This window comes from Pleurodeles waltl, chromosome 4_1 (genome assembly GCF_031143425.1).
Source record: "Pleurodeles waltl isolate 20211129_DDA chromosome 4_1, aPleWal1.hap1.20221129, whole genome shotgun sequence".
In the NCBI taxonomy this organism is placed as follows: Eukaryota; Metazoa; Chordata; class Amphibia; order Caudata; family Salamandridae; genus Pleurodeles; species Pleurodeles waltl.
This window is the reverse complement of record NC_090442.1, coordinates 75,194,898-75,339,076: the sequence shown is the minus strand read 5'-3', so window position 1 is coordinate 75,339,076 and position 144,179 is coordinate 75,194,898. Positions and strand designations below refer to the sequence as shown.

General features: G+C 47.3%; 1 protein-coding gene across 1 annotated transcript; it reads left to right on the top strand.

Moving 5' to 3' along the window:
• Positions 1-44,846: 44,846 nt before the first annotated feature.
• LOC138287410 (G-protein coupled receptor 54-like) lies at positions 44,847-142,359 on the top strand. Its single transcript, XM_069227824.1, has 5 exons — positions 44,847-46,782; positions 118,640-118,764; positions 125,261-125,396; positions 135,815-136,053; positions 140,399-142,359. Exons 1-5 carry the CDS (start codon positions 46,548-46,550, stop codon positions 140,771-140,773), a joined length of 1,110 nt encoding a protein of 369 aa, XP_069083925.1. The 5' UTR covers positions 44,847-46,547; the 3' UTR covers positions 140,774-142,359.
• The last annotated feature ends 1,820 nt before the right edge of the window (positions 142,360-144,179 follow it).

Below are 144,179 nucleotides of genomic sequence, written 5' to 3'. Positions count from 1 at the left end.
CTACTACACAACAAAAAGCTCAAATTCAGTTTCTCTACTTGTTCTTCAACAGGAGTGCACTACACGTTTATCTTGCACTGTTTGGGACTGCCATGGAGTTACTCTGAGTCAGGAGGAGAATGGAAGGACTAATGGTGGGACTAACTCAACAGCCAGAAGAAGGAAGTTATTGACTACAAAGGGAAACCATGATGATGATAACTCTGGGGACTACTACTCAGCTCTGTGGACTTGATAGAGGTTCATTGACTTGGGAAATGCTACTGAGAGTGTGTGTTTCATTGCTGGTTCAAATGTGAAACTCCTTTTATATTCTTGCTCTGCCTCTGAGTCTGCTTGGTACACTCCTGACTCCTCATGAAGCCTACATTTCTTCTGTTTTTTTCTCAATGACTCTACAATACAGTTTTTGTTTTTCAGTCCGCAGACCTTCTCCTCTCCTGCACTAACGAAAGGCGAAAGCTCAACACTCCTGCTTACCTACCGAACAGGTTCAGCCAGGCACTCAAGAATGATGAACATTGAAAGAAAAATGCAAATGCGCTACCCACTTGGCAATACAGTATCATTTTTCTTTTAAAAATTATAATTTTTAGAACTGAATGGGTATACTTCACTCCTCCACATTTGTATTTTTCAAACCTAGATGACAGATATACTATCTTGGGTCTCAGGGGCTGAAGGGCTGTTTGCAATTAATTTCACTGAACTGTGTCAAACTCATCCCTTAATTTCCTTCCACAACAGATTGATGATGGTGTGCTTCTCAGAGTGCTGATGAATATTGTATTGTGTAGTGTTTGTCTTTGCAACACTTGTCCCCAAATCCCCTTTCCAATCCATTCATCGAACCACCAACCCTTTCCCCCTGTGCTATGTGATATATTGAGGTGTAACTTAGTTTTAGACCATAAATGGATTACACATTGGTGGGCGGATGTGGTGAAAGCAACACCAACGCACTGCAGGACTCTATTACCTGAGCAATAGCCCACACCAGCCCCCTTTACCCACCTATGCATCATTCTTCAACATCATCATTCAGGCCTTGTGTTGTGTTTAATGTTTAATCTTGTCCACTCCACTCCACTTCTCCTGACTCGAGGATTTTGTAAGTTTCATTTGAATTAAATACTAGTTCTCCATTGCTCAAAAGAAGTTGCTATTGTTATTTTTGTTATCATATCAGGTCTTCTTTGTTGCGTCATGGCGGTAGTCTGGTCTCAGTATTTCTAAAGTTATGATGATATAAACAATACAACCCACTAACTGTATTTTCTTTCAGTCTAGTTGCCTATTATAGATACTCCTTTATTTAATTCTACAGTTGGAGTTCACTGAGGTGAACCACAGTACCGAAACTACCCTCATCGCCGCCACTGACGACATCAGAACCATACTGGACAATGGCAAAACCGTAGCCCTCATCCTCCTGGACCTCTCGGCCACGTTTCACACCGTCTGCCACCACACTCTGCGGTCACGCCTCAGCAATGCAGGATTCCATGACAGAGCCCTGGACTGGGTCACCTCTTTCTCACCAGCAGAACCCAGAGAGTCTGCCTCCTCCAATTCTGCTCGGAGGCCACCAAAATCATCTGCGGCATACCCCAGGGTTTGTCCCTCAGCCCGACCCTCTTTAACATTTATATGGCCCCGCTCGCTAACACCGCCCTGATCCCACAACCTCAACATCATCTTATACGCCAACGACACCCAACTGATCCTCTCCCTCACCAAGGACTCCACCAAGACCAGTCTCCACGAAGGAATGAAGGCAATCGCCGAAAAACAGCTGCCTCAAACTCAATTCCGACAAGAAGGAAGTCCTTATCTTGGGATCCACTCCCTCCGCATGGGATGTCTCCTGGTGGCCTGTCTCTCTCGGAGCCACTCCGACTCCCACCGACCACCCAAGCAACCTAGGATTCATCTTGGATTCCCCCTTGTCCATGACCCAGAAAGTCAATGCGATCTCCTCTTGCTTCAACACCCTCCGCATGCTAAGAAAGATCTATAAATGGATCCCAACCGAAACCAGAAGAACAGTCACCCAAGCCCTCGTAAGCAGCAAACTGGACTACAGCAATGCCCTCTACGCAGGAACCACGACCAAACTCCAGAAGAGGCTGCAACGCATCCAGAATGCCTCTGCACGCCTCATCCTGGACATCCCCTGCCACATCACAGGCCATCTGAGAGACCTGTACTGGCTTCCAGTCAACAAGAGAATCACTTTCAAACTCCTCACCCACGCTCACAAAGCAATGCACAGCACCGGACCAGAATACCTCAACAGACAGCTCTCCTTCTACACCCTGACCTGGCCTTTCCGCTCCATCGATCTCGCCCTCGCAACCGTCCCACGTATCTGTAGAACTACAACCGGTGGCAGATCATTCTCACACCTCGCCACCAAGACGTGGCACACTCTTCCCACGTAAGTCAGACCAAAGACCTCCTTACCTTCAGGAAATTTCTCAAGACCTGGCTGTTCGAGCAGTAGCAGCACCTACACCCCCCCACCTCAGAGCCTTGAGACCCTTACGGGTGAGTAGTGCGCTATACAAATTTCTGATTGATGATTGATTGAGGTGGGAGTGGAACCTCCCATGTGATGTCTTCCCTGTTAGCGTGCTAGCCTGCTACATCTACTATCACCCTAAGATGGCATTTTCCAGTAAGAAGACTGAGACGGAGCATCCCTCGCTTCATCTATTTAGGTAAGAGCTATGGAGTGAAGTGAAATATTTAGTTAGTAACTAACTTCTACTGAAGGTGATGTTTGTGTGCATCTAGGTTTAGGAAGGCAATGTAGGCAGTGGCAATCACCCCCTACAGGCCAATATAGTTACAGAAACTGCAGAGAGTATAACTAACTGGCCTACACTTTTTAAACAGGCTATGTTAAAAAATAGCAGTGCAAAGTAAAACACAAAAATAAAGATTTGATGCATAAATAAAGTAAAATAAACTATTCTTTCTTTATTTTCTAACAATTATAAAATCCACCCTTTCCACCGACAACAGGCCCTCCTCTCTCCCCAAACAAATCACTCCATCCCCAAACAAAGTCAAAATAAAACATGTGTCCAAACTAAACTACAAGTCCAAAGTCAGACAACCCAGTTCCAACTCCCTTTCCCACCCTCTCCACCCAAAACCCCACAACAAATGTCTCTCCCACCAAAACAAAAAAATCTTTGAGGGTTCCCTCTATGTGTGCCACCATGCAGTGCAGGCACTTGAGATGTTGTAGAGCAGGATGCTGGAATATGCAGTCTGAGCGGTGGGGGGGCAGCAGTGGTCTGAATCGGACAGGCGGTTGCCAGTTTGCAGTGGTGCTGCTGATATTGTTGCCACTGGGAGGCTGAAGGCACTGGTGGTTGGCTGGAGGAGCTGTGGTCTGCAGGAAAGGCAGCTAACTCATTCTCCCATGTTTCTGCTTAGCCACAGCCGCTGGTACTCTGAACGGATGGCCTTCAGCCTCGGTAGCCGGGCTGCTATCTCCTGCCATGTAGGTGGTCCACCAGGAGTAGTTATATAAAAAAAAAGACAAATTGTAAACAGTGCTCTGTGCAAACACTTGTTTAAAATTAGACTGCCAGAGTATCAGTATATTGCTTGTCCCCTAGGGCCACTGAAATTTGATGTGGCTGATTATGAGTCACAGGACCATTTTTTACCAACACATGCCGCACTGTAGTTGACAAATGTCGAAAGGAAAATTTTCAACAGGCATGAATCCATTAAGAAAGCCAGGAAATATAAATCACTTGTCCAGAAAAATGTGACCCATGCCAAAAAGGGATTTTTCAATTTTGTTTGGGTGGCTGGGACAGAACTTATGAAAGAATAAAGGACTGAAGTACTAGGATGTGACTGAATGGGCAACGGGAGGGAAGGGAAACACATCTTTTTTTCAGATTGCAATGCATTGAAAACTTTGTAAATGCTGCATTAACTGAAACAGATGCACATTGCACAGGCAACACAACTGTACTGCCGAATTGAACCATGATGCAGCTAGGTCATGGCATGGGTAGGGAGGTGATGAATGATGATGGGTGGCAGGATACATTTCTGTATAAATGAATAATACATACACACAACACTGGGAGGGATGACCATGGCCACTCTCTCATTTTACTGTTCAAAGATGAACAAGACAAATAAAGCCTTCTCAACAAACATGCATAGATAAGCTTACTTGGGCTTGCAATCTTCACAGTAGAGTCCTAAAATCTGTTCTCTTAGTCTACCAGTACCAGTCCACAAGATGTATATGGGGAGAGGTAAAGCTTACTTACAAAGAAGAAGACAGCGAAGATAGCTACAGACTAGTACAGACAGGATTAAGACAGCTACAGAAACATGAAATATAGAAAAAACAAGGATAATGTAGGTCTAACAAGAATGTTAAAAACCTTAGATAGAACGAAGATGAGTAGGGGAAAAAAGGGAGACAGACAGTGAAAAAATATTCTTAATGGGGACAGGTAAAAGTCAGAGAAATAATAAAAATATAACAGGAGGACTTCTTGGGTCAGCAGACCTGCCGGCTGCTGCACTGGTGATGGCACCATTATCTCCCGGACCTGCCTCCAAAGACCTCTTCTTGCCCTTGGGTACTACGGTAAGAAATAAAGAAGATTTTTTTTCAATAGATTAGTTGTACAGTTAACCTCTCCAAAAAGTTTTTGTTTTGACGGGCAAAGGCAAATGCAGTAACATTGCACTTTTCTAAACCAGATTGTTTATAGTACTAGTATTGAGTTGACCTTCTTATTTGCAGAACCTAAGCCCTATTCCAAATTTCCTAAACCTAAACTACATTTGGAACTACTAATGCATTGCAATTAATGACCTTTGCTTCTCAACCACCTTTCATGGGCCAACTCAGTCTCCTTTTTCAATGCATAGATGCGTACTACACATCATTGGGAGATTGTGATTGGGACTGTGTGAGCTTCATAAAGAAAGGTACAGAGAAGAGAACGCTAACTCACTGATATTGCTTACTACTACCACCACTATCTTAATGACAGGACAGAGGATTCTGCATAGCTTCTGAAATAATCAGCCCAAGCGAGAGCCAACCATGATTAGGTAGCACTGAGCACCTGGCGAGCTCAAACTAGATCACATAATATTCATCGTAACGGAAACTTAACTTACTTCTGAGTGTTAGCACTGCTATCTGAAAAGAAATTAGCATTGTACAACACACACAACAAATAAATAATTACTCACCGAGCCCCGACATCCTGCATGCGTTCCAGTATGTCCACCCAGTGGTGTGTCAACTGCTACTGGGTGCGCTGGACCCCCGTGTGCCTACATATACACCAGTGCACCGTACCCCACAGAAGTCGATACTATTCCACGGCATAACCACTCCGAGCCCTGCCTCCTGCTGCCAGCATGGAGGGGAGGTGACACTGCACATAAAACAGAAGTGCTGCCACCTCTGCCTTGAAAAAATGGGCAAGTGCTTCACACCTTGGAGACGCCGACAACCACAAGGTATGCTGCTATCAGCCCCAGTGACGCCACCACTCCCTGTTCTGCCCTGTTCTGCCATGGTGCTGGGTGGAAGAAAAAGGGAAGAAATAAGAGAAGGAAGGAAGGAAGGAAGGAAGGAAAAGTGAAGAAGTAAAGGGAAAACTGAAAAAAGTACCATAAGTCCAGAAAAACAAACAAAAAAACAAAAACAAAACTGACAAAATAGTTAAATACACTTACACAAAGACACACACTGATACAATAAAAGGAAACTGAGGAGTGAAAAAATTAGATGGGGGAGGATTGAAAAGATTAAGGGTGGATTCAAAGTCAGTCCCAGCACCGGGCACAGAAACAGAAGAAAGCAAAATAGTTGCACACATGCGAACTGCATGGTTCTGTTTGTGCGCAGTTTTCTGCGTGAGAACGCGCATCGCCCTCCTAAACATCAAAAACATAGCACCCGGGGGTGCATTGAGCAGAGTGCTGCAGAAGCTCGCAGAGTTTTTGGTCCGGTCTGTGGAATTTCATGTAGCAGAACTCTGTGAGATCCGCCCAGGCCTAGCATTTATTCAAAAGCAAATTATGCGAATTAACTCTGTACGGGGCCCCAGCAAGCCAATGTCTCTGTGATTGGCACAAATCAGAGTGAGGTACAATTTGCAACCTACCTCATAAATAGTAGTGAGGTAAGTTAGATTGTGACCTAGGGCCTGATTCAGAAATCGGCAAACAGGTTACTCCGTCACAACGGCGACAGATATCCTATCCGCTGAAATCTACATCCTATTAGAACATTGGAATGCTGGGGGCTCCAATGAAAACAATGGAGTGCGGCGGGCTTTTACTGGCCGGTAAAAGCCCGCAGCGCCAACATTCCAATTTTCGCTTTGTTCACAGCAACAGCTGTGAACAAAGCCTCACGGAGCCCGAGGGGATTTTAATCCCCTCGGGCTCCGTGAACATTTTTTTTTTTAATAGAACATTCTGCCCTGAGTGGCAGAATGTTCTAATAGCCTTAGAACCCGCCGTAGCGGGCTCTACCGGCTATTAAAGTCCCTCTCCCTTGTTAAATGCCCTCGCCTTCGGCTCGGACATTTAACACGGGGAGCGGGCCTTTAATAGCCGGTAGAGCCCACTACGGCGGGTTCTAAGGCTATATTATGTCCTATGGGATTTTGATTTCAGCAAGTGGGATTTTTGTCACCGTTGTGACGGAGTATCCCTTCTGCCGAGTTCTAAATTAGGCCCCTAATTTGGATGTAAATTTTGCAAACTGACCTGTTGATAAAAAGGTGAGCTCGCAAAAATCTATTCCATTCTCAAAAAGTTGGTGCACAATTTGCGACCACTTTTTGGAAATTTAATTTTCCTGGAGCTGACCCTTAATGCATGGCTGTGTCATGTTGGGTATCCTTGCGACTTCTGGAAGCAAACAAATACACCCCAACAGCAGGAAAGAGAGAGAGGAGAAGCAAACACAGCAAGAAAGGGACAGAGATCACTAACAGAAGCAGCAGAGAGTGCCCAATCACTGACAGCAGAAGACAAAGTGCACAGGGACACTGAGAGCCAGAGAAAACCAGAGCAAGCAATGTGACAAAAGCGAGAGAACGGGAACACTGCAGAAGCAAAAAGAACAGGAGCACTGACAGCAGCTGCAGGCAGAGCAAGTGTACTGACAGAATCTTTGAAGAGAGGAGAGATAGTGACATGAGTAGCAGAGCAAGCAGCACTGACAGCAGCTACAGGGACTGGGTAGGACTGGTAGAAGCTGCGCGAAGAGCTTGAGCACTGATATCAGCCACTTAGAAAGCAGGTCACTGACAGCAGGAGGGAGAGGAGTGGGCCAATGAGGCATGAGAGAGAACATGAGACCAGGCACAAGGTTAGAAAGCACGGATGCTGGCATTCGCTCATATTCATTCTCACACATACACGTCCTTACTGTCACTCATTCTCACTCACTCTGACTCATTGCTTCACTGACTCTCTCTCACTTTAACTCACACACATAGTCACCCAGACATGCTCATAGTGCTGGGAATTCACCAGCTCTGAACTATCTCTCTGATGACTGGTGCAGGCACCTTCATACACCTGTGTCAGCAATCAAACAATGTCCCTAGCTGCCTCATTTTGTTGCTGGACCCAAAGCAGGTGTACATTTTATTTCTATTATACCAAGAGTGAATAATTATTCATTCTTGATACAGTAAAAATAAAGACCACAAAACAAGGAGGGTGTAGTGTAACGGTGGAGCCCAGAAAGGAGAGCAACTACTGGTCAAGGGACACCTATCCATCAAACCAATCCATCACCCAATCATCCATCCTTGCACTTATCCATCCTCCCTTTCATCCATCCATTCATCCATCCATTCAATCAACTGTCCTTTTGCTCATCCATCCACCCTTTTGCTCCAACTATCCATCTTTTCACCCCATCAGTCTATCATCCTGCCTTTGATTAATCCATCTATCCATCCTTTCACTCAGCATCCATCCTTACATTCAGCCATTCACCCTTTGTCCCATCCATACATACATCCCTCCATTTACCCTTTCACTCAGCCATCCATCCTTTCATTCAATCACTCATCCATCTATCTATTCATCCATCCAACAAGTCACTCTTTCACTAATCCATCCATCCTTTCATCCAGACACCCATCTACCCCTTCACTCACCCATCCATTGTTTTACTCCTCCATTGTTATTTACATCTTGTCACTCATCCATCCTTTTGCTCATCCATCCATACTTTCATTCTATCCATCCATCCAATCACCCATCCATTTACCCTTCCACTCATCTACCTATCCTTTTACTCACTCTACCATACATCCATTCTTCTTCCCATCATGCATCTACCCATCCACCATGGCATCCATCCTTCCTTTCACTCACTCACCCACCCAAGTTAATTGCGAGCCTTTGTCTGTGGAGCTGCAGACACAAGAAGCGGCCTATCACGAAACCCCCACCCACCATGGCTGTGAAGGGGATAAGGGGTTGATGATGCCCCTTAAGCAGAAGCTTAACTGAACACTTACTTCATAGCTCACCTGTGCAATTATTGTCTGCAGCTGGTTGTCATGCTCAGCTTCATAACATTTGTTTTCAAAGTGAAACCAAATGCAGTACTAAACACGTTACTGCTCGGAGAGCAGCCCCCTTCACCTCTCCTAAAGTCTGCCCCTCTGTGATGACCAACAAATGTTGCCACCAACTCCCTCCTTGTCCCCATCGGCCAGCCCCACCCCGAGCCATTGAAGTGAATGGAGCTTTGCAACTCCTCCCAGGGCCACTGTTTATGTGCCCCAAAAGCAACAGATCCATTGCATTCTAATTCATCACTCCCCTACGATGTCACTGATGTAGCTTGTGTCTGCAGGTTGAAGAAAAACTCACCCAGCTGGCACTTGGGCAGTAGGACATCTGTAAAGTTCACTAGGGTTTACTCACTAGAGTCAGCACACTGTCTCAGAGCAGTGATTTATTTTCAGCTGCTCTGCTGTCCCTGTTCATGCCTCTTCCCGGAGGGTGGGAGGGCAATGCCCCATTTGCCCAGGAACACCAGTCGCCCTTGAGCAGAGAGCAGGAGCACTGACAGCAGGATACTGTATGTGAACCACAAGCGTGATAGGGAGAGCAGGAGAGAGCAGAGGCACTGAGAGCAGGATGCTGTCTATAGACTGGCAGCGTAAGAGTGAGAGCAGGTCTAATGGCTGCTCTCTGCTGGTGTCAGGGCTCCTGCTGTCTCTAGTGCAGAAGCATGACAGCAGCAGTGAGCAGGGGCAATGACTGCAGGATACTTTATGTGAACCGCCAGCATAAGAGGGAGAGCAGGTACAATGACTGCACTAGAGAGAGCAAGAGCACTGACAGCAGGAGAGAGCAGAGGCACTGAGAGCAGTATACTGTGTGTGGACTGACGGATCAAGAGCAAAACACCAGTAGAAGCGAGTGAGTAGGAACCAGTGCTGGCTTTAGGACGGTGCGACTGGTGCAGCTGCACTGGGAGCTGACCTGGAAAGGGTGGGGTATTCAGCTCGGGGGGGGGGCATTGTGTTGAGCAATACTTGCAATTTAAAAGCCCCTGCTGCAGAGTTCATTAAGGTCCAGATTTCAGGGAGCAATACAAATGCCAAGATAACTCCTGTGATTAATGTTCTTGCTAGAGAGAGAGATCAGAGTTTTGTCTAGAGGCAGTTTTAACTCACCATAAAGTAGCACAGAGGGTTAATATGCCTGCTGCAAAGAATAGATCTGAGTTTTATATGGGTAGCTGAGTGAATTAGTAAAGCCAGCCTTTACCAACACTTCTGAACAAATGAAATGTATGTAAGAGAGGGGAAATGGAGTAGGGGAACCACCCATCTGTAATTTTCACTGACCCTCCATAATTTAGCCCCACCGCCTGTTGTCTGTGATACCTGCGTTAACGGACTCCATTTCTCCATATTTTAGCCTTTCAGCAAAAGACAAAAGGTATTTAGAACAATTCATGTTTCTCCAGCTCGAGTGAAAGGCAGGGAGTCTCCTGTTCCTGATCCCGAGGGAGGGGCAGACAGTTAAGAAACAGGCCTTCTTGCCAGGGTGCCTGCTTCCCGGAAGAAATGCAAATGTGCGCAACTGGTAAATCTACAAATGTCAAGGGGCTTAGAAATCTGTATTGGCTTAATTGATGGAGTCTCTTAAAGCTTTCTGATGACAAAGGCATTTTCCTTCAGAGAAGTACTGTAAGGTTATTCCAAGCTAAGCTGTGGAATGTGTGCTTTTAATGGACAGTTATAAAAAAAAATTTGCACTAGGTATGATCTGTATGTTATTGAAAACTATACTTTAGAAGCACTTTATATCTTTAACCTAAATGTATATGCGCATTTTGTGGCAGCCTATATTAATGCTGTGTGTAATGCATGTTTAAAATAATGACTTCCACATTCACAGTGCTTTCAGGGTCCTCAGGACCTCATAATGCTAACAACATTGGTCAGGCCAATAGGTCTCGTCTATGCAAGAAGTATTGGCTTTGCCAATATGTTTTAGCCATGTTGTCCGCCAGAGTGGCTGCTTTTCAGCATGGATAAAAGTTAGTGGCATAGAGGAGAGCAGTGCAGTGTGTCATAGAGTGGAATGGCGAAGAGTGGAGCAGAAGAGCGTCTCATGTTTAGGAGTGGCATAGTGTGGGGTCGTGTAGAGTGGCACACACTGGAGTGGCATAGAGGTGAGTGGATTGGTGTAGAGTGCATTGGGGTAGAGAGTTGCAGAATATAGTGGTGTAGAGTGCAGTGGCATTGAGTACAGCGGCATAGAATTCAGCGGCCTACAATGCAGTGTCAATGAATGCAGAGGCACAGAGTGGTGTGGTGTCTAGTAGAGTGCACTGGTGCAGAGTTGAATGGTGGGGGGAGAAAGACAGGGGGAGGAGGCACCCCCCCAGTGGAGCAAGAGGCGCAAGATAGGATGTGCTACCCCCAGGGTTCCACTGTTCCGGTGCTTCGATGTAGGCAGAAGGGGTGGGGGGCATGCCAACTCCTAAGTGCACCCCCGCAAAGCAGCACCAAAGACAAAGAAATGCAGCTGGTCTCTGTGTGTCCTGGCTGCCGTGGTGGCCACGCGAGACCACCCCCTCACACGGGTGTTAGGCCCTGTCTCCGCAGCCGTGGCACGCCTGTTTTTCCAGCAGCCAGTTTTTCTTCTTTTTGGCCCTACAGACAGGGTGCGCTGCTCACTGGTCTGGCGGTGGTGTCCTCCTCTGCTGCCAGGACCCCCGCAAAGCAGCGCCGAAAATAAAGAAATGAAGTTGGTCTGTGCATTCCTCGGTCGCCACGCGAGGCTGCCGCTTCACATGGGCTCTAGGCCCTGCCTCGGCAGCTATGACGTGCCTCCTGTTCCAGTGGGCAGTCTCCCCTCTTTTCGTCCCTCCAGACACGGCACACCACCAGCATTTCTACTCAGTGCTGTGGTGGTGTCCTCTGCTGCCAGGGCCCTCCGCCTCCACTCGGGGCCTGCCGGTACATGGAGCTCTGTCTTCAGGCGGCCATCTTCCTCCGTGGCCAGACCACGCCCCCTGTACACCTATCTTTTCAGTTTGCCACCAATCCCTATGGTGCAGAGCATCTGGCACACCTCATGCAGGGGTTAGTGCAAGGTGGTGGACATGAAATAGGGCATGTAATGGTTGTTTAAGGTATTTGTAAGTAAGGAGTTGAACAGGGGAATATTTTTTTCTGCCACAGGGGTTTGGAATTCTAGTAGCTCGCTGTACACAAACAAATCCCCCAATTTTTAAATGCCTGCAGCATGCCACTGATGGAGTTTTTCTGAGTGAGCTGTTCTGTGTGAAGGCTTAGCAAAGGTAGTGTAGGGTTTCTTCATGTTGGTAAGTTTACAGGGTTTAGAAAGGCAAGAGAAAGCTGTGCAAGGTAACCCCAGATGGCATTTGTAGATTGGTTTGTCAGAGACAATGAGTAGTGCTGTAAGCCCTCCTTAAGGTTTTTACAAAGATAAACCCTATCTCATGCAGGGAACGGCCAGACAGCTAGCGAGCTACCTGTTGGAGCTGTGCAGTTAGATAATAGCATTCTAAGTCTTGAAGGGCTAGTCGACCCGCAGCCCTGGGTATCTTTGGAGTGGAAAGGGCAACCTGACAACACCCCAGTGACCAAATCAGATGAGGGGTGTGTCTGGAGAAGGAATGAGGGATAAGCAGGGAAAGGTATGCAAACTATTACAATAATTGGGGTAGGACACCTTTATTTCCCCCAACAGTTGTGCAGTAATGTCCAGCCAACTCTCTTCTCTCCACATCCACTATCCTGTCGCCCTCTCCCCATGTTCCATCATTTCCATAGCAAAGTTGTGATATCAAATGGAACATCTGAGTGTCCTCATTACAATAGCAGAGAATTAAAGCATACACCATCTACACTAATACCATGCGGCCTGTAAGGAATTGCCTCCCTTGGCATGGTTACCCCCTGACTTTTTGCCTTTTGCTGATGCCAGTTATGATTGAAAGTGTGCTGGAAACCTGCTAACCAGGCCCCAGCACCAGTGTTCTTCCCCTGAACTGTACCTTTGTTACCACAATTGACAATCCCTGGCACTCAGATAAGTCCCTTGTAAATGGTACCCCTGGTACCAAGGGCCCTGTTTCCAGGAAAGGTCTCTACTGGCTGCAGCATGTATTATGCCACCCTGGGACCCCTCACTCAGCACATGCACACTGCCTCACAGCTTGTGTGTGCTGGTGGGGAGAAAATGACTAAGTCGACATGGCACTCCCCTCAGAGTGCAATGCCCACCTCACACTGCCTGCGGCATAGGCAAGTCACTCCTCTAGCAGGCCTTACAGCCCTATGGCAGGGTGCACTATAACACAGGTGAGGGCATAAGTGCATGAGCGCTATGCCCCTACAGTGTCTAAGCAAAACCTTAGAAGTTATAAGTGCAGGGTAGCCATAAGAGTATATGGTCTGAGAGTTTGTCAAACAGAAACTCCACAGTTCCATAATGGCTACACTGAAATCTGGGAAGTTTGGTATCAAACTTCTCAGCACAATAAATGCACACTGATGCCAGTGTGGGATTTGTTGTAAAATACACCCAGAGGGCATCTTAGAGATGTCCCCTGAATACCAGTCCGACTCCTAGTGCGAGGCTGACCAGTTTCTGCCAGCCTGCCACAACCAGAGGAGTTTCTGGCCACATGGGGAGAGTGCCTTTGTCACTCTGTGGCCAGGAACAAAGCCTGTACTGGGTGGAGGTGCTTCTCACCTCCCCCTGCAGGGACTGTAACACCTGGCGGTGAGCCTCAAAGGCTCATGCCTTTTGTTACAGAACCCCAGGGCATCCCAGCTAGTGGAGATGCCCACCCCTCTGGCCACTGCCCCCACTTTTGGCGGCAAGGCAAGAGAGGATAATGAGAAAAACAAGGAGGAGTCACACCCCAGTCAGGACAGCCCCAAAGGTGTCCTGAGCTGAGGTGACCCCTGCCTTTAGAAATCCTCCATCTTGAGATTGGAGGATTCCCCCAATAGGATTAGGGATGTGCCCCCTCCCATCAGGGAGGAGGCACAAAGAGGGTATAGCCACTCTCCAGGAGAGTAGCCATTGGCTACTGCCCCCCAGACCTAAACACCCCCCTAAATTTAGTATTTAGGGGCGACCCTGAACCCAGGAAATCAGATTCCTGCAACCTACACAAAGAAGAAGGACTGATGACCTGAAATCCCAGCAGGGACGACGGAGACACCAACTGACTTGGCCCAGCCCTACCGGCATGTCTCCAGACTCAATGAATCTGCACTGAGACGCATCCGACAGGAGCCAGCAACCTCTGAGGACTCAGAGGACTGCCCTGAACCCGAAGCACCAAGAAACTCCTGAGAACAGCGGCACTGTTCAAAACCTGCAACAACTTTGCAACATAGAAACAACTTTCCAAGAACTCTCTCTTCCCGCCTAAAGCATGAGACTTCACACTCTGCACCCGACGCCCCTGGCTCAAGCTCCAGAGTACAAACACCACAGAGAGGACTCCCACGTGACTGCGACGACGTGAGTAACCTGAGTCGACCTCCCTGCACCCCCACAGTGATGCCTGCAAAGAGGATCCAGAGGCTCCCCCTGACCGCGACTGCCTGGTAACAAGGAACCCGACGCCTGGACCAAGCACTGCACCCGCAGCCCCCAGGACCGAGAGGAACCACCCGCCAGTACAGGAGTGACCAGCAGGCGGCCCTCTTCCTAGCCCAGTCGGTGGCTGGCCCAAGAAGCCCCCCTGTGCCCTGCCTGCATCGCCTAAGCGACCCCCGGGTCCCTCCATTGCTTCCTATAGCAAACCCGACGCTTACTTTGCACACTGCACCCGGCTGCCCCTGTGCCACTGAGGGTGTGTTTTGTGGGCCAATTTGTGTCCTCCCCAGTGCTCTACAAAACCCCCCTGGTCTGCTCCCCGAGGACACAGGTACTTACCTGCCAGCAGACCGGAACTGGAGCACCCCTGTTCTCCATAGGCGCCTATGTGTTTTGGGCCCTACTTTGACCTCTGCACCTGACCAGCCCTGTGTTGCTGGTGCGGTGAGTTTGGGGTTGCCTTGTACCCCCAACAGTGGGCTGTCTATGCCCAGGAGACTGACTGTGTAAGTGCTTTACTTACCTGATAATCTTAACAAAACTTACCTCCCCCAGGAACTGTTGATTTTTGCACTGTGTCCACTTTTAAAATAGCTTATTGCCATTTCATCCTAAACTGTGTGTACTACTGTTTTAAATCAAAATTATCTACTTACCTGTATGAAATACCTTGGATTTTATGTACTTATCTAAAAAAATCTTGAATCTTGTGGTTCTAAAATAAATTAAGAAAATATATTTTTCTATATAAAAACTATTGGCCTGGAGTTAAGTCTTTGAGTGTGTGTTCCTCATTTATTGCCTGTGTGTGTACAACAAATGCTTAACACTATCCTCTGATAAGCCTACAGCTCGACCACACTACCACAAAATAGGGCATTAGTATTATCTAATTTTGCCACTATCAACCTCTAAGGGGAACCCTTGGACTCTGTGCACACTATGGGGGTTATTACAACTTTGGAGGAGGTGTTAATCCGTCCCAAAAGTGACGGTAAAGTGACGGATATACCACCAGCCGTATTACGAGTTCCATAGGATATAATGGACTCGTAATACGGCTGGTGGTATATCCGTCACTTTACCATCACTTTTGGGACAGATTAACACCTCCGCCAAAGTTGTAATAACCCCTTATCTCTCACTTTGAGATAGTATATACAGAGCCAACTTCCTACATGGCCCATTATAGAAAGCGGAAGAGAAGACCAAAAAGCAAACTGGGCCGGAGGGACTGTGTCGCTCTGTCCACATTTCCATTGAGCAGATCAGTGGGGAAACGGTAAATATTAATCCCTACGTATCAAAAGGTAACTGGTTCCCAGTTCAATCTGAGGTCTATTTGTATATAAAGGGGAAAATACATCCATATAATAAAGAAAAACTAATAAAATTTTAAAATCTTTCTTATGTTCTTACATTTTGTTTGTGCAATATACATCCCAAATATTTTGACAGTTAGGGATAAGCTAGATCATTGGTTTGACTTGGCTCATTTGCAATACCATTTTAAGACATGGACGGAGTGGGCAGTTACCCAGCACAGCCTTGCAAGGGGTCTGGCCCCTGATCACTCTTCACAAGCACAAACATTGCACCAGAAGAGGTTGCCACGCTGGGTGGTTGCTGCTTCTTCAACCACTTGGCAGTGCCTCTTCTGTTTCTCTCCTTTCTGCTGAGACAGCTCCCCAGTTATACCATACCTTCTGATACTCTAGGAATGTCTCACTTTGTTCTTCTCTTCCTTATTTATCCAGTTCTTAGCAACAACCCTTTGAATCACTTGCCGTGGATCTCCCATTTGATCTCGATTTCATCCTCTTTTATTCTCTTTGATTGGTAGTCTGGGCTCCCAGTTCTGAGATAAATGTAGAGTTCCGGATGTACACTTGTAGGAGGCTGGCCTGGCTTCTAGTGGATACCTTGTGGTACTTACACCCTGTGCCAGGTCCAGTTATCCCTATTTAGTAAAATAGAGGTGTTTCTAGCAGCTTAGGGTGATAGAAGATAGCTATAGCAGAGCAGCTTAGGCTGAACTAGGAGACATGCAAAGCTCCTACTATTCCACTACCATTGCACAAATACTTTACACAGTGCCTTCTAAGTTAAGCCTGACTGCTCAGTGCCAAGCTACCAGAGGGTGGGCACAGGATAATTTGGATTGTGTGTGACTTACCCTGACTAGAGTGAGGGTCCTTGCTTGGAAAAGGGTAACCTGACTGACAACCAAAGACCCAATTTCTAACAATGACAATATGCCAAAAGTATCTCAGAGAATACCCTCACTTAGAAGGTAAGTAATATACACAAGATATATCTACACAAACCCAAAACAGGTAAGTCACAGTAAGAAAAGTAGTGCAAACAATGTAGAATCACAATAGGATGCAATAGTGTAGGAGGCTGGCCTGGCTTGTAGTGGGTACCAAGGGGTACTTACACTCTGTACCAGGTCCAGTTATCCCTTATTAGTGTAGAAGAGGTGTTTCTAGCAGCTTAGGCTGATAGAAGGTAGCTATAGCAGAGCAGCTTAGGCTGAACTAGGAGACATGCAAAGCTCCTACTATACCACTTGTGTCATATGCACAATATCATAAGAAAACACAATACACAGATATACTAAAAATAAAGGTACTTTATTTTTATGACAATATGCCAAAAGTATCTCAGTGAGTACCCTCAGTATGAGGATGCCAAATATACACAAGATATATGTACACAATACCAAAAATATGCAGTAATAGCAAAAGGAAGTAATGCAAGCAGTGTAAAATTAAAATGTATTGCAATAGGAGCACATAGGCATAGGGGCAACACAAACCATATACTCAAAAAGTGGAATGCGAATAACGTATGGACCCCAAACCTATGTGAGCTCGTAGAGGGTCGCTGGGACTGTACGAAAACAGTGAGGGTTAGAAAAATAGCCCACCCCAAGACCCTGAAAAGTAGGTGTAAAGTGCACCTATATTCCCCAGAGAGCACAGAAGTCGTGATAGGGGATTTCTGCAAGAAAGACCAACACCAGCAATGCAACCAAAGTGGATTTCCGGATGAGAGTACCTGTGGAACAAGGGAACCAAGTCCAAGAGTCGCGACAAAGTCGAGATTGGGCAGATGCCTAGGAAATGCCAGCTGAGGGTGCAAAGAAGCTGCCAGCGGATGGTAGAAGCTGTGGATCCTGCAAGAACGAAGAGGGCTAGAAACTTCCCCTTTGGAGGATGGATGTCCCACGTCGTGTAGAAGCTTGCAGAGGTGTTCCCACGAAGAGAGACCACAAACAAGCCTTGCCAGCTGCAAGGGTCGCAGTTAAGGTTTTTGGATGCTGCTGTGGCCCAGGAGGGACCAGGATGTCGCCACTTGCGTGAGGACACAGAGGGGGCGTCCAGCAAGACAGGGAGCCCTCTCAGAAGCAGGCAGAACCCGCAGAAGTGCCGGAACAGGCACTACGAAGAAGAGTGAACCGGAGCTCACCCGAAGTCACAAAAGGAGATCCCACGACGCCGGAGGACACCTCAGGAGGTTGTGCACTGCAGGAGAGTGTCGGGGACCCAGGCTTGGCTGTGCACAAAGGAAATCCTGGAAGAGTGCACAGGAGCCGGAGCAGCTGCAAATCACGCAGTACCCAGCAATGCACTCTAGCGTGGGGAGGCAAGGACTTACCTCCACCAAACTTGGACTGGAGAGTCACTGGACTGTGGGAGTCACTTGGACAGAGTTGCTGAGTTCCAGGGACCACACTCGTCGTGCTGAGAGGGGACCCAGAGGACCGGTGATGCAGTCTTTTGTTGCCTGCGGTTGCAGGGGGAAGATTCCGTCGACCGACAGGAGATTTCTTCGGAGCTTCTAGTGCAGAGAGGAGGCAGACTACCCCCACAGCATGCACCACCAGGAAAACAGTTGAGAAGGCGGCAGGATCAGCGATACAAGGTTGCAGTAGTCGTCTTTGCTACTTTGTTGCGGTTTTGCAGGCGTCCTGAGCAGTCAGCGGTCGATTCCTTGGCAGAAGGTGAAGAGAGAGATGCAGAGGAACTCTGATGAGCTCTTGCATTCATTATCTAAAGAATTCCCCAAAGCAGAGACCCTAAATAGCCAGAAAAGGAGGTTTGGCTACTTAGGAAGGAGGATAGGCTAGCAACACAGGTAAGAGCCTATCAGGAGGAGTCTTTGACGTCACCTGCTGGCACTGGCCACTCAGAGCAGTCCAGTGTGCCAGCAGCACCTCTGTTTCCAAGATGGCAGAGGTCTGGAGCACACTGGAGGAGCTCTGGGCACCTCCCCTGGGAGGTGCAGGTCAGGGGAGTGGTCACACCCCTTTCCTTTGTCCAGTTTCGTGCCAGAGCAGGGCTGGGGGATCCCTGAACCGGTGTAAACTGGCTTATGCAGAGATGGGCACCATCTGTGCCCTTCAAAGCATTTCCAGAGGCTGGGGGAGGCTACTCCTCCCCAGCCCTGACACCTTTTTCCAAAGGGAGAGGGTGTAACACCTTCTCTCTGAGGAAGTCCTTTGTTCTGCCTTCCTGTGCAAAGCCTGGCTGGACCCCAGGAGGGCAGAAACCTGTCTGAGGGGTTGGCAGCAGCAGCAGCTGCAGTGAAACCCCGGGAAAGGTAGTTTGGCAGTACCCGGGTCTGTACTAGAGTCCCGGGGGATCAGGGAATTGTCTCCCCAAAGCCAGGATGGCATTGGGGTGACAATTCCATGATCTTAGACATGTTACATGGCCATGTTCGGAGTTACCATTGTGACGCTATACATAGGTAGTGACCTACGTATAGTGCACGTGTGTAATGGTGTCCCGCACTCACAAAGTCCGGGGAATTTGCCCTGAACAATGTGGGGGCACCTTGGCTAGTGCCAGGGTGCCCACACACAGTAAGCAACTTGGTACCCAATCTTCACCAGGTGAAGGTTAGACATATGAGTGCAGTGTAAAATGGCTGTGAAATAATGTGGGCATTATTTCACTCAGGCTGCAGTGGCAGGCCTGTGTAAGAATTGTCAGAGCTCCCTATGGGTGGCAAAAGAAATGCTGTAGCCCATAGGGATCTCCTGGAACCCCAATACCCTGGGTACCTCAGTACCATAGACTAGGGAATTAAAGGGTGTTCCAGTATGCCAATGTGAATTGGTGAAATTGGTCACTAGCCTGTTAGTGACAATTTAGAAAGCAGAGAGAGCATAACCACAGAGGTTCTGGTTAGCAGAGCCTCAGTGAGACAGTTAGTCATCACACAGGGAACACATACAGGGCACACTTATGAGCACTGGGGCCCTGGTTGGCAGGGTCCCAGTGACACATACACTAAACAACATATATACAGTGAAATATGGGGGTAACATGCCAGGCAAGATGGTACTTTCCTACACAACCCTCCTCCCCAAACGAAGGACAATAAGACTAGCCATGACCTGATGAGTCTTCATTGTCTAAGTGGAAATATCTGGAAAGTCCATCTGCATTGGAGTGGGTACTCCCAGGTCTATGTTCCACTATATAGTCCATTCCCTGTAGAGATATGGACCACCTCAACAATTTAGGGTTTTCACCTTTCATTTGTTTTAGCCAAAGTAGAGGTTTGTGGTCTCTCTGAACAATGAAGTGAGTGCCAAACAGGTATGGCCTCAACTTCTTCAGTACCCAGACCACAGCAAAGGCCTCCCTCTCTATGACAGACCAACACTTTTCTCTAGGGGTCAACCTTCTGCTGATAAAAGCAACAGGTTGATCCTGGCCCTCAGAATTGAGTTGTGATAAGACTGCCCCTACCCCTAATTCAGATGCATCAGTTTGAACAATGAATTTCTTGGAGTAACATGGGCTGTTTAGGACAGGTGCAGTGCACATGGCCTGTTTCAGCTCCTCAAAAGCTTTCTGACAGCTAGCTGTCCACAGTACCTTTTTAGGCATTTTCTTAGAAGTGAGATCATTAAGAGGGGCTGCAATGGATCCATAGTTCTTTATGAACCTCCTGTAATACCCAGTGAGGCCTAAGAAGGCTCTCACCTGGGTCTGAGTTGTAGGGGGAACCCAATCTATAATAGTTTGGATTTTCCACTAAAGTGGTGCAATGTGGTCTCCGCCTACCAGGTGTCCCAGATAAACCACTTTCCCCTGCTCTATCTGGCACTTTGAAGCCTTGATAGTGAGGCCTGCCTTTTGCAGGGCCTCCAAAACTTTCCACAGGTGGACCAGGTGATCATCCCAGGTGGAGCTAAATACAGCTATATCATCTAGATATGATGCACTAAAAGCCTCCAACCCTTGCAGGACTGTATTCACCAACCTCTGAAAAGTGGCAGGTGCATTTTTCAAACCAAAGGGCATTACTGTGAATTGGTAGTGCCCTCCAATAGTCGAAAATTCAGTTTTTGCTTTAGCATCCTTTGATAACTTGATCTGCCAATACCCTGCAGTCAAGTCAAAGGTGCTTAGATACTTGGCAGATGCCAGTGTATCTATGAGCTCATCTGCCCTGGGTATAGGGTGAGCATCAGTTTTTGTTACCTGGTTGAGACCTCTGTAATCTACACAAAACCTCATTTCTCTTTTCCCATCTTTAGAGTGAGGCTTTGGTACAAGCACCACAGGAGAGGCCCATGGGCTTTCAGAATGTTCAACCACTCCCAGTTCAGGCATTTTCTTAACCTCTTGTTTTATGCAGTCCCTGACATGGTCAGGCTGCCTATAGATCTTACTTTTCACAGGCATGCTGTCTCCAGTATCTATAGTGTGCTCACACCAAGAAGTGGTGCCTGGCACAGTAGAAAAGAGTTCAGAAAACTGACCCAGGAGATTTATGCAGTGGTCTTTCTGCTCAGCAGTAAGACAGTCTGCTAACACTACACCTTCCACTAGAGCATCTTGTTCTGTGGAAGAGAAGAGATCAGGGAGAGGGTCACTCTCTTCTTCCTGTCCTTCATCTGTTGCCATGAGCAGGGTGAGATCAGCTCTGTCATAGTAGGGTTTTAGGCGATTGACATGGAGCACCCTAAGGGGATTCCTGGCAGTGCCCAAGTCAACCAAGTAGGTGACTTCTCCCTTCTTTTCAACAATGATGTGGGGTCCACTCCATTTGTCTTGGAGTGCTCTTGGGGCCACAGGCTCTAAGACCCACACCTTCTGTCCTGGTTGGTATTGAATCAGAACAGCCTTCTGGTCATGCCATTGCTTTTGGAGCTCTTGGCTGGCCTGAAGGTTTTTACTGGCCTTTTTCCTATACTCAGCCATTCTGGATCTTAGGCCAAGTACATAGTCCACTATGTCTTGCTTAGGAGCTTTTAAAGGTTGTTCCCAACCCTCCTTTACAAGTGTTAGAGGACCTCTTACAGGGTGTCCAAATAGGAGTTCAAAGGGGCTGAAGCCCACTCCTTTCTGGGGTACCTCCCTGTAAGCAAAAAGGAGGCAAGGTAACAGGACATCCCATCTCCTCCTGAGTTTTTCAGGGAGTCCCATTATCATTTCTGTGAGAGTTTTATTAAATCTCTCTACCAGTCCATTTGTTTGTGGATGATAAGGTGTGGTGAATTTGTATGTTACACCACATTCCTTCCACATGGCCTTCAAGTATGCAGACATGAAGTTGCTACCCCTGTCTGATACCACCTCTTTTGGGAAACCCACCCTGGAAAAGATTCCCAGGAGGGCCTTTGCCACTGCAGGTGCTGTAGTGGTCCTAAGAGGAATAGCTTCAGGATATCTTGTGGCATGGTCCACTACCACCAAGATAAACCTATTGCCTGAAGCAGTAGGAGGGTCAAGGGGGCCAACTATGTCAACCCCTACCCTTTCAAGGGGAACCCCAACCACAGGCAGTGGGATAAGGGAAGCCTTTGGGGTGCCACCAGTCTTGCCACTTGCTTGACAGGTGACACAGGACTTACAAAAATCTTTTGTGTCCTCTGACATTCTAGGCCAATGAAACAGGGGGACAAGCCTTTCCCATGTTTTAATTTGCCCTAAATGTCCAGCCAAGGGAATATCGTGGGCTAGAGTTAGGAGGAACTCTCTGTATTGCAGGGGAATGACCAATCTCCTGGCTGCTCCAGGTTGAGGGTCCCTTGCCTCTGTATACAAGAGGTTATCCTCCCAGTAAACTCTATGTGAGTCACTGACATCCCCATTTTGCTGTTTGACAGCTTGCTGTCTTAGACCCTCTAATGTGGGACAGGTTTGCTGTGCCACACTCAGCTCCTCCCTGGCAGGGCCCCCTCCACCCAAAAGCTCAGCAGTGTCTGCTTCCAGCTCCTCTGGTGAAGGTTCTGCACAGGGTGGAAATTCTTCTTCCTCAGAAGTAGAATCATCTGTAGAGGGAGGGATAGTGGGTAGGGATTTACCCTTACTACCCCTAGCTTTAGGGAGCACTTGGTCCATTGTTCCAGGATCCAAGTCACCCTGTCCTTTTTGCTTTTTGGCCTGAGCCCTGGTTAAAGCAAAAATATGCCCAGGAATGCCCAGCATTGCTGCATGAACCTCCAACTCCACTTCTGCCCAAGCTGATGTCTCTAAATCGTTCCCTAGTAGACAGTCTACAGGTAAATCTGAGGCAACCACAACTTTCTTTGGACCAGTAACCCCCCCCCAGTTGAGATTCACAACAGCCACGGGGTGGCTAAGAGTGTTGTTATGCGCAGAAGTCACTTGGTACTGGTGACCAAGTAGGTGTTGTTCAGGGTGTACCAGTTTCTCTATTACCATGGTAACACTGGCACCTGTGTCCCTGTAGGCCTGAACCTCAACACCATTTATTAGGGGAAGTTGCTTGTACTTATCCATATTAAGGGGACAAGCAACCAAGGTGGCCAAATCAATGGCACCTTCAGAGACTAACACAGCCTCTGTGGTCTCCCTAACAAGACCAACCCCAACTAAATTAGGGGCACTAGGTGTAGCAGTAGGGGTTGTGGTAGTGGGAGGCTTGGTGCTTTTCTTTGGACAACTGGCATCAGTTGTCCAATGGCCTTTTAGTTTACATAAATAGCACCATGGTTTCTTTACTTGATTAGAAGAGGATTTGGGCCCACCACCCCCATCAGAGTGTTTTTGTGGGCCTGATGAAGACTCATTTTTAGATTTGTCCCCACCCTTGTCTGAAGACTTACCATCCTTCTTGCCATCCTTGTCACCCCCTGTATGAACGTTTCTGTTCACTCTTGTTCTGACCCATTTGTCTGCCTTCTTTCCCAGTTCTTGGGGAGAGGTCAGATCTGAGTCCACTAGATATTGGTGTAACAAATCAGACACACAGTTATTCAGAATATGCTCTCTCAAGATTAGATTGTACAGGCTTTCATAATCAGAAACTTTACTGCCATGTAACCACCCCTCCAAGGCCTTCACAGAATGGTCAACAAAGTCTACCCAGTCTTGTGAGGACTCTTTTCTGGTTTCTCTGAACTTAATCCTGTATTGTTCAGTGGTTAAGCCAAATCCATCCAAGAGTGCATTCTTCAAAACTGTAAAATTATTGGCATCACTTTCCTTCACAGTAAGGAGCCTATCCCTACCCTTTCCACTGAAAGATATCCATAGGATAGCAGCCCAATGCCTTTGAGGGACCCCCTGTACAACACAGGCACTATCAAGTGCAGCAAACCACTTGTTAATGTCATCCCTCTCCTTGTAAGGGGGAACTATCTTATGCAGATTCCTAGAATCATGCTCTTTCACAGGATTACTATCTGTAATACTGCTGCTGCCACCATGGGGTCCTAACCCCAACCTCTGTCTTTCTTTTTCTAAGTCTAAAGATTCCCTGTCTAGAGCCAGCTGTTGCTGTTTAAGCTTCAGCCTGGACTCTTCCACTCTCAATCTATTGAGTTCCCTTTCTAACATTCTGTCATCCGGGTGGGTGGGTTGGGCACGCTTTGACATAGAAGAATGATGTGAATGAACAGAGGGAGACCTTTCCCTAACAGTTGGCACCCTAACAACCTGGCCTGCAGGAAGGACATTCCTACTGTGATGGGAGCTTCCATTACTACCAGTTATGCTAGGTGGTCTGCTAAGGGGCAGGTTGGGAAGGATACCATCTAACACTCTCCCTAGGGGTGCCCCAGAGTCAGAGTGTGAACCATCTCCTAACTTCTCAACAGATGTGCCAGCTAAGGCCTTATCATTTTCAATGAGCATGTTAATTAACAATTCTCTAGAGGGATTCTTCCCTACCCCTAAACCTCTATCAATGCAGAGACTCCTTACACCTTTCCAGCTAAGGTTATCATAAGCAGTGCTGGCCAGATCAAGAGTAGGACCTGTACCAGACATGATAGAAAAAGGTTTAGGGACAGATAAAAGAAAGAAAAAAGTTTCAGGACTTTTAAAGGACACAGAAAAAAAACGTTTTCCACTTTTTACAAACTTTTTGAAAGTTTAGAGGTACTTTTCAGCACATAGCAAATAGAGTAAGAGAAGAAAAGCAAAACTTTTTGGTTAGGTGTACATACACTGAACTTGTTTTGTATATTTTTCTCTTATGAAAAGTACAATATGACAAAGAGGTAAGCAGTTACAAGGACTTCTCCCACCACTGCACCACCAATGTAGGAGGTTGGCCTGGCTTGTAGTGGGTACCAAGGGGTACTTACACTCTGTACCAGGTCCAGTTATCCCTTATTAGTGTGGAAAAGGTGTTTCTAGCAGCTTAGGCAGATAGAAGGTAGCTATAGCAGAGCAGCTTAGGCTGAACTAGGAGACATGCAAAGCTCCTACTATACCACTTGTGTCATATGCACAATATCATAAGAAAACACAATACACAGATATACTAGAAATAAAGGTACTTTATTTTTATGACAATATGCCAAAAGTATCTCAGTGAGTACCCTCAGTATGAGGATGCCAAATATACACAAGATATATGTACACAATACCAAAAATATGCAGTAATAGCAAAAGGAAGTAATGCAAGCAGTGTAAAATTACAATGTATTGCAATAGGAGCACATAGGCATAGGGGCAACACAAACCATATACTCAAAAAGTGGAATGCGAATAACGTATGGACCCCAAACCTATGTAAGCTCGTAGAGGGTCGCTGGGACTGTACGAAAACAGTGAGGGTTAGAAAAATAGCCCACCCCAAGACCCTGAAAAGTAGGTGTAAAGTGCACCTATATTCCCCAGAGAGCACAGAAGTCGTGATAGGGGATTTCTGCAAGAAAGACCAACACCAGCAATGCAACCAAAGTGGATTTCCGGACGAGAGTACCTGTGGAACAAGGGGACCAAGTCCAAGAGTCGCGACAAAGTCGAGATTGGGCAGATGCCCAGGAAATGCCAGCTGAGGGTGCAAAGAAGTTGCCACCGGATGGTAGAAGCTGTGGATTCTGCAAGAACGAAGAGGGCTAGAAACTTCCCCTTTGGAGGATGGATGTCCCACGTCGTGTAGAAGCTTGCAGAGGTGTTCCCACGCAGAAAGACCGCAAACAAGCCTTGCCAGCTGCAAGGGTCGCGATTAAGGTTTTTGGATGCTGCTGTGGCCCAGGAGGGACCAGGAGGGACCAGGATGTCGCCACTTGCGTGAGGAGACAGAGGGGGCGTCCAGCAAGACAGGGAGCCCTCTCAGAAGCAGGCAGCACCCGCAGAAGTGCCGGAACAGGCACTACGAAGAAGAGTGAACCAGAGCTCACCCAAAATCACAAAAGGAGATCCCACGACGCCGGAGGACAACTCAGGAGGTTGTTCACTGCAGGTTAGAGTGTCGGGGACCCAGGCTTGGCTGTGCACAAAGGAAATCCTGGAAGAGTGCACAGGAGCCGGAGCAGCTGCAAATCACGCGCTACCCAGCAATACAGTCTAGCGTGGGGAGGCAAGGACTTACCTCCACCAAACTTGGACCGAAGAGTCACTGGACTGTGGGAGTCACTTGGACAGAGTTGCTGAGTTCCAGGGACCACGCTCGTCGTGCTGAGAGGGGACCCAGAGGACCAGTGATGCAGTCTTTTGTTCCCTGCGGTTGCAGGGGGAAGATTCCGTCGACCCACAGGAGATTTCTTTGGAGCTTCTAGTGCAGAGAGGAGGCAGGCTTCCCCCACAGCATGCACCACCAGGAAAACAGTTGAGAAGGCGGCAGGATCAGCGATACAAGGTTGCAGTAGTCGTCTTTGCTACTTTGTTGCGGTTTTGCAGGCGTCCTGAGCAGTCAGCGGTCGATTCCTTGGCAGAAGGTGAAGAGAGAGATGCAGAGGAACTCTGATGAGCTCTTGCATTCATTATCTAAAGAATTCCCCAAAGCAGAGACCCTAAATAGCCAGAAAAGGAGGTTTGGCTGATTAGGAAGGAGAATAGGCTAGCAACACAGGTAAGAGCCTATCAGGAGGAGTCTCTGACGTCACCTGCTGACACTGGCCACTCAGAGCAGTCCAGTGTGCCAGCAGCACCTCTGTTTCCAAGATGGCAGAGGTCTGGAGCACACTGGAGGAGCTCTGGGCACCTCCCCTGGGAGGTGCAGGTCAGGGGAGTGGCCACTCCCCTTTCCTTTGTCCAGTTTAGTGCCAGAGCAGGGCTGGGGGATCCCTGAACCGGTGTAGACTGGCTTATGCAGAGATGGGCACCATCTGTGCCCATCAAAGCATTTCCAGAGGCTGGGGAGGCTACTCCTCCCCAGCCCTGGAAACTTTTTCCAAAGGGAGAGGGTGTAACACCCTCTCTCTGAGGAAGTCCTTTGTTCTGCCTTCCTGGGCCAAGCCTGGCTGGACCCCAGGAGGGCAGAAACCTGTCTGAGGGGTTGGCAGCAGCAGCTTCAGTGAAACCCCGGGAAAGGTAGTTTGGCAGTACCCGGGTCTGTGCTAGAAACCCGGGGGATCAGGGAATTGTCTCCCCAATGCCAGGATGGCATTGGGGTGACAATTCCATGATCTTAGACATGTTACATGGCCATGTTCGGAGTTACCATTGTGATGCTATACATAGGTAGTGACATATGTATAGTGCACGCGTGTAATGGTGTCCCTGTAGGAAAGTACCATCTTGCCTGGCATGTTACCCCCATTTTTCACTATATATATGTTGCTTTAGTTGTATGTGTCACTGGGACCCTGGTAACCCAGGGCCCCAGTGCTCATAAGTGTGCCTGTATGTGTTACCTGTGTAGTGACTAACTGTCTCACTGAGGCTCTGCTAATCAGAACCTCAGTGGTTATGCTCTCTCATTTCTTTCCAAATTGTCACTGACAGGCTAGTGACCATTTTTACCAATTTACATTGGCTTACTGGAACACCCTTATAATCCCCTAGTATATGGTACTAAGGTACCCAGGGTATTGGGGTTCCAGGAGATCCCTATGGGCTGCAGCATTTCTTTTGCCACCCATAGGGAGTTCTGACAATTCTTACACAGGCCTGCCACTGCAGCCTGAGTGAAATAACGTCCACGTTATTTCACAGCCATTTTACACTGCACTTAAGTAACTTATAAGTCACCTATATGTCTAACCTTTACCTGGTAAAGGTTAGGTGCAAAGTTACTTAGTGTGAGGGCACCCTGGCACTAGCCAAGGTGCCCCCACATTGTTCAGAGCCAATTCACTGAACTTTGTGAGTGCGGGGACACCATTACACGCGTGCACTACATATAGGTCACTACCTATATGTAGCTTCACCATGGTAACTCCGAATATGGCCATGTAACATGTCTATGATCATGGAATTGCCCCCTCTATGCCATCCTGGCATTGTTGGTACAATTCCATGATCCCAGTGGTCTGTAGCACAGACCCTGGTACTGCCAGACTGCCCTTCCTGGGGTTTCTCTGCAGCTGCTGCTGCTGCCAACCCCTCAGACAGGCATCTGCCCTCCTGGGGTCCAGCCAGGCCTGGCCCAGGATGGCAGAACAAAGAACTTCCTCTGAGAGAGGGTGTGACACCCTCTCCCTTTGGAAAATGGTGTGAAGGCAGGGGAGGAGTAGCCTCCCCCAGCCTCTGGAAATGTTTTGTTGGGCACAGAGGTGCCCAATTCTGCATAAGCCAGTCTACACCGGTTCAGGGACCCCTTAGCCCCTGCTCTGGCGCGAAACTGGACAAAGGAAAGGAGAGTGACCACTCCCCTGACCTGCACCTCCCCTGGGAGGTGTCCAGAGCTCCTCCAGTGTGCTCCAGACCTCTGCCATCTTGGAAACAGAGGTGCTGCTGGCACACTGGACTGCTCTGAGTGGCCAGTGCCACCAGGTGACGTCAGAGACTCCTTGTGATAGGCTCCTTCAGGTGTTAGTAGCCTTTCCTCTCTCCTAGGTAGCCAAACCCTCTTTTCTGGCTATTTAGGGTCTCTGTCTCTGGGGAAACTTTAGATAACGAATGCATGAGCTCAGCCGAGTTCCTCTGCATCTCCCTCTTCACCTTCTGATAAGGAATCGACCGCTGACCGCGCTGGAAGCCTGCAAACCTGCAACATAGTAGCAAAGACGACTACTGCAACTCTGTAACGCTGATCCTGCCGCCTTCTCGACTGTTTTCCTGCTTGTGCATGCTGTGGGGGTAGTCTGCCTCCTCTCTGCACCAGAAGCTCCGAAGAAATCTCCCGTGGGTCGACGGAATCTTCCCCCTGCAACCGCAGGCACCAAAAAGCTGCATCTCCGGTCCCTTGGGTCTCCTCTCAGCACGACGAGCGAGGTCCCTCGAATCCAGCGACACCGTCCAAGTGACCCCCACAGTCCAGTGACTCTTCAGCCCAAGTTTGGTGGAGGTAAGTCCTTGCCTCACCTCGCTGGGCTGCATTGCTGGGAACCGCGACTTTGCAAGCTTCTCCGGCCCCTGTGCACTTCCGGCGGAAATCCTGTGTGCACAGCCAAGCCTGGGTCCACGGCACTCTAACCTGCATTGCACGACTTTCTAAGTTGGTCTCCGGCGACGTGGGACTCCTTTGTGCAACTTCGGCGAGCACCGTTTCACGCATCCTCGTAGTGCCTGTTTCTGGCACTTCTCCGGGTGCTACCTGCTTCAGTGAGGGCTCTTTGTCTTGCTCGACGTCCTCTCTCTCTGCAGGTCCAATTTGCGACCTTCTGGTCCCTCCTGGGCCACAGCAGCGTCCAAAAACGCCAAACTCACGATTTGCGTGTAGCAAGGCTTGTTGGCGTCCATCCGGCGGGAAAACACTTCTGCACGACTCTCCAAGGCGTGGGTGATCCATCCTTCAAAGGGGAAGTCTCTAGCCCTTGTCGGTCCTGCAGTATTCACAGTTCTTCATCCTAGTAAGAGCTTCTTTGCACCAACCGCTGGCATTTCTTGGGCATCTGCCCATCTCCGAGCTGCTTGTGACTTTTGGACTTGGTCCCCTTGTTCCACAGGTACCCTCAGTCAGGAATCCATCGTTGTTGCATTGCTGATTTGTGTTTTCCTTGCATTTTCCCTCTAACACGACTATTTTGTCCTTAGGGGAACTTTAGTGCACTTTGCACTCACTTTTCAGGGTCTTGGGGAGGGTTATTTTTCTAACTCTCACTATTTTCTAATAGTCCCAGCGACCCTCTACAAGGTCACATAGGTTTGGGGTCCATTCGTGGTTCACATTCCACTTTTGGAGTATATGGTTTGTGTTGCCCCTATCCCTATGTTTCCCCATTGCATCCTATTGTAACTATACATTGTTTGCTCTGTTTTCTAAGACTATACTGCATATTTTTGCTATTGTGTATATATATCTTGTGTATATTTCCTATCCTCTCACTGAGGGTACACTCTAAGATACTTTGGCATATTGTCATAAAAATAAAGTACCTTTATTTTTAGTATAACTGTGTATTGTGTTTTCTTATGATATTGTGCATATGACACTAAGTGGTACTGTAGTAGCTTCACACGTCTCCTAGTTCAGCCTGAGCTGCTTTGCTAAGCTACCATTATCTATCAGCCTAAGCTGCTAGACACCCTATACACTAATAAGGGATAACTGGGCCTGGTGCAAGGTGCAAGTACCCCTTGGTACTCACTACAAGCCAGTCCAGCCTCCTACATTGGTTGTGCAGCGGTGGGATAAGTGCTTTGAGACTACTTACCACTCTTGTCATTGTACTTTTCATAAGAGAAAAATATACAAAACAAGGTCAGTGTATATACACATAGCCAAAAAGTTTTGCATTTCCTCTTTTCACTCTTTTCTAAGTGCTGAAAAGTACTTCTAAACTTTCAAAAAGTTCTTAAAAGTTTAAAAAGTTTTTTTCTGTCTTTCCAAAAAGTTCTAAAAACTTTTTTCTCTTTGTCTATCACTTTAACTCTCTCTAAAAAAATGTCTGGCACAGGCCAAAAAGTTGAACTGTCCAAACTTGCATATGATCACCTTAGCTGGAAAGGAGCAAGGAGTCTCTGCATAGAGAGAGGTTTGAGTGTAGGGAAGAATCCTTCCTTAGAACTGTTAATTAATATGCTTAGAGTACAGGATAAGGCCATAAGTGCCCAATCTGTAGAAAAAGTAGCTAATGGTTCTCAATCTGATCCAGGGACTCCCCCAGGAAAAGGTTCAGGAAAGAAACTTCTCAGCCTGCCCATTACTAGACAGTCTAGCATAGTTGGTACAGAGGTTGAATCACACCATACTGATGGTGTGCTCTCACATTATACTGGTAGCCAAGCTGTTAGGGTGCCCTCTGTAAGGGACAGGTCTCCTTCTGTTCATTCCCATCATACCTCTGTATCTAGAAATGTCCCTCCCACCCACCCTGATGACAGATTGTTGGAAAGGGAGCTCAATAGATTGAGAGTGGAGCAAACCAGACTGAAGCTCAAGAAGCAACAGCTGGATTTGGATAGACAGTCTTTAGAAATAGAGAGGGAAAGACAGAAAATGGGTTTAGATACCCATGGTGGCAGCAGCAGTATTCCCCATAGTCATCCTGCAAAAGAGCATGATTCCAGGAATCTGCATAAGATAGTTCCCCCTTACAAGGAGGGGGATGACATTAACAAGTGGTTTGCTGCACTTGAGAGGGCCTGTGCTGTACAGGATGTCCCTCAAAAGCAGTGGGCTGCTATCCTATGGCTATCATTTACTGGAAAAGGTAGGGATAGGCTCCTTACTGTAAAAGAAAATGATGCTAACAATTTCCAAGTTCTTAAGAATGCACTCCTGGATGGTTATGGCTTAACCACTGAACAGTACAGGATAAAGTTCAGAGATACCAAAAAGGAGTCTTCACAAGACTGGGTTGATTTCATTGACCAGGCAGTGAAGGCCTTGGAGGGGTGGTTACATGGCAGTAAAGTTACTGATTATGACAGCCTGTATAACTTGATCCTGAGAGAGCATATTCTTAATAATTGTGTGTCTGATTTGTTGCACCAGTACTTGGTGGACTCTGATCTGACCTCTCCCCAAGAATTGGGAAAGAAGGCAGACAAATGGGTCAGAACAAGAGTGAACAGAAAAGTTCATACAGGGGGTGACAAAGATGGCAACAAAAAGAAGGATGGTAAGTCTTCTGACAAGGGTGGGGACAAATCTAAAAATGAGTCTTCATCAGGCCCACAAAAACACTCTGGTGGGGGTGGTGGGACCAAATCCTCCTTTAATCAGAACAAGGAAAAGAAACCATGGTGCTATTTATGTAAGATAAAAGGCCATTGGACAACAGATCCCAGTTGTCCAAAGAAAGGCACCACAGCTCCTACCACTACAACCCCTACTGCTACACCTAGTGTCCCTACTAATAGCAGTGGTGGTGGGAGCAAACCTACTAATAGCCAATCCAAGGGAGTAGCTGGGCTCACTTTTGGTAATTTAGTTGGGGTTGGTCTGATTAGGGAGACCACAGAGGCTACTTTAGTCTCTGAAGGGGCTATTGACTTAGCCACTTTGGTTGCTTGCCCCATAACTTGGAGAAGTACAAGCAACTAACCCTAATAAATGGTGTTGAGGTCCAGGCCTACAGGGACACAGGTGCCAGTGTCACAATGGTGATTGAGAAACTGGTGCACCCTGAACAACACATACTTGGACACCAGTACCAAGTAACCGATGCTCACAACATAACACAAAGCCACCCCATGGCTGTTGTAAATCTCAACTGGGGGGGGGTATCTGGTCCAAAGAAAGTTGTGGTAGCTTCAGATTTACCTGTAGACTGTCTATTAGGGAACGATTTGGAGACATCAGCTTGGTCAGATGTGGAGTTGGAGGCCCATGCAGCAATGCTAGGCATCCCAGGGCATATTTTTGCTTTGACAAGGGCTCAGGCCAAAAAGCAAAAAGGACAGGGAAGCTTGGATCCTGGAACAATGGACCAAGTGCTCCCTAAAGCTAGGGCAAGTAGAAGCAAACCACTTCCTACTATCCCTCCCTCTACAGTGGATTCTACTTCAGAGGAAGAAGAATTCCCTCCCTGTGCAGAACCTACACCAGAGGAGCTGGAAGCAGACACTGCTGAGCTTTTGGGTGAAGGGGGGCCTGCCAGAGAGGAGCTGAGTGTGGCACAGCAAACCTGTCCCACATTAGAGGGTCTCAGACAGCAAGCTGTCAAACAGGCTAATGGGGATGTCAGTGACTCACACAGAGTTTACTGGGAGGACAACCTCTTGTACACTGAGCATAGGGATCCTAAACCTGGAGCTGCCAGGAGATTAGTGATTCCTCAGGAGTACAGAAAGTTCCTCCTAACACTGGCACATGACATTCCCTTAGCTGGGCACCTGGGTCAAATGAAAACTTGGGACAGATTGGTACCATTGTTTCATTGGCCTAGGATGTCTGAGGACACAAAGGAATTTTGCAAGTCCTGTGAAACCTGTCAAGCCAGTGGCAAGACAGGTGGCACTCCAAAGGCACCCCTTATCCCACTGCCTGTGGTTGGGGTTCCCTTTGAAAGGGTAGGGGTTGACATAGTTGGCCCCGTTGACCCTCCTACTGCTTCAGGCAATAGGTTTATCTTGGTGGTAGTGGACCATGCCACAAGATATCCTGAAGCTATTCCTTTAAGGACCACTACAGCTCCTGCAGTGGCAAAGGCCCTCCTGGGAATATTTTCCAGGGTGGGCTTCCCAAAGGAAGTAGTATCAGACAGAGGAAGCAATTTCATGTCTGCATACTTAAAGGCCATGTGGAAGGAGTGTGGTGTAACTTACAAGTTCACAACACCCTATCATCCACAAACAAATGGACTGGTGGAGAGATTTAATAAAACTCTCAAAGGCATGATTATGGGACTCCCTGAAAAACTCCGCAGGAGATGGGATATCCTTCTACCATGCCTCCTTTTTGCCTACAGGGAGGTACCCCAGAAAGGAGTGGGCTTCAGCCCCTTTGAACTTCTTTTTGGACACCCTGTTAGGGGTCCACTCACACTTGTAAAGGAGGGTTGGGAACAACCTTTAAAAGCTCCTAAGCAGGATATTGTGGATTATGTACTTGGCCTCAGATCAAGGATGGCTGAGTACATGAAAAAGGCCAGTAAAAACCTTCAGGCCAGCCAAGAGCTCCAGAAGCAATGGCATGATCAGAAGGCTGTTTTGGTTCAGTACCAACCAGGGCAGAAAGTGTGGGTCTTGGAGCCTGTGGCCCCAAGAGCACTCCAAGATAAATGGAGTGGACCCCACACAATTGTTGAAAAGAAGGGTGAAGTCACCTACTTGGTTGACTTAGGCACTGCCAGGAGTCCCCTTAGGGTGCTCCATGTCAACCGCCTGAAACCCTACTATGACAGGGCTGATCTCACCCTGCTCATGGCAACAGATGAGGGACAGGAAGAAGACAGTGATCCTCTACCTGATCTCTTCTCTTCCACAGAACAAGATGCTCTTGTGGAAGGTGTAGTTTTGGCTGATTGTCTTACTGCTGAGCAGAAAGATAATTGCATAAATCTCCTAGGACAATTTTCAGAACTCTTCTCCATTGTGCCAGGCACCACTTCTTGGTGTGAGCACACTATAGATACTGGAGACAGTTTACCTGTCAAAAGTAAGATCTATAGGCAGCCTGACCATGTCAGGGACTGCATAAAGCAAGAAGTTCAGAAGATGTTGGAACTAGGAGTGGTTGAGCACTCTGACAGTCCATGGGCTTCTCCTGTGGTACTGGTACCAAAACCCAATTCTAAAGATGGAAAGAAGGAAATGAGGTTTTGTGTAGACTATAGAGGTCTCAACTTGGTAACCAAAACAGATGCTCACCCTATACCCATGGCAGATGAGCTAATAGATACACTGGCATCTGCCAAGTATCTAAGCACTTTTGATTTGACTGCAGGGTATTGGCAGATCAAAATGTCAGAAGATGCTAAACCTAAGACTGCATTTTCTACCATTGGAGGACATTACCAGTTTACTGTAATGCCTTTTGGTTTGAAAAATGCACCTGCCACTTTTCAGAGGTTGGTGAACACAGTCCTGCAAGGGCTGGAAGCTTTCAGTGCAGCATATTTGGATGATATAGCTGTCTTTAGCTCCAGCTGGGATGATCACCTGGTCCACCTTTGGAAAGTTTTGGAGGCCCTGCAAAAGGCAGGCCTCACTATCAAGGCTTCAAAGTGCCAGATAGGGCAGGGTAAGGTGGTTTATCTGGGACACCTTGTTGGTGGGGAACAGATTGCACCACTTCAGGGGAAAATCCAAACTATTATTGATTGGATTCCCCCTACCACTCAGACTCAGGTGAGAGCCTTCCTAGGCCTCACTGGGTATTACAGGAGGTTCATTAAGAACTATGGCTCCATTGCAGCCCCTCTTAATGACCTCACATCCAAGAAAATGCCTAAAAAGGTATTATGGACAGCAAACTGTCAGAAAGCTTTTGAGGAGCTGAAGCAGGCCATGTGCTCTGCACCTGTCCTGAAAAGCCCTTGTTACTCTAAAAAATTCTGGCCCATATTTATACTTTTTGACGCTAAACTGCGCTAACGCAGTTTAGCGTCAAAAAGTTTTGCGCCGTCTAACGCCATTCTGAAGCGCCATGCGGGCGCCGTATTTATGGAATGGCGTTAGACGGCGCAATCAGACCGGCGCTGCCTGGTTTGCGTGGGAAAAAACCACGTAGACCAGACAGCGCCGGCGTAGGGGGAAAATGGCGCATGGGCGTCTTAAAATGGGGCAAGTCAGGTTACGTCGAAAAAATCGTCTTAACCCGACTTGCGCCATTTTTTAACGACGCCCATCCCCCATCAACATGACTCCTATCATTGTAAAGATAGGAGTCATGCCCCCTTGCCCAATGGCCATGCCCAGGGGACTTCTGTCCCCTGGGCATGGTCATTGGGCATAGTGGCATGTAGGGGGGCACAAATCAGGCCCCCCTATGCCACAAAATATTATTAAAAAAAAAAATAATAAAACTTACCTGAACTTACCTGAATGTCCCTGGGGTGGGTCCCTCCAGCCTTGGGTGTCCTCCTGGGGTGGGCAAGGGTGGCAGGGGGGGTCCCTGGGGGCAGGGGAAGGCACTCTGGGCTCATTTTGAGCCCACTTGTCCCTTAACGCCATGCCTGACCCAGGCGTTAAAAAGCGGCGCAAATGCGCCGTTTTTAGCCACGCCAACTCCCGGGCGTCTCTTTTGCCCGGGAGTATAAATACCACGTAAAGGCCTGGGAGTCATTTTTTAGACGGGAACGCCTCCCTTGCATATCATTAACGCAAGGAAGGGGTTCACGCTAAAAAATGACGCACATTCCGGGAACTTTGGCGCTATTCGCCTCTAACGCCATAGTATAAATATGGCGTTAGTTGGCGTTAGTTTTGCGTCGAAATTGCGTAAAAAAAAACGACGCAATTTCGGCGCAAACGGAGTATAAATATGGCCCTCTATGTCCAAACTGATGCATCTGAATTAGGAGTAGGGGCAGTCCTATCACAACTTAATTCTGAGGGCCAGGATCAACCTGTTGCTTTTATTAGTAGAAGGTTGACCCCTAGAGAAAAGCGTTGGTCTGCCATTGAGAGGGAGGCCTTTGCTGTGGTCTGGGCTCTGAAGAAGTTGAGGCCATACCTGTTTGGCACTCACTTCATTGTTCAGACAGACCACAAACCTCTACTTTGGCTAAAACAAATGAAAGGTGAAAATCCTAAATTGTTGAGGTGGTCCATATCCCTACAGGGAATGGACTATACAGTGGAACATAGACCTGGGAGTAGCCACTCCAATGCAGATGGGCTCTCCAGATATTTCCACTTAGACAATGAAGACTCATCAGGTAATGGCTAGTCTTATTGTCCTTCGTTTGGGGGGGGGTTGTGTAGGAAAGTACCATCTTGCCTGGCATGTTACCCCCATTTTTCACTATATATATGTTGCTTTAGTTGTATGTGTCACTGGGACCCTGGTAACCCAGGGCCCCAGTGCTCATAAGTGTGCCTGTATGTGTTACCTGTGTAGTGACTAACTGTCTCACTGAGGCTCTGCTAATCAGAACCTCAGTGGTTATGCTCTCTCATTTCTTTCCAAATTGTCACTGACAGGCTAGTGACCATTTTTACCAATTTACATTGGCTTACTGGAACACCCTTATAATCCCCTAGTATATGGTACTAAGGTACCCAGGGTATTGGGGTTCCAGGAGATCCCTATGGGCTGCAGCATTTCTTTTGCCACCCATAGGGAGTTCTGACAATTCTTACACAGGCCTGCCACTGCAGCCTGAGTGAAATAACGTCCACGTTATTTCACAGCCATTTTACACTGCACTTAAGTAACTTATAAGTCACCTATATGTCTAACCTTTACCTGGTAAGGGTTAGGTGCAAAGTTACTTAGTGTGAGGGCACCCTGGCACTAGCCAAGGTGCCCCCACATTGTTCAGAGCCAATTCACTGAACTTTGTGAGTGCGGGGACACCATTACACGCGTGCACTACATATAGGTCACTACCTATATGTAGCTTCACCATGGTAACTCCGAATATGGCCATGTAACATGTCTATGATCATGGAATTGCCCCCTCTATGCCATCCTGGCATTGTTGGTACAATTCCATGATCCCAGTGGTCTGTAGCACAGACCCTGGTACTGCCAGACTGCCCTTCCTGGGGTTTCTCTGCAGCTGCTGCTGCTGCCAACCCCTCAGACAGGCATCTGCCCTCCTGGGGTCCAGCCAGGCCTGGCCCAGGATGGCAGAACAAAGAACTTCCTCTGAGAGAGGGTGTGACACCCTCTCCCTTTGGAAAATGGTGTGAAGGCAGGGGAGGAGTAGCCTCCCCCAGCCTCTGGAAATGTTTTGTTGGGCACAGAGGTGCCCAATTCTGCATAAGCCAGTCTACACCGGTTCAGGGACCCCTTAGCCCCTGCTCTGGCGCGAAACTGGACAAAGGAAAGGGGAGTGACCACTCCCCTGACCTGCACCTCCCCTGGGAGGTGTCCAGAGCTCATCCAGTGTGCTCCAGACCTCTGCCATCTTGGAAACAGAGGTGCTGCTGGCACACTGGACTGCTCTGAGTGGCCAGTGCCACCAGGTGACGTCAGAGACTCCTTGTGATAGGCTCCTTCAGGTGTTAGTAGCCTTTCCTCTCTCCTAGGTAGCCAAACCCTCTTTTCTGGCTATTTAGGGTCTCTGTCTCTGGGGAAACTTTAGATAACGAATGCATGAGCTCAGCCGAGTTCCTCTGCATCTCCCTCTTCACCTTCTGATAAGGAATCGACCGCTGACCGCGCTGGAAGCCTGCAAACCTGCAACATAGTAGCAAAGACGACTACTGCAAGTCTGTAACGCTGATCCTGCCGCCTTCTCGACTGTTTTCCTGCTTGTGCATGCTGTGGGGGTAGTCTGCCTCCTCTCTGCACCAGAAGCTCCGAAGAAATCTCCCGTGGGTCGACGGAATCTTCCCCCTGCAACCGCAGGCACCAAAAAGCTGCATCTCCGGTCCCTTGGGTCTCCTCTCAGCACAACGAGCGAGGTCCCTCGAATCCAGCGACACCGTCCAAGTGACCCCCACAGTCCAGTGACTCTTCAGCCCAAGTTTGGTGGAGGTAAGTCCTTGCCTCACCTCGCTGGGCTGCATTGCTGGGAACCGCGACTTTGCAAGCTTCTCCGGCCCCTGTGCACTTCCGGCGGAAATCCTGTGTGCACAGCCAAGCCTGGGTCCACGGCACTCTAACCTGCATTGCACGACTTTCTAAGTTGGTCTCCGGCGACGTGGGACTCCTTTGTGCAACTTCGGCGAGCACCGTTTCACGCATCCTCGTAGTGCCTGTTTCTGGCACTTCTCCGGGAGCTACCTGCTTCAGTGAGGGCTCTTTGTCTTGCTCGACGTCCCCTCTCTCTGCAGGTCCAATTTGCGACCTTCTGGTCCCTCCTGGGCCCCAGCAGCGTCCAAAAACGCCAAACGCACGATTTGCGTGTAGCAAGGCTTGTTGGCGTCCATCCGGCGGGAAAACACTTCTGCACGACTCTCCAAGGCGTGGGGGATCCATCCTCCAAAGGGGAAGTCTCTAGCCCTTGTCGTTCCTGCAGTATTCACAGTTCTTCATCCTAGTAAGAGCTTCTTTGCACCAACCGCTGGCATTTCTTGGGCATCTGCCCATCTCCGAGCTGCTTGTGACTTTTGGACTTGGTCCCCTTGTTCCACAGGTACCCTCAGTCAGGAATCCATCGTTGTTGCATTGCTGATTTGTGTTTTCCTTGCATTTTCCCTCTAACACGACTATTTTGTCCTTAGGGGAACTTTAGTGCACTTTGCACTCACTTTTCAGGGTCTTGGGGAGGGTTATTTTTCTAACTCTCACTATTTTCTAATAGTCCCAGCGACCCTCTACAAGGTCACATAGGTTTGGGGTCCATTCGTGGTTCACATTCCACTTTTGGAGTATATGGTTTGTGTTGCCCCTATCCCTATGTTTCCCCATTGCATCCTATTGTAACTATACATTGTTTGCACTGTTTTCTAAGACTATACTGCATATTTTTGCTATTGTGTATATATATCTTGTGTATATTTCCTATCCTCTCACTGAGGGTACACTCTAAGATACTTTGGCATATTGTCATAAAAATAAAGTACCTTTATTTTTAGTATAACTGTGTATTGTGTTTTCTTATGATATTGTGCATATGACACTAAGTGGTACTGTAGTAGCTTCACACGTCTCCTAGTTCAGCCTGAGCTGCTTTGCTAAGCTACCATTATCTATCAGCCTAAGCTGCTAGACACCCTATACACTAATAAGGGATAACTGGGCCTGGTGCAAGGTGCAAGTACCCCTTGGTACTCACTACAAGCCAGTCCAGCCTCCTACAGTCCCCGCACTCACAAAGTCCGGGGAATTTGCCCTGAACGATGTGGGGGCACCTTGGCTAGTGCCAGGGTGCCCACACACTAAGTAACTTGGCACCCAACCTTCACCAGGTGAAGGTTAGACATATAGGTGACTTATAAGTTACTTAAGTGCAGTGTAAAATGGCTGTGAAATAATGTGGGCATTATTTCACTCAGGCTGCAGTGGCAGGCCTGTGTAAGAATTGTCTGAGCTCCCTATGGGTGGCAAAAGAAATGCTGCAGCCCATAGGGATCTCCTGGAACCCCAATACCCTGGGTACCTCAGTACCATATACTAGGGAATTATAAGGGTGTTCCAGTATGCCAATGTGAATTGGTGAAATTGGTCACTAGCCTGTTAGTGACAATTTAGAAAGCAGAGAGAACATAACCACTGAGGTTCTGGTTAGCAGAGCCTCAGTGAGACAGTTAGTCATCACACAGGGAACACATACAGGGCACACTTATGAGCACTGGGGCCCTGGTTGGCCGGGTCCCAGTGACACATACACTAAAACAACATATATACAGTGAAATATGGGGGTAACATGCCAGGCAAAATGGTACTTTCCTACAAATAGGCAAACATAGGTCTAGGGGCAACACAAACCATATACTCCAAAAGTGGAATGTGAATCACAAATGGACCCCAGACCTATGGGAGCTTGTAGAGGGTTGCTGGGACTGTAAGAAAACAGTCAGGGTGTCCAAGATACCCCACCCCAAGACCCTGAAACATAGGAGTAAATTTACCCTACTACCCCAGAAAGACACAATAGTCGTGATAGGGGGATTCTGCAAGAACCACAAGCACCAGCAAAACACTGAAGACGGATTCCTGGATGTGAGGACCTGCAAGGCAAGGGAACCAAGTCCAAGAGTCGCGATAGTGTCCAGGGGGTGCAGCAGCCCAGGAAACCCTGGATGAAGGTGCAAAAGGGCTGCCTCCGGGTGGAAGAAGCCGAAGATTCTACAACAACGAAAAGGGCTAGGAACTTCTCCTTTGGATGGAAGATGTTCTACGGCGTGCTGGATGTTGCAGAAGTGTTTCCACGCAGAATTACCGCAAACAAGTCTTGCTAGCTGCAAGGGTCACGGTAGAGGTTTTTGGGTGCTGCTGGGGATCAGGAAAGACCAGGATGTCGCCCCTTGGAGGAGTAGACAGAGGGGGCACTCAGCAACTCAGAGAGCCCCTGTAGAAGCAGGCAGCACCCGCAGAAGTACCAGAGCAGGCACTTAGAAGAGTTGTGAAACCAGAGTCCCAAAAGGAGGGTCCCACGACGTCGGAGTCCAACTCAGAGGGTTGAGCACTGCAGGTCGGAGTGCTGGGGACCCAGGCTAGGCTGAGCACAAAGGAATCCTTGGAGAAGTGCACAGAAGCCGGAGCAGCTGCAAATCACACAGTACACAGGTTTGCTGTCTGGTGTGGGGAGGCAAGGACTTACCTCCACCAAACTTGGACTGAAGGATCACTGGACTGTGGGGGTCACTTGGATCTAGCTCCTGTGTTCCAGGGACCACGCTCGTCAGGATGAGAGGGGACCCAGAGGACTGGTGATGCAGTCTTTTGGTGCCTGCGTTAGCAGGGGGAAGATTCCGTTTACCCACCGGAGATTTCTTCTTGGCTTCCAGTGCAGGGTGAAGGCAGACAGCCCTCAGAGCATGCACCACCAGGAAACAGTCGAGAAAGCCGGCAGGATGAGGCGCTACAATGTTGCTGATAGTCGTCTTGCTACTTTGTCGCGGTTTTGCAGGCGTCCTGGAGCGGTCACCGGTCGATCCTTGACAGAAGTCGAAGAGGGAAGTGCAGAGTAACTCTGGTGAGCTCTTGCATTCGTTATCTGAAGGATACCCCAGAGGAGAGACCCTAAATAGCCAGAAAAGGAGGTTTGGCTACCAAGAAAGGAGGTTTGGCTACCAAGAGAGGTAAGAACCTATCAGAAGGGGTCTCTGACATCACCTGCTGGCACTGGCCACTCAGAGCAGTCCAGTGTGCCCCCAACATCTCTGAATCCAAGATGGCAGAGGTCTGGGACACACTGGAAGAGCTCTGGGTACCTCCCCTGGGAGGGACTGGTCAGGGGAGTGGTCACTCCCCTTTCCTTTGTCCAGTTTCGTGCCAGAGCAGGGCTGGGGGATCCCTGAACCGGTGTAGACTGACTTATGCAGAGATGGGCACCATCTGTGCCCATCAAAGCATTTCCAGAGGCTGGGGGAGGCTACTCCTCCCCAGCCCTTCACACCTATTTCCAAAGGGAGAGGGTGTAACACCCTCTCTCAGAGGAAATCCTTTGTTCTGCCTTCCTGGGCCGGGGCTGCCCAGAACCCAGGAGGGCAGAATCCTGTCTGAGGGGTTGGCAGCAGCAGCAGCTACAGTGGAGACCCCGGAAAGGCAGTTTGGCAGTACCCGGGTTCTGTGCTAGAGACCCGGGGGATCATGGAATTGTCCCCCCATTACCAAAAATGGTATTGGGGTGACAATTCCATGATCTTAGACATGTTACATGGCCATGTTTGGAGTTACTATTGTGACGCTACACATAGGTAGTGACCTATGTATAGTGCACGCGTGTAATGGTGTCCCCGCACTCACAAAGTCCGTGGAATTTGCCCTGGACAATGTGGGGGCACCTTGGCTAGTGCCAGGGTGTCCACACACTAAGTAACTTGGCACCCAACCTTCACCAAGTGAGGGTTAGACATATAGGTGACTTATAAGTCACTTATGTGCAGTGAAAATGGCTGTGAAATAACGTGGACGTTATTTCACTCAGGCTGCAGTGGCAGTCCTGTGTAAGAATTGTCTGAGCTCCCTATGGGTGGCAAAGGAAATGCTGCAGCCCATAGGGATCTCCTGGAACCCCAATACCCTGGGTACCTAGGTACCATATACAAGGGAATAATAAGGGTGTTTCAGTGTGCCAATGAGAATTGGTGAAGATGGTCACTAGCCTGCAGTGACAATTGTGAAAGCAGAGAGAGCATAAACACTGAGGTTCTGGTTAGCAGAGCCTCAGTGATACAGTTAGGCACCACACAGGAAACACATATAGGCAACAAACTTATGAGCACTGGGGTCCTGGCTAGCAGGATCCCAGTGACACATCTCAAACATACTGACAACATAGGGTCTTCACTATGAGCACTGGGCCCTGGCTAGCAGGATCCCAGTGAGACAGTAAAAACACCCTGACATATACTCACAAACAGGCCAAAAGTGGGGGTAACAAGGCTAGAAAGAGGCTACCTTCCTACAACACTCTAGTGCTGTGAGACTACAGACAAGTTGTGGGTACTTCACATCCTGACAGGTGTGAGACTCACCCACACCATCTGCTCTACCTCATTATTATTTTTTTAGGTTTAAAGTCCACTAGAGGTTGAAATGAGCCCTGTGTTTTGTTCAACTTGTTGAAACTAGCATAAGTGTTTCCCAAATGGTTTGCCATGGGATTTTAAATATTTAGAGACCTAATCATTGTGTTTCTGTTGCTTTCTCACCAAGAAAGACTGGTTAGATTTGGGTGGGGGCGATGGCCTTGACACCGTGCTCAAGGGCATCAATTTACTACTGAACAAGGACTTAATGTGCCATCTGAATGCAGCATACCAGAGGCAATCACAAAAACATCACAGTGGATAAATAGTGCTATGTAGAAAATAGTAAATAAATATACTGATAACATAGTGAGGCAGGCCTCTCCTTGGAAATGTCTGTCAAACTGATGTTTGTTCTTGAATTTTTGTCCTGCATTTTAACCCTTTGTCCTGAATTTTTTACAGTGCTGTCCAGAATTTGCCTCCATGCCCGGTGTGGTCACCCTAATGTGGGGGATAAGGGGCACTTTTGCAGGTGGTAGTGAGGGAATCCAAGGTCATGGGGTGGGAGGGCCAAAAAGGCTGTTGCACAGGGCGCCAGCAGCGCTAAAGTCAGGCCTGGTTGGAGCACTGACAGGGGACAAAAGCACAGCTCTGAAGGCAGGAGGGAGAGGCCAGGCTGACAGCAGGAGGGAGACGGGAAGAGGAGAGCAAGCAAGAGACCTCAATGAAGCAGAGAGCGCAGGAAAACTGACGGCACAGTATGAGCAGGGCGTAGTTTGCTCAGTAATATTGGAGTGGAGGGGATGAGAGCTTCAGAGTCTCCGACAATCAGTCACTGTGGCTTTTAATGTTTAAATAAATTATATGACAAGTAGAGTGCGCCAGAGGGGTTTGTGGGGCAGTGGAAGGGGACAGGAATTTGCATTGGTAGGAGTTCTAAGAGCGAAAACACAATATTTTGTAAATTAACCACTATTTTTTAGGACATTCAAAACAGAGATGGAGAGAACGTGGGTGGGTGCAACAGTTCGTGGTGGAATCCGACAGACATCTCACCATATCCGACTGAAATCACCTGTACCCAACTATTTATCCGAAAATACATGTATTTGCCTGGGCGTGAGCAGGAGATCTGAGCGCTGCAGAGAGGCCGACAAGGTGTCACTGGTGTCACTGTGCAATTCAGCCAGGAAACAGGTAACTGTCTCTCTCTATGTTAAAGTGTTTACCTCATAGTGCACGTTTTAAAATATAGCGCAAACCCAAAGGTATCGGGGCGCTTTAGGTGAGCATAAGTGGTAGTCCCAACAGGATCTCGAGCTGAGTCGGGCTTCAGGCTCGAGCTATCACTGCTGGCACACCTCTAGCTACAGGCCGAGGAGAGCCAGAATAGAGTGAAAAAAGGGGCATGCAGAAAGGATGTCTAGCTAGGAGTAAATTTTGGGAGAGAGGAGAATAGGAAGTTATCTATAGCGCAAACTCGACGGAAGGCATCTGAGCGCTTTAGATGAGCATCAGTTATATTACACACGGACGCATTCATTTTTTAGGTACTGTGAGATTAGGTGATTTGCCCAGAATCACAGGATGTTGAGCCGACGCCGAGATTTGAACCTGGCTCCTCAGGTCCAGGGAGATGGGGAGAAGAGTGGAGGAGGGGGAGGGGCGGAGGGCTGGAGTGCGCGAAGAGAATGATGGAAAGGGGAGAAGGTGGGAAGAGGAAGGTGTTAGGAGGTGGAGCAGGCAGAGAGAAACTGACAATTGGGGAGGAAGGCTGGGTGGGGGTGGGGGGTGGTAGGGACGGTGACTGGGCGGGAGGAGGAGGAAGTAGCCCTGGGTGTGCCATGGGGAGATTGTGGGGGGGAGACGGAGAAGAAGTGGGAAAAGGGAGGGAGGGTGGTGGTGGGGGGCAGACTGGGCCTGGGGTGAGCGGAAAAGCCGGACAAAGAAAGAAGATAATATGAGGGCCTGGGAGAAGGGTGAGGAGAGGGGACAAATAGGGAGGGCATTATGGGGTGACGGGGAGAGAGGCGGCGGAGAAGGGCAAGAGAGAGGACGGGAGTGCACGGGGCGTGACAAGACGTGAGGAAGAAGACGGGAAAACATGGAGCTAAATTCAAAGAGCAAGAAAAAAAGGGGGAGGGAGGGTGGGAAGAGGGGGCGTGGAGAAGGTTGCGGGGAGAGCGGTACAGGAGGCAGAGAAAGTTTGGAACTAAGAGTTGAGACCTCACCAGCCCCGGAGGTCTACGGCAGCTCAGGCTGAAGGAGGGGGCATAGAGAGAGGAGGGGGCGGTATAAACTGGGAGGGAGAGGGTTTGTCTCCGCGCTCCCCTCCCACAGCACCCCAAAGCTATTGTGGAGACCCAGGATGGAGAGAGGGCGGCGCAGCCCCTGCAGGGTGAGACCAGGGAGAGACGTGACCGCACAGAAAGTGGGGCTTTTCTAAACAGAGCCCTGAATTTCCAGTGTGGACTTGGCTCGTCTCCTTCTCGTGACCAGTGGATCCGGAGAGCGCCTCGAAGCCCGCCCGCAGCCAGCTCCGGGAAGAGCGGAAGTTGCCAGCGCTTGTCATTGTGCGGTTGTGCCAGGACCAGATCAGCTTCATTCACCCGCTGATGCCCGCTTCCTCCCCCCGGAGCACCTCTGTCTCTGCACTTGTTGCGCCAGCCTCCCGCCTGCTCCGGCTACTCCCTGCGCTCAACCCGCTGAGCTACCTGCACTCGCCATTTAAGGTGCCCACCTGCCCCACCACTCACCGTGCCTGCACCAGAAGCGACCGGTCCCCGCTGCCTGATCTACCCTGGCGCCAGCTGGCATACAATGGAGATGGCGCACTCCTTGCCAACCTGCGCCACTAGCGCAGCTGGGCACGAATCACATTCTAACTGTTCACCCTGTCCATAACCCCCTCGCCCGTCTGTTACCTGTCTCTGCACCAGATGGCACCGAACCTCCCCATATGTTCCCTCTCCCATCGATCTCCTGGCATCACTCTGGAGTGACCGTACAAGTGCCAACAACGGTATGTGCCCATTTACCCTCCGAGTGAGTTCACCCACTACCCTTTAACTCGGGTGAAAGATTCTGTTGGAAGTTCAGCTGTGCCAAATATGCCAATTTAGCTCCGAGACCGCACCGACATGTGCCAGGCACGCCTTAATTGTCAATATCTTCTAGCAGGTCAACTTAGCACCCAGTGTGCCCATTATCAGCGCCTATGTACTCCACCTGTGCCAGGGACTTCTTGAGTTTCAGTACTTTGAAGTTTGTCAGGTTGGCTCGCAGATGCCCGTAGGCAGAGCCCACTTATGCCAGGGCTGACTTAAATTCAAGTAACTGATATTATATCAGTGAACGTTTGGAGTCGGAGGAGCTTGGCGCGTGCAATCGTGGCGCCGATGTTACCACTCAGACTGCCGGATAAACACTCGTTTCCACGTGGTACCCTGCGGTAAAGGACCCAACCCTAAAGTCACCCACGAGCAGGGGCACAACTCGGGGCGTCAGAGACTGGCCAAAAGGGCGAAGGATAAAATATTGGAACATTTGGCAACATGGCAGCCAAGTGCCCTCTCGGTACCTCCAGGGACCCTCTCCTCTCTCAGTGACCCTCATAAATGTAAACATCCTGTAACGCGTTGGGGTGGCACCAGACTGAATTCGGAGGCTCCGAGTGTGCCCAGCGCCAGCACCCACGTGACGTGAAGCTTGTGGACTCTGTGCAGATGGTAAGGTGCCAGGATGGCACAGTGATCACCTCGGGCACCACCAGTGGCCCTCGGGAGCAGCTCTTTACTTGGTGACTTCTCTTAAACCGGTGGCCTTCCGCCGGAGAAACTGGTAACGAGGCAGGAGGGCACTAAACAAAGCCCAAGGCCCTCGGTGGGCGCGGTGCGAATACCGCCCCGGGTGCCCATGGAGGCCTGGGACCCCTCGGCCGAGAACTGCAGCTGGACAGAGGCGCCGTGGGGCAACGGGTCTGAGCTGGGGAATCGGACGGAGGACGGGGTGCCCCCCTTCCTGACCGACGCATGGCTGGTACCCCTCTTCTTTGCGCTCATCATGCTGGTCGGACTCATCGGAAACTCGATGGTAATCTACGTAATCTCCAAGCACCGGCAGATGAGGACGGCCACCAACTTCTACATAGGTGAGGGACAGTACGGGGTACTGGGTACTGCGCACGGTAGGCGAGGCCAGCCACCAACATCTACATAGGAAAGGAACGGTACGGGAGGTACGGGGTACGGCGCACGGTAGTCGTGGGCAGCCACCAACTTCTACATAGGTGAGGGACGGTACGGGGGTACGGGATACTGCGCACGGTAGGCGTGGGCAGGCACCAACTTCTACATAGGTGAGGGACGGTACGGGGCTACGGGGTACTGCGCACGGTAGGCGTGGACAGCCACCAACTTCTACATAGGTGAGGGACGGTACGGTGGGGAGGTACTGGGGTTGCGTGGTACTGCGTACGGCAAGTGAGGACAGCCGCACACTTCTAAATGGGTGAGGTGCTGTAAGGGAGCTACTGGGGTACGGGGTACCACGCACGGTAGATGAGGACAACCGCCGCCTTTCACCCTGGGGAAGAGAGATACCGGGACGGGAGGTATTGGGGGTACGGGGTGGCTTATGAAGACAGCCACCGCCTTTCACCCTGGGGAAGAGAGGTACGGGACGGGAGGTACTGGGGGTAGGGGGTGGCTGATGAAGACAGCCACCGCATTTTACCCTGGGGAAGGGAGGTACCGGGACGCTCCGGGAGTGGCGCGGGGCACCATGCAGGACAGATAAGGACAGACACCACACTCTACATCCGTGAGGAGCGGCACGGAGGTACGGGGCACCATGCATGGCAGAGAAGGTTAGCCACAACTGCTACTTAGGTGAGGAGCGGCACGAGAGGTACGGAGGTACGGGCACCACGCATGGCACATTATCACCACAATCTTCCACGTGCGCACAGTATGGGCTACATATCCCAGGGCGCCTTGAACTGGACAGGAGGGCAGCGTCCATGGGCAAGGAGACGAGGACTGACAAACACATATAGGCGAGGAGGAGTACCAGGGGTACGGGGGCGGAGGGGCACCGTGTACCAGCCGGCGAGGGCTCTCTGGAGCTCTGAACAGGTGAGAAGAGGTACGGGGGTACAGAGAGGAGCAGTACCGTGGTAGAGGGGAGGAGCAGTACTTGTGTACAGAGAGGGACAGTACTGGAAATACAGGAGGGGCAGAGGGCGCCGTGTACCAGCAGGTGAGAAGTGTCACCCTGCACAGGTGAGAAGAGGTACGGGGTACAGAGAGGAGCAGTGGGGCACAATCATGGCACAGGAGTACCGCCGCCAGGTTCTTCCCCTGGGGGTACAGGGAGGGGAGGTACAAGGGTGGTGCAGGGGTACCAAGCTTGTCCGATGAGTACCTCAACCGACTGTTCCATCGATGAGGGCCGTTTACTGGGGGATAGGGAAGAGGACCGTGGTACCAGGCACCGGCTGAAAAAAGATTAATGTCAATGAGATGTACTGAGGGGAAGAAAGGTGTACTGGTACTGGGGTCCTGTGAGATGTGCTGGGTATCAGTGTTACATCGAGGAGAGCATACACACAACGCTAGTTGTAAGGAAGCAGTGTGGAAATACTGAGGATAAACTGGGGCACTGCGATGCTGCCAAGCGCACTGAGGATATTCTGGGAGAGACGAGGCGCTGGACAGGAGGTACAGTGGAGAGAAATGTGGTGCGCTCCGGGCAAATCAGTTACATTAAGAAAACATGGAAGTGCGCTGGGCAGAGATAAGGTGCGCTGGGCAGAGACGAGGTGCACTGAGGAGACGTGAGGTGCGCTGGGCAGAGATGAGGTGCGCTGAGGAGACGTGAGGTGCGCTGGGCAGAGTTGAGGTGCGCTGGGCAGAGGTGAGGCGCCTTGAGGAGATGTGAGGTGCGCCGAGGAGAGATGAGGTATGCTGAGGAGAGACGAGGTGCGCTGGGCAGACGTGAGGCGCGCTGATGAAACATGAGGTGCGCTGAAGAGAGATTAGGTGCGAGATTAGGTGATTAGGTGAGCATAGGTGAGGTACATTGAGGAGATGTGAGATGCGTCGGGCAGAGATGGGGGTGCCCCTGAGGAGAGGTGAGGCGTGCTGAAGAAAGGTGCGCTGAGGAGAGGTGTACTGAGGTGAGGTGAGCTCGCTGGACAGAGGTGAGGTGCACGTGCGCAGAGGAGAGATGTGGTGCACAGAGGAGAGAGATAAGGTGTGGAGGAGAGATGAGGTGTGCTGGGCTGAGTTGAGGTACCCTGGGCAGAGATGAGGTGTGCTAAGGAGGGATGAGGTATGCTGAAGAGAGGCGAGGTGCGCTGCGGGAGAGGTGCGCTGAGGAGATGAGGTGTGCTGGGCTGAGATGGGGTGGTCTGGACAGAGATGAGGTGCGCTGAGGAGAGGTGAGGTGTGCTGAGGTGTGGTGTGCTGAGGCGCGCAGAGGAGAGGTGTGCTGAGGCGCGCAGAGGAGAGGTGTGCTGAGGTGAAGTGCTCTCGCTGGACAGAGGTGAGGTGCACGTGCGCAGAGGAGAGATGAGGTGCGCTGGGGAGAGGTGAGGTGCGCTGGGGAGAGGTGAGGTGTGCTGAGGCGCACAGAGGGTAGGTGTACTTACGTGTCCTAGGCAGCTGGTGTGTGCCTGAGAGGCGAGGCGTGAGGTGGAATCATGTGTATCAGGAGTAATGTCTTTTGGGGGGCATGAGATCAGATTCAACTGGGTGCACTGTGGTGAGTGAAGGTGGAACTAGTTGCAAAGATGTGTACTGGCAGATGTCAGTCATCACCTACACCCCGTCACACATCACAGCGCTGAAAGGTGCTGCGCAGCATGAGGAAGAAAGCGCCTTATCTACAAAGATATGACCAGGGCTTAATTTGTGCTTGTTGTTTCCGGTGCTGAGCACCGGCACTTATGTTTGAGGGCCGGGGCTTATTCTTCTGCCTCGAGCATTTGCTGCGATCAAAAGACACGTGGGAAAAACAGAGGAAGAGAAAAACGAAAAAGCGCCCAGGTAGAAAGCAGAAAGCTGAAAGAGTGAGCTGAAGGGGCAGGGAGTGGCTTTAAATGGATTGAAGAGGCCCGAGATGGCTTCAGGATTACGCTGCCTCAGTATTCAGTGCTTGTACATTTAATTGCAGCAGCCGCCTGTTTAAGAGGAGGGTTTTGGGCACCCGCACGTTTTTATTTACAAATTAAGAACTGGCTATGACACTATCCTGCTCTCTCCCTAGCACCAGAGCACATTCAGGCTGCGAGCACCAGGCAAACACCTTTGTACCATCATGCAAATGTGTCTACATGAGGACAATAACAATGTCTTTGAAATGGGAGTGTAACATTCCAGAACAAAATGCCATGCACAGACAAACGGTAAGACATTTCCTAATATGGATGTGTGCTGCACAGTGCAGGACACGTTTAAAGTCGGAAAAGAAAGGAGAAATCAGAGTTTTTCTCGTTTAACGCTTGCTTCAAAGTGATGTTATTTTTTGGCACAAAACCCTGTCTACTATTGTTAATGGATAGGGTTTTGCATCCAAAAGCATGGGTGGTCGTACTGAAAACCCATGTACCACCCATGTAATGCCCCTCTGACACACTAAGAACTTTGCACTGCTTAGTGTTACTTGCAGGCAGCTTTCCATCTCAAAAAAAGGTTTGAGCTCAAAAGTAATTCCAACAAAAACTTTGTATGTGGATTTGTGTCACTTTTGGGATGGCAGATGAGATAGACTGGACAGAGTGGAGGTACAGTGTTGAGAGATGTGCACCGATTCGCAATTGTATATTTGGGGGCTATGAGATTAGAGAGAGAAAGGAATTGTACTAATAGAAAGGGTACTGGAGAAAACGCAGCTGTGCTGGAGAGAAGCGAGTCATATGGAGGGGGAGGAAGCAGTAGTGGAGAGAACAGAAGGGAGCTTGCGACAAAAGGATAGTAATGTTGAGCAAAGAGAAGCAAAGGAGGAAAGGAGTAGTAAGAGAGTTGAGACTTTGCGATCATAGCTGAGAAGAAAAGAGTACAGCGCAGAAACACCAAGTACTGATTCCGTGAGGAGAAGAAACAGTACTTGACATTTCTACTCATGTGAACAGCTATTAGGCCCTGGTTGTGTTAAGTAGCAACTTAAGTTTAGATGAAGAAACCCCTTAAGTTTGGATGAAGGTGACCCTTACGTTTCGATTAAAGGAATTTTTTAGTTTAGATAAAGGGGGCCTGATCATTAAGTTTAGATGAAGAAGCCCCTTAAGTGTAGATGAAGGGGAACCAACACTTAAGTTTAGATGAAGGGGGGCATTATGTTTAGATGAAGGAGGCCCCTAAGTTTAGATGAAATGGGCACCAGTTAGATCAAGGGGGCCTGACCCTTAAGTTTAGATGAAGGGAACTCTCAAGGTTAGATGAAGGCGGCCTGACCATTACATTTAGATGAATGGGCCCCTAAAGTACAGATGAAGGGGACCAGAGCCTTAAGTTTAGAGGAAGGGGACCCTTTAGTATAAGTGAAGTGGCCACAAACTTTACATGTAGATGAGGGGGAATATTAAGTTAAAATGAAGGTGTCTCCTAAGTTAAGATGAAGGGAACCCGATCTTTAAGTTCAGATAGAGGGGACTAGACTCTTAGGGTTAGGTGAAGGGATCATTTAAGTTTAGATGACAGGGACCTGACCTTTAAGTTTAGATAAAGGGACCGACCCTTAAGTTTAGATTAAAGGGACTTTTGACTTCAGAAGAAGAGGGACCTACCCTTCAGTTTAGGTGAAGGAAACTTACAAGTTTAGATAAAGGGGAGCTGACCATTAGGTTTAGATGTGAATGAGCCCCCTAAATTTGGATGAAGGGGACCCAAACCTTAAGTTTCGATGAAGGGGACACTTCTGTTTAGGTGAGAGGGATTCTTAAGTTGAAATGAAGGGGGTCATTAATTTAGATGAAGGGGACCTGAACCTTCATTTTCGGTCAATGAGACCCATAAGTTTAGAAGAAGGTGTTTTAAAGTAAACCACAAAAGTCCAAACAGGCCTTTAAAGCAAAATAAGTAGAGCAAAAGATCAGGGACAATTGTTTTTCCAAATGACGAGGGCTCTTGGTAGAAAAATGGTCAGTTTGAGCTTAGTATATATGCATTCTATTAATACAAGTCAATAGAGCTTTACCATGTGACGGACACTTTTTACTCTCTGCTAAAACAAATGGAATGGACTGGCGGCAGGATCTTCTCCCAAGGAAGGGCTTGGCATTCTTCAGGAAAATATATTATTCATTTATACAATACTTGGTTCATTATTGTCCTATATCCTGCGTTCACCCGCTAAGTTCAAAAGCAAGGTTGCATCTTTAGGGAATATGCAAATGTACAACCATGAGTCTTCTGGGTTGAAAGTCTACTTAAGTGATAAAAATTGCAAATATATTCAATGCCAAAGAAAGCTTCAAACATTGATAAAACAACATTGACATTTCATTATAAAATATTAGTACAATCTTGGTTATATATGTGGTGATTAACACTGTGCTACACAGGTATATGAATATCATACAGGCAGGATTTAAGTTCTCACAAAGGAGACCTTTGAGTTTAGATTAAGGGGGCTGAACCCTTACGTTTAGATGATATCTTCCTGGGGTTAAGTATAGGGAAAAGTTGAAAAGTTTACTTAACTTAAAAATGAATAAGTAACCCATTTAAATGTTATATATATGTACAAATTAATTTAAAATAGTTGTTTTAAATGACGATTTTTAGAAAGTTTAAGCATTAACTTAATTTTTAATTACATGTTTAATTATTTTGTATGTTCATAGTTTGTGGTATGTTAGGTGCTGTTGGTGTGCAGTGGGGTGGCCATACTCTGTGTTGTCAAAGCACAGCGGGCGATCCTAGTGTGTGACATGATGGGTTTTGTGTGTGAGCATTGAGATTATACCATGTGGTGTGTTGTGGGTGTGCAGAGGGGTGATCATTGTTTGTGGTATGTTGATTGTTGTTGATGCACAGTAGGGTGATCATATTGTGTTGTGTGTTGTTGGTATGCAGAGGGGTGATCATAGTTTGTCGTCTGTTAAGTGTTGCTGTGCAGTAGGGTGATCACATTGTGTTGTGTGTTGTTGGTATACAGAGGGGTGATCATAGTTTGTGGTCTGTTAAGTGTTGCTGTGCAGTAGGGTGATCATACTGTGCGGTGCTGTGGTGTGCAGGGGTGATCATAGTTTGTTGGGTGTCGTTGATGCACAGAAGGCTGACCATACTGTGTGGTGGTTTGAGAGTATACAGTGGGTGATCATAGTATGCAACACAATGTGTGTTGTGGGTGACCATTGCAGTGATCATGCTCTGTGGTTTGCTGCGGCTGTACAGAAGGGTAATCATAGTTTGTGATATGTTGGGTGTTGTCAGTGAGCAGTGGGATGATCATACTGTGTGGTGTGTTGTGGCTGTGCACAGGGGTGATCTTAGTTTGTGGTATGTTCGGTGTTGTCGGTGGGGTGATCATACTGTGTTTTGTGCTGTGGATGCGTAGTGGGCGATTGTAGTTGAATGTTGGGTGTTGTCAGAGAGCAATGGGCGGATCACACTGAGTGGTGTGTTGTGGGTGTGCAGTAAGTGATTACAGTTTGTAGTATGTTCAGTGGGGTGATAATACGGTGTTTTGTGCTGTGGATGTGTAGTGGGTGATCATAGTTGTATTTTGGGTGTTGTCAGTGCGCAGTGACATGATCATTCTGCGTGGTGTGTTGTGGGTGTGCAGAGGGTGATCATGGTTTGTGGTTAGTAGGGTGCTGTTGGTGTGCAATTGGGTACTCATTGTGTGGCATGTGGGCAATGTGGGTGCCCAGTGACGGATTATAGTGCGAGGAATGATGATAGTTGTGTGCTCACAGTGAGGTGATCATAGAACAGTGTATGCTTTACTGTGAGACCAGGATGAGGGGTGTAACTGAAAAACCCTCTTGAACCAACACAGAGTAATTTGGTTCTGGTTTTGTTAGCCAAGGACTCTGCGGGGCCTTTTATGGGGTTGTGCGGTATATCCAGGGATCTTGCCTGGATCTTGCTGGAATCTTGTGGCAGTCTTGCGGAGATATTGTGTGGATGAGCCAATAGACTGGATCAGGCATGTATGGAGTTATCTTATCTTTCAGTCTTTGGAGTACCAGTCCTAGGGTCTAAACTGGTGGATATGTGTTTGGCTTGGATTCATGTTTTGGCTTTTACTCTTACCAGGGCTGAGGTGCACTGCCGCACTCAGGAAAGTGTGCAATTTCCTGTCTAGACTGACACTTTTGCTTTTCGTGGACATCAGTGAGTGCTGGAGTCAACGTGGCCATGATCAATAGTTAAAAATACCGTCTAGGCCCCGTTTGATTCTGTTTTCCACACGAAGATCAGGGCAGTGGTGCTGAATGGCACCACATCGGTTATTTGCAATTCGAGCGCATGTTGTTTGTCAGGTGCCTGAGGGCTTCAAAGCGGTTCTTTTCAGTTTTGCACCGGTGCTTTCTTGTGACACCTGGCTGTCCGGAGCTAGAGGCTGTATTCTGATTTTGGGGCTTCAAGGTGCTATTTGGTGGTCCTCGTCCGGTTCTTAACTTTTGTGAGTGTTCCTGTGTGGAAAAATAATTTATGTTTGTGGCTGACAGAGAGACTCAGTAAGATCCAGGCTCAACAGGTGTAAATGCCCACCTCTGTGCATCTGAGGAGAGCACGGTCCTGCGACATTTGTACAGATAATGCACTACGAGGATGAGAGAGGAACCTTCAGGGATCCTCATTGCAGGGGGATTCACCAAATGGAAGCCGGTCACCAGCCTCAGGATGGAGGAGTTCTCAGTACTGTCTGTCAATCGGGATATCGTAGGCCGAGGTCTAGCACGGGGATGCTAAAACCACCAGAACTAATATCCATTAAGTATTAATCGTGGGATCCTTCCAGATCAGTCAAAGCTCTGTGAAGCTGGCAAGAGCCTGGCTGTAGACGGTGGTCGATTTTGTGATGGTCTAGGAAACTTTACATCCACAGCGTGATTTTAGTCACCATCAGTGGTTTAAATGAGCGGGTACTGTCCAGTACTGAGTACCTGCACTTCTTTAGTTTGCAAGATAGAGTACCCCCGTTTCTCAACAATGCTGCAATACGTTTAGTGGGAGAGTACCAGCACTTCTCAGGAGAAAACAGACACTCTAAGTAGTGAGTACCTGCACTCCTATACTTCCGTTTAACCCCTTCGCTGCCAGGCCTTTTCCCCCTCCTGTGCCAGGCCTTTTTTTCCCTATTTGAGGCAGTTCGCGCTTAGGCCCTCATAACTTTTTGTCCACATAAGCTAACCAAGCCAAATTTGCGTCCTTTTTTTCCAACATCCTAGGGATTCTAGAGGTACCCAGACTTTGTGGGTTCCCTTGAAGGAGGCCAAGAAATTGGCCAAAATACAGTGAAAATTTCGTTTTTTTCAAAAAAATTGGAAAAAGTGGCTGCAGAAAAAGGCTTGTGGTTTTTCCCCTGAAAATGGCATCAACAAAGGGTTTGCGGTGCTAAACTCAGCGGCTTCCCAGCTTTCAGGAACAGGCAGACTTGAATCAGAAAACCCAATTTTTCAACACAATTTTGGCATTTTACTGGGGCATACCCCATTTTTGCAGTTTTTTGTGCTTTCAGCCTCCTTCCAGTCAGTGACAGAAATGGGCATGAAACCAATGCTGGATCCCAGAAACCTAAACATTTCTGAAAAGTAGACAAAATTCTGAATTCAGCAAGGGGTCATTTGTGTAGATCCTACAAGGGTTTCCTACAGAAAATAACAACTGAAAAAGAAAAATATTGAAATTGAGGTGAAAAAAACATAAATGTTTCTCTACGTTTTACTCTGTAACTTTTCCCTGCAATGTCAGATTATCGAAAGCAATATACCGTTACGTATGCTGGACTCCTCTGGTTGCGGGGATATATAGGGCTTGTAGGTTCATCAAGAACCCAAGGAACCCAGAGCCAATAAATGAGCTGCACCCTGACGTGCGTTTTCAATCTATACCGGGTATAAAGCAATTCATTTGCTGAAATATAAAGAGTAAAAAATTGCTATCAAGAAAACCTTTGTATTTCCAAAAAGGGCACAAGATAAGGTGTTGAGGAGCAGTGGTTATTTGCACATATCTGAATTCCGGGGTGACCAAACTAGCATGTGAATTACAGGGCATTTCTCAAATAGATGTCTTTTTTACACACTCTCCTATATTTGGAAGGAAAAAATGTAGAGAAAGACAAGGGGCAATAACACTTGTTTTGCTAATCTATGTTCCCCCAAGTCTCCCGATAAAAAAGATACCTCACTTGTGTGGGTAGGCCTAGCGCCCGCGACAGGAAACGCCCCAAAGCGCAACATGGACACATCCAAATTTTTGGAAGAAAACAGAGGTGTTTTTTGCGAAGTGCCTACCTGTAGATTTTGGCCTCTAGCTCAGCCGGCACCTAGGGAAACCTACCAAACCTGTGCATTTCTGAAAACTAGAGACCTAGGGGAATCCAAGGAGGGGTGACTTGCGGGGCTCGGACCAGGTTCTGTTACCCAGAATCCTTTGCCAACCTCAAAATGTGGCTAAAAAAACACATGTCCCTCACATTTCTGTGGCAGAAAGTTCTGGAATCTGAGAGGAGCTACAAATTTCCTTCCACCCAGCGTTCCCCCAAGTCTCCCGATAAAAATGATACCTCACTTGCGTGGGTAGGCCTAGCGCCGGCGACAGGAAACACCCCAAAGCGCAATGTGGACGCATCCTAAATTTTGGAAAAAAACAGAGGTGTTTTTTGCGAAGTGCCTACCTGTAGATTTTGGCCTCTAGCTCAGCCGGCACCTAGGGAAACCTACCAAACCTGTGCATTTCTGAAAACTAGAGACCTAGGGGAATCCAAGGAGGGGTGACTTGCGGGGCTCGGACAAGGTTCTGTTACCCAGAATCCTTTGCAAACCTCAAAATTTGGCTAAAAAAACACATGTCCCTCACATTTCTGTGGCAGAAAGTTCTGGAATCTGAGAGGAGCTACAAATTTCCTTCCACCCAGCGTTCCCCCAAGTCTCCCGATAAAAATGATACCTCACTTGCGTGGGTAGGCCTAGCGCCGGCGACAGGAAACACCCCAAAGCGCAACGTGGACACATCCTAAATTTTGGAAAAAAACAGAGGTGTTTTTTGCGAAGTGCCTACCTGTAGATTTTGGCCTCTAGCTCAGCCGGCACCTAGGGAAACCTACCAAACCTGTGCATTTCTGAAAACTAGAGACCTAGGGGAATCCAAGGAGGGGTGACTTGCGGGGCTCGGACCAGGTTCTGTTACCCAGAATCCTTTGCAAACCTCAAAATTTGGCTAAAAAAACACATGTCCCTCACATTTCTGTGGCAGAAAGTTCTGGAATCTGAGAGGAGCTACAAATTTCCTTCCACCCAGCGTTCCCCCAAGTCTCCCGATAAAAATGATACCTCAATTGCGTGGGTAGGCCTAGCGCCGGCGACAGGAAACACCCCAAAGCGCAACGTGGACACATCCTAAATTTTGGAAAAAAACAGAGGTGTTTTTTGCGAAGTGCCTACCTGTAGATTTTGGCCTCTAGCTCAGCCGGCACCTAGGGAAACCTACCAAACCTGTGCATTTCTGAAAACTAGAGACCTATGGGAATCCAAGGAGGGGTGACTTGCGGGGCTCGGACCAGGTTCTATTACCCAGAATCCTTTGCAAACCTCAAAATTTGGCTAAAAAAACACATGTCCCTCACATTTTTGTGGCAGAAAGTTCTGGAATCTGAGAGGAGCTACAAATTTCCTTCCACCCAGCGTTCCCCCAAGTCTCCCGATAAAAATGATACCTCACTTGCGTGGGTAGGCCTAGCGCCGGAGACAGGAAACACCCCAAAGAGCAACGTGGACACATCCTAAATTTTGGAAAAAAACAGAGGTGTTTTTTGCGAAGTGCCTACCTGTAGATTTTGGCCTCTAGCTCAGCCGGCACCTAGGGAAACCTACCAAACCTGTGCATTTCTGAAAACTAGAGACCTAGGGGAATCCAAGGAGGGGTGACTTGCGGGGCTCGGACCAGGTTCTGTTACCCAGAATCCTTTGCAAACCTCAAAATTTGGCTAAAAAAACACATGTCCCTCACATTTTTGTGGCAGAAAGTTCTGGAATCTGAGAGGAGCTACAAATTTCCTTCCACCCAGCGTTCCCCCAAGTCTCCCGATAAAAATGATACCTCACTTGCGTGGGTAGGCCTTGCGCCGGCGACAGGAAACACCCCAAAGCGCAACGTGGACACATCCTAAATTTTGGGAAAAAACAGAGGTGTTTTTTGCGAAGTGCCTACCTGTAGATTTTGGCCTCTAGCTCAGCCGGCACCTAGGGAAACCTACCAAACCTGTGCATTTCTGAAAACTAGAGACCTAGGGGAATCCAAGGAGGGGTGACTTGCGGGGCTCGGACCAGGTTCTGTTACCCAGAATCCTTTGCCAACCTCAAAATGTGGCTAAAAAAACACATGTCCCTCACATTTCTGTGGCAGAAAGTTCTGGAATCTGAGAGGAGCTACAAATTTCCTTCCACCCAGCGTTCCCCCAAGTCTCCCGATAAAAATGATACCTCACTTGCGTGGGTAGGCCTAGCGCCGGCGACAGGAAACACCCCAAAGCGCAACGTGGACACATCCTAAATTTTGGAAAAAAACAGAGGTGTTTTTTGCGAAGTGCCTACCTGTAGATTTTGGCCTCTAGCTCAGCCGGCACCTAGGGAAACCTACCAAACCTGTGCATTTCTGAAAACTAGAGACCTAGGGGAATCCAAGGAGGGGTGACTTGCGGGGCTCGGACCAGGTTCTGTTACCCAGAATCCTTTGCAAACCTCAAAATTTGGCTAAAAAAACACATGTCCCTCACATTTCTGTGGCAGAAAGTTCTGGAATCTGAGAGGAGCTACAAATTTCCTTCCACCCAGCGTTCCCCCAAGTCTCCCGATAAAAATGATACCTCACTTGCGTGGGTAGGCCTAGCGCCGGCGACAGGAAACACCCCAAAGCGCAACGTGGACACATCCTAAATTTTGGAAAAAAACAGAGGTGTTTTTTGCGAAGTGCCTACCTGTAGATTTTGGCCTCTAGCTCAGCCGGCACCTAGGGAAACCTACCAAACCTGTGCATTTCTGAAAACTAGAGACCTAGGGGAATCCAAGGAGGGGTGACTTGCGGGGCTCGGACCAGGTTCTGTTACCCAGAATCCTTTGCAAACCTCAAAATTTGGCTAAAAAAACACATGTCCCTCACATTTTTGTGGCAGAAAGTTCTGGAATCTGAGAGGAGCTACAAATTTCCTTCCACCCAGCGTTCCCCCACGTCTCCCGATAAAAATGATACCTCACTTGTGTGGGTAGGCCTAGCGCCCGCAACAGGAAACGCCCCAAAGCGCAACGTGGACACATCACAGAAAACAGACCTGTTTTTAGCAAAGTGCCTACCTGTAGATTTTGGCCTGTAGCTCAGCCGCCACCTAGGGAAACCTACCAAACCTGTGCATTTCTGAAAACTAGAGACCTAGGGGAATCCAAGATGGGGTGACTTGTGTGGCTCGGACCAGGTTCTGTTACCCAGAATCCTTTGCAAACCTCAAAATTTGGCTAAAAAAACACATGTTCCTCACATTTCTGTGGCAGAAAGTTCTACAATCTGAGAGGAGCCACAAATTTCCTTCCACCCAGCGTTCCCCCACGTCTCCCGATAAAAATGATACCTCACTTGTGTGGGTAGGCCTAGCGCTCGCGACAGGAAATGGCCCAAAACACAACGTGGACACATCACATTTTTTCATAGAAAACAGTGCCTACGTGTGGATTTTGGCCTCTAGCTCAGCCGGCACCTGGGGAAACCTAGCAAACCAGCGCATTTTTGAAAACTAGAGACCTAGGGGAATCCAAGATGGGGTGATTTGCGGGGCTCTGACCAGGTTCTGTTACCCAGAATTCTTTGCAAACATCAAAATCTGGCTAAAAAACACTTTTTCCTCTCATTTCGGTGACAGAAAGTTCTGGAATCTGAGAGGAGCCACAAATTTCCTTCCACCCAGCGTTCCCCTAAGTCTCTCCATAAAAATGGTACCTCACTTGTGTGGGTAGGCCTAGCGCCCACAAAAGGAAATGGCCCAAAACACAACATATTTTTTCACAGAAAACAGAGGTGTTTTTTGCAAAGTGCCTACCTGTGGATTTTGGCCTCTAGCTCAGCCGGCCCCGGGGGGGGGGGGGGTGAGAGGAAATGCCCTAAAATAAATTTGACCCCCCAAACCCCCCCTGCCCAGGTGCGACCCTTGCCTAAGGGGTCGCTACCCCTGCGTGACATTGGCGCCAAAAACCAAATTCCCGGTGCCTAGTGGTTTCTGCCCCCTTGGGGGCAGATTGACCTAAAATCGACCAATCTGCCCCCAAGGGGGGCAGAAATGGTCTAAACACAGTTTGCCCCCCAGGGGAGCGACCCTTGCCTGATGGGTCGCTCCCCATCTCTAAAAAAACAAACATACAAAAAAAAAAAAACACACAAAAAAAATTTGCCCTGGCGCCTAGAGGTTTCTGCCCCCCCCTGGTGGCAGATCAGCCTAATAATAGGCCGATCTGCCCCCAGGGGGGGCAGAAATGGCCTAAAATAAATTTGCCCCCCGAACATCCACCCCCCGCCCCCGGAGCGTCCCTTGCCTATGGGGTCGCTCCCCCTGCGTGACATTGGCGCCAAAAAACAAATCCCCGGTGCCTAGTGGTTTCTGCCCCCTTGGGGCAGATTGACCTAAAATCTACCAATCTGCCCCCAAGGGGGGCAGAAATGGTCTAAACACAATTTGCCCCCCAGGGGAGCGACCCTTGCCTGATGGGTCGCTCCCCATCCCTAAAAAAAACCAAACAAACAAAAAAAAAAACACACAAAAAAAATTTGCGCTGGCAACAAGAGGTTTCTGCCCCCCCTGGGGGCAGATCGGCCTAATAATAGGCCGATCTGCCCCCAGGGGGGGCAGAAATGGCCTAAAATAAATTTTCCCCCCGAACACCCACTCCCCCCCCCCCCGGAGGGACCCTTGCCTACGGGGTCGCTCGCCCTGCGTGACAGTGGCGCCAAAAAACAAATCCCCGGTGCCTAGTGGTTTCTGCCCCCTTGGGGCAGATTGACCTAAAATCTACCAATCTACCCCCAAGGGGGGCAGAAATGGTCTAAACACAATTTGCCCCCCAGGGGAGCGACCCTTGCCTGATGGGTCGCTCCCCATCTCTAAAAAAAACCAAACAAACAAAAAAAAAACACAAAAAAAAAATTTGCCCTAGCAACAAGAGGTTTCTGCCCCCCCTGGGGGCAGATCGGCCTAATAATAGGCCGATCTGCCCCCAGGGGGGGCAGAAATGGCCTAAAATAAATTTGCCCCCCGAACACCCACTCCCCCCCCCCCCCCCCCCTGCGTGACATTGGCGCCAAAAAACAAATCCCCGGTGCCTAGTGGTTTCTGCCCCCTTGGGGCAGATTGACCTAAAATCTACCAATCTGCCCCCAAGGGGGGCAGAAATGGTCTAAACACAGTTTGCCCCCCAGGGGAGCGACCCTTGCCTGATGGGTCGCTCCCCATCTCTAAAAAAACAAACATACAAAAAAAAAAAACACACAAAAAAAATTTGCCCTGGCGCCTAGAGGTTTCTGCCCCCCCCTGGTGGCAGATCAGCCTAATAATAGGCCGATCTGCCCCCAGGGGGGGCAGAGATGGCCTAAAATAATTTTGCCCCCCCCACCCCTACCCCCCCCCGGGGAGCAAGGGCGCCAGCGACCCTTGCCTAAGGGGTCGCTCCCCTTGCGTGAAATTCACACAAAAAAAAAAAACTCCCTGGTGTCTAATGGTTTCTGCCCCCCTTGGGGGCAGATTGGCCTCATCAAAATAGGCCAATCTGCCCCCAAGGGGGGCAGAAATGGCCTAAATATAATTTGCCCCCTAGGGGAGCGACCCTTGCCTAAGGGGTCGCTCCCCACCTAAAAAAAAAAGAAAACATAACAAAAAGAAAAAAAAAAAAAAATGATCCCTGGTGCCTAGAGGTTTCTGCCCCCCCTGGGGGCAGATCGGCCTAATAATAGGCCGATCTGTCCCCAGGGGGGGCAGAAAAGGCCTTCCCAAAAAATTGCCCCCCCTGGGAGCGACCCTTGCCAAAGGGGTCGCTTTGTTGCGTGACATACGCGCGCAAAAACAAACTCCCTGGTGTCTAATGGTTTCTGCCCCCCTTGGGGGCAGATTGGCCTTATCAAAATAGGCCAATCTGCCCCCAAGGCCTAAGGGATCGCTCCCCACCTAAAAAAAAAGAAATCATCACAAAAAAAAAAAAAAAAGGTCCCTGGTGCCTAGAGGTTTCTGCCCCCCCTGGGGGCAGATCGGCCTAATAATAGGCCAATCTGACCCCAGGGGGGGCAGAAAAGGCCTTCCTAAAAAAATGCCCCCCTGGGAGCGACCCTTGCCCAAGGGGTCGCTCCCTTTTGCCAATTTCAAGGAAAAAAAAAAAATCCCTGGTGTCTAGTGGGGTTTCAAAAGCCGGATTGCAAGCAAACAGAAACCTGTGAGAGACTTCAAAGGGAAGGAAATACATTTACTTCCCTTTGAAGCCTCTCGGGGCCTCCCCCATGGGATTGAAAAAGAAATGCAAAAGCATTTCTTTTTCAATCGCGCTGGAAGCTCTGCTTCCAGCGCGATGGGGGAGACCCTGTGACTAATCAGCGTGCGCTCGCGCGCTGACGTCACAGGGGGGGTTGGGGGGGGTCGGGGGTGGGAGGGGAAGGGCTTCCCCTTCCATCCCTGACTTGGCGGGGTGGGGGGGAACCCCACAGAGGGAGCGAGAGCGCTCCCTCTGGGCTCTGTGCACAGGACGTAATGGTTACGTCCTGGGCACAGCAGCACTGTGCCTCAGGACGTAACCATTACGTCCTGGGCACAGAAGGGGTTAAAGCACTGGTCACCATGATGGGTGGTCAGGCCCTGCACTGTTGGCAGTCCTTCCTCAGTGTTTGACAGAACGGAGTGGTGGTAGTCTGTGGTGACAGGGCAGCTCTGGGGCTTGTCCTGAATGGCCGACAGAACCGGCGTGACTCTCTCAGATGACAGAGCTGGCACAAGGGGAGGGAAGCAAGGGCAGGGTCCGGCTGGGACAGAAAAGAGCCCCAGATAACAAAATAAGAGCGGCCCCCATTAGTGAATTAAATGTCTAAAAAGAAGTGGCACATGTTTGCAAATTGGAGTAGTTTTTAACATGTAAGGAGCCCTGTGTAAGTGTTTTGCAAGGTATGGAAGAATGCGTGGATCTGAGCTTACTACAGGTAATATGTGTTGGAATATCAGAGAAATCAACAGTAAAACCTGGCTCAGGAGACCAAAAACCAGACCTGTCAGACCGCCTGGTTACCCTATATGTTAATCCAGCCCTTAGCAATTACTCTTTGCCGTGAGCCCCCCACTTTTGGGTAGCCCACAGTCCTTTAACAAGATGTATTTACGTAATAGACAACTGGCCTGAGCTGTTCCTTTTTGATGCAGCTAGTGCGAGTGACCACGAGGTGGCACCAGATTACTATTTTTCTTTTCACCAGCATGCATTTCCCTAATTACGGGTGGCTATTGGACTGCAAAGGAAAGAGGAACTCCATAACATTTTTGCCCCCGCCCCTTCGGCCCCACAAGAGCTTGTGACATGACTGTCATCTCAGGTGACATGAGAGAAATGGTGAAGGGTCAGCTCTGCCTTCCTCATCCTTCTGATGGGAGTCATTGACTCTTGTTGATGTCGTCACACCAATGTCCCTGACCCTAGTGACTGCGGTACTAGAAGGATGTGCACTTAACCTTGAAGAACCTGGGCCTAGCACAACCTTCAAATAAAATCATAAGGTTAAAAAATTGTACACAAATAGTCATTTCCTATAATAGCACTGTAATATGCAATTTACTTTTAATTTACTTTCAATATTGTATTGTGCTGTGTTATTTCTTTGTATGTTTCACACGCGTGGTTCCAATGGAACCCTTGTTCCATTGGTTGCTTCTCTTCGTTCTGTAGTGCGAGCGGCTCGGGCTTGAGTTGACCGTTATTACAGGACAGAGAGGCAGCTATGTGCGTGGGTCCCTTTGGTATCAATAAACTCACCTGCACGTAACTTTAAAGCGGATTTCTTTGTTATTTGGAGAACCTCCCTGCTACATATTTGGTACCAGGAGTGGGGTAAAGAAAGAGCTACCTCATAGAAGGGACCCATCGGTGAGCTGCTTCTTGTTGGTGTCAGTTCTGGTGTTGTTCCGCTTCCTGACATCGGTGCTGCATCGGTGAGCTGCTCCTTGTTGGTGTCAGTTTTGGCGTTGTTCCGTTTCCTGGCATCAGTGAGCTGCTTCTTGTTGCTGTGCTCACTTCTGTTGTTCCGCTTCCTGGAAAGAAGATATTTGAAGCTGATTGGCTGCATGTAAAGGTGTGAGTAGGAGGGGCATATTTTTTTTTTGCCTCTATTGGACTGGCCTTATAGGCTACGCTTCAGTTAGGCCTGTAGTTGCCTTGGAAACTGATTTCTATTCTTCGCGCTCTTCATGCGCTGCGCAGCTGAGGATTTTTTTTTATAAAAAAGGTTGCCTTGGTGACGGTTTCCGATTCTTCGAGTTCTACGTGGCAGCGCTTCTAAGGTTGCCTTAGCAATGGATACACATTTTTTTTCTTTTCCTCCGATTCTTCACGCTCTTCATACGCAACGTGGCAGTGTTTCTAACGTTACCTTAGCAACGGATTCACACTTTTTCTTCCAATGACGTTGCCTTGTTTATGCTTGTCCTGCTAGTGTCATTTGAAGAAGGCTTCTTCGTTATTTGTGTACTTTCTACGTCGCATTAAAATTCACCTGTACTTTGCTGTAAATTTCCTGCTTCATTCAAAGAAAAATATTTTGTGTATTTTCCCAAATTTGTTATGGCATCCAGTCATGATATTGTACAACCACCAGTTTTCTTACAGAAAGCAGGTAAACCTGACATTAAATGGGCTGAATGGATTCGCATTTTGGAAAACTATTTGGCAGCCATTGATGCTATGGAATTTTCCCCTAATAGGAAGAAAGCGTTATTATTTAATCATCTAGGAATTGCAGCTCAAAGGATATTCGACAACTTACCAGCCATTTCATCTCCTGGTGCTGGTGACGTACTATGGAACTGCTATATTGAAGCGAAGGAACGTATGGCAAAGCATTATTCTGGGGACTCAGATGTACTACTTGAAAGATTTAATTTTGCTATGCGCAAACAAATGAGTGATGAGTCAATTGAGGAGTATATAGCAAACTTAAGAGTTTTAGCAGCTAAATGTGAATTTGGTTCAAATACTGATGTTTATATTCGGGATCAGTTTGTGTTTCATTGCTTGCACAAAAAGATTCAAGAAAGTCTTCTGTCATGTTGTAACCCAACTTTGGAAGAAGTTATGGTTTTAGCTAAAGGGATTGAAAGGTCCATAAATACTTCCAAAGTTTTAGCTAATCAGAACAGCACTGTTGATCTTATTAGTGAGAAATAAGCTGTTTGTGCCATTCATAACAAACTGAGCAAACAGCCAAAGATCAAAGTGGCTAAATTTTCTAAACAGTGTTTCCGGTGTGGTTCAAAATTTCATATTGGTAATGACACTTCTTGTCCAGCACATGGTAAGAAATGTAATAATTGTCGGAAAGTGGGACATTTTCAAATAGTCTGTCAGTCACAACCCTCAAACAGAGGCTCTTATAGCAAAGTCAAAAATAAACAGTGTTGACGTCGATGACGAAATCTCACAGACGTCTAACCAATTTTCGAATATGTTATTAACCACTGACATTTCGGATGGTCAGGGCGGGAAAACTGAGAAAGTCATTAAAGGGGCTGTGTGTGATGTAGTGATTCGTTCTCAAACCATTCCTGTTCTAGCTGATTCAGGAGCCCCCATCAATATCTTAGCAGATCACACGTTTTTTAAGTTGTGGAAGGGTTCCATTGAATTACAATATCCTGATGTTGCTCCCAAAGCGTTTGGAGAACAAGACATTAACCCCTTGGGTTATTTTGTATCAGATCTTCAATGTCTTGGCAGAACTATCGTAACAAACATTTATGTAGCCGTCAAAGGACGTAATATTGTGGGTTGGAAGGATTTAGCACGTTTGGGAATAATACTGCGTCCTGGCCATGATGTTCCAGTGATTCTAGGTGAATTACCTAATTTATTTCTATCAGATTCGGTAGCCCGTGTGTGCATTTCTAAAGACACCACGCAAAGTATAATTGGTTTGTTTCCAGAAGTATTCCAAGACCAAATCGGGAGAGTGCAAGGATATGAGCATTGCATAAAACTCAAAAAGGGTGCAACTCCTGTTGTACATAAAGTAAGACCCATACCCTTGAGTTAAAGAGTAGATTTGAAGGCCTTATTACATAAACTTCAATCTCAGGGGATAATTGCTCCTGCAGATGCCTCAGAATGGGTATCACCCATTGTAATTACCAAGAAACAAAATGGCGAATTGAGGTTATGTGTGGACTTGAGGTCTGTTAACCAAAACATTATGATTGATAGTCATCCTCTTCCACGTATTCAAGAAATGATTACGAGTCTGGGTAACTCCAAGGTGTTTTCTACCATATATCTTCACTCGGCGTACCATCAAATTCCATTAAGCGAATCTTCTCAAGATGTAACCACTTTTGTAACTCCATTTGGGGTATTCAAGTATCTACGTTTACCGTTTGGCCTTGCTTCAGCAGCAAGCGTTTTTTTCAAAAATTTATGGATGATTTATTTTCTGACTTACCTCAGGTGTTGGCTTTCCAAGATGACATTTTGATACACACAGTAACAGAGAGAGAATATTTAATAGTTTTAAAAAAGGTTTTGAGTATTCTAAAGGAGAAGGGTATGACAGTAAAACCTGGCAAGTGTAAATTGTTCGTAAACGAGGTGGAAAATCTTGGTCATGTCATTTCTGGTGAGGGAATCAGACCTAAATTTAGCAATGTGGAAGCTGTTAGTAGGGCATGTCCACCTTCTGATAAAGATGCGTTAAAATCCTTTCTAGGACTCTGTGAATATTATGCTAGATTTGTCCCGGGATATGCCACGGAAGTACAACCTGTTAGATCATTACTTAAAAAAGGAACTACATTTGAGTGGACAAAGGAATTAAACTCCACATTTGATAGAGTTAAAGATTTAGTTATCAAGGCTCCTGCGTTACAACCTTTTGGCCCTGCAGGTATTCCTTTTGTCATGGTAGATGCCAGTTTAGTTGGTATTGGGGCTGTTTTTGGTCAGTGGGTGAATGGTGGTGAAAACACTGTTGCTTTTGCGTCTAGGATGTTATCAGAGGCAGAGAAACATTATAGCACTATCGAAAGGGAGGCCTTAGCTTGTGTATGGGCAGTTCAGAAGTTTAGAACTTATATTTGGGGCAACAGGTGTGAAGTATTCACTGATCACAAGCCTTTGGTTCATTTGTTGAATGGAAATGGTCTAGGTAAGGCATCGGCACGTTTAGTTCTCATTCTATCCAAGTTGCAAGAATACAATCTGGTGCTGAAGTATGTGCAAGGAGGCATGAACTTTCGTGCTGATTGTTTGTCTCGTTTGCCTTTACCCTATGAAGCCTCAGTTGAGATTGATGCTGAAAAGGAGTGTGTGGTAGCCCTGTTGGATGTTTTGGCTGTATTTAACAATCATGTCTCTGAGCAAGAATGGGTGTCAGCTATGTCTTCTGACTGTACATTGTCTAAAGTAGTAGAATTTTTTAAAAACAAATGGCCTGCTGAGAGAAGTTTGTTAGGGGAGCTTAGAGCTTATTATCATGTGTCAAGTGAGCTCACATGTGAGAATGGTATTTGCCTGAGGGGTGATCTCATTGTTCCTCCTACCAACATCAGGGACAAGATTATTAAACTTGCCCACGAAGGTCACTTGGATATTTCAGCTACATCCAGAAAACTTAAAATGTCATATTGGTGGCCTAGCTTAGATAAGCAAATAGTTTCTTTTATCAACAGGTGTCCCGAGTGTATTGCTTCTGATAAACATTGGAGGACTGTTTTTAAGCCTTTATATCCTGTTCCTTTGCCGGAGAAACCTTGGGATAAAGTTGCATTGGATTTTTCGGGGCCATTTCATTTGTTACCAAGGCACATGAAATATCTTCTGGTGGCGGTGGATTATTTTTCAAAATGGGTTTATTATTCCTTTACTTCTGAAACTGATTCTGATGTAGTTATCAGTTTTTTGAGCAAATTATTTAGATCAGAAGGGCCTGTCAATACAATTGTTACGGATAACGGTTCACATTTTTGGTCTAAAAAAAATTCTGATTTTTTGACTCTGCATGATATCAAACACCACAGAGTGGCACTACACAATCCATCGGCGAATGGATTAGTAGAAAGGGTCAATCGGATTCTTAAAGAAGGAATTCAGACTGCTTTAGCATCAAATGTTGATGTTGCGGAATTTCTGCAAGAGAACATTTGGGCATATCTTTCTACTCCTCATTCAACTACAGGCTGTTCTCCATTCAAATTACTAAGGAGAAGGGATCCCAGAACCAAACTTGTACCAAGATGGATGTTTCATGTCTTGAATGATGTTGACAAACAAATCTCAGTTGTTGGTTAAAAACTCCATGAGATGTTCTGTGTTTGATAAACAACTTAAGCAGAAATGTAATTTTGATCACAGGTTTCCAACAAAAACAGTTGATTTAAAGTCAATGATTGGGTCTTACTTAAAAAACCTTTTAGGGTAAGAAAAGGAGAATCTAAATTTCATTTTCCATCTAAAGTTCTCAAGGTTACCAGAGCTTCTGTATTATTAGATGGACGAGGTTGGTGGAGCAGAAGTTGTGTAATTCCTATTAATTTGGAGCAATTAAAGATTTTCAGGAGCATGTCTCATTTAAAACATGATGAGGGGTCAATGTTGTCGACGGATTTACAAGAATTTGCATGTGATGGGTCCTTGAAATCTAATAATTTGGATTCAAATCATTTGAATGATTCTGAGGTTCCGAATTTTTGTTCTGATCATCAATCTGTTGATAATGGTTCAAGTCCTGATAATGACAAAAACATGAATGAGGCTCATTCTAAATGTGTTACTACTAGAAGTTCGAGACAAGTTAACTTACCTGTTAAATTTAGAGATTTTATTCTGTCTTAGTGTTTTATTGTTTTTTATTATAAAGGAGGGAGATGTTGTAATATGCAATTTACTTTTAATTTACTTTCAATATTGTATTGTGCTGTGTTATTTCTTTGTATGTTTCACGCGCGTTGTTCCAATGGAACCCTTGTTCCATTGGTTGCTTCTCTTCATTCTGTAGTGCGAGCGGCTCGGGCTTGAGTTGACCGTTATTACAGGACGGAGAGGCAGCTACTTGCGTGGGTCCCTTTGGTATCAATAAACTCACCTGCACGTAACTTTAAATCGGATTTCTTTGTTATTTGGAGAACCTCCCTGCTACAAGCACTTATCCTCTGGTTACTTATATGCCATTATTTGCCTGGATAAACATTAAGCATTAATTTTACATTATTCCTTTTTAGGCTTCACCTGCACGTGTGTGCTTGCGTGCTATGATTGCGAAATCTTTTGTGAATAGAAAAAAAAATCTTAAAAGAGGCTTGGAACCAGCCCCTTATTTACCTGGACTTACTATTGGCTCAGTCCAACATCAATCTCATTTACGTGCTTCTGATTGTCCTGCACATTGTTTGCTTTCACATCCTGCTCTCTGCTACTTGCCGTTTTGCCATCCAGGCTGTCGTGTGGATTCTGGACCAAATACTCCTTCTGGTCACTGCCATTGGCTGCAGGCCAGCCTCCTTCCACGCCACAGGTAGTTTTTTTTTATATACGAGTGACCACTTCATATGAGTGCATCTCCAGTCCTGCTTCATCTCTGCCCCCCTCCTTTGACCCAGCATCGCATTCAGGTTCCTGGGTTGTTTATTTTGTTCGAGTCTTTTCCACCTTAAAGCATTTCTTGTGAGCGCTAAATCACTCTGAGAACAGTCTCTGTCTACAAAAGAGACTTCCTAAACTAGGACTAGTCAGGAGGCGAGCTTCATCGAGCGGGGCTTTTTCTGGCTCACCTGAGGGTCAAAGGGCAGACATTTAGGGATGCTGAAGGCTGCACAGGGCAGCAGACAGGCCTCTAGTAAGCTCCTTCAGCCTCACTTAGGCTGCGTCGCTCACCGTCGTTAAAAAAAGGCGCAATTAAGAACACTGCATTTAATTCACACACCCATCAAATCACCAGTGGAAAATGTTTTAGTGTCTCATATTTTACTGCTTGAAGTTAATACTGGAACCGTTAAAAAGTGAAATTCTGTGTTTGTCTGCCAGGCTTGGATTTTAGGTCACGCTGTTGGCGAGATAGAAATATTTATCACTGGCAGGCGAAAATTAGCATTTTATTAACAACTGGTGTTCGCATGTGTGGGGAAAAGATCGACCCGTCAGCTCCTTTTGTTGTTTACATGATGGGTTGGAGTTCCTTTTATTGGAAGTGCTCCTGCCGTCTGACAGTTCAGATGCGCTCTGAGGTAATGGAGCAGACGGTCTCTTCTTAGTTTCACCAAGTTTATTGAAGCATAAGTCCAGTGTGTAGAAGCCTCATCCTGTCAGCAAGACGTTCAAAGCCAACTGCCTACAAGAACCTTGCTAGATCCCTGCTATTCCATATTCCATGTTCTTAGAACTGTCTTGTTCACAAGGATTAGTGTTTCCAATAACAACAAGAGAATACATACATAGTGCTTAGCAACAGATTACCTAATACAAAAGTCAGTGTACAATACCACATCACCTCCCTTACATTACAGACTTAAGAACCTTAAAAGGAAACAGAAATGAACACAAATGAAGAAGAATAAATTACACGTAGTCTCGTAGTCTCTCTGGTCTCCTTGTTAATCTTGTAGGTCTGGAACCCACCTTCTTTGCTGAATCAGAATCAATGTGAGACCCACTATCAAATGCATCCGATACACTTGACTCCGGAGTGACAGACTCACTAATCTCATCTGATCTACAGATTCCACATTTTGCTACCCTGTTTAAGTTCCATATCTTATGATCATTCGTCTTTATTGCATTTTTAAAGAGTTTCAAAACTTTAAACAGACCTCTAAATTTGCTAGGTGTTTTTCCACCTATGGGAGACTTTATTTTTATCCAATCACCAACTTTTATCCTGGTTTCTTTTACACTTTTGCGTGCATCATACCATTTTTTCCTTTGATTTTTTTTTCCCGTTCTTTGTTCCTCCATCCATTCACATCACAGAACAGGAGATCAATACACAAACGTTTCTCTTGTACCCATCCAGGAGCTACCTCATGGCAAGGTAACCTTCCCTTAAACAGACGGAAGGGTGTCACTCCCGTGGGCGAATGTGGAGTCAAACGATATTCACGCACCTTTTTTTTTATTTCACTCTCCCACTTATTACCTTGTCTTTGTGCTAGTTGCATGCTTTCTTTAAGTACCTTGACAAAGCGTTCTACCACCCCATTAGATTCGGGATGATATAAAGCAGCCTTTTTGTGCTTAATCCCTCTATCTTTCAAAAAGGATTCCGTAGCCTTTAATGTAAATTGGACACCATTGTCGGTAAGGACAGAAGAAGGAAACCCTTCCCTCTCAAAAAGTTCCTCAAGAAAGGCAATTACGTCTCTAGATTCTACCGAACTCACAATCTTTATCTCTGGCCATCTTGAGTACATATCAATAGAGACCAATACATACCTGTCTATTGAACCTAGCCTCACCGGTCCCAGAATATCTAATGCTACATCCATCCAAGGTCCTAAGGAGTCCTCCCTTAACACCATGGGTTGTATCCTGCATTTTAAGACTTTATCTGATTGACACACAAGAGACACTCCCTTACTTCTCTCTCCACCATGGTGTCCATGGCGGCCACCAATAAGTACACCTTAATCTTTCTTTGGTTTTGGAGATACCCATATGACTAGAGTGAGCATGCGCCACTAATTTTTTCCTCAAAGAAAGAGGAGGAATCAACTTACTACCTCTAACTAAAAGATCGTCTGTAATCCCTAATTCATCCCTTACTTGTCAGAAAGGCACCAAACTTTCTCCACAACCTTTCTTAACACCCCATCCTCTTTAAGTTTGTTTAATTACTTTTTGTAAGGTGACATCTTTCAGTAGTTCTTCTCTCCATTCAGATTCTTGGATAACTCAGTTTGTTACTAGACACACTTTAATATCCTGGTCAAACTCATCACTAGTAAAGTATCCATCATCAACACTGTCATACTCCCTGTCAGTTTCTTCAGAAGAATAGGGCTTACAAAGCCTAGAGAGACAATCAGCTTGTACATTGAGTGCACCAGGTATATAGACCACTGTATAGTCAAACTCTTGCAAGGCCACTACCCACTTGCGAATGCGGTGTGACACCAAGTCAATTCCTTTGTTCTTGAAAAATTCCTTCAAAGGCTTGTGATCTGTGATGACTTCAAAGTTACAACCCCATAAAAATGTTCTTAATTTTCTTATTGCCCAATAAACGCTTAGTGCTTTTTTTTCGATCACAGAATAATTATGTTCTGCCTCTTTCAAGCTTCTAGACAAAAATAATATAGTCCTATTGACACCATCTGCTCTCTGTGTTAGCACCGCACCAATACCCTTCGAGCTGGCATCACACATTAATTTGATCTCATCGTTTGGATGATAGCTCCCTAAATCAACTGCACTACGTAGAGAACATTAATATCATGAAACTCATTTGAACATTGATTGCACCAGGAGAATTCACTACCCTTCTTCAAGAGACTTCTCATGTTCTTCGTTCTCTCAGCAAATTTTGGTACAAATTTGTTATAAAATTCAGCCATCCCAAGAAATTTTACGAGTTCCTCCTTGTTTTCTGGAGCTGGCATATTTATGATTGTGTCAACTAAAGCAGATTTAGGGCGAATCCCTTTTTCTGAGATCTCATGCCCCAAATATTCAATGGTAGACGTGTTAAACTTGCATTTTTCAGATTTCAGAGTTAGACCCGAGTTTCTCAACCTGTGCAAGACTGTTTCCAAACTCTCATTATGTTTAGTTAAATCAGCTCCATATACTAAGATGTCATCTTGGTAGATCTTAACACCTTCCACACCTCTTTATACCTTTTCAAGTGCTCTTTGAAATACAGATGCTGCTGAGATTAAGCCAAAAGGCATCCTGAGAAACTTGAATGTACCAAAAGGAGTTATGAAAGTTGTAAGATCTTGTGAAGATGGATGTAGTTTTATCTGATGGTATGCAGAGGAAAGGTCAAGAGTTGAAAAGTGCTTTGCACTGTTAAGAGAGCATAACATTTCATTAATGTTGGGAAGAGGGTGATGGACTACTACCACAGGTTTGTTTAACTCTCTGAGATCTACACAAAGTCTTACTTCTCCATTGGCCTTCTTTGTCATGACCACCAGGGCCACCCACTCAGATGCCTCTACTTCTTGAATTATACCACTAGAGAGTAATCTAACTATCTCCTCTTTCATTTTATGTTTGACGGTGAAAGGAACCAACCTTAACTTTGCTATTTTGGGTTGAGCTCCAGGCTTTAAGCTAACCACAAGTTGATAATTATTTAGACAGCCAATTTGTTTTTTTTAAACTTCCGGGAATTTGTTTATCCATGTTTTCCCTTGTTCTTCCACTTGATCAACAAAAGAAAAATCCTTAAGAAGTACTGATGGAACCTCATTCGGACAAGGTAAACGCGCAAATCACGTTGGTGGAACCAGCTTATTAAAGAATCACCTTTTAGTAACACATACCCTTTTGCTGGTATTACACATTCTTTGAACTCATTAGTACCCCAAAAGTACCCAAGTAGTTTGATTGGCACACCACCGTAACCTCTGGGGGAGATATCAGGCTTCTGTAAGCTTAATTTACCTTTCAAGTGTTGATCATAAAAACTCTTAGGAACTAGAGTTATTTTGGCTCTAGAATCAAATAAAACTTTCACACTTTCACCATTCACTAAAATTGTTTCTAGGGGACCATTCAAGCATCCACTCGTATTCTGCAAGATATCAATTTCATTTATCAAATCTACCTCATCACTTGTGTCTTCATAATCTATTTCACTCACTTTCTTAGCACCCATTTTTGTCTTGCAACATTTTGCTAAATGTCCTCTCTTACCACAGTTTTTGCACAATACTTTCCAAGCAGGACACTCCTTGTTAGTAGCCATGTGACCTACATTGCCACACCTAAAACACTTCCCCGTAAATGACTTTAACCCTTTAGCATCATTCTTCTCTCTAAAACGTTTGAACTCTGTCTTTCAATTTTATTCAGTTTTAACAGAACCCCCTTCTTCTACATCATATTCAAAAGTTGTTACTTTTTGGTTCTTCAAAATCTGAACACAGGCTTTTGCCATAGTGACTACTTCATCTAATGATGGATTGTCTTTTTGCCACATGTTTTCTCTGGCTTTTTCTAACGAGCAACCCAACTTCAATTGGTCTCTTAGGCGCTCTTCATAAGAAGCACCAAAAGAACAGTTAGTGGCTGGACCACGCAGCGCTGTAATGTATTGTTCAATTGTTTCGTCTTGTCGTTGTATTCTCTTTCCGAATTGGTAACGTTCCAAAACTGTGCAGACTTTGGGTACATAATGTAAATCAAGTTTTTTGATACAAATCTCATATTCGTTGAGACCTGCGGAATCATTGTCTGACAAATCAGGCAGATTTTCAAATATTTCTTGTTCCTCAGTGCATAGACAGTGCATTAACAAGGAAGTCTTCCTCTCCGCACTAAGAGATGTGCCACAGACTTTTGCGTAATTAATAAACACCTTTTTCCACTTCTGCCATTTAATAGGGGGCTCACCTGGAGATACTAAGAAGAAGGGTGCCGCTGGTACATTTTGCATGCTGGCGGCGAGTGTGTGTGCTGGTGTTGACTGTTAATTAGTTGGATATACTCTAAAGATTGTACAACGTAATCATACACCAGATTTAAATTATTATTTTGTACGGATGAAGAATGAAACCACTAGTTGTCTACTAGTTGTTTGAAAGAATTGTTTTCCTATTGAGCAAGATGTGCACATCACCGTAGGAAAGATAATATTTGTGAGTACACAATCTGATTAATAGAAACTTCTGAAGTCTCTTCAAAGATACTGAGACGTGCGAAGTTCCAATTTCATATATTTATGTTCGTTTCCCACGTTGTTTAAACAAAGACGCACTTCATGTGTGAGAAATAAAGTATTTCTTAGTTTCTTTGTGGTGTGCGAAGACACTGTGCACACACAGCTTCAGGTGCAAGCAGCTGTGTTGTCAAGCGTCCCCTCGTTGCTTGGAGGGACGCAGGGACACAGGAGGAAGCATCTCTTGTTGCCTAGGAGACGTGTGAAGGCGCTGTGTGCACGCGGCGTTATGCGTGTGCTGCTGCGTTGAAGGAAGCGTCTCTTCGTTGCCTAGGAGACGTGCGAAGGTACTGTGTGCACGCGGCTTTACGCTGCTAAGCGTCACGCAGGGACACTGTGGACGTGCGGCACTCTAAAGCGTTTACGCCTCGCGTCTTGTATCTGGCGCGCGAGGCGGAAAGAGAGAGTTTTTACTAATCTCTGACCCGCGTTCCTGGTCCCAAGACTCACTTGTCGGTAAAAAGATATGCTGGGCTGCAGTTGGCTTCAGTCTTGACGCAAATCTGGAGCAGGAACAGTTTTGAAGTGGAAACAGGCTGTAAGGCAGCGTCCAGTTGAGGCTTCAGGTCTGTGAGGTCCTCGCCACTCTCGTCGCCAAAATGAGGTAATGGAGCAGACGGTCTCTTCTTAGTTTCACCAAGTTTATTGAAGCATAAGTCCAGTGTGTAGAAGCCTCATCCTGTCAGCAAGACGTTCAAAGCCAACTGCCTACAAGAACCTTGCTAGATTCCTGCTATTCCATATTCCATGTTCTTAGAACTGTCTTGCTCACAAGAATGAGTGTTTCCAATAACAACAAGAGAATACATACATAGTGCTTAGCAACAGATTACCTAATACAAAAGTCAGTGTAAAATACCACACGCTCTCCTGCTTGTATTGTTGTTTTCACCACAGAATGAAGTGTGCATTTAATTCATGTGTCACTAAATTGCTTGCAGCATGTGCTTTTGTGTCAACACAAAGTGATATTACTCTTAAAAAAGTTTCATCATGTAGACTTATTGCAGCTTGCAAGCACCCCCTCAGGTTTAGATGGGTTTTCTAGTGCGTATAGGCCTCACCACATGCTGCATGCCAGTGGCTTTCACACCTGCTTGGATCAGGAGGCTCTAATTTGTTCTTTTTGTTTGATTTTTTTTTGGGACAGTAGCATAAAATTATATCAGTGAAAACGTTGAATGCTGTTTGTTCCATAAAACGACATTTGGTGGCAGCTCTCTGGATCGGTTTGTTGCGCTTGTGTAATATGGTGTGCGACATAGTGGATCCCCGAACATGGCTCTGTACGGAAAAGTGCTGCATTTAATCTGAGAGCTGGTGTGATCTTACAAGCTGAGGTTACTTATTGTGTTGCATGGCAGCTTAACTACTGTAAAATGGTTAATGCAAACATTAAGTATCTCCTCCATCACAAACTGTAAACTGCTTCTTGCCAAATGGGACCGCTCCTAAGCCATGTCTAGTTTTCTTTTTGTTTTGGATGTAATCGTCTTAATCTTTTACTCTAAAAATTCAAAGTTTGGCATCAAGCAGTCCCACTCTGCAAATAATGTCCCAGACCACTCCCTTCCCACTTGGCAGTAATGCGTGCCTCATGTAATCAATAACATGAATAAGAAATATATAGATATGTAACACAAAAAGCTTTCTGCTGCAACCCTCTTCATCTATTTGACTGTTCAGCTGTCATTCACATGTGGCCTGCTGCCCATCACAGCATACTGCAGGACCCCCTGAAGATTTAACCCCCCCCCCAACCCACTGTTCCACAGAGACTGGTGGAGGGAGGCAACATGTAAACATTGACAAAGGCAAAAGATTCCCTGTAGGTGAAACCTATTGGCTTTGCCAATGCTAGTTGATCTTGTTATCAGTTTACAAATCAAGCCCTTGATTCATGGTTTTATTATTCACACATACAGGGCCTGATTCACAAAGGGAAACTTAAGGCTGGCCTATATTTTTATGTGCAGAGGTTCTGCAGTAGTAAAGATACTACTAGGAAAATACCTTTGTGAATAGCAAACAATCGTAAACTCATTCAAAAGGGTACATTTTCCTTTGTTAATCAGGCCTATAATCTTTATTTACATATGGTTAAGTCTTTAAAACCCTAAATGACACCATTAATGCTTATCCTCTGTACAGGAGAACTATAGTGTGACCCGTGGCTGCTCTAGCACGGTAAGATCTACTGGGAATGCTTCTGAGCCACGGTGTGTACTTCCATTCTCAAACAGCAGTCACGACGTGGCTTCAGCACCACGGTAGCCACCCATGGAGGGCTTTGCTGTGGTCTTGGAAGGTCTGCAACCAGAAGAAGAGTTGATGTGAGAGAGTGTCTCAATTCAAAGATTCCATGGTGCTGAGGCTTAAAGTTACTTTTGGCAATCCTCCCGTATCATCCCTCTACCTGTTCAGTCACTTACCTCATTGGGCCATTGCACCATAAGTGCTGGAAGTAGGCGGGCGGAAGGCGCGAAGTGGGTGGTGCCTCAGAATAACCATAATGAAGTTCAGAAGGTGAATGAGCAATAAAGATGCCTTTAAATTTGATTTTTTATCTTGTTACGTTCAAAGACAGAGGTCAAATGTCAAGCTATGTCTTCTGACAAATTGATGCTTGTTTTTTTATTATGAGGATTGGTGTTTACTTTTCTTTCTCTGGCTGCAAAGGGAGTTTTCAAAGTGAAGTATGTGACAATCTTGCTGGGGTACAGGGAGTGTGAATGAAAAGGCTGTAGGAATCAGTTTTTTTTCTGACAGCACACAAAACAACATTTAGGTACCTGAAAATGAACTGTGCACATATTTCAAAATATAGCAGCAGTTATGAAAGCACACATGAAGCTCAGTTTTGCAATTCTGGAGTGTGATGGCAACAAAGATTGTAATAGGATCAAAACAAAGGAAGGCAATTTACTTGGTGATGTGCAAATTATGAATATTTGCTGAAAAACAATAAAACCACCTTATTTGTTGGTGCACTGTATAGTTTTATCAGTAAAACTACATATTGGCACACATTTTGAGGCCATTTCAATGAAAAATGTGATGCCTCTAAAAGACGGTGTGGTACTACCACATGCTTCAGTATTGTATTTGTGACAGTGAGCTCCACCCGCTACACCCTTGCCACTCTCCTGCTGAATGGGCATGGCTTATTTTAGACCCCTGCTGTTTCTGTGATATTTAGATTTTTCACAGTCCCTACAATGGCATCAGCACCTTCACTCTGAAAATTGTTCCAGCATCACTGCATTGTATAATCTTTGTAAGCAAACTCAAGAACTGAAAAGTATTCTGGGGTTAGACATAAAATCCTAGGCTTGTTAATCAGAAGTTCTTGTAAATAAGTATATCAGCAATGCATCGTCTCCATATCCAGATCTGCCCATGTACCTGTAGCATCAGTCATAGTCCTACTTGTCTCTTTGCATCCTTTCCTTTGGTACAGGTGCTCCTGGGCTGCTATATTTCTCAGGATATTAGACTTCTGGCCTGAACAACTGGAGGTCTCCTTCTCCCCTCCTTAGATTGCTGTTTTCGCCACAGTATCTGCCAAGTTCTCAAACATGACTTCCACATGCCTCACAAGAATGGCCCAATTCTATGTCTTCAGAAGAGAATACATTATAATCTTTTTTAGGTGACTCAATCATGTTGATGGAAGAGGGTGGCATTCCTTGGTTCTTTCCCTTGGGCTACAGGGCAGAGTCACATTAAAAACATTTATTTCCCCACGCCAAGCTTTACCAGGAAACCTTTCTGCTGCCTGGTGTTGGCTTTGCCACCAGCCTGAATAGCTCAACGAACCCCACAAGGCTTCAAGTCATGTTTTATAATGTGGCAACCATCTGCATTCCACATGTCTACCATTTGCCTGGCCCAGCATCACCTCAGATGCTGGCACCCATTTCCGTCCTGTGACACAGAACCCAGTATTGCATTGTTTAATAAAGGTTCTTGTGGAATAGTGCCCCGTAATGAGCTCAGCTTGTGGTTGGCAGTGCCAAAGCCCTTTGCTGTTTGTTTGGTTGGTCTGGCGTGTGTAGTTGTCTATTCTTCATCTTAAGGTTGTAGTTCAGACAAAAACCATCATTAATCAGTTGCAGACCTCCAGTGGACAGCGTAATCCCGTGCACACCAGAGTTTGGCATACCAAAGTTAACTTGTTCTGAATAGTTTCTTTGTAGGTTGGTCAGAGAGGAAAGGTTTGACGTTGCGGTGGCATCTCTTAGCCAGCTGTGCACACCACCCTGGCTGCCGGGGAGGTGTGTGTGATGCACTATGCGGGGGTAGGGTGATTGATGGTGAGGTGACCTTTTTATCTCCCCCAAAAGGCCTGCTGCTGTCCTTCATTTAGATTCTGTATCTGGATTTTTCTTTTTGTTTCTTGTTTTTCTGCCACGGGTTGCTGCGCATGCGCGTGACCTGCCTCTGGCTGAGAGGCGCTGGATTGTTTGTTGTGGACAGAGAGCTGCATGCAGCGACCTGGCCCGGATTTTCAAAAGTGGGTGGAATACTGCGCTGGCGAGGTGAAAATCTTGTTTTTGTTAAAAATAAAACAGAATAAAGAATGATGAGTCTTGCACTGCGACATTTTCTTGACTGAAAGGAGGGCGGATTATCACGAGGCTGAAACCGGAAAAAACAGCTGAGCGAAGTCCGCTGGTGGAGACCAAAAATAGGGTGACCATGCGTCCCGGATTTGCCGGGACAGTCCCGGTTCTTCACTTGCTGTCCCGGCAGATTTTGGCAAATTTGGCTTATGTCCCGGTTTCTAGAGGGGGTCGACTGAAAACAGTGAAAGGCACTTTTTTGATGTTCCAAAGATGTGGTAGTTAGCAGATGTTATAAGTAAGCAATGTAATTAACAGGTATGATGCTGGTTTTCAAAATTACTTATTATTTATTTTCATTGTGCCTCTTCTGTGTTTCTAAGTTGATGAGAGCTGTCATTCAGGGGTGCTCCGTTGACGTAAAATTGTAGTCCTTCTTCTTTTTTTGCAAAATGTCCCGGTTTTTTGTTCTCAAGAGCTGGTCACCCTAACCAAAAAGGAAGCTTATTCGTAAATATACAGGCTATTTAGGGCTTGAACGACACATGCTGTGAACTATCTCAACGGCGCTTCATTTATTGAGCCGAGAGCAGGGACATTTCGCAGGTGCACCAACCCCCCGTGCGATATTGCAAACACATAACCCGAGGATGAGAAGGAGGTACCCTGGGGCCCCCTCAGAGCGCTCTCTAAATACCAGCGCGTTTTAATAGCAGCTTCTAATTAAAATGAGTCCATTAGTAAAAAACACACACATCTCACATTACTTTAAACGAGCTGATCCCACTGCTGACACCATTGTAAACATCTCTGGCGTGAAATGATGCCTGACCCTAATGAGCGAGAACGTGCGCTGTGCAAAGCCCCTGGTACTTCAGGGGGCCGAATGCCAGCTCAGAGCCCCTGCCAAACACCACTGCGGTTAAATAATATACTAATTAGAAAGAGAAAACTACCAGAACACCATTAGAATACAATATTTCATTCCAGCTTTGATCCTGTCTGAATTTACAGATTTTAAAACACCCCTCTCTCCCTTTCTTCTTCTCCCCCGACTGAGCGTGCTGGGACTGCCGGCCCTGAAAATAGAAGCGATAATCACCTTGGAATTTGACATTTTGCGGAACCAAACCTGGTACACACATAACACAGCTGTTGGTGAGAAAAAATGGAATAGCCCCCCGCTACTTCATTAAAAGCACAGCTGGTGCCAGCCTGAAGGGGTGATACCCGCAGCTATAGTTAGCTCCTAGACTCATGGCTGTGGTGCGAAGGGGTTTGAGGAGGCGCGTAGACACCTAAAGTAGACACCATGGGGCATATTTAAAAGCCCCTGGCGCCACCTTGCGCCATATTAGTGTTATTTTTTTTTACGCTAATGTGACCCAACGTGGCCAAAATCCTCGTGCCACGTTTACAAAGTGGTGTAATACATGCACTGCGCCACTTTGTAACCCTTTGCGCTACATTATGCCTGAGCCAGGCATAATGTATGCAAAGGGGGCGGGGCCCGAAAAAATGGCGCAAGGCAATCTAACAGATTTTCTTCCTTCATTTTGCACGGCACTTTTAATGCCTGTTCAGAGCAGGCGTTTTAAAAGGGGGCTTCCATTGTTTATAATGGGCCCCTGTGTACTCTGCAGGAGTAGCACCAATATTTTGGCGCTACTCCTGCCGAGTACATCAATAGCATCATGAAAGATTATGCTATTGCCCCCTACCCTGCCCCATGGTGCGCCGTATTTTAAATATGGTGCACACATGGTGGCGGTAGGGGGGTGGCAAACGGTGCAAGAAAAGTGGCCCTAATATGCCCCCAGGAGAGTCCATCATTTTCCTCAAAACCCTTGAGAGCAACCAACACCTGCAATAATCCACATCCTGGATGAAACCTGAGAGAAGCTGCAGGCTTCAGCACAGAACCGGTCTCAGTATCACAGCTGAAGCACTGCCCTCTTCCTCAAACCACTGTCCTAAGAACTTACCACCTGCAAGCTTACGGCAATGAACCTCTTTGGCCCACACCTTGGCACATCCCGCCTGCTCCTTCACAAGGTCAACCTGCCCACAAGCTGTGAACCTCTCTACTCCATGTCTCCGCCACCGGTCATACCCGCTGGGAACTGTTGTCTGTGGGTCCTGGGGCAGTTAGTGGTTGCTGGGCAGTATCCATGGGTAATACCACCATTTACAACTGGTGTTCTAGGGCCTCGGGTACTAATGTACTATAAGTGACTTATCAAGTTACTACCTTACCACCGTCTCCCCCTCCAGACATACCCCCTCGGAGGCAGTGTCTGTCAGTCCTTGGGCAGTCAGTGGTTACTGGGCAGTGTTCATAGGTGATACCACCATAAACAACTGGTGTTCTACAGTCTGTGGTACTAATAGACTCTATGTGACTTATCAAGTTACTGCCTTTGTATGTTCGACTCTCCAGGGGTAGCAAGAAGAGCCCAGAAAACTCATAAGGGCCTATCACCTTCTGGGGATACAAATAAAGCTATATCATTTGTATCTTCGACTAATCTGAACTTGGGTCTGTAGTCTCTGGCCGAAGGTGGTTAACAAGTCATAGTCGGTGGTGCAGAGGCGTCCTATACACCTCTGAACCACAGACACTATATGGATGGTTTAGTGCATAGTGAATATGTGCTTTACTGGACCGATACCTTCGGAATTGAAGCTCTTGAGCGTAGACTCATTTCTACATCAACTTCGCTATACATACCATTCCTCTTGTTAAATTAATTGTTTTACCTGTGAATTTGGTAAGTTTATGGAAACATCAACCATAATATTGTGCTAGATGAACAATTAGCCACCTTTGTTGCAACTTTGCTTGTGATTCTGTTAAAGAAGTTGAATGAAGAAGTTTCATGCCGGGTAAGTACATATGTTATTTGTTTATTTGTAGTGACACCAATAACGACATCCCTTCCATCCGGCCCCTTCCAGTACCGGTCCGACAAGCGTTTGAAACAATACATTCCTCACAGGAATGTTTGCATACAAACATTCTGCAGCGGAAGCCAGTATTCCCCCACACCTAACCCACATTACATAATGTGAATATATAACAGATTCATTCTACCAGTTGTCTCCAGCCTTGATAAAGTCCGATAGGATGAAACACGTATCGGCTGCCCTGATTGATCTATGTAATCCTTTGTTCATACATGACTCCTATGCAAGTGTGACCACCTGTGTTGAAGAAAAATTAAATTTAAATTTACGGACTTAACTAGATGCTTCTCATAGGCTTCCTCGCTGTTTCTGTAACAAATTCGAAGTGTGATCCATCTTTTTTCTCAGAATGCTGCAATATACCATGCATAATATAAAACACCTAAGCTCTACCCAATTTTTCCTAACACGCCTTGACTGAAAGATAAATGTATGTAAGTGACAATTTACTATAGATTTAATATTCCTAACTCCAAATCTATGCAAATTGACGATACTTATGTATGTTAAAGCTAAAGATGTGGAGTTAAGTATAGTAAACCTATACTAATATACACATACAGTTTGATATTTTGTTCTTTGACATTTTTATTACAATATTTGTTCCCGCAAGATGTGTAATACTCAATGTTCCAGTACCATGCCCTACTATAAGTCTAGGTAGTGTGAAGAAGAATATCTCTGCTTTCCTCTTAGGGGAAATGGACAGACCCAGGCTCTGATAAAGTCTGAGATGGTGAAGAACAGGCCAGAGGTGACACTGGCTCATAACAGTCCCAAAATGATGTCTTTCTCCCCTGAACTCCCGAAAAGTACAACAGCTTTTGGGTAGGTGGTGTACAGCTGGCTGCAAGGTGCTAGTGGCTTTTGGGTGGCTTATGTCTTCAAACCACCTTCACATAGATGTCTGTTGTTCGGCCTTGCTTCAGTGTTTTCCTGGTCAGGGGCTTCCTCTTCGGCACATGGGGCAGGACAGTTTCTGTAGCTTCTAGGTCACTAAATTTCTGTAGATCATCAGTCTCGAATACTTTGAGATAAAATAGCAACAAGTGAAAACTGCCCTTGTTAAACCATCTCTCAGGGCTGTTGCCTAGAGTGCCCCATCAAGTGCAGACGAAGTGCAAATATACTTGTCTAGGAGAAAGTATTTATTTTGGGGACTTAATGGTTTTTATACTAGAAATTCTGTAAGAATTGTTCCCTCCAGAGGTACAAGTAAAATACCTATGCCCATGAACTAAAATCTCCTGTATCCCAAACTCCATATTCTTCGGACCCAGGGGATGGAGCAATTTTGGTTGCACCGCAACCAGCAGAGCCCAGTCCTCTTCTGTGGAACAGCTGCAAATGGAAGATCACTGCAAGTCAACCACCAGGGCAGCCTGGAGCAGTGTTTGCAGACATGCAAAGACTTTCATCACTGCGCCCCCCAATATTTAGTATCTAACACTTTCTGTCAAATGAGAACTCCCTGCACATGCTGTTAAAAGGTGAAGAACATGAGGTGTGTGTGTCCGTTGACAAGCCTTTGCATCCATGCGTGTGTGGGTTTGGAGTCATCTGGACCGGTCTCTTGCCATGGTGTTACTCTCAGGTGCCAGAGCTGGAGTTCCTGAGCTGAGCAGAGTGTGTCCCCCTCTTCCTGTTGGGGCCTTGTGATACCATGTACTTGCACACATCTCTAATTGTTACCTTGTTGTCCAAATAACAAGACTACACAGAATCTGCTGTTTTCAGCACATGTCTACAGAATGCAGTCAACAGTGTCATAGATGGACCATGATCCAAGCATAAGGTTCCCTTTAAAGTATGTTACAAGAAATAGTTTCTCTGTGCAAGCCCTGTATCCTCTCTTTACCCATATATCCTGTCTCTTTCCCCCAAATAGCGCCTTCCCCTCACCATGTCTACCTGCTGCTGCTGCTGGTCTGTGCCTGTTGTATGGGTGAGGGTCACTTGATACATATGCCAAAGCAACTGACTTTGTCAAGGCTTGCATTCAGATGTGTGCTGAGATCCACACTTTCAATGTTGGAATGTCTACATGTGGTGTAACGACCTGAGCAGCCGACTTTGGAGCTGGGGGGCCACATGTACAAATTTTAGGAGACGCAAAACCTGATGTACAACAGTGCCAATGACACTGTTTGCGATTCCCAATAGGTTCGCAAATGACCTACCTCATAAATATTCATGAGGTAGGTCGCAATTTGCAACCCCATTGGGAATGGCCACAATCAGAAGGGTGGTGGCCTGCTGGGCACAGCAGACCATCATGTCTGTGACTGCTTTTAAATAAAGCCTTTTTTTTTTTTTTTAAATGCAGCCAGTTTTCCTTAAAGGAAAACGGGTGGCATATAAAAAAAAAAAAAAGGTTTTCTTTTCATTTTTTCAGAGCAGGCAGTGGCCCATGGGAGCACTGTCTGCTCTGAAAAATATTTTCACATCGATTCACAAAGTGGAAGGGGTCCCCTGAGGACCCCTTCCCATTTGCGAATGGGTTAGCACCAAAACCACGATTGTTTTGTGACCGCACTTACGGTCACAAAACAATCATACATTGCACTGCGACTCGAAATTAGGAAGGTAGCGCCCCTTCCTAATTGCGACTCGCAAACCCTTTTTGCGGTTCAGTAAATAGATTACCGAATCACAAAATTGTGTCTGTGCATCGCAATGCTTTTTTCTTGTCGTAAACAGCCTATTCTGCGATTCAGGCAGTTTGCAACAAGAAAAAAGCTTTGTACATCTGGCCCCAGGTTCGTGTCTCGGTTCAACAACCTGTGGTTCTGGGCAAATAAATCCCTTAACCTCCTAGTGCCTACAATTCAGCACCTTGCGACCCCACCAGTGATTTGCCGCTCTTTACAAATCCTGAATTGACACATCTCGACTTCTGCTACAGAGGAGGCTGTCAACAGGCGCACCCACGCTCCCTGCTAACACTGCAAGGGGATTCCTCCTTCCACTAGAAGTAAGAGAGATTCTTCTCAAACAGATGCAAATACAACCACGCAGTTTGGATTCTACAAAGTGCCTTGAGCGATGTACTGTGTTAAACGATGGGCTCCATGAGTCAAACTTCCATCAGCGTCACTAACATATGGTGGTGGATGTCATATGCTGCTGAGGAGAGGAGGGAAGTGTAATATCTTTACATAATTTAGTACAAGGAATAATATTTTCTATTTCATTTAGAAGGCCTGGTGGGTGATGTCTGGACATAATTTGAATCCATGTCGAGGATGTTGCCACTGTGGTCGGAGTTTGATTCTCTTCATTGGTATCCTTGTTGACGAAGTTTTTGTGACAATGCCTGTAAGTCTCTTTGTCAGATTCTGGGACATCTGAGCTGTTTTCCATCCATTTGCTGTGGCCCTGAAGAGCCACTGGAAGAGATTTGTACCCAATAGCAAAGATGGTGTGAGCTACTATGAAATGTCCTCTCGACATCTGGGCAGAGCAAGAGACAGCAGGCATGTTTGGGTAATCAGGGCTGGCTTTAGGGTGGTGCACTTCACTGGGCATTGACCTGGAGGGTGGCGGCACTCACCTCAGAAGGACGGGTGCGCTGTGTTAAGCAATAACTTACGATTTAAAAGCACCTGCTGCAGAATTCTTTCTGCATCCAGCTTTCAGGCAGCAATAAAAATGTCAAGGTTACTCTTGTGATTAATGCTCCTGCTAGAGACAGAGAGAGATTGGAGTTTTGTCTAGTGGCAGTTTTGACTCACCATAAAGTAGCACAGAGGGTTAATATACCTGCTCCAAAGAACAGATCTGTATTTTATATGAATAGCTGAGTAGATTAGTAAAACCAGCCTTTACCCGCACTTTAAAACAAATGAAACGTATGTGAAAGAGGAATACGGAGAGATGAAGGGCAGTTTTGCCAGGTAGTAGTGAGCGAATCTGAGGAGCAAGTCATGAGCGGTAAAGATGGGGAAATCTGGCCTAGCTCAGGGGAGGAGAAGAGACCGTTTGTCTCTTGCACCAAGCTGCTCCAACCACCATTCGCCTACAGTGGCCACTGTACAGGACTATAAGTGCCAAGCATTAAAGAGGTGTGAGTTCAGCCTGGGGTCTGCAGGCAGCACTGCTGGGTGTGGCGGGGATGAGTGGCGCCATGATGTGAGGCATGGATGGCAGGAAGGGTGTGGCGCTGCAGCATGACCATGAGGACACTCTAGTAGCGCCACCCTCAAAAACGCCAACCGTGAACACCACCAACGGATCCGCCTCGCCAAGCGCGCCCACTTCACCGAACGCATCAACAACAACGCCCACGACTGCAAAGAACTCTTCGGCATCGTGAAGGAACTCTCCAACCCAAAAGCCAACTCCAACGACATCCCGCCCTCCCAGAAACTCTGCGACGACCTCTCCACCTTCTTCCACCAGAAAATCGCCACCATCCACGACAGCTTCAACACCGGTCCACCGCCAGACCCCACCCCGACGTCTCCTCCCACGACTGCCGCCTCACCGCCTGGACCCACGTGGACGATGCAGAAACCATAACAACCATGAACACCATCCACTCAGGCTCCCCTACGGACCCTTGCCCTCATCACGTATTCAACTCAGCCAACGCCACCATCGCCCCCGAACTCCGCAAGATCATCAACCTCTCCTTCACCTCCGCCACTTTGCCGGACAGCTGGAAACACGCAGAAATCCAACCCCTCCACAAGAAACCCAAAGCCGACCCCAACGATCTCAAAAACTTCCGTCCGATCTCTCTCCTCCCTTTTCCAGCTAAAGTCATCGAGAAGATCGTCAACACTCAACTCACCCACTTCCTCGAAGACAACTCCATCCTGGACCCCTCACAATCCGGATTCAGACGAAACCACAGCACTGAGACTGCTCTCCTCGCCGCCACAGATGACATCAGACATCAAATGGACAACGGCGAAACCTCAGCCCTCATCCTCCTCGACCTATCAGCCGCCTTTGACCCAGTCTGCCACCGCACCCTACTGACCCGCCTCCAGGAAGCCGGCATCCAAGATAAAGCCCTCCACTGGATCTCATCCTTCCTCTCCGACAGAACTCAGAGAGTCCGTCTCTCCCCTTTCCGCTCCAAAGCGACCAACCTCATCTGCGGCGTCCCCCAAGGATCCTCCCTCAGCCCTACGTTGTTCAACGTCTACATGGCCCCCCTCGCTAAACTGGCCCGCCAACATCATCTCAGCATCATCTCCTACGCCGACGACACCCAGCTCGTCCTCTCCCTGACCAAAGACCCGCTCACCGCCAAAACAAACCTCCACGAGGGACTAAAAGCCATCGCCGATTGGATGAACAACAGTCGCCTGAAACTCAACTCCGACAAGACGGAAGTCCTCATCCTCGGGCGCACTCCCTCGGCCTGGAACGACTCATGGTGGCCCTCCGACCTCGGACCCCCGCCCACCCCTGCCAACCACGCAAGAAACCTCGGCTTCATCCTGGACTCCGCCCTCACCATGTCCAAACAGGTCAGCGCCGTCTCCTCCTCCTGTTTCAACATCCTTTGAATGCTCTGCAGAATCTTCAAGTGGATTCCAACAGAAACCAGAAAGACGGTGACCCAGGCCCTCGTCAGCAGCAGACTTGACTACGGCAACGCACTCTACACAGGCATCCCAACCAAAGACATCAAACGACTCCAACGTATCCAAAATGCCTCCGCCCGACTGATTCTCGACATACCCCGCCGATGTCACATCTCCCCTCACCTGAAGGAACTCCACTGGCTCCCGGTAGACAAGAGGATCACCTTCAAACTCCTCACCCACGCTCACAAGGCGCTTCACAACACCGGACCCTCCTACCTCAACACCAGACTTAACTTCTACACTCCAACTCGTCAACTCCGAACTGCCAACCTCGCCCTCGCCATCGTACCCCGAATCCAGCGCAAGACCTCCGGCGGCAGATCCTTCTCCTTCCTCGCCGCCAAGACCTGGAACTCTCTCCCCACACCTCTACGCCAGACCCAGGACCTCCTCGCATTCAGAAGGCTCCTCAAGACCTGGCTCTTCGACCGCTAAACAGCAGCGCTCCACACCTCCCTCCCCTCCCCCCAGCGCCTCGAAACCCTGACGGGTACATAGCGCGCTTTATAAATATTGTGATTGATTGATTGATTGAAGTGCTATTCTGAGCATTTTCTCCCACCCCTTCCGCCTTCGCTCCCCGGTGCATGTGTAGGAGGAGTAAGCAGCATCTTTGGCGAGACGAGAGGTCCCGTAGCAGAGTGAGCAGTAGTGAAGATGTAGAGTTTCCCAGCCTACTCCTGCTCCTGGGCAGCATTGGGGTTCCACCACTGCATCCATGGGCGGGAGCCGGTCCTCAGAGAGACGCTACAAGCAGAAAAGGAGCCAACACTGTGCGAGGCCTGGATAGAGTGACCAGATCTTGAATCCCAAAAACTGTGACATTTCGCAAAAATAAATGGACTACAATTTTAAATCAACCAAGTGGCACAGAATGATAGCCCTCATCCACCTAGAATCACAGAAGAGGCACTATTTTATTTTATTTTTTAATATTTTTTAAACCCAGTAAAAACATTTTAATTAAATTGCTTCTGATAATAGCTGCTACCTAGCCCTGCTTTGTAACACACAAAAACCTGCCTCCATCTAGTTTCAGTGGACTCTCTCCAAAAACCAAGACACAAGCCAATTTTGTCTAAAACTGACAGGACAGCTGGTGAAAAACTAACTGGGACTGTCCCAGCAAATCCAGGATGCCTGGTCACCCTAGGCCTGGAGGAGGGTGCCTAACCCAGCGAAGAGAAGGACTGTCAGCACTAGTTAGACCACTGCACATCAAGAATCTACTACAATCCAACTGTGCTAGTCAGAAAAAGGACAGTGCGACGGCAGAAGCTGCCCATCAGAAGCCGGGGTGTATTAGCAAAAAAATAAAATGAATAAAAAAATAACCAGCACAAGGTTACAGTCAGTCCCTGCAAACAGGGCCACCATGGAAGACCAGAAAGTGAGCATCACCAAGAAGCATACAAGTAACAGTAAAGGCTTGACTCTATCTGCCACTCAATGCAAAATTTACACTGCTTCCACGCAGATGCTAGGCATTCCTGTATCAGCCCAGAAGCACCGTGAGCAGCCCGAGAGATTTTAAGATAAGTCTGGTGTGTATTGTTGCAGATGAACAGTAGTACAGCAATAATCCTGAATGTCTAGCCAATAGGCCTCAACTTGCCCAGAGGGACTTCACTGAAGCCAAAGCCCCCACTGTCTGTGAATTGGTCTAGCTGTTGGCACAACCAGTGCTTAATTTGAGCCAGTGGTTCTTATTGCTTGGGTCTTAATTGTTAGCACCGGCACTTATGACAGTCTGCCACATGATGACACTGTTTGCCTGTTAGAAATGGGGTTTTTGGTTGGCAGTCAGGTTACCCCCTGTCCAAGCAAAAGCCCTCACTCTAGTCAGGGTAAGTCACACACAATCCAAGATTATCCTGTGCCCACCCTCTGGTAGCTTGGCACGAGCAGTCAGGCTTAACTTAGAAGGCAATGTGTAAAGTATTTGTGCAATAAATCATACAATACCACCATATAGCACCACATAAATACACCACACAGTGTTTAGAAAAATATATAATATTTATCAGGATAATTGTGGGTCAAAAAGAATAAAGTTGCAATGGGAAATTGTAGAGATATCACTGAAAAGTGATATAAAGTGTCTTAAGTCTTTAGAATATGGACAAAGTCTCTTTCAAGCACAAGTACCTGGTTTAGAGTGGTAAAATCTCCTCAGAGGGCCACAAAAGAAGAGGTGCGTGGAAAAAGGGTGTGTGCATCGATTTCTCCCCAGCACACACAGACTTGCGTCGTTATTTTCCACGCGGGGAAGTCGGCGTCGTTTTCCGGCGCGCGGACAGTCTCTTTCTGTGGATCGCGGGGATTACCAGATGTCCCGGGTCTGTGCGTGGATTTTCCGGCTTGTTCTCCGGCTGTGCGTCGGTCTGCGGGGCTGTGCGTCGAATTTACGATCTCACGGCAGGCGTCGCGTCGATTCCTCCTCTAGACTTCGATCAGCGGGGCTGCGCGTTGAAATTACGATCTCATGGCAGGCGTCGCGTCGATTTCTCCTCTAGATGTCGGGCGGCGTTGTCCTTGCGAGGCCGTGCGTCGGATCTTCAATCGTCCCAAGAGCGTCGCATCGATCAGCGTCGGAGTGCGGCGTTTTTCTCGCCGCGAAACAAGCTGTGCGTCGAAATTTTCGGTGCACGGAGTGTCCAAGTAAAAGAGAGAAGTCTTTTTGGTCCTGAGACTTCAAGGAACAGGAGGCAAGCTCTATCCAAGCCCTTGGAGAGCACTTTCACAGCCAGACAAGAGTTCAGCAAGGCAGCAGGGCAACAGCAAGGCAGCAGTCCTTTGTAGAAAGCAGACAGGTGAGTCCTTTGAGCAGCCAGGCAGTTCTTCTTGGCAGGTTGTAGTTTCTGGTTCAGGTTTCTTCTCCAGCAAGTGTCTGATGAGGTAGGGCAGAGGCCCTGTTTTATACCCAAATGTGCCTTTGAAGTGGGGGAGACTTCAAAGAGTGGCTAAGAAGTGCACCAGGTCCCCTTTCAGTTCAATCCTGTCTGCCAGGGTCCCAGTAGGGGGTGTGGGAGTCCTTTGTGTGAGAGCAGGCCCTCCACCCTCCCAGCCCAGGAAGACCCATTCAAAATGCAGATGTATGCAAGTGAGGCTGAGTACCCTGTGTTTGGGGTGTGTCTGAGTGAATGCACAAGGAGCTGTCAACCAAGCCCAGCCAGACGTGGATTGTAAGGCACAGAAAGATTTAAGTGCAAAGAAATGCTCACTTTCTAAAAGTGGCATTTCTAGAATAGTAATATGAAATCCGACTTCACCAGTCAGCAGGATTTTGTATTACCATTCTGGCCATACTAAATATGACCTCCCTGCTCCTTTCAGATCAGCAGCTGCCACTTCAACAGTGTATGAGGGCAGCCCCAATGTTAGCCTCTGAAGGGAGCAGGCCTCATGGTAGTGTAAAAACGAATTTAGGAGCTTTACACTACCAGGACATATAACTACACAGGTACATATCCTGCCTTTTACCCACACAGCACCCTGCTCTAGGGGTTACCTAGGACACACATTAAGGGTGACTTATATGTAGAAATAGGGGAGTTCTAGGCTTGGCAAGTACTTTTAAATGCCAAGTCGAGGTGGCAGTGAAACTGCACACACAGGCCTTGCAATGGCAAGCCTGAGACAAGGTTAAGGGGGCTACTTAAGTGGGTGGCACAATCAGTGCTGCAGGTCCACTAGTAGCATTTAATCCACAGGCCCTAGGCACAAGTAGTGCACATTACTAGGGACTTATAAGTAGATTAAATAGTCCAATCAGGTATGATCCAGAGTTACCATGTTTAAAAAGGGAGAGAGCATATGCACTTTAGCACTGGTTAGCAGTGGTAAAGTGCGCAGAGTCTAAAAGCCAGCAAAACAGGTTCCAAAAAGTGGAGGGAGGCGGCAAAAAGTTAGGGGTGACCACCCTAAGGCATGTCAGGTCTAACATTGCCTAATTTAGGGATGAGCGCAGTCACAGTTGTTTATTGATTCAATATACATTGAAAATGACTAATACCTGCACCCAAGTTGTTTTTATAGCTTTGGGGGCCTGTAATAGTCTATATTGTGTAGTAGAGTGATTGTCAGAAGTTGTGCTGGTACAAACACTGACAGTGCTGGCATGGGTAATCCCTGGTGCAAGCTTCTTTTGCCTCCAGACGAGGGCCCTGGGAATTTAGTTTTTTTACAAATCAAGCATTGGGCACAACCTGCTCCCACCAGGGCTAAAGGAGTTAGAGAAGCTACTCACCACCCAGCTGCCAACAAGCAAAAGACAAGTGTCCCCATTACAAACAAAAAAGAGGAGGTTTTACTGCTCTTAGGCTGCAAGTGACCAGGTCAGGTTGAGATGTGGTCTTGCACAAATGTTTATCCTTCCGCCAAAGAAAGGAGAGACCATGACTATACTGTGGTGCAGCCAGAGCACCACATAGCTGCCCAGCATGGATACGATGCCAGAGAGCCGCACAACACCGATCTGCCTCGATTGGCCCTTACTCAAAACTGGCGCAAAACCTGATGTCCCCCATGAGGTGAGGAGAGGATTAGCCAAATGACACAAGAGAGAAGAGTGTGCCAACTCTGTTTCTGCCCTATTAAGGAGGGTAGGCATCACAGGTAAACACACACATCATGAAGTGCTCACTTTCACACTCCACAGAGCCAAAATCCCCAGAGACAACACACTGATCATCCAAGCCTGTCAGGCAGACATGACCTCCTGTAAGTGTGAGGCCTTCAGAAAATGTGCCTGGACTGAACCATTCATGAAGTCTACAGTATAAAGGTCCTCGCCCTAAAGTATGATGCCTGTGAAATGGTAACCCCAATTGGCAAGGAGCTTAACCCCCTTATAAGTAGCTGGTGAGTCGTACCAGTAGTACCCAGGGCAAGGGAGTTGAAGGCTTTACCAGGGCCTGAAGCACTGACTGTGCCACCCTGAGTGACCCAAATAAAAAGATGACAGCAGTCCTACCACTGCAAACTGCATGAGTAGTGCAAACTACTTAAACTCAACGCTGCCCTCACCAAGAATGGCAAGGTCATAGCACTATTTTTAATATATGTCACTCATCCCTAAGGTAGGCATTCTGAGCCCAGAAGGCAGGGTGCATTATATTAAAGGTGTGGACATATAAGTGCTTATATAATAGCATCTTTCCATTATGGCCTATTATAAGTGTTCAGGGGGCCACAGGGTGACATGGCATGGCACCCCGGAACCCTGAGGTTGCTAGCTCCATTATGGCCCCACTGAAAAGTGTCATGTTTAATATCAAACAACTTATCTCATGAAACCTGACTTCTTCCCAAAATCAGATTTAATGTGAGATGCAACCAGGTGGCTACCTTAGAGGTTGCTCACCTGGTTGCCCCAGCCCTTCCTGAGCCCTGGCCGGCAGCATGTGGCTGCTGCAGTCGAGACAGGAATCTGGCCCCTCCCTGGAATTGTGAACTCTCCCAAGAGTCAGAAACAAAAGTCTACCTGGTCAGGACGTGTCACCTCCTTCCCTGACAAGATGGTTAGTGAAGTGGAATATCAAAGCTTCCACCACCTTTGATATGTAAGAAGGCTTCCCCCCAGAGGAGGAACTGCCAGCCCCTTGCCCCCAGTTATATTTGCATCCTGGTAGGCGGTACAATTAGGTATTCAGAAGACATGCACTCCCAGAAAACTAGCCACAGCAATGTGGTGGCCTACCTGGTCTCTACAGCTGAGGAAGGTTTCTGTCATTTTTAAAAGTGGCAGAATTTAGGGTTCTGGGTAGGAAAGATGGCAACCCCCCAGATGTGGTCACCTTAGGGGCAGATTAGCAACTGGGGCTAGTAGCCCATTGGCTACCAGCACCCACACTCTTAATGCCCCTAAATCTACAATTTAAGGGGCAATGCTAGAACAGAACCTCAGATCTGCTTCAACTGAAACAAAGGACAAAGAAAAGACTTGAGTCTACAAATTCAGGACCTGCACAAAGCAAAGGTGCAAAGACCTGCACCTGGGTAACCACCCTGCAAATGCCAACTGCGACTGCAAGCCAAAGGCAACTCCGGAACTCTCTTGGACTAAAGGTACTAGTCCTTTGCAGCCCACAGGTAAAGCATGCTCCAGGAACCAAAGAATCACTGGACATCGGGCCGGCCGAGGGATCGCTCAAAAGTAAATGGTTCAGTGTACTTTGGGAAATGACCCAAAGCCTCCAGCAAGTTTTAGATGGCTACCCTTTTCCTACAGACTCCAGGATGTCGACGTATCCGAAGGCTGAGCTTGCTGTGATCAAGACTTGATGGTGGCTAGCCAGGCCTACCTTTATCAACGCGGTGCCTCGAGAGAATCCAGCACCATTGTCAACCCGATGTCCCAGCTGTCCCGCTGTTGAGATTTCATATCCCTTTCCGTACCAGCACCATCTAAATGGCAAACTCGGCACTTGCAGCTCCTGCTTTCAGCACCAGGGACAACCAGGGCTACTCTGCACCTGGGCCATTACGAGCCAGGTACATTTCAACAGACTGTCGGAGCTTGGTCCTAGGACCTGCACCACCTTTACCCCCAGTGTGTTCCACTGCACTCGACCTACAAGTGACCATTTGTCAAGAGTTCATTTTCCCATTTCCCAACTGACCACAACGTTATTGTTCTGCAATATTTAAATATAATGATTTATTTTCTCTTTAAAAATCTATAACTTCTTTTATACTCATCCAATTGTATTTGTTTTGGTGTCTATATTTATATAAAATCTTATTTAATTTTTTTACTTTGGTGTTGGATTTCTTTAGAGTTGTGTCAATTACTTATCACCCATGTTGGAACTCTTAAATGCTTAACACATGTTCCTCTAGTAAAGCCTGACTGCTTTGTGCCACACTACCAGGACCGAGCTAGGGATTTATTAGTGTGGATCTAAAGGACCTTTTGAGGTATAGTGAGAGTATTGCATATTGGAGCCTAACCAGCCTCACTGCATAATACGCCACTTTCCTACAAGCACCAATAAACCCTCACAAAGTGCACCAATGAAACCTGCACTGAAGCGTTAAGAGTGACGATGTAAGGCAACTCTTCCAGGGAACGAGTGATTGCCAAGGAAGTAAACACTGAGATGACAAATGAATTACTTGGAATCATGCTCCCCTAAAGCTACTGAAAGCTCAACAAAAACATTTTAAAATCTACAGGAAACTTGTGATACCCCCGCAAACTTCTGTCATGAACTAGCTAACATATTTCGAGAGAAAATATCTACCCACCGGGCAAAAATACTGCCATGTCATTTATGAAGAGAGCAGTCACTCCATGCCTTTCTTGTCCCTGGAACCCTTCTCCCAGCTATGCTGAATGTCAGAATATCACACACAGAAATATCATCTCACACAGGTATTTTGGCCCAAGTATTGATCAAAAAAATCTGGGTTTAGATTTGCAATTTTAAACTTTTTTTTTTAGACAACATTCATGAGACAATATTTATTGATAACGATCATATTCTGGTTCCAAAGCCCGGGGACCTTCCTTGTCGTGACACAGTGACTTGATCAACATGAGAACATGGACCAGTACTTTATTGTGGAGTCAGATGTTTTTATGAGCCACACACATTATGGGCCTGATTAACATCTTGGCAGACGAGTTACTCTGTCACGACGGTGACGGATATCCCATCCACAAAAATGTAAATCCCATTCTATCCTATGGGATTTATATTTTGGCGGACGGGATATCTGTCACAGTTGTGTCGGATTAACTTGTCCACCATATTCATAATCAGCACCAATGTCTCTTGCTGATCTCTAAAAAATGTCACTCCTCATGGATGCCATCTGGGCACTGACTTTCCAGTGATTAGTCCACCCTAACTTGCCCCTGATTCCACCCCACCTCATTTAAGGATGGCATTATAAAAGTATGTTGATTTTAGTTGTGCAACAAATCATTTTTAATAATTCTATTATAACATAGACCCATCATCTCTCCTGGGGTTTCTGAGGCTCAGGCTGTGAATATCCCTGTTACCTTTAAGAGGGCCCCTAGTGGATGATGTCACAGTAGATTTTACATCCCAACCAGACATCAAACAAAGGGACAATCCATAACCCCTAGTGCTGGTGATTGTTGATGATGTAAGATTGGGTAAGAGGACAAGCTTTATGATTTTCACTGGATAACTCCTTTAAAGAGACCCCCTCTGCCAAAGGACATCTGCAATATCTTATTGTCAAACCACGTGGGCTCGTGGGGGTAGCTCCTTTGCAGCTCTTCTTTATTAATAGTTCTGTTACCATGAGTGACCGTGTCCAAAGCCCTCCACATGCAATCACTCCCCTCCTCTAATGCAACCTGATGCAGACTCTGTATCCCAGCGCAGCTACCGAATCAACTCAGGCCATCGGCGCATCAACCAATGTCTCTTGTCAATGTTCCACAGATCTGGGACTAAACGACATTCTCAGCGGATCTGAGTCTCGCATTCAGTCCTGCCAAGGGGTGGAGACAGCTAAACACACGGGAAGGATTACTCTCTTCGAGGACTGAGGGAAAGATGCTCCCCGAGACCTCTTCATGGCCTTGGAAGCCTCGACATTGCGAACAGCGGTGAAAGTGGTGGCAGGTGTTGGGTGCGTGACTCTTACATGGGTCATATGTTGCTTGGAAGCCCCCTTACCATGCAAAGGCCACCACGTCCAGCCCTGTCAAGCTTCCCAGACCCATGTGTGATGTGCAGCTCCAGTACAGGTTTTTTTCTTTGAATTCTGGGACTTCTAGTCTTATTTTTTTACCTTAAAAAACGGACTACAACTCCCAGAATCCAAACAAAAAAACGAGGAGTGAAGCAGTACGTCACGCGTGGACATGGGAAACTTGGTAGCTATGCATTAAACTCCAAGATGGTCTCCGAGCCTATGGCTATGGCTAATATTCTCCCATGTGCCCTTGGCACCACTGTCCACCAACCAACTGTGTCAACCAACCACAAGTGTTTGATGGCGCTTTGGCTCATCTCAGGGTTCGAGAGCGGTCTGTGCATCCTCTTTCTTCGACGACTGGCTGACACAGCCCCAAGGATGGATGGAACAGTCTAAGCCCCACTGCTCCCACCCCTGAGACTTCTGCACCAGGTGAGTCGTCCCCCGCAGCGCCCCCTTAGAGACGACCTCTCTCAAAAGAGGACACCACCGCCAGGGCCACCGGAGGGGCCCACCCATCACCGCATCTGTGACTACAATCTGTCCCTCTCGCCCCAGATCAATGCTCTCGGCGCGTGTTCACTGATGATGCACGCAGGTTTCGAATTTTACAAAAACAAAGTAATTAGAACAATTTACAATAATAAAAATCCCTTTCGTCTGAGGAACAAAAGATAATTTAATGCAGCTATTTTACCAGAGAGAGGAAAAGAAAAAGTGAAAGCGTGAAGAGAGAGTGTGAGAAAGAGGGCGCGAGAGATTGTGTTTGTGTAAGAGAGAGATAACTAGACGGAGAAAGAGCAGAGGCACGCATGTGATATAACTAGGATCACTCGAGATATGTGGCAATTAAATGCCTAATTCTTTAGCAGTGTTCGTTAAATTATGCTGAAAGAAAAATCAAAGCATGAGGGAGATTCCATGACAGCATTATCATGTTAGTTTGTCATCTTAACATACATTAATACTGTCTGAGCAAAACTTTTACCACATAAGTGTCAATCTAACCTCCAAAGTGAAAGTGACCCATTAACCTTGGCAAAGAGTCTGTCAATGCATGTTACAAATTATTGTGGGTTTTTAATAACTTTGATCTGTTGGTGTTAGAAACATCTTTGTTGAACCCTGCAAATTATTCGGCAGATGGCGGATTATGTGGTAAATGTTGTACAAATCAAAATTATGAGAGAACTGCTACAGCCACAGATTCACATAGTTCTAGTGGCTCTGAACACAGCTGCCAGGCGGCCTTCATGCCTGGCACATTTGTCTTGTCGTGGGCTTAAAGCCAGAAGCACTGTGTGTGCCAGGCTGTTGGATGCAGTTTCGAGACAAATTACATTGAAATACAGAGGGTGGGGGGGGGGGGGGGTTGTAAATTGGTCGTTCGATGGATGCACATGTTTTGTTCTCTTGGCATGACTGTGTGGAACAATCTTTGCAGCAAAGTCAGAAAACCTTGTAGTAGGTGAATATTTGGGCAAAGTTTCCAGGACTCCGCCTGCGTTAGCAGAGGTGAAGTTTTAGCATCGAGTCTCAGCCGGATGCCCCTTCTGGGGAAGGACTGCAGGGACTGGCCCCAGTGGCCAGTGAAGGGGGTTTTCTTGCTGAAAAAGTATTATCTAAAATTCTAAGTAGTAGTGTGATATGTAAGCCGTACATCATTTTGGCAGCAGGTGGCAGCATAACCCAATGTAAGGAGGAGTCTGCTCACCAAACTACTGTACCACATAACACAATCTAATCTTTAAATATTGGCATGACTAAACCTAGAGACGTTGTTCACTTACAATGGTAGGCGACGGCCATGGTTTACCATATCTATATGTCACTCGGTTGAGCTCTGGCTAGTATCAGAGCCGCCACGGACTTGTGGGCCTTCGGATGCCCTCCATTGCCACATTCTGGCATTCTGCTAAGTCTCAGCCAGGATACACAAATAAAAGAAGGCCAAATGGCCCTTTGACTTCAGGCTTTGTTTTAGGTCAGCTGGAATTTAAAATAAGAAAGCCCCCTCCCTGTCTGCATTTTGATGATTGAAAGGAAAGCAAACAATGTGGAGGCGATGCTGAATGGTTCCTGGTGTCTGAAACCTACACCGGGACAAATTCAGCATATTTTAGTGGGGCCTATGAAAACAGTGGGTGGACGCTATCTACCCACGCGTGTACCCACAATTTAAGCCCTTTCTCCTAACATATGCCCTATCAGTGTTTGGAGAATATATTTATGATTTTTTTTCAGTGTTTAGGAGGAAATACTGTTGGCGTTTACTCTATAAATTCCTTATACTGAAGGAACATTGGCGTTCTTTTGCCTCACATGTAAATGCAATGGAGGGGAAACACAGGCCCAGCTATGCTCAATTAACAAGTACTTAAGAGAGGCATGCTTTTGACTTTGTTGAGTCCCTGTAAATTAGAGATATGCATGCACTCTAAAAATGTCAAATGTGTTGGTCTTTTCCCGTATTTAAACAAATAACCATTTAATTACCACTATTTTGTTTCCGATGCCACTGAAATGGTTCTCCATTACCATACCATCAATGTTTTAATAATTGTTGTTTGAACCAATATGTTTATTTCTATTTTTTGTTTAGACATAATACTGGGATGAGCCAGGAAGTACCACTTTATAAAATATGATTAACTAGTTTTCTGAATAATTTTAGCTTAATTTTCAGACCACAGTCTTCCACATTTTCTGGTTTGCAGATGACCCTTTATCTAATTTGCAGCTGTAGTGTCATAAAAATATCAAAAATTGCCTTGCAATATTTTAAGGCCTTCTCTAATGCCTGAAAAATGTCAACAAACTTGGCTTTTCCTCTACACAACTTTTTATGCAACTTTTATATTAACCCTGTTGTTAGACCTGACAGCCTTAGGGTGGTCACCCCTAACTTTTTGCCTGCCTTCCACCACTTTTTGGACACTGTTTTTGCTGGTTTTAGGACTATGCGCACTTTACCACTGCTGACCAGTGCTAAAGTGCATATGCTCTCTCCCTTTAAACATGATGACATTGGATCATGCCCAATTGGATTATTTAATTTACTTATATGTCCTTAGTAAAGTGCACCATATGTGCCCAGGGCCTATAGATTAAATGCTTCTAGTGGGCCAGCAGCACTGATTGTGCTACCCACTTAAGTTGCCCCATAACCATGTCTCAGGCCTGCCATTGCAAGGCCTGTGTGTGCAGTTTCACTGCCAGTTCGACTTGGCATTTAAAAGTACTTGCCAAGCCTAAAACTCCCCTTTTCCTACATATAAATACCTAAGGTAGGCCCTAGGTAATCCATAGGGCAGAGTGCTGTGCAGACAAAAGGCAGGATATGTACCTGTGTAGTTTACATGTCCTGGTAGTGTAAAACTCCTAAATTTGTTTTGCACTGCTGTGAGGCCTGCTCCTTTCATAGGCTATGTGAGAAAGTAGCCTCTTTCTAGCATGGTTACCCCCACTTTTGGCCTGTTTGTGAGTGTGTGTCAGTGTGTCTTTACTGTGTCACTGGGATCTTGCTAGCCAGGACCCCAGTGCACATAGATAAAAACCTATATGTCAGTGTGTTTTGCCTGTCTCACTGGGATCCTGCTAGCCAGGCCCCCAGTGCTCATAGTTTGTGGCCTAATGTGTGTGTTGTCAGTAGTGCTTGACTGTGTCACTGAGGCTCTGCTAATCAGAACCTCAGTGCTCTCTGCTTTTAAATTAGTCACTGTAGGCTAGTGACTTCCTTTACCAATTCTAATTGGCACACTGGACCCCCTTATAAGTCCCTAGTATATGGTACCTAGGTACCCAGGGCATTGGGGTTCCAGAAGATCCATATGGGCTGCAGCAATTCTTTTGCCACCCATAGGGAGCTCTGACAAACCCTTGCACAGGCCTGCCATTGCATCCTGCATGAAATAACGCACACATTATTCCACAGTTATTTTCACTGCACTTAAGTAACTTATAAGTCACCTATATGTCTAACCTTCACTTGCTGAAGGTTAGGTGAAAGGTTACTAAGTGTGAGGGCACCCTTGCACTAGCAAAGGTGCCCCCACATAGTTCAGGGCCATTTCCCCGGACTTTGTGAGTGCGGGGACACCATGACACACGTGAACTACATATAGATCAATACCTATATGTAGCTTCACAATCGTAACTCCGAATATGGCCATGTAACATGTCTAAGATGATGGAATTGTCCCCCCATTCCAAATCTGGTATTGGGGAGCCAATTCTATGCATCCTGGGGGCTCCACCATGGACCCCCAGTACTGCCAAACCAGCTCTCTGAGGCTTGCACTGCAGCTACAGCTGCTGCCACCTCACAGACAGGGTTCTGCCTTCCTGGGGTCTGGGCAGCCGAGTCCCAGGAAGGCAGAACAAAGCATTTCCTCTGAGAGCAGGGTGTTACACCCTCTCCCTTTGGAAATAGGTGTTACAGGCTTGGGAGGGGTAGCCTCCCCCAGCCTCTGGAAATGCTTTGAAGAGCACAGATGGTGCCCTCCTTGCATAAGCCAGTCTACACCGGTTCAGGGACCCCTTCTCCCCTGCTCTTGCATGAAACTGGACAAAGTAAAGGGGAGTGACCACTCCCCTGTCCATCACCGCCCTAGGGATGGTGCCCAGAGCTCCTCCAGTCTGTCCCAGACTTCAGCCATCTTGCTTTGCAAGGTGTGGGGGCACTCTGGAGGGCTCTGAGTGGCCAGTGCCAGCAGGTGATGTCAAAGACCCCTCCTGATAGGTCCATACCTGATAAGGTAGCCAATCCCCCTCGCAGGGCTATTTAGGGTCTCTTCTGTGGGTTATCTTCAGATTCTGCTTGCAAGTTTCCTTCAGGAATCCTCTGCAAGAACTTCAGCTCCTCTGACCTCAGATCAACCGCAAGCCTGCTCCAAGAAACATTGTAAACTGCAACAAAGTTACCACAAGAGATACTTTTCTTCAGCAACCTCAGCTCTAAGTCAGCAACTGCAACAGTTTCCATGGTGTGCATGCTCTGGGGACTCCCTGTCTTCATCATGCACCAGAAGGGCTGAAGAAATCTCCAGTGGAGTGACGGAGTTACTCCCCTGCTCCAAGCAGGCACCTTCCAAGATGACGACTGGTACCCTTGGACTCCTCTCACTGTGACGAGCATGCTCCTAAGGACACAGAGGGTGGATATCATTGACATAGACTGTCCTGATGTCTTGCTGACACAATTTGGAGGAGGTAAGACCTTGCCTTCCCTGAGAGCGACGGTACCCCTGTGTACTGCGTCTTCTTCACCTCCTGAGGCCTTTGTGCACTATTTGAAAAATTCCTTTGTGCACAGCCTGGCCCAGGTCCCCAGCACTCCATCCTGTGATGCTTAACTCGCTGAGCTGTTCTCTGGCGGCATGGGACCTTCTTTTGTTGTGCTGCATCAATCGCATTTTGCACCTCCTTTGTCCCTAGTTTCTGCGACTTCCAGGTGTGCTGGCTGGCATCCTGAGAGCTCTCTAAAGTGCTGAGCACCCCCTCTTCCTCCTCACACAGAGTTGAGGCCCCCGGTCCCTCCTGGGTCCATCCAGCGGCATTTTGATGCAAAATGCACTTTTGTTGTAGCCACGGCTGGTTGGCGACTTCCAACAGGAAATTATGCCTGCAACGATCTTCACGCCATGGGATGTCTTTTGCATCATGCAGGAACCCACTGGTATCTTCCTAGGGTGCATTACTGCAGTCTTCGACTAACCAGGGACTCTTCTTTTGCACCCTCTTCTGGGTTGGCAGGGGCTAATGTCCTTCCTGGAACTTCTTTCGACTTCTGGACTTGGTTCCCTTCTTTGGCAGGTCTTCAGGCCCAGGAATCCAGCAGTTGTTCTTTGAAGAATTGGTTGGCTGCCTCAAAATCCCAATCACGAGGTGTAGTGTGTCCTAAGGAAACTTGCAATACTTTACTTCCGTTTTTCTGGGCTCTGGGGGGGGGTAATTTACTTACCTTTACTGTTTTCCTACTCTCCCAGTGATTCTGCACACACTACACCTGTCTAGGGGGGAATTTGTGATTCACATTCCACTTTCTTAGTATATGGTTTGTGTTGCCCCAGACCCATTTTCTCCCATTGCATTCCATAGGATTTCCACTGTTTGCATTGTTCTATGACTATTTACTTGTTTAATTTTGGTGTCTAGTGTATATACTGTGTATAATACTTACCTCCAGAAGGAGTATTGTCTCTAAGATATTTTTGGTACTGTGTCACCCAAATAAATACCTTTATTTTTGGTAACACTGAATATTGTCTTTACTTATGTATAAGTACTGTGTAACTATAAGTGGTATTGCATGAGCTTTGCGTGTCTCCTAGTTCAGCCTAAGCTGTTCTGCTATAGCTACCTCTATCCGCCTAAGCTGTTAGAACACTACTACATTTCACTAATAAGGGATAACTGGACCTGGTATAAGGTGTAAGTACCCAGGGTACCCACTACAAACCAGGCCAGCCTCCTACAGGCTAACATTAGGGCTACCCTCATATACTGTTTGAGTGGTAGCTGCTGATCTGAAAGGAATAGTGTTAGAAATGGGGTCTTTGGTTGGCAGTCATGCTACCCCCAGTCCAAGCAAAGACCCTCACTCTAGTCAGGGTAAGTCACACACAATCCAAATTATCCTGTGCCCATCCTCTGGTAGCTTGGCACTGAGCAGTCAGGCTTAACTTAGAAGGCAATGGGTCAAGTAGTTCTGCAATAAATCATACAATACCACATATAGCACCACAAAAATACACCACAGTGTTTACAAAAATATATAATATTTATCTGGATAAACGCAGGTCAAAACAATCAAAGATGCAATAAGTAAATGTAGAGATATCACTGAACAGTGATATGAAGTGTCTTAAGTCTTTTAAAAGCAAACAAAGTCTCTTTCAAGCACAAAGTACCTGGTTCACTTGGAAAATCTCCACAAAGTGCCACAGAGGAGGAGAAGCGTGGAAACAAAGGGAGTGTGCGTCGATTTCTCGGGCCGCACATGGAGATGTGTCGTTTAGTTTCCACGCAGGGACAGGTGTGCATCGATTTCTGGTGCTCGGTCGCGGATCCTCTTCAGGTTGCTGGGCTTTCAGACGCCCCTGGGACAGTGTGTGGATTTCCTGTGCTGGCAGGACGAAGTCACAGGAGCTGCGTCGATCCGGTGGGCGTTGCGTTGAATTTTCTACCGCACAGCAGGTGCTGCATCGATTCCTCTCTGGAAGTCGGGCTGTGTCATTCCGGCTTGGCTATGCGACGATCCAGGGGGCTGTGCATCGAATTTCCGGTCGCTACGCTGGCGCTGCGTCGATCTTCTCAGTGCGAAGTCGGGCTACATCATTCTGGTTTGGCGTGCAGTGGAATTTTCACCGCAGTGCATACTGTGCGTCGTTTCTAGCAGGCTGTGTGTCGAATTTCGCCACACAAGGAGTCCTTCTCGAAGAGATTAAGGGGGTGATTCTAACCCCGGTGGTCTTAGACCGCCGGGGCCAGGGTCGGCGGGAGCACCGCCGACAGACCGGCGGTGCCCCGCAGGGCATTCTGACCGCGGCGCTTTGGCCGCGGTCAGTGCAGGAAAACCGGCGGTCTCCCGCCGGTTTTCCGCTGCCCCTTGGAATCCTCCAAGGCGGCGCAGCTTGCTGCGCCGCCGAGGGGATTCCGACCCCCCCTACCGCCATCCAGTTCCCGGCGGTCCGCCCGCCGGGAACCGGATGGCGGTAGGGGGGGTCGCGTGGCCCCTGGGGGCCCCTGCAGTGCCCATGCCACTGGCATGGGCACTGCAGGGGCCCCCGTAAGAGGGCCCCTAAATGTATTTCACTGTCTGCTGCGCAGACAGTGAAATACGCGACGGGTGCAACTGCACCCGTCGCACAGCTTCCACTCCGCCGGCTCGATTCCGAGCCGGCTTCATCGTGGAAGCCTCTTTCCCGCTGGGCTGGCGGGTGGCCTGAAGGCGGCCGCCCGCCAGCCCAGCGGGAATGTCAGAATTACCGCCGCGGTCTTTCGACCGCGGAACGGTAACCTGACGGCGGGACTTTGGCGGGCGGCCTCCGCCGCCCGCCAAGGTCAGGATGAGGGCCTAAGTGTTTTTGGTCCTGAGACTTCAGGGAACAGTAGGCAATCTCTATCCAAGCCCTTGGAGAGCACTTCTTCTCCTCAGCCAGAGAGCAGCAAGGCAGCAGAGCAACAGCAAGGCAGCAGTCCTTCACAGAAAGCAGTCAGGTGAGTCCTTTGGGCAGCCAGGCAGTTCTTGTTGGCAGGATGCAGGTTCTGGTTACAAGTTTCTTCTCTAGGAAGTGTCTGAGTTGGAAGGGGCAGAGGCCCTGTTTATATACTCAAATGTGCCTTTGAAGTGGGGGAGACTTCAAAGAGTGGCTTAGAAGTGCACCAGGTCCCCTTTCAGTTCACTCCTGTCTGCCAGGGTCGCAGTAGGGGGGGTGGCAGTCCTATGTGTGAGAGCAGGCCCTCCACCCTCCCGGCTCAGGAAGACCCATTCAAAATGCAGATGTATGCAAGTGAGGCTGAGTATCCTGTGTTTGGGGTGCGTCTGAGTGAATGCACAAGGAGCTGTCAACTAAACCCAGCCAGACATGGATTGTAAGGCACAGAAAGATTTAAATGCAGAGAAATGCTCACTTCCTAAAAGTGGCATTTCTAAAATAGTAATATTAAATCCAACTTCTTGAGAGGAATCGATGCAGCGCCTGCTGTACAGTAGAAATTTCCATGCAACGCCCACCGGATCAACACAGCCCCTGTGACTTCGTCCTGCAAGCGCCGGATTTCAATGCATCGTCTCCGGGGCGTCTGAAAACCCCACAAACCTAAGAGGATCCAAGACCGAGCGCAGGAAATCAATGCAAAGCCTTCCCTGTGTGAAAAATAAACGACGCATCGCCATGTGCGGCCCAAGAAATCGATGCACACCTCCCTGTGTTCCACGCACCTCCTCCTCTGCGGTTTGTTGCGGAGATTTTGAACGCAAACTAGGTACTTTGTAGTTGCAAGAGACATTTGTTGCTTTAAAAAAACTAAATATACTTTATATCGTTTGTACAGTGATATTTCAACATATACTTATTGCATCCTAGTCGTTTTGACCTGCGTTTATCCAGATAAATATTGTATAGCTTTCTACACACTGTGTGGTGTATTTTTGTAGTGTTCTACTGTGTTATTGCATGATTTATTGCACAAACACTTTACACATTGCCCTCTAAGTTAAGCCTGACTGCTCAGTGCCAAGCTACCAGAGGGTGGGTACAGTATAATTTGGATTGTGTGTGACTTACCCTGACTAGAGTGAGGGTCTTTTCTTGGACAGGGGGTAACCTGACTGCCAACCAAAGACCCCATTTCTAACACCTGTGTACTAGCTTTCATTTAGCTTTACACTAATTTGCACACAAAGAGCATCTGGGTCATATGTGTTGGCTTATTTGAACAATGTACCCTATGTAGGAGTCAGCATTTGGCCACATAGTCAAAGGTTCAAAGATTCCCTAAGCCTTAATCTTTCCAAGGTTGGTAATATTTTTAATATTGGTTTGAAGAGTTCATTGCATTGTTGTGTAGAAGTTTGAATTATGAGTCAAACCAGGTGATTCTTGTTTTTCTTCTTTGCATTTTAGGTCTAACCTACACACAGCTTTTAGTTGTTCATTGTCGAAGACCTATTGTGGACAATGCCAATACTAATGGCGGGCTTTGGGCCATCCCATTGCTTACCATTAGCTCTCTTTCTTGTCAATCTCATTTGCTTGCTTCTTAATCAACGACTTTCCTTCATCTTCTTGAGTGTTTCCATTCTCTGAAACATTGGGGGTCATTCTGACCCTGGCGGCCGGTGACCGCCAGGGTCACCGGCCACGGGAGCACCGCCGACAGGCTGGCGGTGCTCCGAAGGGCATTCTGACCGCGGCGGTTCAGCCGCGGTCAGAAAGGGTAAACCGGCGGTCTCCCGCCGGTTTACCGCTGCCCTATTGAATCCTCCATGGCGGCGGAGCGCGCTCCGCCGCCATGGGGATTCAGACACCCCCTACCGCCATCCTGTTCATGGCGGGAAACCCGCCATGAACAGGATGGCGGTAGGGGGTGCAGCGGGGCCCCTGGGGGCCCCTGCAGTGCCCATGCCAATGGCATGGGCACTGCAGGGGCCCCCGTAAGAGGGCCCCGCAAAGTATTTCAGTGTCTGCTATGCAGACACTGAAATACGCGATGGGTGCCACTGCACCCGTCGCACCTTCCCACTACGCCGGCTCAATTCTGAGCCGGCGTCCTCGTGGGAAGGTTGATTTGCCCTGGGCTGGCGGGCGGCCTTTTGGCGGCCGCCCGCCAGCCCAGGGCAAATCTCAGAATCACCGCAGCGGTCTTTCGACCGCGGTGCGGTGTTCTGACGGGGTTACTTTGGCGGGCGGCCTCCACCGCCCGCCAAGGTAAGAATGACCCCCATAGTTTCTTTCCCATCCTTTTAGCTGCCTGACAGCTCTCCACTTCTTACATTCAGGAGCCTTTTTTCATTTTATGTGAAAAGTCCATGCAAGTGAATAGCGTGCCTTGCTCTCTCCCTTGTGTTTTGCTTCCCCACTCAAACCCCCTGAGCTCTCCCTGTTGATCCACCTGCTTCCAGGTTGTTTATTGCTCTCACCAACACCGACCACCCTGCTCGGTTATGTATCTTTTTTTATTTTTATTTTACAATGCCATCCCTCCTCCCTGTTGCGTCTTCTCCCTGTTTCCCTTTCTGTTCACAAAAGTCCTTGGCACTTACATCATCAATGGAACCTCCTCCAATTCCTGCTGCCTCATTACTTCCCTCCCCAGTTCTATCTTTTTGTTTTTGTTTCTTTTTTGGAAGGCCAGGCACGGGGACGGTTCCTTCGCCATGGTGAAGAAGCGTCACCCCCGCCAAGAGCCAAGAGATAAAAAATGAAAAATAGTTTTCTATCATTTCATTTTCCATCTGCTGGCTGAGCCAGCAGTACAGGGAAGGGGTGGGGCTGGGCCATTGGAGGTGGGTGGGGATTGAGGGGAGAGTGCACTAAGTGCACATGTGTGTTTGGCCGCCGTCTGAGGCTCGCCAAACACACATGCGCACTTAGGTTTCTCAAACCCGGCTGCACATACAGCCGAGCTGGAGAAACAGCACAAACCCCAGGTTTTTGTCTGAGAGGCAGTGACTGCCGCTCAGACCAATCCTGACGCTGCTTACTTGCTATGTTTAGCATGTAAGCAGTCCCAGGATTTCTGGGGAGCCTGTACTGGTGTCCCAGCGAATGCTGGGACACCGCATGGAAGGAAGAGAAGCGTAAGGCAGCAGGAGACGGAGACAAGGTTAGTTTTTTAAAATTATTATTTATTTTCCCCCTTTCATCTCTGTCCCCTTCCCACCTCTGTTTCCCCCCATCTCCACACCCCTCCCCTTACGATTTGCAGCGTCCGCTGCTGGCCAGGCATCTGTAATTTTGTTCCAGACTACTCCTTTCTGAAAAAAGATACTGCTTTTTGATGTATTTTAAGAGTCAAGATAAGAACGTGCATGCCTGTGTGGTGACGATGGGAAGCCGTCCTGTCATGACTCATATGTGCGCATCCTTAAAAAAGTATTGGAAAAGCAAATTTGTCTGCATTTGCAGCCAAAAGGGCAGACCTATTGCTTTGCCATGGCTTGTTATTCGAAGTCTTTAGTCAGTGATTTATCTACCACTGTTCTAACGTGTCTGCAATGGTTTTTAGATGCCTGACTAACGCCTTTTTTTGATTGGGCAGTTCTAACTAAGAAGGAATAGATCTATTAGTGCCTCAGCTGAGAAGCTATTGTAAGTGACAATGTGCTGATCTTTGCTCTTTTGTCTTGAGGGGGCTGTCTGTGGTACCCTCATGATGGTTATGGGGTTATCTAGCCATTGGCGCAGTGTACTCTTTTTCACCAGGGAGCAGATGGATTTACTGCACTGCTCTGATGGTTTACAGCCCGCAACATATAGAAATCTCTCTCTGCCTGGCAGAAACTATGGGCCATATTTATGGCCAAGTTACGTAGTGCAGTGCAGGAAGTCACCTAGCTGTGCTGCACTGCGTGACAGAAAAAGGGCAGAAATGTGCCATATTTAAGACAATACAGAGCATTCTTGTCTTTTCCCCTGCGCTGGTGCACAATGGACTGCCTAGCACCAGCACAGGCACCCTTGCACCATGGTGCAAGGTTCCCTGCATTGCATGCAGGATTGTTTTTGTGCAGGAAGGAACACTGGGAGATTGGACTACAGGCCACGTTTTGGAAACATGCCCGTGCTTCATCGGTCTGTGGGAACCACGCTAAGGCTACATGGGGGTGGAACACACTTCACACCAGTGGTTCCCAAACTTCTTCGACCCGCAGCACCCTTGACCAATTGGCCGTTGGCTGCGGCTTCCCATTACATTACATTTATTTGGCAGACGGGGAGGGGGTGCTACAGTGTGCACTGTAATTCTCATTCATCAGCCTTCTAGCAGAGACGTTATCCAACTATGGCTAAAGCAGCATCAGTTCACAGTGAAGGAAAATAAAATACATTAAAATGCCAAACGCAATCCTGGCAGCCTGTTGTTTCTGTACATCAGACACTGAAAGAGGATATGTGTAAATACCTACTGCATACATTCTGGAATCAAAATTATATCAATTTGTTGCAGGGGAAAGCCTGAGAAGCTATGGTAATTTAAAGGCCAGACTGACTGTTACTAACACAGGAATGTAGAAAAACATGTTAACACCAGCATGTATCACTACTTCATAAGAGAGTAAAATCAGCAGTATTCCAGCAAAGCTGAGAGAATGCAACAATTAAAAGAAAACTGAGTCACCTTGAGTGTGAAGGGCTGGGGTACCATTCTTCTGAAAAACTGCACTTTTTGTCTAGATGAGGTGGCTTACAAAAAGTGGAAACACGGATAAGTAGAATGAAAGCTGTCCTTCAGCAATAAAAATGATGCAACTAGAGCTGCTGTTCCGAAGTCTGGAAATCTGTGCTCATACTGGCATCTGGTGGCTATTACAGGAACTGCAGTTCATGAAAATGATCTGCAAAGCTTCATTGCTAAACAATGTGTGCAGCATTGATAGTTTTGCAGTGACCGTGGCGCCCCTGGCTGAGATTGGTGCACACCGGGGTGCCACGGCACACAATTTGGGAACCACTGCTCTACACCCTTCCCGACATCCTGGGCTCCACCTGGTTGTGGTATGTTTGTGTTTGGTTTCCAGTGTTGTCCAGGCCTCTTAAACTCCCCTCACAGCATGTCTGATGCTCTTTTGTTGCTTGTGTTTGAGTGAGTGGTTTGAAAGTTTTTTTCACCGCTTGTGCTCTGTTGGCTCTTTCCTACCTTCCTTATCTTCACACTGATAGAAGATAGGAAGTTCCTGCTCACGCAGGTTATTATTGAAACAGCATTTTAATTTCTATGCGGATTGATGTGAGGGTCGATAGCTGTTCAGATGTATCCGTAGATGACCTTGGAAGCCTGTAACTTTAATGCATCTTTTGAAAGCCTTTCATAATAGGAACTCTGCGATGAGCTGTTTATATCATGATGTATTAAAAATTAGATAAAAGAAAGGGGAGGGTTGAAGCGTGAAGTCGATTGGAGGTATCGGAGCGCTGCAGCCGTTTCATAAGTAAAGACACAGAAATCCTCAAAGCGGCTCACCCAGGCATGGTGGGAGAGCCACCATTACAATATTCACTGCCCCATAATGCTTTGAGGGGCGTTCCTTCTACAAACCATATTTTCTCATAACTCAGCCTGCGGTCGTACTAGGACAATGGGACCACCTCCAAAAACTTCAACATGCTGTTGTTTTTCTATCTAGATCATCTCTGGGTCCACACACTAGGTTGGGTGGGAACCCCAAAATTATAACCTCTCCCACCGTTCAGTGTCTTTTTAAGCTCTCTTATGGCTGGAACTTTTGTTTTACAGTTGGGAGTAGTTTGTGTCTTAACGGTCTTGTTTGAAATAATATTCTAGTAAGCCTGCTAACCCTTTATTTATATGCAGGGCTGCTGGAATTATGTGGCAGAGAGGACCACATTATGCAGCAGGGTTGACCAATTTATGTGGCAAGAAAAGTCTGGTTATGCTTTTACAATGCCAAGGCCTATTGTATTGCAAATACTTGTTTGAGTGCTCTGTCCGCCAAAACTCTAAATTACCACCCTTTAATTTTTATGACTCCTGACTGTAAAGAACAGTTTGATGGAAATCAGATAGGTAGTTTGGGTGTGTGTTTAAACGATTTACCCTTTTGGGTCTGTATGTCTGTGATGACGTAATCACTTGCCCTGCTGACAGGTGAACTGGTAAAGGTAAATTGTGTTAAAGAATTCCTAAGTGCCCTGTCACTTAGAATGGGTGGTTCCAATTTGTTGCACAGAGAGTTTCTGTATTTTGTGTCTCTATTTGATGTCATAGCTTCAGGGGCGTAGCTACCGCTGGTAGAGCAGGTGCAGTGCGCCGGGACCTGAGTGGCCCATTGAGCGCTTATATTTGCTGTATGTTAACCCCCAACAATAGGGACCATTCTGTTGCTTGCACCAGGGCTGGTAACATCATTGCTACGGTACTGCATGCCTTGTTCAACAGGTGGTATTTTAAGTATGTGTTTCTCTCACATTAGCTTTGGATTGCAGAGCGACCGCTTCTGATTCTGTAGTCAGTACAATTTCTGAAGGTAAAACGGAAATCTACCAGTTACAAGCGTTGCACACATTCTGCAGTAGATGGCAGCACTGCATAAGAGATGTAAGTGTAGCGCACACCCTCACTTCTCTCTCGCGCTCTTTTTTTATATGTAGCGCGAACTCTATCTGAAGATACTGGAGCGCTTTGCATGAGCACCAGTTATATTACAAAAAAATACGATCATTTTTTGCATGCACGGGGAGATTGAGTGATTTGCACAGAATCACAGGATATTGAGCTGTCTCTGAGACTCAAACCTCGTTCCTCAGTTGGCTGCTCTTGCTCATTATTCACGCTTTGTATCTTTCAGTTCTCTGCAATTTTCTGTGTCACTCTGCTGGCCGCCTCTGTTTCCTCCCCCCTCTCGCTCCAATCTCCTTCTCTTGCTATGCCATTTCAATTCAATGATGATTTATTGGCATTACTTATGGTTTACGTTTATTGACAAACCTTTGCAAGTTCACAGTACTGCAGTGCTTAATTTGTAAATAAAAACATGCAGGTGCCCAAAGCTCTCCTCTGTAACACACGGCTGCTGCAATTAAATGTGTGAGCACGGAATACTAAGGTGGCATAATCCTTAACCATCTTGGCCTCTTTAATGCATTTACAGCCACTCCGTGCCCCTTCAGCTCACTCTTGCAGCTTTCTGCTTTCTCCCTTTGTGCGCTTTTCCATCTTTCTCTTCCTCTGTCTTCCCATTTGTGTCTTTGCTCACAGAAAATGCCTGATGCAGAAAAATAAGTGCCAGGCCACCAAAATAAGTGCTGGTGCCCCCCACTGGAAACCACTGGTTCAAATTAATCACTACAGTACTGACTTCACACATATGTGTTCAGGTCTATGATAATATGACAGGCTGATGGGTATTGTGTGGGTGTGTGCAGAATTGCTAAGACTAGTGTGTTATAATTTTGTGTAAGTTGTTTAAAAACTTCAGCAGCAATGCTGGTGACATTTTCATGGAAGGGGAAGAAGGAACATAGTAGGTCAACGCGAAACATATACAATTTAATCCATGCATGGCTTGGCTCAGTTTTTAGGGTCAAGCTTGCGATAGCATACACTAGTGCATGCATGCGAATCGCTTGCGAGACGACGTAGGTAAAAAAGGGCTTGGAGGCCGCCTGTCGCTCACCATTTGTTGACTTGCGTGGCACTCTTCTTTACAGCCTCGTAATTCATCCCTTCAAGCCTGGCATCATTTCCGGTCCTGTCCTGGAGCAAGGACCCAGGCACAGATTGATTTTACATAATTAGTGCCTGTCTGCTGCTCCCGATGTGTCTGTTTACATTCTGTACACTAGTCGTCGATTTACAGTGTGAGAAATAAACATTTTTTGCCTGCTTTCAGTAGGCAGCATTTTTTTTAAACAAATTCCAGTTTGTCTGTTGTAGAAGGTTGCGTTTTCCATCCAAATCTACAGGTGTATGTGCTGATTCGGCCCAGTAATGCCCTCTTGACTCGAAGTGAAATAAACCAGCTTAAAGCCGTATTTGTGCCGAGATAAGGGCAGCTTTCCACCGCTAAACAACTTTTGTGCTGAATAGTAAACAGCACTCACTGCTAGCTTTAAACAAGAATTCGCTGTACTGATGCTGCTGTACCTGGCCAACCTCTGCTTCTCATGGTCCTTGGCCCTGGACAGAGGGAGTTGGCTTCCGCCAGGCCCTGCGGCCAACCCACGCCTGCCCAAGGTTTGGATGTTGAGGTAAAAATAGTACATTTATACCAAACTATACGTACTCGCCTTCACTATATCGTAGTAGACAGTGTGTCCAGAAAGTATTTCTACAACATTTTATTTTTTACTTATTGGTGAAGTACATCTACCACTGAAAAGCCATCTTGATGCTACAAGGTTGAAGCAGGAAAATAAACAAAAGAAGCAGAGAGGCGCATCAGAAAAGAGAATTTAACAGAAAATATGAGTTTACAGAAGTTTAAAAAAAGCACATGCAAAGTTTTGCAAAGTCCAAGTGTTCCAGCGAGCTGAAGGATTTACCTGCCCAGGAGACGCAAGAAAGCACTGACTGAGGGATCTTGGCAGCTCAACAGGAATGATGAAAGGAGACATTAACTTAGGGTCTGGCCTATAAAAACCCGGTGGGTGATACAGAGAGCCTTGAACTGAATTATCCTCTCAATGGGTGACCAATGGAAAGTAAGACCGGCCCCAGAAACACAGTCGGATTTCTGAGCCAAGCCATACCACCCTGTTTTGTACGCTCTGAAGTCTGGCAATCTGCCACTGTGTAAGGCCCAAATGTAAAGAATTTCTTTGTAAGGCCCAAATGTAAAGAATTTCTGTAGTCCAGGCAAGAAAGAATCCTGGATCAAATCAGTTTGGCCTAGAGTTTTGTGCACAAAATGGAAGGTTTTTTCTTAATGTTCTCAATAGGGTAAGCTAGGATGTGTAGTTTTTCTGATTCTGATCATTGAAGGAGAGGCTTTGGGCTGTCTGGAAGCCAAAATTCTCCACCTCCTGCTCTGATATTCTGACATGAGCCTTCTGTGGCTGAGTTCCCACAAGCCAACACAATCTGACTCACTCACTAAGGTAAAGTGGCTTCTGGAGGACATATTTGAGTTCTTTCATCTATTTTCTTATAAGATTCTTTAGTAAAAATGAAACATCTGGAGTAGAGAGTCCAGCTGTGGGAGTCTCACGTGGGCAGCTGTGTCTGAATCTAGAGGCCAGGGGGCATGTTTATCAAGGTTTTGCATTGCCCTTGCACCATGCAAGGGGGCACAGGGGCGACGCAAAAAACTAAGCGAGATTTATCAAGCCACGCAAGGCCTCCTTGTATGGCCCCGCTTGGCTTGATAAATCTAGAGTAACGCAGGCAGCTCAAATCACTGTCTTGATTTACTCTACGACAGGGAGGCATTCCATGGGTGGAGCGGGGGGTGTTTGGTGCATTCCCAGATTTACCATTAATAGTATACATGGGAATGCCTCAAAATGATGCACCTCCCCAGGTGAGGCACAACAAGGAGAAATAGCTTTATTTCTCCTCGTTTTTGCTCTTTCTACGTATGCTGCATTCTGCAGCATATGCCGAAAGAGCAAATGCCTCTCAGGATTGTTTTTGTGCAGGAAGGTGTCCCTTCCTGCACAAAAAGAATCCTTCCTACAATGCAAGCAACATGAGACAAGGGTGCCTGCATTGGCACTAGGCAGCCAAAATTGTTCCAACACTAGGAAAGGACAGGAATGCGCCCTATAATGTTAAATATTGCTCAATCCTGCCCTTTCATGCAGCGCAACATGGTGGCTTGTTGCATGGCACTGCATGGAAGATTAATAAATATGCCTCTGATCTGTATTATTGGGTTTGCCTCTGCCAGCCTCACCTGGAGAACTGTGCTCAGATCCAGAGGCCTCTCCTGGAGGACTGCTCCAGTTCTGGAAGCCTAATCTGGAATGTTTTTCCCAGATTTAGATGTCACATTTTGAGTACTGGATCCAACATTTGGACCTCGACAACACATGCACAGTACCGTCTCCACCTCTGGACGCCCCACCTGCACCTAGGTCTTTCACATGAGTGTAGGAAGTGCGGAGGGCATGGGTGATTTATCCCCCCCCCCCCAGATTTAGGAGTGAAGGGATCACGGGGGACAGAATTGGGGGAGGGGACAGGAGAATTTCCCCGCTCATCTTTAATTTTTAAAGGGTAAGTCTAAAGTCCCCAAGACTGTCCCTGTCCCCTCCCAGAAATGTAGGCCCGTATTTATACTTTTTTAGCGCCGCATTTGCGTCGTTTTTTGACGCAAAATCGGCGCAAACTCGCGTCGGCGATTTTGCGTCAAAAAACGACGCAAATGCGGCGCTAAAAAAGTAGAAATATGGGCCTTAGGGCCATATTTATACTTTTCGACGTGCGTCAAAAAATCTAACGCCATTCTGAAGCGCCATGCGGGCGCCGTATTTATTCAATGACGTTAGCCGGCGTTAGCCGGCGGAGCTGCCTGCTGTGCGTCAAAAAAAATGACTTACACCAGGCAGCGCCGGCGTAGGGGAATATAGAGCTTGGGCGTCAAAAAATGGGGCAAGTCAGGCTGAGGCAAAATTTTAGCCTCAACCCGATTTGCGCCATTTATTTTGACTCCCAACCCCCATTGAAATGACTCCTGTCTTAGCAAAGACAGGAGTCATGCCCCCTTGCCCAATGGCCATGCCCAGGGGACTTATGTCCCCTGGGCATGGCCATTGGGCATAGTGGCATGTAGGGGGGCACAAATCAGGCCCCCCTATGCCACAAAAAATTAAATAAAAAAAACTTACCTGAACTTACCTTAAGTTCCCTGGGATGGGTCACTCCATCCTTGGGCGTCGTCCTGGGGTGGGCAAGGTGGGCAGGGGGTGTCCCTGGGGGCATGGGAGGGCACCTCTGGGCTCATTCCGAGCCCACAGGTCCCTTAACGCCTGCCCTGACCAGGCTATAAAAAACGACGCAAAAGCGGCTGGACGTAATTTTTTTTGACCGCCCACTCCCGGGCGTCATTTTTGCCCGGGAGTGTAAATACGGCGCACATGCCTCGGAGTCATTTTTTAGAAGGGAACGCCTACCTTGCATATCATTAACGCAAAGTAGGTGTCCACGCTAAAAAATGACGCAAACTCCTTGAACTTTGGCATTAGACGCGTCTAGCGCCAGAGTATAAATATGGAGTTCGTTTTGCGTCGAATTTGCGTTAAAAAAAACGACGCAAATCCGGCACAAACGGAGTATAAATATGGCCCTTAGTGTCTCCTACACTCCTGGTCTTTCATTCTGCAGACTTCAACATTTAATTCTGGATGCCGTGGGCATTATTTCCAGACTCAAGATGCCCCAGGTAGACTACTGTTCACAGCTTTAGAGGCCGCATCTGGAGCATTGTAACAAGTGATGGATGCTTGGTCTCGGATTCTGCGTTCAAATCTATCTTTCTCATTTCAACTATTGTGTTTCGCAAGAGTTATGTCCTGTTCTAGAGGCCTCATCTGAAGTACTATTCCCTGATGTGTGCCACATTTCTCTCTAGCTGGATTTTCACACCCAGTTCCTGAGAGGCACACCTGAGCACGTTTCTATAGGCCACATCTGCATTTTCGTGTCTAGTTCCAGAGACCTGGTGTCCAGTAGTATACAGAAAGATTAGAAACAGCACAGAGAAGAAACTGCAACATGAGGCCTGGCCTACAACCAACCTCACAAAGAGAAGCACGATGCCTTAAATCTCTATCGTCTAGGATGCAGGATGCAGGGTAGATTTGAGGGAAGCACTTAAAATTGCCTGGGTTCTTAAATGCGGTGGGGTGAAGGGTGATATGAGATGGAGACATTTGTACATCTTAAGGGCATCTTAAGGCACAAAATGGGGGAAACGGTAGAGACATTGAAAAACCTTGGAGTACAAATTGAGAGGAGAGGGAAGATAAGACAACCACGTTTACATACAATGGAAGAGAGAAGATATGATGTAGAAATGTGAATGTCCAAGGAGTATAAGTCCAGCTCAGGAAGGGCGAGTTCACATGGATGTCATTTAAGGGCTAAATTGTCATTTTTTCCAGCGGACCTGTAAGTCTCGAAAAAAGCTGCAAGAGCTGAGTCGTGGAGATGGCCCTCACCACTGTCACAAGCACATCAGTCACAGACAAGTTGATACATGTGGGTAGCCACCTTCCAGCTGGAGCAAGATAAACAAGCATTTGAAAATCCAAAACGTCCGGCTTGCATTTTGAGCCCTCACCAAATTATCAAAACTAGCCCCTTGCAATGAAAACCACGACAGGAAATTCATGTTTTCTGTATTCAAAGCCTGTAATAATTGAAGGATGCAATGCGTGATCACTCAGTGTACTTTCAAGATGTAAAACAGTCCCCAGCATTAGAATTAGGTACTCTGCAAAATTATGATTACAGTTCAGTAATCAAAGTGATTTTGTAAATTCCACGATTCTCTTTAACACGGAATTGCTGATAAATTCATGATTATTCCTGCTGGCATAATTGAGAGTAAGCTGGGACACAAATCCTACCATGCGAGCACATTTATAGCGTGTGAGAGGCCCCTCAGCCTCGGTGTTCGTGTTGCATTTAGCTCTGATTCTTAGTGCCAAATGTATCCTCCTGTCCATTTTGGATGTCAGGGTGCATTTTGCACTAAGAAAATATTGCTAAATGCTGGTCGTAATTTTGGGGGATATTCTATCCCAAGAGCACAATTAGCGAACACGAGTGGTTACTTGCACTTGTTATTCATGTTCTGTTGCATTTAGTGCTATTTCTTTGCGCAAAATGCACCCTCGCATCCATGTTGGAAGGAAGGGGCAAGTTTTGCGCTAAGAAATAGTTCTAAACACAGAATTAATCTTTTTGCGTAATCTTGCAGAATTTGTAGAAAATTCTGCATGATTACAAATAATACATGGAATCACAGGAGTTACTTCCACCCCGAATTATAATGGCAGCATCTAATGGAAGGTGGAAGGTTATATGAAACAGCCAATAGTAGGAGGTAAGAGACGAATGCTCCTTGGGCGGAGCCAAAGCATATTTTTAAGCGTTGGAAACAATAAGTACACACTGAGCTAGGCTGTCAAGTCAAAGTTGATAGGTCTGATCATCCTAATAGAAATGAGTGGGGACGCCTCCTTTGTCCATCTGCAAGAATGACTGTGATTGGGCAGACCATGATTGTCCAATAAAATCAGGCTTGAACTGTGAATTGGTGGAGGCCATCTTGTATTGAAAGACAATTGGTTGACTTGTGGTGTAAAATGAATACTTTATTTAGCGACACCAGTGACAGCATTGCAGACGAATATGTTCCTCCTAAAGAGGACATTGACACACATAGTCATGGTTCTCTTTTTACTGGAGTAGATGTATAACACTGATCTGTGGAATAATGTTTGGAAATGTTGCAAGTTGCAGTATCGAATCTTGCAGAGATACCTCACATGTGTGGAACTGATAAAACAGGCATCTGGTCCCACTCTTCCTGACTACTCTTGAAAGCTGTCAGGGCCTTTTGGGCTGGTGGATGGTGGTAAGAAGCGCAGACATATCCTACAGGGGGCACATTAGTGGTCCCTGGACAATGTCCCTTTGACCCATGCTCTCCTAATCTGTCTCCCTAGCAAACCTTGCTGGCACCGACATCATCTTCCTGGTGTGCTGCGTGCCATTCACGGCCACCCTCTACCCGCTACCCAGCTGGATCTTTGGAGACTTCATGTGCAAGTTTGTGGCGTACCTGCAGCAGGTGAGTTTTTCTTCCTCCGTGTCATGTTATTGTTAGTTGTTTACAGTGTGAGTCTGTGGCCTCTTAGGTCTCTGGGCTGTCTTAGGTGCTTTTCATCTTCAGGGTTGAGGCAGACAGTACTGGAGGTTGACATGCTTGGTGGTGACCAATGGATTGAGTGATGAGACAGAAGTCAATGGAATACCTATTTTGGCTATGGTCAGTGGAGTCTGTGCTTTATTGGTGGTTGACGCATTGTGTACATTAGTGGTGGCACATGGATTGTTTGTTGTGGTGGTGTCTTTCGATGGATCATATATTTTATTGGTGTTTGATGCATTTGTTGATTTAGTTGTGTCCAATGGATTGTGTTTTTTGTCATTTGCCGATGGATGGTCTGTTTTTGTAGTAATAGATGGATTGTTTGCTTGTTGTTACATGATAGACTGTGTGTTTTGCTTGTGGTCAATGAAGTGCATGTTTTAGTAGGTAGACTGGGCCACATGCAGCAGGGGTCAAGGTCTTGGGTGCAAGCACTATGACTTATGGTGAGTTTAAGTATGTATTAGGATAGACTGTTTTTGTGTCTCTTAAATCAAATCAAATCAAATCAAATAATTAGCATTTATAAAGCGCGCTACTCACCCGTGCGGGTCTCAAGGCGCTAGGGACAAAGGGGGTGGTTATCGCTGCTCGAACAGCCAGGTCTTTAGGAGTCTCCGGAAAGCGGAGTGGTCCTGGGTGGTCCTGAGGCTGGTGGGGAGGGAGTTCCAGGTCTTGGCTGCCAGGAAGGAGAAAGATCTCCCACCCGCCGTGGAGCGTCGGATGCGAGGGACGGCGGCGAGTGCGAGGCCAGAGGAGCGGAGGGGGCGGGTGGGGACGTAGAAGTTGAGGCGTCTGTTGAGGTATTCCGGTCCCTTGTCGTGGAGGGCTTTGTGTGCGTGGGTGAGAAGTCGGAAGGTGATCCTTTTGCTGACTGGGAGCCAATGCAGGTGTCTCAGGTGTGCGGAGATGTGGCTGCTGCGGGGTACGTCGAGGATGAGGCGGGGCGAGGTGTTTTGAATGCGTTGTAGGTGATTTTGGAGTTTGGCTGTGGTCCCGGCGTAGAGGGTGTTGCGGTAGTCCAGGCGGCTTGTGACGAGGGCGTGGGTCACGGTTTTTCTGGTGTCGGCGGGGATCCAGCGGAAGATCTTGCGGAGCATGCAGAGGGTGAGGAAGCAGGCGGAGGACACGGCGTTGACTTGCTTGGTCATGGTGAGAAGAGGGTCCAAGATGAAGCCGAGGTTGCGGGCGTGGTCTGCGGGGGTCGGTGCGGTGCCGAGGGCCGTGGGCCACCAGGAGTCGTCCCAGGCGGACGGGGTGTTGCCGAGGATGAGGACTTCAGTTTTTTCAGAGTTCAGCTTTAGGCGGCTGAGCCTCATCCAATCTGCGACGTCCTTCATGCCCTCTTGTAGGTTGGTCTTGGCGCTGGCGGGGTCCTTGGTGAGGGAGAGTATAAGTTGGGTGTCGTCGGCGTAGGAGGTGATGATGATGTCGTGCTTGCGTACGATGTTGGCGAGGGGGCTCATGTAGACATTGAAGAGTGTCGGGCTGAGTGATGAGCCTTGAGGTACGCCTCAGATGATCTCAGTGGGTTCTGAGCGAAACAGAGGGAGGTAGACTCTTTGGGAGCGGTTTGCGAGGAAGGAGGCGATCCAGTCCAGGGCCTGGTCTTGGATCCCGGTGGAGCAGAGGCGGGTGATTAGGGTGCGGTGACAGACGGTGTCAAAGGCAGCCGAGAGGTCGAGAAGAATGAGGGCGACTGTTTCACCGTTGTCCATCAGGGTTCTGATGTCGTCTGTGACTGAGATGAGGGCGGTTTCAGTGCTGTGGTTGGTTCGGAATCCGGTCTGTGAGGGGTCGAGCAGGTTGTTGTCTTCCAGGAAGGTGGTCAGCTGTTTGTTGACGGTCTTCTCTATTACTTTGGCTGGGAAAGGCAGAAGGGAGATGGGGCGGAAGTTTTTCAGGTCGCTCGGGTCAGCCGTAGGTTTCTTTAGTAGGGCGTTGACTTCGGTGTGTTTCCAGCATTCGGGGAAGGTAGCAGAAGAAAAAGAAGAGTTGATGATGGTCTGGAGGTGCGGGGCGATGATGTCGTCGGCTTTGTTAAAGATGAACTGCGGGCAGGGGTCCGAAGGGGCGCCGGAGTGGATAGAGTTCATGATGGATTTGGTTTCTTCCGTGCTGATGTGGGTCCAGTTGTTGAGGGTGATGGTCGGGGATGTGGGTTCTGTGGTGTTTGGTTGGGTCTGGTGTCCGAAGCTGTCGTGGAGGTCGCTGATCTTGCGATGGAAGAAAGTGGCGAGGGATTCGCATAGATCCTGCGAGGGCGTGACGGCGTTGGCGTTGGCGCTGGGATTGGAGAACTCCTTGATGATGCTGAAGAGTTCTCTGCTGTTGTGGCTGTTTTTGTCCAGTCTGTCGGTGAAAAAATTCCTTTTGGCAGCGCGGATCAGGTGGTGGTGTTCGCGGGTAGCGTTCTTGAGGGCGGTCATGTGGTCAGCGGTGCGGTCCTTGCGCCAGGCTTTCTCAAGTGCGCGACAAGTTTTCTTTGATTCTTTGAGGGTGTCAGAGAACCAGAGGGGTTTCTTGGTGTTGTTCTGTCACTGCAAGCGTTTGAGGGGAGCAAGGTTGTCTGCGCAGTTGGAGATCCAGTTTGTGAGGTTGAGGGCTGCGTCGTTGGGGTCGGTAGTGAGGGTGGGTTGGTTGGCGGCGAGTGCGGAGAAGAGTTGCTCTTCAGGGATCTTGTTCCACTGTCGGCGAGGGATGGGTTGAGTGCGGAGGTGGCGGGTCTCGCGTCGGAATGTGAAGTGGACGCAGCTGTGGTCGGTCCAATGTAGGGCGGAGGCGTGGCTGAAGAAGACGTGTTTGCTGGCGGAGAAGATAGGGTCGAGTGTGTGTCCGGCGATGTGGGTGGCAGTGTTCACCAGTTGTTTGAGGCCGAGGTTGGCGAGGTTGTCGAGCAGGATGGTGGTGTTGGGGTCGTTGTTTTGTTCCAGATGGAAGTTGAGGTCGCCTAGGAGGATGTAGTCCGGTGAGGCGAGGGCGTGCGGGGAGATCAAGTCGGCGATGGCGTCGCTGAAAGGGGCACGAGGTCCGGGAGGACGGTAGACGAGGGATCCTCTGAGGGTGGTCCTCGGGTCGGTGCGAATCTGAAAATGCAGGTGTTCAGCGGCGAGAGGGGAGTCTTCAGTGGAGGTGGTGACGCTGATGGAGTCTTTGAAGACGATGGCGATACCTCCTCCTACTTGGTTGGTGCTGTCTTTCCTGGAGATCTTGTAGCCTTCGGGGATGGCGGTGGCGATGTCTGGAGCAGAGGAGGCGTTCATCCAGGTCTCCGTGATGAAGGCGACGTCCGGTGCTGTGGAGTCTAGGAGGTCCCAGAGTTCAACGGCGTGTTTGTGAACGGAGCGAGCGTTGACTAGGATGCACTTGAGGTGGTTGATGGCGCGTGGGCTTGTGGTCGTAGTTGTTGCGTGGTGGAAGATGCATTTGCAGGAGTTGCAGGCGAAGGGTCCATGGGTGCGTTTGGGGTGAGCTTGGAAGCAGGTGTTGGAGCGTCCTGGGTTGAGGGCATGGAGGGTGGTGGGGTTGTAGCGGATCAGCGGGGCTTGGGAGAGCTGGGGACCAGGGGTCATGGCGCTGGGCGCGGGCCAGGCGCGGACGGGCGCCATATGAAGTAGGAGGGGAGGGGGAGGGGTCAGCTGGGGGCGAATGGGAGCTGGGGGGCGGGGGCGTGCAGGAGGTCGCGGCGGGAAAGCGCGAGGGAGGGGGGGGACAGGTAGAGTGAGAAGAGCTGGGGGAGGGGGGTTTAAGGGTGGAGGGGGGAGAGTGTTAGGAGGTTTAGGAGATTAGGGAGAAAGATAGGTGTAGGGTTGTGAAGATAGGGGAGGGGGGTTGTAGAGGTGGGTGAGGGTGAGAGGTAGAGTGAGGGGATAGGAAGATAGGTAATAGAGGGGGTGGTGGGAGGGGGGGAGAGATAGAGAAATAGGTAGAGAGAAAAGGTAGATAGAGAAATCGATAGATAGGGAAAAAGATAGAGAGATAGGAAGATAGGAGGAGGTGGAGAGTGAGGGAGTTGGATAGTGGGATAGAGAGATGGAGAGATAGGTAGATAGGAGGAGTGAGGGAGGTAGAAAGTGAACGGGTTAGATAGGGGAGATAGATGGGGGATGCGAGTGGGGGAGGGGGATGAGGCAGGAGCAGGAGGGCAGGCGCGGGGAGAAGAGGACGGAGGAGGCAGAAGAGCCGAAGGCAGAAGACAAGAAGACAAGAAGAACAGAAGAACAGAAGAACAGAAGAAAAGAAGAACAGAAGAAACACAGAAGAACACAGAAGAACAGAGAGGAATACAGAAGAACACCGAGGAAGACAGAAGAACACCGAGGAAGACAGAAGAACACCGAGGAAGACAGAAGAACACAGAGGAATACAGAAGAACACAGAGGAAGACAGAAGAACACAGAGGAAGACAGAAGAAGACAGAGGAAGACAGAAGAAGACAGAGGAAGACAGAAGAAGACAGAGGAACACAGAAGAAGACAGAGGAACACAGAGGAAGATACAAAAAACGAAGAGACAGAGTGCAGAAGACCACAGCAGAAGATGAGGAAGAAGAGAAGAGGAGAGAAGACGGGGAGAAGAGAAGTACAGAAGAAGAATACAGACGAGGAGAGAGGAGGAAGAACAGAGAAGAAGAAAAGAGGAAAAGAAGCAGGAACAGGAGAGAGGGTGAGTAGCGCGGGGCAGAACGAGGGGCTGGGAGGTGGGGGGTACTTACTGTGAGGTGGGTCTCAGGAACTCAGGAACCTGGAGGAGCTGCAGCGGCAGGGGGAGCGACCTACCCTTGGTATCTTAAACCCAAGATAGTTGACAGAAGGGAAATGGAATCCTTGTGGATAGGGGAGATTTACAACGAAGGAGGCTTTGGACAGGAGGTACTTTTTTCACGGTGCGCCCACCGTGCCTCGAACCAACTGTGGGTTCTTGACAGCACCATCTCACCGTGGGACTGCAAATATTGAACTATCCACACCATAACTCCTCAGCATCACCATGATGCAGTATGACGGCCTATGTGCTAACCTGCACAGAACCGACAGAGCAACAAAATCCATGAAGCATGGTTCGGAATGCTAGAGTTGGAAGGATGTTAAATCTACCTCAGGCCTCTCAACCATTAGAGCAGCTCCTCCAGTTATACTGCACCTTGGATTCTGCTAGCAAGTGTGGATCACATGGTGACCCTATAGGTAGTATAGGTGCAGGGTGGGCTTTATGGCAGTGTGACTGGTGCAGCCACACGGGGCTCTGACCTGGAGGGGGGAACTGACCTCAAGGGGGTAGCTGTGTTTAGCAATAACTTACCATTCAAAAGCACCTGATGTAGAGTTGATTGTGAGTCCAGCTTTCAGGCAGCAATAAAAATGTCAAGATGACTCATGTGATTAATGTTCCTGCTGGAGAGAGATGGAGTTTTGCCTGGTGGCAGTTTGACTCGCCATATAAATTTGTTTTATTACCATTCTATTTTTCACGATTCCCTTCCCTTTCAGCGGCTGGGCGACGCTCGTCGCTGCTGGCCCTTTGGCCAGGCTAACACGCCCAAGTGCTTCTCCAAGTTTTGCCCTCTCTCAGGTCCACACACCTAGGACACACTGGAACTCTGGCTTAGTTTCAACTCATGCACAAAATGTCCTTTCTTGTATTAGGTACTGAAGGCCGGACAGTACACTCCGGAAGCATGTGGATCCTAAAGTAGTAGGAAACTGCAAACCAGGTGTACATGTATTTGAAATGTGTGGGCTCTAGCCATCTCACAGTTTCGGAACTGTGGTTATTCGCTATATATGTGCTTATTATCATATGCATTATCTTTTTTTTCGTGTCGCTCACCCCTTCCATACATTTCTTTCCCTTCCTTGACCCTAACACTGGTGCAGCTCCAGCACACCATTGCTTGCTTTGACACAGGTCAGATATCTATGCTGTATTGTATGTGGGGCCACTGGAATTATGCGACAAGAGAGGTCAAATTAAGGGTTGAGTAAATTATGCGGCAAGGAAGGGCACATTATGCAGCATATTTTGTGATAATGTTACTTCATTATTTCATAATTTTTAAACTTGGTAATACTATCTAGGCATTGGTTCCACCTCATTACTTATAATATAACACCAAATTTAGCAATAAAGAACAGAAAGTTGACCAGTCCACCTTTGCAAAAGGCCTTTCATTATGCTGTAGCACATTATCACATATTTAGTAACTGTTGAACCGTTTGAGCTAGAAACATATAATTTTGTTAAAATCTGCAGATTAGAGCAGCAGGGGTGGGTTATCCTGGCAAATGCAGCAAACCTATAATTATGCAAAAATTGCCATGGCTGAACAATTGCATCATTCCAGTGGCCCAGACTGTGCGGCAAAGGAGCTAATACCTGCTTTCTTGTGACATAAATACCCTTTCCACATCCCCAGGTCACCGTCCAGGCCACCTGCATCACTCTGACCGCCATGAGCGCGGACCGCTGCTATGCCACGCTCTACCCGTTAAAGTCACTACGTCACCGCACGCCACGTGTGGCCATGATCGTCAGCATTGGCATCTGGATTGGTGAGTGTTTCTTCTCAATCAATCAATCAGGATTTATAAAGTGCGGCTTATCACCTGATAGGTTATCCAGGTGTTTGCAGGTCCCGGAGGCTTATTCGTACAGTTAGGTCTTGAGGGACATTCGAAATTCCAGATGTGAGGTGACGGTGAGGTGTGTGGGGAGGCTGTTCCAGGTTTTTGCTGCAATGTGAGAAAAGGAGCGTCCTCCACTTATGCTTCGGTAGATGAGGGAAGTAGGTGCAAGTGAAAGGGAGGGAGAACGTAGTCTACTCAACGGTTGGTGGAAGATCAGGTGGTGGTTAATATATGCAGGTCCTTGGTTGTGTAGAGCCTTGTGTGAGTAGGTCAGCAGCTTAAATTGGCATCTCTTCTGTACTGGGAGCCAGTGGAGTTGCTTGAGGTGGGGTGTGATGTGGGTTCGTCGGGGAAGGCCGAGGATGAGTCTGGCTGCGGCATTCTGTACGGTCTGAATTCCAGTTAGCTGGTGATGAGGGCTTGTGTCACAGTATGTCTTGTGTTTTGAGGTAGCCACTTGACACTTCTGTGTCTTCTGTGTGTGACGTGAGTGAGTGACAGTGAAGGGGCAACTGAATGTCAGATACTTTTACAGTGCCCTGATGCCAGCAGATAACCCCTTATGACCCGTTCTTGGTGAAGTACTCCGGGAGTGAAAATAGATTACAGGAATGCAACGACAGATCCAATAAAATAAACTAATGGTGAAAATGTATGGAGGTTTTAAATGGTTGCAGAGTTTGTGAGGTCACGATGCAGTGCTGAACTCCTACAACTCAAAAATACCACCTGTAATTTACCTCCTCCAAGACACTGATGAGGACAGTAATAAATATTTCGCCTCGGTCAATTTCAGACCAACACTGACTCTGGACTCATTCTAGTTTATAGCTCAGTCCAGTCACGTGACCTTGTCATGGCAGCATGCCCACTGAAGCTGCTTATGTTACCCAAATGATGCTCGGCCGAGGGGTGTCATGTACGGTTTGCTTCTGGTCTTTCCTGAAGACCATGGCCCGTGTGCTGTCCTCAAGCTCTGCAGCCTCAAATAAGCCATTTCTCATGTTGAGAGTGCCTGTGGGACTGGAGTTTCAGAGACGCAGCTGTTAATGGCACAGCTGATGCAGGCAGTGGCACCAGGGCCCACTGGGACTGGAGTTGCTTGTACATTTCAGGAACGCATCCATCAATGGTGCAGACGGTGCAGTGGCACCGGGGCTCAGTGGTACTGGAGTTGCTTGTACATTTCAGGAACACAGCTATCAATGGCACAGCTGGTGCAGTGGCACCGGGGCCCAGTGGCCTGAGGGACCCACCCATCCCTAGGTATTGCAGTCCAATACAGCTCTGCCAACAGACAGGGGCCAGTGTTGCTCGCTTGTAGTAGGTAGGGTCAAAGGAGCCCTTGTTGTGCACCACACTGTCCTGCAGAACCACCAGCGAGCTCTTGCATCCGGGGGGACTATGTCTCCTGTGGCACACATACAATACCTGGTGGCAACTTTGCTCTTTTCCTTCAGAAGAGGAAAAACTTCTTTGCTACCAAGGCAGACACTAAGGGGCATATTTATACTCCGTTTGCGCTGGAATTGCGTCGTTTTTTTTGACGCAATTTCGACGCAAAACTAACTCCATATTTATACTTTGGCGTTAGACGCGTCTAGCGCCAAAGTCCATGGAGTTAGCGTCATTTTTTAGCGTGGACACCTACTTTGCGTTAATTAAATGCAAGGTAGGCGTTCCCGTCTAAAAAATCGACTCCGAGGCATGTGCGTCGGATTTATACTCCCGGGCAAAAATCACGCCCGGGAGTGGGCGGGTCAAAAAAAATGACGTACGGCCGCTTTTGCGCCATTTTTTAGCGCCTGCAAAAGGCAGGCGTTAAGGGACCTGTGGGCTCTGAAGGAGCCCAGAGGTGCCCTCCCATGCCCCCAGGTACCCCCCCTGTCACCCTTGCCCACCCCAGGAGGACACCCAAGGCTGGAGGGACCCATCCCAGGGACATTAAGGTAAGTTCAGGTAAGTTTTTTTTATTTAATTTTTTGTGGCATAGGGGGGCCTGATTTGTGCCCCCCTACATGCCACTATGCCCAATGACCATGCCCAGGGGACAGAGGTCCCCTGGGCATGGCCATTGGGCAAGGGGGCATGACTCCTGTCTTTGCTAAGACAGGAGTCATTTCTATGGGGGTTGGGAGTCGTAAAAAATGGCGCAAATCGGGTTGAGGCGAAAAAATTGCCTCAACCTGACTTGCCCCATTTCTTGACGCCCAAGCCCCATATCCCCCTACGCCGACGCTGCCTGGTGTACGTCGTTTTTTTTAACGCACACCAGACGGCGCCGGCGGCTAACGCCGGCTCACGTCATTCAATAAATACGGCGCCCGCATGGCGCTTCAGAATGGCGTTAGCCGGCGCTAATTTTTTTGACGCAAAACTGCGTTGGCGCAGTTTTGCATCAAAAAGTATAAATATGGGCCTAAAGTTTTGGCTTTTTTCATGAGCTCCTTTGCAGAGTTGTGTCTCCAGTCTAGCAGGTAAGGTATCTGAAAAACACACTTTATAGAAGTAACATATATTATCTCGCCCTGCTTGTTAAGTTTCTTGGGCAATGAGGAAGAAATGACTTTCCATTTTCTAACAAAGTAATTCTTTGGAAAGTGTATTCACTATCTCACCTCACCCTTGCTCTTCGACTCCGGGCTAGTGCTTAAGTTGTGCTTGTTTCCAGTGCTGAGCACCGGCACTTATTTTTGAGGGCCGGCGCTTATTCTTCTGCCTCAAACTTTAACTGTGAGCAAAAGACACATATGGGAAAGACGGATGAAGAGAAAAAACAAATAAGCGTCACAAAGGGAGAAAGCAGAAAGCTGCAAAAGTGAGCTGAAGGGGCAGGGAGTGGCTTTAAATGGAATGAAGAGGCCCGAGATGGCTTCAGGATTACGCTGCCTCTGTATTCCTTGTTCCCAAATTTAATTGCAGCAGCCGCATATTTAAGAAGAGGGCTTTGAGCACCGGCACGTTTTTATTTACAAATTAAGCACTGCTCAGGGCTGTTTGCAGCACCGATGACATGAAGGCCCAGGTTCACAAAACTGTTACACAACCTAGTGAAGCAGCCAAAAATGGTGCGCTGCATGACAGGGAGAGAGCAGGAGAGTGCTATACCTATAGAGATATACCTCTCTCCTCCCCTCTCCCTAGGTACGGTGCTGATTTCAGCTGCCGTGCACCACACGCACACCTTAGCGCCATGGTGCAAGGGTCTGTGCATGAGTCTGGCATAAGTTTTGTACTGGAAGGATTCCCTTCTAGTACTAAATACTATGCTTAGACTCAATTTAACGCTTTTCCTACCTTACATGTGTGACTGCTGGATTCCTGGACCTGAAGACCTGCAAAGGAAGGGGACCAAGTCCAGAAGTCGAAAGAAGTTCCAGGAAGGACAGGAGCCCCTGCCAACCCAGAAGAGGATGCAAAAGAAGAGTCCCTGGTTAGTTGAAGACTGCAGAAATGCATCCTAGGAAGATGCCAGTGGGTTCCTGCATGATGCAAAAGATGTCCCACGGCGTGAAGATCGTTGCAGATGATATTTCATGTTAGAAGGCATCAACAAGCCTTGGCTATGACAAAAGTGTGTTTTTCATCAAAATGGCACTGGATGTACCCAGGAGGGACTTGGGGGCCTCAACTCTGTGTGAGGAGGAAGAGGGGGCTCTCAGCACTTTAGAGAGCCCTCAGGATGCCAGCCAGCATCCCCAGAAGCCGCAGGATCCTGGTTCAACTGAGGTGCAAAACGCAGTTGATGCAGCACAACAAAAGAAGTACCCACGCCGCCGGAGAACAACTCAGCGAGTTGAGCATCCCAGGGTGGAGTGCTGGGGACCTGGGCCAGGCCGTGCATGAAGGAATTTCGCAAAGAGTGCACAGAGGCCTCAGGAGGTGAAGAAGACACAATGCACAGGGGTACCGTCGTTCTCGGGGAAGGCAACGTCTTACCTCTTCCAAATTGAGTCAGCAGGACCTCAGGACAGTCTATGTCGATGATGTTGATCCTCTGTGTCCTTAGGATCACGCTCGTCATTGTGAGAGGAGTCCCAAGGTACAGGTTTCGCCTTGGAAGGTGCCTGCTTGGAGCAGGGGAGTGACTCCGTCACTCCACTGGAGATTTCTTCAGTCCTTCTGGTGCAGGCTGAAGACAGGGAGTCTCCCGAGCATGCACACCACGGAAACTGTTGCAGTTGCTGACTTGGAGCTGAGGTTGTTGAAGAAAGGTGTCTCTTGTAGATACTTTGTTGCAGTTACAGTGTTTCTTGGAGCAGGCTGTGGTTGATTTGAGGTCAGAAGAGTCTGAAGTTGTTGCAGAGGATTCCTGAAGGAAACTTGCCCTGAGAGGGGTCTCTGATGTCACCTGCTGGCACTGGCCACTCAGAGCCCTCCAGAGTGCCCCCACACCTTGCAAAGCAAGATAGCTGAAGTCTGGGACACACTGGAGGAGCTCTGGGCACCACCCCTGGGTTGGTGATGGACAGGGGAGTGGTCACTCCCCTTTCTTTGTCCAGTTTCCCACCAGAGCAGGGGAGAAGGGGTCCCTGAACCGGTGTAGACTGGTTTATGCAAGGAGGGCACCATCTGTGCCATTCAAAGCATTTCCAGAGGCTGGGGGAGGCTACCCCTCCCCAGCCTGTAACGCCTATTTCCAAAGGGAGAGGGTGTAGCACCCTGCTCTCAGAGGAAATGCTTTGTTCTGCCTTCCTGGGACTGGGCTGGCCAGACCCCAGGAGGGCAGAACCCTGTCTGTGAGGTGGCAGCAGCTGTAGCTGCAATGCAAGCCTCAGAGAGCTGGTTTGGCAGTATTGGGGGTCCATGGTGGAGCCCCCAGGATTCATGGAATTGGCTCCCCAATATCATAGTTGGAATGGGGGGACAATTCCATGATCTTAGACATGTTACATGGCCATATTTGGAGTTACCATTGAGAAGCTACATATAGATATGTAGTGCACATGTGTAATGAGGTCCCTGCACTCACAAAGTCTGGGGAAATGGCCCTGAACTATGTGGGGACACCTTTGCTAGTTCAAGGGTGCCCTCGCACTTAGTAACTTTGCACCTAACCTTCAGCAAGTGAAGGTTAGACATATAGGTAACTTATAAGATACTTGAGGGCAGTGAAAAATGGCAGTGAAATAGTGTGTGCACTATTTCACGCAGGCTGCAATGGCAGTCCTGTGTAAGGGTTTGTCTGAGCTCCCTATGGGTGGCAAAAGAAAGGCTGCAGCCATATGGATCTCCTGGAATCCCAATGCCCTGGGTACCTAGGTACCATATACTAGGGACTTATAAGGGGGGTCAAGTATGCCAATTGAAATTGGTAAGTGAAGTCACTGGCCTACAGTGACAACTTTAAAAGCAGAGAGAGCATAAGCACTGAGGTTCTGATTAGCAGAGCCTCAGTGACACAGTATGGCACTACACAGGCATTCACATTAAGCCACAAACTATGAGCACTGGGGTCCTGGCTAGCAGGATGCCAGTGAGACAGGCAAAACACACTGACACACACTCACAAACAGACCAAAAGTGGGGGTAAACATGCTAGAAAGAGGCTACTTTCCTACACTATGTACCACCCATTTAGCACCCCCTTGACGTGAAGTAACGCAAACCAGCGATTTGCACTGGTGTTACTTTTCCTTACAAACCAACACAAATACCAATTTGCGTACATCTGTTAATCCCATTATTGGTTTTGCATCAGGTTTGCATTACAAAAGTAATGCAAAGTTGTCACAAAAGCGTTGTGAATCTTGGCCGAAGTATGCAGTTTCAAGCCTGTCGAGCTGCTTGAAATGACTAGCGCTGGACAAAGATAACCTTTTAAGCCCCCCTGCCTGGAGTTGTTCGACAGTCGGTCCCCCGTGACCACAGTGCAGTTGGCCCAGTATCCTTACTAGTGTGGGCCTTAACTTCACACAGACAAACGAGGGGAGTCAGGGAATCCTCACCCCCAGCATTTCTGCCCGGATCTCCCTGGCCTGTGGATACTTCAATCTGCAGATCAGATCCTCTGAAGATCCTTCATCAATGGCTAAAGCTCTGATTGCACTTTGCCTAAGTTTGCTCTTTAACCTTGTAACCTTACTGTTAATGCACTGTCTGCACTTTTCTTTAGAAACAGGACGCAAATCTTTTACCTCGATAGTCTCCGATACTATGAGTGCAATATTTTTCTGATAGGTACTTATTCCCAGTCAAAACTTTGGCCGCCTACGGGACTAAGGCAAACAGAAACCGGTTTTATCCTGGTTTTAACAACGCAATGATTGTGTTTTTTAAGTTTTTAATCGTAAGTTTTAATTAACTGAACAATAAAGTCATTCATTTATTCATTCATTCCTTCATGCATGGGATCATTGAAGACTGATCAAGCTTGAGGTGGCCACCTAGGAGTGTGTCAACTAGGCTTCAGCTAATCTTCATGCACGACGGCATACTTGTGCATAATTTCCAGTGTGTCCTGTTATGCTTGGGAAAATGCCTGTGATTATAACACTACGCGACTTCGCGTAATTGAAATGCCGTTCGGGTAAAAATCATATTGATGGAGGATGGGAACAATGTGAACGAACAGAATATGAGAGGTAAGATTTTGCAGTTCTTTTTGTTTGAGAGAAGTGTGTCCTTGTGTTAAAAATAAACGCAAGGATGCTTTTCTCACTCAAAAAAAAAGAAAATGCGCATTATTTGAGACCTTCATGTAATTTCCAGATAGGAAGTACGGTGGATTTCGCTGCAGCCTACAGTTAACCACAGGCCGCGTCCTTCTAGGAGGGTGAAATGGTTTGCAATAGCCTGACTTGACCGTGCCAAGTTCCCTGCTAGCTGTGATGTCTGCTTCCTCTTCTCCACTCCTTTGAATTTTATGTGAGTCTAGGGATGATCTGTACTCCCCTTCTCGCTGACTAAAGCGAGTTTTTCAGTCAATACATCTCCACCTTTGAGATACAACAATATTTAGTTTCTTCATCAGGTAGTTGAAAGTTTCGGCAGCATTTCCAGTGTGTGGTCTTCTTCAGGATGTAAGGCCAGGTGCCCGGTGTACCAACTGGATGTCCACTTGAAAACTCTTTTCACTGTGAAATTCCAGGTCCCTCTGCAAAGGCCTCTTTGCTGCTCAGATGAGGCAGTAGTTCACCTCAATGCAATGCTTGTTCAGGTCTCCCATTGGTAGAGCGTTTGGAAAGTCGAATCAGAACTGATATCCAGTTGGAAGTGTAAGGTTCCTGGCATATTCCTGGCAATCATTTTCCACTTGAGAGACAGCCTACAGAATTGTAGGTAATGTCAAGGATAGCATAATCTAATAATTAAAACACTAGACCCATCAAATCTTAGCCCACTCCACTCAATTTGGTTACCATACCAAATAATGTACTTCAAGGGTTGGTCCTCGCCTTCTCTGCTTCAGCGTGCACATGCTAGCCCCAGCTGGAATCATGCTAAGGCATCATCTGGATTTTTCAGTGGATTCTCGTGACACCCACCTAGTGGTGTGTGTGGCAAGGAGGAGGGTTTCTGCATATACACAGTTCCTTGGTGGATGATCATTTGGTGATGTGGGACAGCTGGCCTGTGCAGAATGCATCAATCCTGTGCCCAGATTTTGTGTCATGGTTGCACAACTTTTTTGGAGCAGCGATGACACAAAATGTTATTTGTGACTTACAATGCCACACAAATCAGATTTGCCCGGCTTTGCATGGGATTTTTCCCAAAATGTAGCGCAAGCCCTTGCATTACTGTGTGTCAGGGAGGCATTCCATGGGTTGAGCATGTGCGCTCCCGTGCATCCACCCATGGTTTTTGATGCAATGCCAAATTTATTAATGTGAATAAACCTGAGATTGCACCAAAATGCTAAGCCTTCCCAGCAGAGGCTTAAAGAGGATAAATATCTCTTAACTTCTCCTTGTTACTCCCTCTTTCCATGTATGCTACATTCTGCAGCAAGCACAAGAAGAAGAAAATGCCTTTGAGAATTGTTTTGGTGCAGGAAGTTGTCCCTTCTTACTCAAAAGCATCCTGCCCATAACTCAAGCCCCGTGCAGTATGGTGCGTAGGTGTCTACATTGGCGCTAGGCTCCACACAGTGCACCAGCGCTAGGAGACAGCAGAAATTGCCTTAACTTAGTCGATTTGGTGCACTTGTGCTGTCTCCAATTCACACAACACAGTGCAGCAACTTTGCTTGCTGCCCTGTGTTGTGTGAAAATTAGTAAATACCCCCCACTGCTGTTATCAAGCTAGAGTGTGACATTCCTCAAGCCCCTCCATAAATGGAGGGTTTAGTCTGAGGTACCCCTACAATTGCCATACCACAAAAAACCCAAGGGCCTCCAATACCATATGACCTACCCGGAGTAAACGGAGGTGGGTGAGTCCACCAATTTGCAACCTAGGATAGTCAAAGTCAGCAGATCCTATCTTCTGATAAACCTTGAGTAACAGGGTTTATTTTATTTATTTATTTTATTTATTGAACGTGATATAGCGTGCGACTCTACGCCGGGACCACAGCCAAACTCCAAAATCGCCTGCAACGCATTCAAAACGCCTCGGCCTGCCTCATCCTCGACGTACCCCGCACCAGCCACATCTCCGCACACCTGAGACACCTGCATTGGCTCCCAGTCAGCAAAAGGATCACCTTCCGACATCTCACCCACGCACACAAAGCCCTCCACGACAAGGGACCGGAATACCTCAACAGACGCCTCAACTTCTACGTCCCCACCCGCCTCCTCCGCTCCTCTGGCCTCGCACTCGCAGCTGTCCCTCGCATCCGCCGCTCCACGGCGGGTGGGAGATCCTTCTCCTTCCTGGCGGCCAAGACCTGGAACTCCCTCCCCACCAGCCTCAGGACCACCCAGGACCACTCCACTTTCCGGAGACTCCTAAAAACCTGGCTGTTCGAGCAGCGATAACCCCCCTTTTTCCCCCTAGCGCCTTGAGACCCGCACGGGTGAGTAGCGCGCTTTATAAATGTTAATGATTTGATTTGATTTGATTTGATTTGAAGGAGTATCTCAGCCCTTACGTTGCAAGGCAAGGGCAGGTGCGTTCAGAACAGCCATGTTTTCAGCATCCTCTTGAAGGCCCAGAAATCGGGGCAAGTGTGGATATGGAAAGGCAGTTTGTTCCAGTGAAGTGGCACCAGATAGGAAAAGACCTGCCACCCAATTTGGTCATGCGAATGCGTGGAGTCTGCACTCTGAAGAAACACAGGAGAGTTCACACTGACAAGGCTTGTCTGTGGAAATCATCATCAAGGGGGTAGAAAACTGAGCATGCAAAGGTATTTTGGGTCATTTTTACAACAAAGTGGCACATCATAGATGATGCACCACTTTTCCTGCGCCCCCACCTACGGGCACCTAACGACACCCTGGTTGCGCTGTATTTACTATACGGCACACCATGGCGGTCGTTAGCACAATGGTGTCAAAATATCGAATGCTATTGTGGCGTTGTGCTACACTAGAGTCAAATATTTTTACACTATAGCAGCAAAGAACAGGGAGGCCCATTGAGCATAATGGATGCGTCATTTTAACACCTGCTCTGAGCAGGCCTTAAAAATGCCACAAAAATGGCGCAGTGAAATCTTGTAAATTTCACTGCACCATTTTTTCAGGCCTCCCTGCTTCGGAACACCCCCCCTTGCATACATTATGCATGGCGCAGGCATAATGTGGTGCAAGGGGTTACAAAGTGGCGCAACGCAAGCATCGCGTGACTTTGTAAATATGGTGCATCGGAAATGCCTACGTACTCCTACCTAAGAGTAAAAAACATAATGACGCTAATGTGACGCAAGGAGGTGCAAGGTGCGTTTAAACCACAGGACAGGATCATAAACTCCCACTTATTCCAGCTGCACCGGCTTCCAGTATCAGGTGGATTACTGTTTAATGTTCTTTCAGTGGTCCATATATCCATATTCCTCTAGCTCCTACGATCAGGCTTGCTTTAGCAAATGCTGATGAGAGGTGTGTGAAATTCTCCACCCTTAACATACATTACATAAGTACTATCTACATTAATATCACAAATATGCTACATATTTTCCACTTGGGCAAAGGAGGTCCGGATGAATGCAACACTTGACGGAGGTGGCGAACCATATGAAGTTTATAGAACTATTTACATAGAAGAGTTTGATCTCAGAGTGTGTGAATTGCTTGTCTGTCTGAACAATGTAGCATCTATGTTGCTGCTGATCGCATCTAGGCACCTAGACCTATGCTTTGATGTTGAAGCAGTGAATACGTTTCGTGAAGTCAATAAAAATGATCTAACATAACATACTGTGAGCCGACCGTGCCCCTGTCTTCATGCAGGTTCTTTCCTCCTGTCCACCCCTATCATCCCATACCAGAAGATCCAGGAGGGGTACTGGTATGGCCCAAGGACGTATTGCATTGAGAAGTTCCCCTCAGATGGGCCCAAGAAGGCCTGCATCCTCTACCAGTTCCTCGCCGTCTACCTGCTGCCGCTGCTGACCATCTGTCTCTGCTACTCGCTGATGCTGAAGAGGGTGGGCCAGCCGGTGGTAGAGCCGACGGACAACACCTACCAGGTGAGGAGACCTTGGGAAAATATTGTATGTCAGTGGACTTTGTGGGCCCACCACAATCCTACCCACTGACTACTACATAAGGGGTTTCAGGATAGGATTGTAACCCAGTGGACCCTGTTCACAACCACAAAACCACCAACTTACAACTAGAAAAGGGGTCTTCAGTAGTGTACTGTATCTCAGTGGACCCTGTACTACAACCACAGAGACACCTGCCCACTACTAGATAAGAGGACCTGAATTGTGTACTGTATCTCAGTGGGTCCAGTACTACAACCACAAAACCACCTGTTCACTACTAGATAAGGGGCTCTTAGTACAGTATTGTATTTCCAGGGACCCTGTAGTACAACCACAAAGCCACTCACCCACTACTTAATAAGTACAGTACAGTATTGTATCTCAGTGGACCCTCTTGACAACCGCAAAACCATTGATTGGTGCGCATCTTAACCCCAGGTCCTTTGGTTTTGTGTCTTAGCCTTCACATGAAATGGGAACATGTAACCAAGTGATTAATGGAGAGCACAGATATTTTTAGCACTTATTTATAATCTGAGACACAGGCAGATAAAGTGATTTGCCCGGAGTCACATGCTTTATTGATCAATTGTCCAAGTCAGGATTAAAGGCTAAGTCTCCAGCATGGAAGATAGGCTAGTAATCCGCTAGATTTAGGGGTATTGTTTAGAGTGTGATATACAGGGTACTTCACCACAAACGTGTGTTAGCGCGTCAGAGCCTTAATAAGTAAACTTACAAGGGGACGCCTTTAGGTCGACAAACCTTTGGACCGCGTTTGGGGACTTCCCAGTACGAAATATTTTCTTGACATCATCCATCAAAAGACCAATATAACAAATCAATAAAAACAATCACTAATCAATAAACAATCAATAAGAATCAATAATTAAACACACCATGACCTTTCAGTCATGAATAATCACACCAGTTTAGTTAAGTGTTAGGATATTTATTTCCCTATTAGTAACAATCTAATATCATGTCTGTTAATCTCAATATCAGTAAACCACATCAGAAGCACTACTCATTAGCAATCTGATCACTACTTAATCAATAGACTATATTCAGTCAATATTTAGGCACATCAATAATATGAATCAACTTAGCGGAGTCTCATTAGTACATGAATCAACAAAGCAAGAACTTAGTCATTTGTCTATTTGCATAAGATATCAGTGAACACCTTAACTAAGCTCAAATTAGCATTAGCATGTTGGGCTTCATGCAAAACATTTTAGTGAACATGAATTTAGAAAACATCTATACTATGGCCTCTATCAAAATAGCAGTTGGTACCTAGTAAGAAAAGGCAAACAGACAATCACAATTTGCATCGGATAGTTACCAATCCAACAGATCATCAAGCAGCGTCAGTCTTCGTCCTCAGGACATCAGTTCAACAGCATCAGCAAAGTTAGAACGGGGCAAAGTCTCAAGATAGCATAGCTAAGGAACGGATTACTTCCCTCAGAGGGAGGAGAAGATACTATCAAGCCAAAGTGGGCATAGGATGGTTTGGGTAATAGGACAACTAAGAGACGTAATAACTAAAAGTATCCTAAAGTATGGGCTTAGAGTGTCAGGAAGAAGAAGCGGCAATGCAATGGCTGGAAGAATGCCTGATTTCTCCTTGGGTCATGCGGTTAAGTCAAAACTGTCTAACTACTCCCTAATTCCTTATTGGATAATATTTGGCGCATCCATATCTCTGTCCAATAATCTGGTAAGCACCTTGCTAGAATTTTCCACAGTTCACAGTTCCCACGTCACGGATTGGTCCATGTTATTGACGTCTTCAACGGTTGGAATGTCAGGTAGAAAATGTTACACTTTGCGCTCCAGTCAGTGTCTTCATTGTCTTCTCCTAGGAGAGTTAACCTTGCACCTGTTACGAATTACATTGTTGCATCTAGCAAGAACATCGCCGTGAGAAAGCCGGTTCTCATGAGAAAGAATTTACTACGGCTACACACACATAACTCCTGGAAAAGTACAGCTTTGTGTCCTTTAGGAAAAACAGCACACTACACGTTCGAAAATGCAATTCAATATGAGGCTAGGCAGTTAGGCCCAAGCCCTTGCTAAGTTAAAGCCCTTTTTGTTTAATGAAGCAAACTCTTAACACATAACCCTAATTATGATATACTAATACAAATTTAAAACATTATTGCATAATAAATTCAAAATTAATAAGCCTTTTCATTAGTCTTTGTATACATTGGTAGCCACTCCCCATGGGCACATTTCAAACGTGCTCATTATTTTCTATGTTAACACATTTTCTATGCAGCTTTATCACACATTATATTGCAAGTTTCGTATTAATACTGCTTTTAAAAGACACACTCCAACACGTATCACCTGGTATCGCCTACTCATACACGTGTAATGCTACTCTAAAGGATAGAACTGTCTAGAATTGAATGTACTGTCATATTTCCACTGTCAGAGCTGAAGCTGGATCCGCTGGTAGAAGCCTTAGGCTGATGGCCGCACGTCGGTCTAAGTACCCCTGACCATCCACCCTATTTATGGAAAATGTTCTGACATATGTTTGTTCCTTTTTGGGAACTGCCAGGAAGAGCCTGAAGGTTAGAGCAGAAACAAATGAATATGACCCTCAGACACCTCACTCCGTCAGGCAGGTGGCGATCTCTAAATACTGCAAGTTGTCCTTCACCAGGGTAGCGAAGGTTCTGACCTCTGGCACACTAGATGAGTGGCCTCCACCTGCCAAACACTGAGACCTTAGACCTCTCCAAGCAGCCTGTTTTAGGAAGACACCCAGTACCAGGCAAAGAAGTACAGACATGCTGACTTGCTGAAATGAATATATGGAACCCAGCCATAGATATGTTGCTAAGATGGTAACAGGCACAAAACAGTAAGCAAGTATGTCCTCCCACAGTAAGAAAGTACACAGTGCTAGACACATTTAAGTCACAATCCAAGGCAACTCACAAATGGATGAATCTGAGCGCTTGCTAAAAACAGTGGAGATGTCTACCCACCCATAGTGTGATGGCTTCCACAAACACTGTTCACATAGGACTATGGAAAGGAAAGAACTGCTCCCACAGCTTAAACAGGGGTATACAGGCATTGACTGGCATATGCATGCAATCCTGACATGTGAATTAATTCATAGCAGGCCAGCTGTTACTGACAAAGTTCGCTCAAGTCATTGATATATCGTCGAACCTCTCTAAAGATTTACTTGCTACATTTCATCCAAAATGTAGTGTTGATGAGGAAGGGTTGCAATTGATGAAGGTAGCTTAGGAGGAGGCTGGCATCAGGGGTGGATGGTGCACCAGATATTGACTGATATTGTCAATAACAGTGTTAAGGACTGTTTGCCATAGGGACTGACATTTTAAGGCAGTCCCTGGACTTTTTTGGCACCTTTCAGCTCCCATTCAGCCCCTTCTCCCAGAACTGCACTGTCCATTTACATGTTTGGTAACTCTGCACAGCAGTATAGGTACTGGCCCTATAAACAGTATTTCAAACTGTTATAAAGAGGAATTGTGTATATTTTGTGTACAAGAAAAATGTATAAGCACCAGCAATAGCAGGGTTTGCTTCAAGACTTTGGAAACTCTACAATACAGTGAGTTGATGTCTTGTATGCCTTTCGTACATGATGGGGTACCTGGGCCTAGATTTATGAAGCTTTTGCGCTACATTAGTGTAATTTGTTTAATGCTAATGTGGCGTTAAGCTTAAAAAATCAAGGCGCCATATTTACAAAGTGGCTCAGTACATGCACTTTGTAACACTTTGCGCCACATTATGCATGCACAATGCATAATATATATAAAGGGGGCGTTCCCCCTTTAGGGGGACCGCAAAAATGGCACAGTGGAATCTAAGAGATCATTTTTTGTGGCTGCTTTTAACGCCTGCTGAGAGCTGGCATTAAAAGGGGGCACACCGGTGGTTACAGTGGGCCCCTATGTACTGTTCAGGGTTAGTGCCAAAATGTTGGCGCTAACCCTGAACAGTACATCAATAGTGGCAAAAATGTGGATACTATTGCCCCCTACCCTGTGCCGCACCGTATTTTAAATACAGCGCAGACATGGTGGCAGTAGGGGACGCTGAGGGGCGCAAGAAAACTGGCGCTGCACTGGGTGCAGTGCCACTTTTCTTAAATACGCACAATAGTCTTATAGACCACTGCTGTAGAGGTGCAGTAGCACAGAATCGTTAGTTAGCATTCATTCTTTCAGTATCATCATTTGAACCACTTGCTGAGAGGGTAGCACCAAGGTCCCCAGGATGTCTGTCACTGAGATGTCTCTTGCTCTTGTTGCAGGTGCAGCTGTTATCAGAGAGGACCATCGCAATGAGGGGCAAGATCACAAAGATGGTGGTGGTCATCGTACTCCTCTTCACCATATGCTGGGGCCCCATCCAGCTCTTCAGCCTCTTCCAAGGCTTCTACCCAAACTTCCAGGCCGACTACGCCACCTACAAGATCAAGACCTGGGCCAACTGCATGTCCTATGCCAACTCTTCCATCAACCCCATTGTCTATGGCTTCATGGGGGCCAGCTTCAGGAAGTCCTTCAGGAAGGCCTTCCCGTTCATGTTCAGGCGCAAGGTGAGGGACAGCAGTGTCGCCTCGGGGACGGTCAACAACGAGATGAAGTTTGTGGCCATGGAGTCCACCCAGAATGAGCTGAAGTGAGGCTGTGAGAGCTGGAGAACTGTGGCAGAAGGCGTTCTCAGACATCAGAAATGCAGTGAAGGGGCATCCTCGGCCCTCTCTTTCCTCAATTGCAAGAGGAATTGGATGAATTGTAGATTCAGAGGATGAGTTGAGCTTGAGAAATATGGACAGAGAAAGACTCAGAGGATCATAGTAACCTCTTAATCAGCATACGCTGGAGGGAAGACCTTGTCTTGTGGTTGAGTTGATGCAGCTGACGAGACCGCATAAAACAGAAACAGAGATAAAGATGGCTTGGTAGCCTGATAAGAGATCTTCAGCTGTGGGGTTTGGAGAAAATGTTTTGGAACTGATGTGGCTATAATTCTTTCTCAGTATCCCAACATGAACAGATCCAAAGGAGTATGAGGAACTGTCTGTAAAGAATCACAACCAATCCTACCACACAGAAGATGGACAAAAGCCCTTATTTGTTTTTTACTCTCATCCCACCCCATTAACCCATTACCCCAAACCACACTCCTGTCTTCCATGATCATTCAACGTTTGGTCTCCAATGTCTGTGATTTTTATCTGTCTCCCTCTGGGATGTTTCCTAATCAGCCTTCTTTTTATAAAGTGTTGGGGGGAGGTCTCTTTCCTGTTTTACTTCCGTGTTGTCTCTTTTAGGGGATTTAGTACTGTTTTGTATTTCTCAGTTTGTGGCTCTTCCATTTCATGTTATGTTCACACTTACTCACCTCCTGCGTAATCCTCCTGGTGGAGCATGTTGACAATTTTACCAAATAATAGACTATGACGATGAGCAAGAGAGTGAGAGATAGACAGGGAGACTGAGCCCACACTCTTGATGTGACTGAGAGAGTTAACTGAGCTTCCTTAAGAACTCCTTGGCTCACTCTTGTTAGTTTGGCTCAAGCGACAACACTTTCCTATGAGAAAGTGTGTTTCTTATGTGTGCAACAAGAAGTCACAGAGCAATGCGTCTAAGATGCTGAGAGGCATATTTATGCTCTGTTTGCGCAAAATGTGTGTCATTTTTTTTTAACGCGAATCTGGCGCAAACTTAACTCCATAGTTATATTTTGACGCTAGACATGTCTAGCGCCAAAATATTGGAGTTAAAGTCATTTTTTGCCTGCGGAAATCTACCTTGCATCAATGAGATGCAGGGTAGGCGTTCCCAAGCGAAAAATGTCTCAAAGGCCCTAGCGCCTTATTTATCCTCCCGTGCAAAAAATCACGCACGGGAGGAGGAGGGCCTTAAATAATGCCGTTAAGCCTGCTTAGCACCATTATTTAACGCCTGGGTCAGGGCAGGCATTAGGGGGCCTGTGGGCTTTTTTCCATGGTCAGAGACCATGGAAACAGCCCACAGGTGCCCTTCCCTGTCTCCAGGGACACCCCCTCCCCCCCGCACCCACACCTGGAGGACACCTAAGGATGGGGGGATCCATCCCAGGTAAGTCCAGGTACGTATTATTTTTTTTTTGTAAAGTGCCATGGGGGGCCTAACTTGGGCCCCCCTACATGGCACTGTGCCCAATGGTCATGCCCAGGGGACTTAAGTCCCCTGGGCATGGCCATTGGGCTTGGGGGCATAACTTCTGTCTTTACTTAGACAGGAGTCATGTCCATGGGCTTTGTGCGTGGAAATAATGACACTAATCAGATTAGAGTCATTTTTTTACTCTAACCTGACTATCGCCATTCTTTCACGCACAACCTCCAGTTTCCCCTGCGCCTTCCCCACCCGGTTAGCATCAATAATTTTGACTCTAACTGGGCCTTACCGCCGACGGTATACTTTTTGACACAAACCTGCGCTAACGCAGGTTTGCCTCAAAAGGTATAAATCAGGGCCTAAGGGCCTGATTTAGATCTTGGTGGAGAGGAATACTCCATCACAAACATGACAGATATCCCATCTGCTATATTACGATCCCATTATACCCTAATGGGATCGTAATACAGCGGACAGAATATCCGTCAATTTTGTGATGGAGTAGTCCCTCCGCAGAGATCTAAATTAGGCCCTAAGAACTTAAAGGTCCAAACAGAGTTAGTTGAAAAGATACAAATCAATAAAAGATGTTAAGTTTCTACGGAAATGGGTAAAATGATGAAAAGGAGATATGAAGATGTTTGGGTGTCAAATTTCTTGCACAAATCTTGAGTGACGAACATGCTGAAACATTAGAAGTATCTCTATTCAATTTCTATTACTTTAAATACATTTTCACATCCCAAAGACACATTACATTTATCATCAGCATAACAACAATGTATTTTTTGGATATATCCTCTTTCTTGAAAAAAAAGGAAGAAAATAAATGTGGAAAAATCTTAGCTGTGTGTTCTTTATTTACAGAAAAAAAAAAAATGGAAATGGGCAGGTACTTTCAATAAAAACCAAACATTGACAAATCTTGTCAAAATGTGAGAGACCAAGACAAGACAGAAAAAAGAGATGAATGGGGAGCTGTAGTGAGCCTCTTACCTGCTTTGAGAGAGTCCTGCACCTCTGCCACTTACAGGAGAGTCTTGACGTGAGGAACCTCTTCCCAGTCCTTTGAGATGTGTGCTCCTCCATCCCTTACAGCTGAGTGTTTGAGGAGCCTCCTTCCACCTCTGTGAGGGGTCTGCTCCTCCCGCCATTACAACTGAGTCTTTGATGTGAGGAGCCTCTTCCCATCTCTGTGAGGGGCTTCTCCTCCACTCCTTAAGCTGAGTCTTTGAGGAGCCTCTTCCCATCTCTGTGAGAGGTCTGCTCCTTGACCCCTTACAGCTGAGTCTTTGAGGAGCCTCTTCCCAGATCTGTGAGGGGTCTGCTCCTACACCCCTTAAGCTGAGTCTTTGAGGAGCCTCTTCCCAGATCTATGAGGGGTCTGCTCCTCCACCCCTTACAGATGAGTCTTTGAGGAGCCTCTTCCCTGATCTGTGAGGGGTCTGCTCCTCCAGCCCTTAAGCTGAGTCTTTGAGGAGCCTCTTCCCAGATCTATGAGGGGTCTGCTCCTCCACCCCTTAAGCTGAGTCTTTGAGGAGCCTCTTCCCAGATCTATGAGGGGTCTGCTCCTCTGGCCTTTACAGCTGAGACTTTGAGGCACCTCTTCCCAGCTCTGTGTGTGTTCTGCTCCTCCCTCTTATTGCTGAGTCTTTGAGGCACCCCTTCCCAGCTCTGTGAGGTTCTGCTCACCCTCTCCATACAGCTTAGTCTTTGAGGAGCCTCTTACCGGCTCTGTGAGGGGTCTACTCCTCTGCCCCTTACAGCTGAGTCTTTGGCGTGAGGAGCCTCTTTCAGGGCCTGCTGCTCCAGTCCTTACAACAGATTGCCATGATGCTAGTTCGCTTTTCACTCAGTATCCTACACACAGCCATGCAAGTTACTGAAATTTAGTGTAGTGTATTTGTCAGGAGCACATTG

What these genes read in the sequence shown, in the direction of transcription:
- LOC138287410 (XM_069227824.1), top strand. Translation starts at nt 46,548, where the DNA reads ATGGAGGCCTGGGACCCCTCGGCCGAGAACTGCAGCTGGACAGAGGCG. An exon ending in GGCCACCAACTTCTACATAG is followed by an intron (nt 46,783 to 118,639) that starts GTGAGGGACAGT and finishes CTGTCTCCCTAG; the next exon opens with CAAACCTTGCTGGCACCGAC. An exon ending in TTGTGGCGTACCTGCAGCAG is followed by an intron (nt 118,765 to 125,260) that starts GTGAGTTTTTCT and finishes CCACATCCCCAG; the next exon opens with GTCACCGTCCAGGCCACCTG.